This window comes from Geotrypetes seraphini, chromosome 12 (assembly GCF_902459505.1).
Source record: "Geotrypetes seraphini chromosome 12, aGeoSer1.1, whole genome shotgun sequence".
Lineage (NCBI taxonomy): Eukaryota > Metazoa > Chordata > Amphibia > Gymnophiona > Dermophiidae > Geotrypetes > Geotrypetes seraphini.
In genome coordinates this window covers 108533899-108650915 of record NC_047095.1, presented here as the reverse complement: position 1 = coordinate 108650915, position 117017 = coordinate 108533899, and the positions used below count along the sequence as shown (strand labels likewise).

The window sequence follows — 117017 nt, the reverse complement described above, 5'->3', positions numbered from 1 at the left end:
TTATGATATAGAAAGAACATAGATTGTACGGAACTTGCTGAAGTTAGAGGCTTCATGGTTCTGGTCCAGAAAAAGAACCAACTTGCCTCATCTAATTTATGTCCACAATCCCACAATCCTGCTCCCATATATGTTGAAGAGCTGAGGTACATGTTGAAGATGAAGGGGTAATTATTCTATGTAATTGAGAAGCAGCGTGGCCCTTTGTTAATAAGTTCATAGCTAGGTTATATACAGTTTATCTGGAATGTGATCCCAAAGGGATTGGACGTATTGATTATTTTTTTTAAACAATGGTGTAATTGCATCCATTTATAGTATGAATGAGAAGGTAAAGAAAAATGTTCTACCAACTCCTGAAAGAAGATTAAAGAATTTTGAGGACTCAGGATGTCCTTAAATGTAACTAGTCCTTTGTCTATCCATTCCTTTCATAAAAAGGGTTTCGTATTGATTAAAACTTCAGGATTGAACCATGGAGTAACTTGTAAGGAGTTATAAAATGATAATTTTAAAATTTTATCAAGCGTAAACAAACAAGATGCCATTGCATTAATATCATTAGTCATTTGAGATTTAGAAGCTATTAGCATCATCTTTCTTTGAAGAGGGAAAGTTATGCATTGTTCTAGAGCAGGGGTGTTCAACCTTTTGGCTTCCCTGGGCCAAAAAAAAATCAAAAAAAATTTTCTGGGATCGCACAAACACTAACACTAGCTGATGAGCAAAAAAAAGGTTGAGCAGGTCTCAAATTTGCAATCACTAATATAGAAGATGTACGTATCTAATAATAAACCGTCATTAAAGTGACATTGTGGAGAGGAACCCAAAAAAGCAGTAATACCCTGACTGAGTGATCCTCCACGTACACCGCTGACAGTGGGAACAGCCACAGGCTTCAGCATCCCCATTCTGATGAGCAGGGATGCGTGCTCTTGGTTCTCCCATTCACTTCTATTACAGCTACGGTGAGCCTCATCAGAGTGGCGATGCTGAATCAGCTGTCAGCAGTGTATATGGAGGATCATTTAATCAGGGTAAATATTACTGCTTTTTTGGGCCTCCCACTTTGAGCTTAGGTTCCCTCAAAATGAATATCTCCCCTGCTGTAGCTAGTAAGGATCCCCAAGCCTCACCAACTGACAGCCACCTCCACCCCCTCCAACTTCCCAAGTTCTGCAACTGGCAGCAATACTGCAGAGCTGCTGCCTTCCCTCCTCCCTGGCTTTCATGCATGCATGAAAGGAGGGGCAGATTGAGGATATTGCCATTGGCTGCAAAGCTTGGAGATTTTGAGTTACCAGACTGGAGGAAGATGTCTTCAGTTGGCAGGGCTTGGGAATCCCCACTAGCTCAAGTATTTATAAATTGCTCTCAGGCAGGGAGAAACTTTGGTGCCCATCCACTAATTTTAGGCTCCAGTCCCTCCCCCAAATCAGCTGTATATGACTACGCCACTAAATACAAAAATAATTGTGATGCACATCACAAAAATTAAATTGTTATCTATTAATTAAATATACATGTACAGAACCATTAAAGAAGTCAAAAAGGGCAGTAAACTATGTTCTAATTAGTTATTTTATTAAATTTTAACACAAATTTTATATATAGGGACAAGCCTCAGATTATGGAGTAAATCTCCCCATACTTGGGTTTCTTTAAGAGAAAGAAAACCACCATTCTCTTACTCCTCATAACATCACCAGCTTGATCCCAACCTCCCTACCAAATTAATTATTTAATATTATAATCTACTTCCTACATTTAAAAAACTTTTTTTTCAAGTTTAAGATTCAAGTTTATTAAAAAATTTTATACCGCTTATTCAAATTTAAATAGAAATGTCTTTAAAGGAACAAAACAATTAGAGTTAAAATATTATACAAAACTATGTTGGGATAGTAGACACATACAAAAAACATATATACGAACTGCACATAATTGGGAAAGAAGGATGGAACTACAATATTTGAGAAAAGGCACACTTAGGTAAGAAACAATAGGTAAGGATAGAGGCTGTAGTTGATTTAGTCCTAAAAAGGACAGTTTTAGCCATAAGCATCTTCAAATAAAAATGTTTTTAGTTTTGCTTTGAATTGCTTTGTCGTGGATTCGATCCGTAAATGATTAGGCAGCGAATTCCAAAGAGAGGATGTAGTTTACTGCCCTTTTTGACTTCTTTAATGGTTCTGTACATGCATATCCCAAAGCTAACATATTCCAGTTAATAAATTCAAAATAAAACAATTTTTTTCTACCTTGTTTGGATGTTTTGTTTTTCCATCATCTTGGTCCCAGTTTCTCTTTCTGCTTTTTCTCTATCTTCAACTAATTCTCTTTCCAGTGTCTGCTGTCCATTTTTTTTCTCCTCTTCTCTTGTTCCATTTCCTTCTTATGCCTGTCTCCAACGTATTGATTTTTCCCTTTCAGCTTTCTTAACTTTTTCTTTTCTGCCTCTGTCCACTCAAATCTTGCCTTCTTTCTCACTCTTCTTCTTTTTAAATGTTCAGCTACCTCTCAATTCTCCATCTTCTCTCAGTCCCTAGCTCTCCCATTTCCCATCTCACTCCTTTCCCAGCCTCCTATTCCCTTCTATCTGCTCCCCTTTACCACATTTCTACCATTGTACTCACTGCTCTTTCACTTATCTTGTCATCTCCCTTTTGACCTCATCCACATGGCTCACCACTTTCAGAATCCCCCTCCCTCTCTCCACTGGTCAGACTATAACTCCCTGTCCCTTTCTTTCCATCCCTAGCATCATCTTATCCCAGCTTTCTTCCCTACTGCCCTTCCATGGTTCCATCTCTCCTCCTCTATCTCCATGGTCCAACATTTTGCTCCCTCTCTTTTCTATTTTTCTTCTTCCCTCCCCCTTGATGCTGAACAATGAAATGGAGAAAAGAGAGATGCTGCATCTCTCTGCCTTCCATCCACAGGCCTAACATTTCTCCCTCCCTCCCATCCCCAAATCCAACTTCTCTCCCTTTCTCTTCCCAACTGCCCCATCCCATCTCTTCCCCTGACTGCCTGTCTCCCTTCCCCAGGTCCACCATTTCTTTATTTCTTTCTTTCTTTCTCTTCCTTCAAGTATCTCTTTCCCTCTTCCTCCACACCACCCCAGGTCCAACTTCTCTCCCTTCAGACCATTGCCCACCATTTCTCTCTCTGTTCTCTGTTTCTGGTCCCATAAACTCTCCCCCCACACCTAATCTGGCACTTCTTTTAATACCCTGTCTCTCCCAAAAAAAGTCCAAGAGGCTTCCTTGGACCAGCATGTTCTCCCCCTTTTCTCTGCACCCATGCATCTCTATCACACTCCTCTCTCACCACCATGTCCAATAATTCTCTGTCTCCGTCCCTCCTCTCTCTGCCCAACAATTCTCCTCTTTCTTTATCTCTCCAATTGCACCATCTCTTTCCCTCTCTCAGACACCCAATTCTCCCTTTCTATTATCTCCCTCACCTCTTCATCTCTTTCTCTCCCTCCATGCTTCCATCTTATGGATCATGCTCCCTTCTATCTTTGCCTTCATTCTGTGTTCTAAGTTCATGCCCCTCCCTTCTTCCTTCCACCATTGTTCCTAAGTTTGTGCTCCCTCCCTCTCAAGTCCTCTCAAGTCTCACACCCTTCTCCCTCCCTCCCTCCATTCTGTGCCCCAGGTGTTTACCTTCAGTCCAGCTCCCTCCTCACTGCTAGTCATTTTTTGCTGAAAGCCATGGGCAGCACCTCCCTCTCAAGTCCCAACATACCCTTCTCCCTCCCTCCCTTCTGTGCCACGGGTGTTTACCATCTTGCCTGATCCCTCCTCCATCTTGCTGCAGCGTTCACTCAAAGCCATGGGCAGCGGCTTCCATGCGCCTCCTGCAGCTGATCTGGAAGCATTCCCTCTGATGTCACGATGTCAGAGGGAACACTTCCGGGTCAGCCGCAAGAGGCACATAGGATCTGCTGCCCACGGCTTTGAGCAAACACTGCAGCAAGATGGAGGAGGGAGCCAGTAAAATGGTAAACACCCAGGGACGGCAGAGGAAAACACCGCATCGCCCTTGACCCTCGAGCGGGTCCACATAAAATACTTTACGGGCCACATGTGGCTCGTGGGCCATGGGTTGGACACCCCTGTTCTAGGGCAAACTACACAGGTGTATATTCTTGATGATCATAAAACCAATGTAACCCCTGCAGTATTATGAAGGCTTTGTGATATATCAGGAAATCTGGAAATAAGACCCCACCTAATTCTTTTTGGAGTTTCAGTTTCTTTAAAGCAATTCTAGGTTTTTTAGATTTTCAGAGAAAGGAAGTAAGCAATCTATCTAACTGCTTTTAGAAAGCCGCAGGGAAAAGTTTTGGTATCATCTGTTGGATATAATTGATTTTGGGCACTAGCATCATTTTTACTGTTTCTAATCTCCCCCACCATGTTAAGGTAAGAGGATGCCATGAGTGTATATATTTTTAAACCAAAACAATCCTTTCACTGTTGATAGTAACTGATTCTTAAATAGATCCATTCAGTTCTATCCCCAAATATTTTAACTTGTGAGAATTCCACACTAAATTAAATGCCTCGACCAATTATGAATATGTATAACTATTAAGCGATAATGTTTCTATTTTTTTGCATATTAATCTTATACCCTGAGAATGGAGAAAATTTGCTGATTGAAAAATGAGAGGAAGGGAGGATTCTGGATTAGATATAGAAACATATATTAAAACATCATATGCATAAGCAGAGAGTTTGGTATTCATAGATTTATAAGAGAAACCAGTGATGCTCGAATTAGTTCGAATCGCTATTAATAAGGGCTCCAATGCTATAAGAACATAAGCAGTGCCTCTGCCGGGTCAGACCACAGGTCCATCCTGCCCAGCAGTCCGCTCCCGCGGTGGCCAAAAACAGGTCAAAGCCTGTCTGAATCATCAGAAGGGCTCCCCTGTCACCTTGGTTTCCCATTTAAGTTCTGCCCTCCTATCGAAGTCCTAGCCCTCCGGTCTTGCACATGCACGACCAGGTTGGTTTACTCAGTACCCCACGATCCCTCTATCCCTCAGGAATCCATCCAATCCCTGCTTGAATCCCTGTACCGTACTCTGCCTGATCACTTCCTCCGGAAGCGCATTCCAAGTGTCCACTACCCTTTGGGTGAAAAAGAACTTCCTTGCATTTGTTTTGAACCTGTCTCCCTTCAGTTTCTCAGAATGCCCCCTCGTATTTGCTGTCCCCTTCAGTCTGAAGAATCTGTCCCTATCCACCCTCTCTATAGAGAGGGTGGATAGGGACAGAACTTAAATGGGAAACCAAGGTGACAGGGGAGCCCTTCTGATGATTCAGTTTCTCAGAATGCCCCCTCGTATTTGCTGTCCCCTTCAGTCTGAAGAATCTGTCCCTATCCACCCTCTCTATAGAGAGGGTGGATAGGGACAGATTCTTCAGACTGAAGGGGACAGCAAATACGAGGGGGCATTCTGAGAAACTGAAGGGAGACAGGTTCAAAACAAATGCAAGGAAGTTCTTTTTCACCCAAAGGGTAGTGGACACTTGGAATGCGCTTCCGGAGGAAGTGATCAGGCAGAGTACGGTACAGGGATTCAAGCAGGGATTGGATGGATTCCTGAGGGATAGAGGGATCGTGGGGTACTGAGTAAACCAACCTGGTCGTGCATGGAGAGAGAGGACAACCCTGTCGAGTTCTTTTATGCAATATAAAAGGAGATGAAAGAAAATTGTTTGCAATAATTTGTGCAGTGGGATTGGCCTAAAGAACTTTAATCTGCTGCATCAGAAGTGAAAGATCGCCAAACCAATCCAAAGCATGAAATAGATGGTCCCACTCTATACGGTCGAAAGCTTTTTCTGCATCAAGTGATAATAGAAGAAAGGGGTCAGGTTTTGATTGCATCATTTGAGTGATGTGAAAAAAGAGATGAGCGTTATTTGATATTAATCGACCTGGCATAAAACCTATTTGATTGGGATGAATTATTTTACAAATAACTTTTTTCAACCGATTAGCTATTACTCTGGCATATATTTTATAATCAACATTTAGCAGGGAAATTGGCCTATAATTTTGCATCAATAACGGATCTCTACTTGTAAATTTAAGGGAAACAAGATTTTTCTAATCATTACAATACTTTGTTAATGGCTCCCAAATATCTTGAAATTTCCTGAAACAACCCTGTTGTATTGCAATAAGCCTCTCCATTTTATAAATATGACATAAGGAGTTCCACCAAAAATTATAATTTAATCTATTCCAATTTTTCCAATTATATGTAATTTGTTGAATGGCAACCCCGGTCATTATAAGTAATAATTTGTTATTATTTGTAGATATCTGACTTTTTTGCTCTCATTGCCATACCAAGTTCAATTATGGGGTGGGAGGGAGGGTATTTTTATTGTTACATGTTGTATAAGTATTGATTATATGATAGATAAGGGTGGGGAGGGGGAGATAAGAGAATATTATATGTATCGTTTTGATTATTAAGTGATATATTTATGGTTATTTGTATGGATATGTTATCACACTTGTTATAAGTTTAAAAATGAATAAAGATTAAAAAAAATAAATAAATAACGGATCTCTATAAGGCTTAGAAATCACTGTAATAACCGCGTCAGTGAAATGACTACTAAGCACATTATCTGGATCCAGAAAGCTGATTCTCTTTAATTATCACAAAATCCTAACCAGGTTTATCTTGATGCTTATTCTAAGCCGAGATTTGGTTAGTGTTTTCTCTGAGCGTACACTTCCTCTGAGTAAGCTTGACCAGTCTAAGGTAACTCAGCTACAGATGACTACATTCAAATGAAATAAGACTGTGGTTCTCTTGCTTGCAGAATGGGGGTGCAACCCAAGCACAGTACAGTCAAACCTTTGATAGCGAGGGTTCATAGACAACGGCGCGAAAGACAAAGGCGCACGCCGACAACTGAGCGCAAGACGGAGGCGCGCGCCGCTCAAAATTACAGTTTTTAGGGGCTCCGATGGGGGTTTTTGTTGGGGAAACCCCCCCCCACTTTACTTAATAGACATCGCGCCGGCGTTATGGGGGGTTTGGGGGTCATAACCCTCCACATTTTACTGTAAACTTAGCTTTTTCCCTAAAAACAGGGAAAAAGTTAAGTTTTCAGTAAAATGTGGGGGGGTTACAACCCCCCACACCCTCCACAATGCCCCCGCAATGTGGCGCGATGTCTATTAAGTAAAGTGGGGGGATTCCCCCCACGCCCCCGTCAGAGCCCTAAAAACAGTAATTTTGAGAGGCGCGCGCCTCCGCGCTGTGCTCATTTGTCTGGGCGCGCCTTTGTCCCGGTGCGCTTTTGACCTGACACCGATAGTGAGTAACGTGTTTGTGAGTATTTTGCAATAAACGAGTGTTGTCTTGCAGTGCGAACACATATTGTGCGTCACATCATCAGAACCCACAGCTGAAGTGTGCACATCTTATGCTGAGTGGCTAAACATAATAAAAAGTGTTACACCCAATTTACCTATAGCTCAAGCACTCACAGCATACAGTATTTTGTCTTAAAGTTTTTGGGTTGTGGAACAAATTGTCTGAGTTTCCTTTATTTCCTATGGGGAAATTCACTTTGATATATGAGTGCTTTGGTTTACGAGCATGCTTCTGGAATGAATTATGCTCACAAACCAAGGTTTTTGCTGTACCATTAAACTCATGAGTATTTCTTAGGTATTACATGATAATAATACTTACCTCAGCTTTCCTGTAAAATATGGACGAGTCTTCAAAGATGGGGTTGTCATGGAATATTGACTCCTAATCAATATAATGGCCCCAAATATGAAATCTCCATCAGTGTAGTATCTCCGTGATGAGTGCAACCTTTTCATTGCACACTGGTGCTCAGTTGCTATTACTATAAAATCATTGAACAGCAACAATATCAGAATCCTGGAGCTCACCATCTTTCAAGTTGAACGATCCTGTGTCCAGACAAGCTGCTAATTTTGCATCCCACCACTAATTTCTGAGCATGGTGAGAGACATTCTGGCTGCTCTGACTGGTCACACCTTTGAAATATGTTCTGAAAATATTCTCTGTTTTCCAAGTTTCTTACAATTGCAGGCAGAGAGACACCGACACACACAATACTATAGTTGTACTAAACTCCATTTCTCGCTAAGATTTCTTAGCTGCAGTCTATATAGCCTTTGACACCTCACCTGGCTTTTCTCATGGGTTATCTACTCCTTCACTGTATATGTATACTCAATATTAATGATAAGTTAGCATTTTTTAATGCAACCTTTCAATGGTATGAGTATAATTATATTAATCCTTGAATCTGTCTGTTTTGTTAATTGATTAGATAAAATAAACCAGTCTTGGCAGCAATTATAATTATATTATATCATGTCATTTCTTCATGAGGAACATTATTAAAAACCTCTACTGTACAAAAATAGTGTGGTCTATGACTGTTTCTGTCTAAATCATGATCTGTGTTACAGTGGCAATGGTTTAAAAGAGACATTGGAAAAAACCTTTTTTATTATTTAGTATATTTATTGATTTTCAGATCAAACAACCAAGAATAACTTGTACAGAAAGCAAAATTAGCAATTATACATACAACATGAAAATAATACAATAACATTGGAGTAATTCTTGGCTAGCATGCTCAAGTCCTCAAATTGTGGGATCCAAGGTATTTCTTATAGTGAGAAGAAAAAGAAAAGACTTGTTTGGTTGTATTAGAGCAGTGTTTCCCAACCCTGTCCTGGAGGAACACCAGGCCAAACGGGTTTTCAGGCTAGCCCTAATGAATATGTATGGAGCAGATTTGCATGCCTCTCACTTCCATTATATGCAAATCTCTCTCATGCATATTCATTAGGGCTAGCCTAAAAACCCGATTGGCCTGGTGTTCCTCCAGGACAGGGTTGGGAAACACTGTATTAGAGAACACATTTGGAGGCTAATAGTCAAAGAGGTCAATATTCAGTTAGTTAACAGGGTATGAGGATCTCATACCTAGCTACCTTACTATCACCATTTGGATGAGGCAGTTGCTAGAGGCAGGAGTAATTGGGGTTTGTTCTTGCCTATAATGCCCACACTAGACTACCAGAGATGATATGGAGGCCTTCAGAGGGTCTGCTGTGATTATGGGGATGGGAGAGTGCAGAAGCCCAAGTGGCTGTTTTTTGGGGAAGGGGATCAGAAATTCATATATTGACCTTAGAGAAATGTAAAAGTTACTTATGTGGGTTCCCCCCACATCATTACATGCTGTGCTGATTGTTCCCCCTGTAGTAAAGGGGTTATTAATCTTGTTTTTGTGTCTTCCCCTTTAATTGACCAATGCAACCCTCATGCCTCCTTCCTAAACTTAGATGACTGGAGCTAGATCTGTTTTACAAACTAAACTAACTTAACTAAACTAAACCTTAAGTTTATATAGAAACATAGAAGATGACGGCAGAGAAGGGCCATAGCCCATCAGATCTGCCCACTCTACTGACCCACCCCCAAGTCTACTATCCTAGGGTTCTTATTCCTGGTGACAGGTTTCCTTAGCTTAACCCTCTAAGGGATCCCACATGGGCATCCCAATTGCTCTTAAATTCTTGCACCGCATCATCTCCACGGAAGTAGAGCTCAGCACGGTTTACAAGAACTTAAAAATGAGAAAGGGTAGGAAAAGATTTACATAAATTTATAAATCGAGTGAAAAAGTAAGGGAAAGAAGAAATTACATGTTAGAGAAGAGCCAGGTTTTTAGTTGCTTGCGGAACAAATGGAGGGAGCTCAGGTTCCGCAGCGGGATGGTAAGGTCATTCCAGAGACCTGTGATTTTGAATAGAAATGATTTTCCCAGTTTACCTGCATGGAGAAAAGCATCTAAGTGCCACAAAAGTACCCAAATTGGCCAGATGACCACTGGGTACATGAAGATATGACCCCCCCATACTCCCCCAGAGGTCATTGACTACCTCTCACTCAAAGAAACATGATGGAAGATAAAGGCCAAATGGTCCATCCAGTCTGCCCATCCACAGTAACCATTATCTCTTCTTCTCTGTAAGAGATCTCACGTGCCTATCCCATTCTTTCTTGAATTCAGACACAGTCCCCAAAGATTTGAATAAGACAGTAAGTACCTGTCTCTGGAACAGCAGTATATGACATAGGGAAGCCTAGTGAAACAGCAAGCAGGTGTGTGGAGTTTCTTGGTGGGTGATGTAGGGAACCATAAAGAGGGAGAACCATGCCTATATTCTACTCTCCCCACTACATATACGGTAGAAAGTGTGAACCCACCAAAATGTACCAAAACTCTACTATTCTGCCATATAAGTGTCACATAGAAGAATAATGGCTATTGGGGTGGTAAAGAGGTAGGTATAGTGGGTTTTATGGGAGTTTTGGAGAGCTAATCATATACTGGAAGGAGGTTATATTGAGATAAACTTTTGGCACTTTTTATGTGAAGTTCACAGCAGTTTCTCTAAGGTGTCCTACTGCTCTGTTTGCATGTCTATGTGGCCAGTCCAATACTATTCAAGCTCCTACATCTAAATGGCTTGAGTTTGGACATTTTGAAGTTGGACATTTTTGTGGTTGAAAATGCCTTAAAAACCTCTGCTAAAATTTTTTTCAAATCTATAGTACATACGTGGCGTTTCCCACCAAAATGGAAAATTTAACCTATCACATTGCTTCCAGTTTCTAGTTATCATTTGTAGAGCCATACCCGTCATTATCAAAAGGGGTTTGCCCTTATATTTTTTAAAGAGGGTTCTTATTCATTATAGAAATTTCAAATATAATTATTCCATATGTTAATGGAATGGAAAATTCAAGAATAAGATTTATCTTGCTCCATATAGACTTAGACATTCTGTAGTTGGTTAACCTAGTCAATACATCAAAATAGGGGATTATCAAATAATTTGTACTTCTAGCAGTTCATGTTTCTATTGTTTAATTGAAAGTGCTATCTGCTTGCATTATCTTTCACATGTGATGTCATATCCTGTCACAATACTCCCCGATGTCTGTACTCTTGGAAACAGTTGTATATCTCCTGACAATTATAATCTTGATGCACCATTTCACAGCTGTTGAAAACCAGTTTTTAACAATATAACCTACTAGCTGATTACCCGGCGTTGCCCGGATATTTATTTATCCCAAAATGTCCAACCCCCTACATGTCCCACCCCACTATGTCCCACATGTTCCCCCCCCACGTTACCCCCCCCACATGTCTCATATGCCCCACCCCCATGTCCCAACCCCCTACCCTCCACATGTCCCAAAGGAATGTCCCTCTCTATGGGGCTGAACTTAGACTTAAACGGCATCGGGAGTGTCGGTATTCATCTCTGCGAGCCCGAAAACTATGGGTTGGACATTAATATCTGTCGCTTTTGATAATTTTAACATATCACCCCCTTCCCACCCCCACAGTATTTTACCCCGTCCCACCTGCACAATATTTTTCCCCAGATAGTAAGTCATATGTGTACCAAGTTTGGTTGAAATCTCTCCATGCGTTTCAGAGTTATGCTGAGTATTCATCTGTGAGCCCGAAAACACTATGGGGTAGATACTAAAATCTGTCATTTTCAATCATTTTTACATATCCCCCCTTCCCACCCCCACTGTGTTTGTCCTCAGATAGTAAGTAATGTGTATGTCAAGTTTGGTTGAAATCTGTCCATGCATTGAAGAGTTATGCTGGAACATACATACATACACACACACACATATATTCAAATTATAATGTGAAATATTTGACAAAATGAATACAATACAACTAACGCAAAACTTGATTATAAACAACATTTTTAGTTTCACCTCCAAGAGCAAGAACATATAAATTCTTGGGTGAACCCACCCTTGAGCAAGCAACATAGAGTTGTGGGCCGTGAGACCCCCAGAACATATTACCCCAGGTAGTGAGGGATAAGCATACCAAATTTCGTTCAAATCGGTCAAGCCGTTTTTGAATTACTTTGAGAATGGCAGCTTTTTACATTTTTTCCATTGACATGAATGGGTGAAATCTGATTTTCTGTTTGTAGCTCCGCCCATGTGTGCAGGTGGGCCGCGAGACCCCCAGAACATATCACCCCAGGTAGTGAGGGATCTGCATACCAAGTTTCGTTCAAATCGGTCAAGCCGTTTTTGAATTACTGTGAGAATGGCAGCTTTTTACATTTTTTCCATTGACATGAATGGGTGAAATCTGATTTTATGTTTGTAGCTCCGCCCACGTGTGCAGGTGGGCCGCGAGACCCCCAGAACATATCACCCCAGGTAGTGAGGGATCTGCATACCAAGTTTCGTTCAAATCGGTCAAGCCGTTTTTGAATTACTGTGAGAATGGCAGCTTTTTACATTTTTTCCATTGACATGAATGGGTGAAATCTGATGTTCTGTTTGTAGCTCTGCCCATGTGTCAGGTGGGCCGCGAGACCCCCAGAACATATCACCCCAGGTAGTGAGGGATCAGCATACCAAGTTTCGTTCAAATCGGCCAAGCCATTTTTGAATTACTGTGAGAATGGCAGCTTTTTACATTTTTTCCATTGACATGAATGGGTGAAATCTGATGTTCTGTTTGTAGCTCCGCCCACGTGTGCAGGTGGGCCGTGATACCCCCAGAACATATCACCCCAGGTAGTTGGAATTACTGTGAGAATGGCAGCTTTTTACATTTTTTCCATTGACATGAATGGGTGAAATCTGATTTTCTGTTTGTAGCTCCACCCACGTGTGCAGGTGGGCCACGAGACCCCCAGAACATATCACCCCAGGTAGTGAGGGATCTGCATACCAAGTTTCGTTCAAAGCAGTCAAGCCGTTTTTGAATTATTGTGAGAATGGCAGCTATTTACATTTTTTCCATTGACATGAATGGGTGAAATCTGATTTTCTGTTTGTAGCTCCGCCCACGTGTGCAGGTGGGCCGCGAGACCCCCAAAACATATCACCCCAGGTAGTGAGGGATCTGCATACCAAGTTTCGTTCAAATTGGTCGAGCCGTTTTTGAATTACTGTGAGAATGGCAGCTTTTTACATTTTTTCCATTGACATGAATGGGTGAAATCTGATTTTATGTTTGTAGCTCCGCCCACGTGTGCAGGTGGGCCACGAGACCCCCAGAACATATCATCCCAGGTAGTGAGGGATCTGCATACCAAGTTTCGTTCAAATCGGTCAAGCCGTTTTTGCGTGATCGCGGCACATACACACACACACACATACATACATACATCCGATTTTATATTTATAGATGAATGAATGAGACTTGCTGCAGGAGCTGCATATGAGGAATCAGAGGATGGGCCCTGTAGGGGGTGCTGGGCTGGGCAGGTGGGCCCCAAGGCTCCTCTGCCTCTACCTCCTCCTCTTCTGCCCAGATGTCCTCTTGTGCCTCTGTACATGGCACCTCCCAGGCCCCATGGCTGACCTTCAGCTCTTTCTCCTGGGTCTTGGCCACCTGGTCCACCTCCTAACCCTTGGCCTCAACCTCAGCCTGCTGGCCCACCTGGCCCTAAGCTTTCTGACCCTCTTCCTCCTGGCCCTCCTGCTGATATTGGCCTATGTGCGATAAAGACATCGAGTTAGGGTGATCACATCATATATGAGTTGCATAGTAATGCTACTGAGAGTCAGGAAGCAGGGGATGGTATAGATGTGTGCTGTTTTCTGCAACAGGGAGTCAGGTCTGAGGGGTGGCACCAATGAGATGACATAGCATAGAACCCTGAAGGGTGGCCTGCCAGTATATGACAGAGGATGGGGCGGTCTAGCAATGATGCACAGATGGGACCTATCCCAGTAGGCACTTACCACATGCCAATCTAAGTTAGCTGCCATTTGTACTATAGAATCATGTCTACTGGTGCCTAAATCAACTTAGACTCTGGTCGGCACCAGTATATTAAGCCTGGGTTTTCTTAGGGGGATCATTTTACCATGGCACACTAGTGCGTCTTAGCACGTACTAAATATTAGCGCATGCTACATACTAAGGTGTGCTAATGTGTCCATTATATCCTATGGACGCGTTGCTATGGGTTAGCATTTAGCGTGCGCTAAGACATACTGGCACGCCTAGTAAAAGGACCTCAGTCTAATATACCAATGGCTAACTGAACTCATGTCCAAACTCTGCCCCGTATCTGTTGGTGTAGATACCTACAATGCAGGCATGTGTTGATTTAACGTGTGCTAAATCCCTGCTAAAATGCTTAGCGAGCCTTTGTAAAAGAGGGCCTAAAACAGTACCAGTAGTGACATAAGTACTTCAAAGCAGCATGAGACGTAGAGAATGACACGGTGACAAAATTCATCACCATTCCCGTCCCCGCGGATAACAGCGGGAAATAATCCCATGTCATTTTTTAGTGTCTATTTCAACCTCAGTCCTTCTACACCAGCATTCTTCAAAGCAAAGCTTGCGGGTCAGTGGTTGTGGCCATTCATACTCTGATTCTTATGGGAGCCAAGGATAATGAAGCCATTGTGACATCACTGATGTGATTGGCTCTTAAGCACTGGTGGAATGAGGCATTATGACATCACAATATCTGCTCTGGATACCAGAGACTGTCATTCTGTAGTGTCTGTTTCAACCTCAGTCCTTCTACACCAGCTTTCTTCAAAGCAAAGCTTGCGGGTCAGTGGTTGTGGCCATTCATACTCTGATTCTTCCTTCGCTCCTTAAAGAATGACATGAAGATGGTTTCCCGCGGTTATCCGCGGGAACGGTAACAGTGATGAATTTTGTCATCGTGCATAAAGTAGAGGAGAGAGAGGATCAAAGCAGTATCAACATTGGTATCAATATGTCAATGGACCAAGCAACGGATAAAACAGAACAATCAGTAACAGATATCACAACATCACAATAATATGAGAGAGTAACAAGAAAGCAATAGCACATCGAGAATAATAAAATAAAGTGTTTCCCTTTTTTAAATTTTCTATTTCCTTTGTTTTTTTTGGTATCTGAACTCTCATACGAAGGGGCGATGAAAAGTTCTCAGCCCAACGAACCAACTTCCTAAATTCAGAGCATTATTTTGCCACTACGGTTTAACTGATAAGAGCGTGATCTTATTTTAAATGCCAATTTGCAGAAATGAAATTCTGTTTTGGCCATTGTTTCAGATCACTGATTGAACCATATCCATGTTGTTCTCTTCTTGGTTGGGCTGAGAACTTTTCAACACCTCCTCGCAGTGTGAAGACTTTCAGTTTCTGGTAACCAGAGCTGAGCTTGTGATGTCATAATGCTTTATGCCACCAATAAGATTCAACCTCCTCAGTGATGTCACAATGGCTTGGTTGTCCTATACTTTGCTCACTTTTATTACATACAAGGGAGTGCTGAAAAGTTCTCAGCCCACTCAATCTTCCTAAATTCTGAGCATCATTTTGCCACTGTGGCTGAACAGAGTGTTATCTTATTTTATTAAATGCCAATTTGCAGAAATGAAACACTAGGTTTGACATTTTTCCGATCATAGATTGAACCATATCCATGGCAATTCTCTTCCTGGCTGGACTGAGAACTTTTCCACGCCGACACTCACACACTGCTTTCTCAACATCGTCAAACATTCAAATAACAGAAACAATTTAAGCTGTGGCAATATCAGTTGCAGCTTTATTAACCGAATCAAACCAATCCAAACACTCCCATTAAATCGACCCTTCATTTTAAACATGTAATATCAAAATTGTTAATAATATGAGTCTTTTCCTGAATTTCTTCCTCACACTAGGTATCCACATTCCCTGTCTGCTAAAATTCCCTCTTCATAATTGTATCTTGATATTCACTGGTGTCAGACTATTTTCAATTGTAAGATGTAAAATAATTATTTATACATCACTTGTTGGAATATTCATATTTATCTCTATCTCTACCTCTGTCTTTATATTTTTATCTTTACCTTTCAGAAATTGTTTCTTCAGGTACTTTAGTTAGATTGTGAGCCTTTGGGACAGTTAGGGAATTTCCAAGTACCTATCTTATTTATTTTTATCTATTGTATCTTTTAATGCAACATTTTTGTAAACCGCTTAGAAACCTCACGGTTATTAGCGGTATAGAAGAATTAAATTAAATTAAAAATTAAATTAAATTTTTGTTGGTCAGTAATGAACTAACTACAACATCTACAATACAAAGTTAAATGCACTAATGCAGTAATGCAGGGCACAGCATCTGACCCTCCCAAAGTTTCATGAAGCTGCTGCAAATTAACCATTCCATTTGATTCTGCCAAGTTGTTTCTTATAATTAGCCACCATCATTACTCAGTATAGTATATATATTGACTTATGGGTCCCCTAATCTTGCATCAGCTCTTGTTTTACATATTCTTTCTTTATATTGTAACCTGCTGCCACAGCTTCTTCTGCAAATTCCCCATGTTTGTATGAGCACTTGTATAACTGTAAATCACCTTGAACCTTTACAGGCATAGAGTGATCCACAAGATTAATTAGATTAGAATACACCGTGCCTTGGACGTATTCCTAAATTTTGATTGGCAGAAAAATGTGCAAGTCATGTGCCCACCCTAGTACCACTCAAACTACACTTCTAACTTACCCCATTTCAATTTACCCCCTCTTTTATAACGGATTGAAGGATTGTAAAGAAATACTTGAAAAAAAAAATAAAACATGTAAATTAAAAAAATAAAAATAGTGTGCATTATTTATGAAATGACCTTCGTATATAGGTAAACAATAAAAAACTGTAACAAATGAAAATGCATACACAAGTCACATGATGCACAATATCATCCTGTTAGCAAACTAATGAAACAATCATATAATATACATAAGAAAGATAAAAAAGTAATGCCTATGGGGCTCATAATCATAAAAAACAAAAACATCTAAAAAGTGGCCTAAATGGCTACTTGGACGATCAAAAAGCCTGATTTTCCAAGTACCCATAATCAAAACTGGTTTTAGACGTATCTAAAGCCAGCTTAGGCCTTTCCCCTGCCTCTAAACGCACAGAGAGAAAAGAGGCGTTTTTAGAGGAGGGGAAAGGGCGGGCGGTGGGCAGGAGGTGGGATGACCTAGACCTAGGCGTGCAGCAGGTATAACCAAAACTTTAGGTAGGTTGCATAGTCGGCATTTATACGTTTTGACTTAGACCAAGTCAAAACAGGTATAAGTGCCGAAAAGGGGCCGCTGAGCTGATCGTGGCTGCTGCGATCAGCTCAGCAACCCCAGCAACCTGCCTACCCCCTACTGCAACATTCGCTGCAGGAGAGATGGCTCATCTCTCCTGCCAGAAATGGTGATCGCCCATCCCCCTCTGAACCACGGCACTTTTGGATGAGATTCACGGCAGGGCATCTCCCCTGCTGGCGATCCTCACCCCGAAGTGCCGCGGTTCGGAGGTGGGTGGGTGATTACCATCGCTGGCAGGAGAGATGAGCCATCTCTCCTGCCGTGATCCACCCTTCACCCCCCCCCCGATGACATCGGGGCAGGAGGGAGCCCAAGCCCTCCTGCCCCACGAACCCTGACCTTCCCCGAAGACATCGTGGCAGGAAGGAGCCTAAGCCCTCCTGGCCCACGATCCCCTATAACCCCCACCCCCCACTAAAATATGGGCAGGAGGGATCCCAGGCTCTCCTGCCCTCGACACAACCCCCCCATGACCGAACTCCCGAACCCCCGATCGCCCCCCCCTGCTGACCCATGACCCCCCCCTCGCCAACCCCACGACCCCCCACCCTTTTGAAGCCAGAAAACAGGAACAGAAACTGATTCTCATTGAAGCTGGAAAACAGGAAGAGGGGTTGATTCTTGATGGGCCGCCGAAAGTTAGATAGTGGTAGGCATCCTACCACCACCTAACTTAATTGTTTTAATTGATGATAAATGATGTAGTAAATGACCAAGGGCATAGAATGAAGGGGCATAGGATGAAGTTAAGAGGTGATAGGCTCCTGAGTAATCTGAGGAAATACTTTTTTATGGAAAGGGTAGTAGATGCATGGAACAGTCTCCCATAAGAGGTGGTGGAAACAGAGACTGTGTCTGAATTCAAGAGGGCCTGGGATAGGCATGTGGGATCTCTCAGAGAGAGAAAGAGATAATGGTTACTGCGGATGGGCAGACTAGATGGGCCATTTGGCCTTTATCTGCCATCATGTTTCTAAAAATAGCTGCCACTAAGCAGCCTCTACAACCAGCGCCCATCTCCCTGATGGCTAGAGGCATATAGTGATGCTGAAGCCCGAATGGGGGCATGGTTAGGGGTGGCACCGGACTTTGGCATCAATATGCACCACTGGCCATGATTCTGTCGTGATCCTAGGTGGCAAAAATGTAGGCCTGTGAAACCATGGCTACATTTCTGGAACCTAGAGTCCTGTTAAGCCACGATTTTAGAAGCGACACCTATGAGTGATTGACAAGCAGCGGACTCCAATGACATCACAGGGGGGACTGTCGGTCATGGTAGGATTAGTGAAAGTCTGGTAATTGAGACTGTACTGTAAATTTTGTTGCTACTAGTCAGACTTCATCCATCCAATTGGAGGAGCCTCAACTGAGAAATGTACAGCTTTTCTCTCAGCCAAACCAACAATGTTGGGGCAGACTCAATCAATGGCTATATACTTAGTCCAGTGATTTTCCACTTTTTTCATTTTGCATTTTTCTACCCTCTGAGCAATATTTCTGGGTTAGTTAGGAACTCCCCACATTATTTCTATTGCTTACTAATCAATATTTATTTTCACCCTACTTATTGATGACTTGTTTAGGTATGGAAAGTATTAGGTACCGGAAAGCAACTACACCAGCAACTACAGGTGCTAGTATTTTAGACCAGGAAGACCCTGGCCAGCGTCCAAATTGTAGATGCATACCAAAGCCTAATTCATAAAGTTTCTACTTTTTTATCTTTTTGTAAGAGTTTGAAAGAACATCCTAGTAAGGCTTTTCAAGATTTGTGATGGGGAAACTGTTGCTCTTTTATAGTTTACATCTCAGAGTTTTATGGTTAAAAAGGAAATGTATGATGAATGTTTTGGGATATTGGAAGTATGTTGTGTGATTTTAGTATGTTGTGAAGTATTTGAATAATTTGAAGATCTTTTTGCTAGCGAAAGAGAGATTCTTCACCCTCTCCGAGGTGAAGGGAACCAGGGGGCACTCACATAAGAACATAAGCAATGCCTCTGCTGGGTCAGACCTGAGGTCCATCATGCCCAGCAGTCCGCTCACGCGGCGGCCCAACAGGTCCAGGACCTGTGCAGAAATCCTCTATTTATACCCCTCTATCCTCTTTTCCAGCAGGAAACCGTCCAATCCTTTCTTAAATCCCAGTACCGTACTCTGCCCTATTACATTCTCTGGAAGCGCATTCCAGGTGTCTACCACACGTTGGGTAAAGAAGAACTTCTTAGCATTTGTTTTGAATCTGTCCCCTTTCAACTTTTCCAGATGCCCTCTTGTTCTTTTATTTTTTGAAAGTGTGAAGAATCTGTCCCTCTCTACTCTCTCTATGCCCTTCATGATCTTATAAGTCTCTATCATATCCCCTCTAAGTCTCCTCTTCTCCAGGGAAAAGAGACCCAGTTTCTCCAATCTCTCAGCATATGGAAGGTTTTCCATCCCTTTTATCAGACGTGTCGCTCTCCTCTGAACCCTCTCGAGTATCGCCATATCTTCTTAAGGTACGGCGACCAATATTGGACGCAGTATTCCAGATGCGGGCGCACCATCGCCCGATACAACGGCAGGATAAAGTTAAAAGGGAATAGATTCTGTACAAACGTAAGGAAGTTCTTCTTCTTCATCCAGAGAGTGGTAGAAATCTGGAACGCTCTTCCAGAGGCTGCTATAGAGGAAAGCACCCTTCAGGGATTCAAGAAAAGGTTGGATATGTTCCTGCTGGAACAGAACATACGCAGGTAAGGCTAGACCCAAATTGGGCACTGGTCTTTGACCTAAGGGCCGCCGCGTGAGCGGACTGCTGGGCACGATGGACCACTGGTCTGACCCAGCAGTGGCAAATCTTATGTTCTTAAGGTGCACTAACCAATTTAGCCCATGCTAACCGATGTAGCATGCGCTCACTGATTTGGTGCACGCTAAAGATTAGCATACACTAAATGCTAAGGTCCATATAATGGGTTCCTTAGCATTTAGCATACGCTAAATCAGTTAGTGTGCCTCAGTAAAAGGACCTCTTGATTTATGAATGTGATTATGACCCACATAGATTATGAATATGTGGGATATAAATATAAAAATAAATAAATAATTAGACTTAGGAGCCCGTAGGCGTGATTTGATTGGCATGCAGTATGCACCACATCACTAGGCACCTACCAGTTTAGGAACTATTTATTATGTAGAATAGGGCCCCATATTAATAACCTGTTTAATAAAGTCTTGTGTTAAACTTAAGCAATTAAGATCAATTCATTCCCATTTTTTCAGTGATTGTTTTGCTCTAATTGTACGGATGTTAGTTATCTTATAGCTAGACTATTGCAATATTTCTGTCATGCTATTAAAAATATCCAACTGTTACAGAATAAGGTTATTAGCATGATAATTAGTCTGAAAAGGTATGATAATGTAACTTCCTCTTTGAAAGAGCTGCACTGGATTTTGGGCTGAGCTTGAGTTGATTTTAAAATTTCTTGAAATATTTATAAAATTCTGAAAGTGAGACTATTTATCTGCCACTGTAGAGGCTGAACCATATCCATCATATATCAGAACTTGTTCTGCTTAAATACCCTTTATTAAGCATATGAGACCTAAGCGAGTATTAGAAAGTTCTGCTGCCTCTATTTGGAACTGCTTACCCAGTGGCTTACTAAGGAGGTGAGGGTGGTCCGCCCCCAGTTGCAGACCTCCTAAGGGCGAGGCAACCCTCCTCCTCATGTTGCCATGTCTGCACGCACCTTGGCGTCCCCTATACCTTTTTTTACTTTCCCTGCACGAGGTTGCTGCCTGCATGGGCATCGACACTTTCTCTGATGCCACTTCTGGGATCCGCGCCTAGAAAGTGACATCAAAGAGTGAGCCTACACCAACGTGGGCAAGCTGTTCATGCCAGAGAAGTTAAAAAGCTACAGAGAAAGGGAAGGGAGCGTGTGCATGGTAGGGGGGTGGGGAAAAGAGTGGGGGAGGGGCACCACTGTCCCAGGTGCCGCTCACTCTTATTGCACTACTGTGCTTACACTTAGATATTAGACAATTCTGCTCATTAAGATTCTTTCACAAACAGCTTATAAACATGTTTTTTTTAATTTCACAAATGTCCTCTTCAAGATTTATTATTTTGTTACCCCCTCTTTTACAAAGGTGCGCTATTGCTTTTTAGTGCACGGTAATTAGCGTGCATGTTAGCCTATGGACATGTTAGTGCACGCATTGATTTAGTGCACGCTACACGCGTGCTAAAACGCTTAGCACACCTTTGTAAAAGAGGGCCTTAGTTTCATTCTAAATTTTATTTTTTATGTTACTCTTTAAAGACTGATTTTTTTTTTCCCCCCTCCGTCATTGGTTTCCGTTTCTGATCTGATTTGGACCTTTTCTGGGAGAAAGCGGACTAGAAATTTGAATGAAAAAATAAGACAGTCAATGCTAACCTGAACAAGGACAGCCTTCTAAACCAATGAGTGAATCCCCTTGTGCCTAAGAGGGAGATTTTTCTCCTACAGGTGCTTTTTGACCAGTAGAGAGTTATTCAATCTAGTCTGAAGGGAGGACAGAGAAAAACGGCTCATGAGGGACGTGAGAAGGATGTAGCTGATGATAGGACAGAGTACGGTATTAGGGTTCAAGAAGGGATTGGACAATTTTCTGAAGGAAAAGGGGATAGAGGGGTACAGATAGAGGACTACTATACAGGTCCTGGACCTGTTGGGCCGCCGCATGAGCAGACTGCTGGGCACGATGGACCTCTGGTCTGACCCTGCAGAGGCACTTCCTACGTTCTTATGTCTTGGTCATGATCTCCTACAAGAGACTCTGGCCTAAGTTCACCCTGGACCATTAGTGACTGGAAGACATTTTACATTAAACAAAATATGAAGCAGAAAGAGAAGACATAGAGTTCCTTTTACAAAGGTGCGCTAAGCGTTTTAGTGCATGCTAGCCACACTAAACACTAATGCTTGCCTGTTAGTCTATGAACGTATTAGCGGTTAGCGCACGCGTATATTTGGCACTCGCTAAAACGCATAGCGCACCTTAGTAAAACAGGGGGATAATCTCTTTTCAGAGCCCATATTTGTCTGCCGACTGGGAAGGGGGAAAGCCACATTTACTGTAGCCCCAGAGTCTAACCCCCTCTTTTACTAAGGTACGCTAACCAATTTAGCGCGTGCAAACTGATTTAGCGCATGCTAATCGAATTAGTGTGCGCTCAATGCTAACACGTCCATAAACTAACATGCACCTGTTAGCATTCAGCACGCGCTAATTCGATTAGCACGTGCTAAATCAGTTTGCGTGCGTTAAATTGGTTAGTGCACCTTAGTAAAAGAGATGGTATAAGTGGCACTCAGAACTGAACACAGAAATGTGGGGGTATGTCCCAATTCTGTGCTCAATTTAATTGCATAATGAATCAATTAGTGACAATAATTGGGTGACAATAATCAATTATTGTCAACAATTAGAATTTACTCGCATTTCTTGCTAGGGCACATTTTTATAAAGATGAGCCTTTAAATTCTAGTGCCTGCATCTGAAAAGGGGTTCCAGAATGTGCATGCACTATTACATAATATGCCCAAGTTAGGCACAGATCACAGCACTAGGTGATATTCTATAAACAGTGCCTGAGCAAGAGAGCTATTTATAGAATAGTGCTTAAGCCCTGATCTTGTAGGGACACCAACAGTTAGGTGGTGGTAGATGGTTTATTGCTACCTAACTTAATTGGCTGTAAACAATGTGGTAATTGACTATGTTGTTTAAAACCAAATAAAAACTAATAAAAAAAATGTAGGCACTGAAAATCTCATGAGATTCCAAGAATCTCATGAGAATCTCAGAGAGGGTGTGAGCCAGAAGACCTTGAGCATGCACAGATGCTCAAGGTCACGCAGCAGCCCAGTATGGATCAGCGGCGGGCTCTTTTGGCACTGGCATGTGTATGTCTTGTGGGTTGGCGCATGCCGGTGTACACTGCAGGTAAAGGTTTGGCGGTAGGCCACAGGGGGAGCAAAACTGATTCCCGGGGTATGGGGTGAAGTGAGCAAAGCTAGTGGTCTCAGGCGGGGGGAGAGGGTGCTGTTTTAGGGATGGGATGCAGAGGGAGAGAAACTGAGTCCTGGAGTGGTGTGGTATTGAAGCCAGCAGTGCCAGTGGCCATGGGAGAGGGGGGGGGGTCTATTATAGGAATGTGGAATGAATCATCTGAGCTTCCCTTATTTTCTATAGGGAAACTCGCTTTGATATACGAGCGCTTTGATTTACAAGCATGCTTCTGGAACAAATTATGCTCGCAAACCAAGGTACCACTATATTTTATTTTTCTTGCTATTCAGATATAACAGAGGATGTCACTAACCTCACATAACCACTTTAGAAAAGGCTAGTGTGCCAAGAGCTATATGACTACTGTAAAGCTTACCCCACATATTTCTTTGTATATGATGGAAGAAAACTAAGTACAGCTCAGCCCTGATCACAGACTTTGAATGAGTCCACAATGGTCAACAGCATCAGTAATTTTTATTCTCATGCATTTTAACAGGGTACATACTGCATATAGGTGACTAGAAGCACCTGAAATGGGACTAATTCCATAAAGAAATGTGGGTGTCTGCTTTACTTTAGAGAAAATTTTTGAAAAGTCGAAGGGGTCCTTTTATCAAGGCGCGGTAGGGGTTTAACGCACAGAATACCTGCCGTGCTAGTCGCTAACACCTCCAGTGACCAGGCATAAGTATTTTTGTTTGTCGCGGGGGTTAGTGCATGATGAAATGTCTCACGCGTTAACCCCGCTAGCGCGGCTTGATAAAAGGAGCCCTAAGTGTTATTTTATGAAATAATTATTTATTCATTTCAAATATGTTTATTGAAAATTTTAGTCAAATAAAATAGAACAATTAATTATTTAAATCAAAGATAATTCCATAAATTTGAATTAGCACAGCTTTAACTTTCAAAGTATTAAAAAAACCAAAAACATTAATTTCATGTTTATTTTAGACATTTCCTGCTATTCATATCAGGTCTCAGTATAATAATGTAACACTTGGGGATAAAGATACATCCCAGTAGTCCAGCACTAGAAGCTTGGATAGCAAATATCTCTACTGCTACTGTGTACTTTCCTCTTGTGCTCAGATATGCTGGGATGAAAGTCAACCAAACGCTGCAGAACACCAACATACTGAAAGTAATGTTCTTGGCCTCATTGAAACCATCGGGCAGATTTCTTGATAAGAACGCAATGATGAAGCTGATGGCCGCCAGAAATCCCAGGAAACCCAAGAGACTGTAAAATGCAATTGCTGACCCTTCATTACATTCTACTACAATTATCCCAGTGTCTACATGCATATTAAGGTATGGGAATGGGGGAGCAGTACACAACCAGACAAGACAGATAAGCACTTGAAGAAGAAAACAGGAAAGAATAATAGAGAATGAGACGCGGGAACTCATCCATTTCTGGAACCTGCTTCCAGGCTTGGTAGCATGAAAGGCTGTAACCACAGTGACAGTTTTGGCCAGTATGGAGGAAAGAGAGATGGAGAAGATGATTCCAAATGCAGCCTGTCGAAGAATGCATGTTGTCACCTGGGGACGGCCAATGAACATCAAGGAACAGAGAAAACAGCTCATAAGGGAAGTGAGGAGGATGAAGCTGATGTCCCGGTTATTGGCTCTCACAATGGGAGTGTCTCGGTAAGTAATGAAGATTCTCAAAATGACTGCATTAATAAGAAAGAAGAAAATGCTGCTGATAGTCAAAGCATTCCCCAGAGAGTCTTCATAGGACAGGAAGGTTATCAACTTTGGGATACAGCTATTTCTCTCATGATTGGGTCGTTGGTCTTCACTGCATGACACACAGTTGTCCATATCTAAGGAGAATTAATATTGCCTGAATATATCATAAACAGTTTGGGATAGTGCATGAACACAGTTGTATTAAATCTATTGATATTCATTCTCTGTGCTTCAATTACACTAGAAAATGTAACACTGCATAGTGTCAGTCTTAAGCAAAATCATGGATACCCTTAATCTACAAGCCAAACAGAGCAATATATACATATTAAAGTCTTTGATCCCTGTCTAATTTTGTATCCATCTCTGAGTTTCACAGAACTGGAACCATAGTGAATAACTCACAGCCAGGATATCACTCACCACTTTGGCTGGAAATTTCTCCCTCTGGACAGGGAACACAGTCATAGCAGCAGACAGGTTCTCCTTCCCTGGTTAATTTCCTGAAGCCGGGGGGGCATCTCTTAGTGCACGTGGCCTGTGGAGGTGTCTAAATATTGAAAGATAAATATAGGTAATTTGTTATACCATTCAGCTATTATTGCTGAAATACAAGTTTCTAGGGAAGATATGACTGACCTTCTTGTTTAAGGAGGAGTAAAAGGAACTGAGAGTTAGACTGTACTGCAGAGGCTCCCACTCAGCTGATAGAATTTGTGATAACATCAAGGCTCTATTGTTAGACTCCGTAAGTGACATCATCAGATAGTAAATTGTGACTATTTAAATCATGACTGCCCTACTGCATAGTGGGGTGAGCTAACTACCTAACCTAATTGTTTGAAAAGGAGCCAACAATTTTGGGAGAGAGAATAATTGCAATAAGATGTGGAAGGACATTTTCAATAGGACGTCTAAGTCAGAGTTTAGACATTTTGAGAAAGACATCCAGAATTTCAGTAGTAAAAATGTTAATTCTCAAAACTGCCACATGTAAAACACATAAAAGCAAGCTGTTCTGATGTGGTACCCAAGCGTGGTACCACAAGTAGATTAGAAACTGGTTGACAGACAGACACCAGAGGGTGGTTGTTAACGGAAGTCGCTTAGAGGAAAGAAAAGTGAGTAGTGGAGTCCCTCAGGGTTCGGTGCTGGTACTGATTCTGTTCAATCTGTTTGTGAGTGACATTGCTGAAGGATTAGAAGGAAAAGTTTGCCTTTTTGTGGATGATACCAAGATTTGTACCAGAGTAGACACCGAGGAGGGAGTGGAAAACATGAAAAAGGATCTACAAAAGTTAGAGGAATGGTCTAATATCTGGCAACTAAAATTGGATTAAAAATAGGAAGGAGCCATATATACTGGGAGGCGAGAGGTTGATATGCACGGATGGGGAGAGGGACCTTGGGGTGAAAGTGTCCGAAGATCTAAAGGCAAAAAAATGGTGCGACAAGGTGGTAGCTGCTGCCAGAAGGATGCTGGGCTATATAATGAGAGGTATTGATGCTCCTGTACAGGTCATTGGTGAGACCCCACTTGGAGTATTGTGTTCAGTTTTGGAGACCTTATCTGGTGAAGGACAAAAAAGGACTGAAGCGGTCCAGAGGAGGGCGACGAAAATGATAGGAGGTTTGCGCCAAAAGTCATATGAGGAGAGACTGGAAGCCCTGAATATGTATACCTTGAAGGAAAGGAGGGACAGGAGAGATATGATTCAGACGTTCAAATACTTGAAAAGTATTAATGTAGAAAAAATCTTTTCAAGAGAAGGGAAAATGATAAAACCAGAGGACATAATTTGAGGCTGAGGGGTGGTAGACTCAAGAGCAACATGAGGAAATTCTCCTTTATGGAGAGGGTGGTGGATGCCTGGAATGTGCTCCCGAGGGAGGTGATGGAGATGAAAATGGTGAAGGAGTTCAAAAAATCATGGGATGAACACAGAGGATCTAGAATCAGAAACAATAGAACTAAGGCCAGAACTGGGCAGACTTATATGGTCTGTGTCTGTATATGGAGAATGGGCTGGGGAGGGCTTCAATAGCTGGAAGGGTGTAAATGAAGCGGAGTGAGCTTTGATGGAGACTTCAGAAGTTGGAACCTAAGAGCAGTACCGGGCAGAGCTTTGGATTAGAGAATGACACAGGGAAAAAAATCTGTCCCCGGACCACCATCCCCTTCACCGCCCTGTCACCACCATCCCCTTCACTGCCCCATCCCCGTAACATCCACTCTTCCCTCTCACCACCTCACCTCCCTTCAGTAGCCCGAGAATCTCCCTCCCCCTTACCTTCGCAGCGCGTTAATAAAGGAACTTACTGAAGCGGGTGGAGACTGCCTGCCTGCTTGTGCTTAGGTCCCTGGCTGGGCTCGAGCTTTGTTTGGCATCAGGGCTGCCAGGAACTCTCAAAGCCAAATCTACAGCCAAATCTATCTCCCACCTCCCCCTTACCTTCACGGCGCTTTAGTAAAGAAACTTACTGAAGCCGGCAGAGACTGCCTGCCTATGCCTGCACTCGTGTGTGTGTTTGCGGAAGCTTCTCCTCTGATGCAAATGGAAGTTGCATCAGAGGAGAAGTTTACGCCCACACATACGCGACTGCAGGCAGGCAGGCTTCACCGGCTTCAGTAAGTTTCTTTACTAAAGCACCGCGAAGGTAAGGGGGAGAGAGAGACGGAAATAGATTTGGCTGGCGGGAGGGAGGGAGGGTACCATGCACAATCAGTGGACCGCATGCCTTCCCTTCCTTAATTGTGAGGGCAAGACCATTCACCACTCCATGGGGCGGTGGATGGCCTTGTTCCCGTGCCAACAGAGAGCACTTTTTCCACCCCCACCATTTCAGTTGGTTACCATGGCTACCCGCAGCTAGCCGCAGGTAACTGCGACTGTGTCATTCTCTACTTTGGATTCTTGCACTGAAATAGCTAAGAAGTAAAAAAAACAACAACAAATTTTTGGGTCTATATCTGTCATTATCTACTATGTTACTATGTCCTACCCTGTTAGAACAGCTTGCCATCATATGATTGAAGGAGAATCCCAGATCAACTGAGAAGGTTTTGAGGAGTCCTGCCAATTCAGCTTATTATGGATTCCCCTGCCAAGATCATATGAACAGCAAGGAGATCCAATTACTCTCTCCCTCCCTCATACCCACTGATGCCACAGCTCCCACAGAAAGTCCCTGCCCTACATCCTCACACACTACTGACATTCCCCACACACTATAAACTTCAAGAGAAAAATCAGCAGGAGAGATGACCACTCCCTCCTGTCGCTTGGCCCTACTGAACCTTGACACCCACCCCCAAACCCCTGGCACCCTACCATGATATCCATAAACCTCCAGAACTCCAACCCTAAACCCCGAGCACCCCACCCTGACACCCCTTTTGACTACTAACATAGAACCCAGCATTACATAGCTATAGTTTGGGTTCCTCTTTCCCACAAATATCACTTTGCACTTTCTCACATCTGCCATTTTTATGCCCAGTCTTTCAGTCTCACAAGGCCCTCTTGACATTTTTCACAATCTTCTTGTGATAAACAAGTTTGAACAACTTTGGCCCTCTTTTACAAAGGCACGCTAAGCATTTTAGCGTAGATTTAGCGCACACTAAACCAATGCGTGCGCTAACTGCTAATGTGTGTTTAGGATAACATGCCCGTGTTAGAAGATAGCATGTGTTTAGCGCGTGCTAAAAAGCTTAGCGCACCTTTGTAAAAGAGGGGGTTTGTGTAATCAGCAAATTTTAATTATCTCACTAGATATTCCCATCTTTAGATCATTGATAAGTATGTTAAAAAGCAGTGGTCCCAGAACTGACTCTTTGGGGAACATCACTATCAGAACATAAGAATATAAAAATAGCTTGACATGGTCAGATCAATGGTCCATATAGCCCAGTAGCCGATCCTCACAGTAGCCAATCCAGATCACTAGTACCTGGGAAAAACCCAAAGAGTAGCAACATTCCACGCTACTAATCCAGGACAAGCAGTAGCTTTCCCATGCCTGTCTCAATAACAGATATGGACTTATCTAAACATTTCTTAAAACATGCTACACTATATGTTCTTACCACAACCTCTGGCAATGCGCTCCAGAGCTTAACTATTCTCTGAGTGAAAAATTATTTCCTCTGCTTAGTTTTAAAAGTATTTCCCTGTAACTTCATTGTGTCCCCCTAGTCTTTGTAACTTTTGATGGAGTGAAAAATCAATCCACTTGTACCCATTCTACTCCACTCAGGATTTTGTAGATTTCAATCCTATCTCCCCTCAGCCATCTCTTTTCCAAGCAGATGAGCCCTAACCATTTTAGTTTTTCCTCACACGAGAAGAGTTCCATCCCCTTGGCCACTCTTTGAACCTTTTCTAATGCTGCTGTATCTTTCTTGAGATAAGGAGATCAGAATTGAATGCAATACTCCAGGTGAGGTCCACACCATGGAGCAATGCAGAGGCATTATAACATTTTTAGGGCTCCTTTTACAAAGGTGTGCTAGGGCCTTAATGCGTAGGATGATGCACGCTAAACTGCTCCGTGCGCTAGCCGCTACAGCTTCCTTTTAAACAGACAGTAATAATTTTGCTGGCACGCTATAGCTCACGGTAATTTTGTGCGTGCGCTAAAACCGCTAACGCACTTTAGTAAAAGGGGCCCTTAGTCTTGTTAACCATCCCTTTTTTAATAATTCCTAGCATCTTGTTTGCTTTTCTTGGCCACCACTGCTCATGGTGTGGAAGGTTTCATTTTATTGTCTACAATGACACCTAGATCTTTTTCTTGAGTACTAACCCCCAAGGTGGACCCTAGCATCAGGTAACTGTGATTTGGGCTCGTCTTCCCAATGTGCATCACTTTGCATTTGTCCACACTAAATTTCAACCGCTACTTGGATGTCCATTCTCCCAATTTCCTATGGTTTGCCTGCATTTTTTCACAATCTGCATAAGTTAAGAACATAAGAAATGCCATCTCCGGATCAGACCTTCGGTCCATCAAGTCCGGCGATCCGCACACGCGGAGGCCCTGCCAGGTGTACACCTGTCGTAATTTATAGTCCACCATATCCTTACATGCCTCTCTTAAGGAGATATGCATCTAGTTTGCTCTTGAAGCCTAGGACGGTCGATTCCGCAATAATCTCCTCTGGGAGGGCATTCCAGGTGTCAACCACTCTCTGAGTGAAGCAGAACTTCCTGACATTAGTCCTGAACCTGTCCCCCCTTAGCTTCATTTCATGTCCTCTAGTCCGTGTCAAATTGGACAATGTAAATAATCTTCTCTGCTCTATTTTGTCGATTCCTTTCAGTATTTTGAAGGTCTCGATCATATCCCCACGCAGTCTCCTTTTCTCAAGGGAGAACAATCCTAGTGTTATAAGTCTGTCCTCGTATTCCAGTTTCTCCATACCCTTCACCAGTTTTGTTGCTCGTCTCTGCACCCTCTCCAGCAGTTTTATATCCTTCTTTAGGTAGGGAGACCAGTGTTGGACGCAGTATTCCAAGTGTGGTCTGACCATTGCCCTATAAAGCGGCATTATAACTTTCTCCGATCTACTCGAGTTTTAACAACTTTGAACAGTTTAGTGTCATCTGCAAATTGAATCACCTCACTTGTCGTTCCAATTTCCAAATCATTTATAAATAAGTCAAATAGCACTGGTCCCACTACAGATCCCTGTGGCACTCTATGTTTTCTCCCCTCCATTGAGAAAAATGACTATTTAACCCTACCCTCTGTTTTTTATCTGAATCCACAACTGAATTTTGCCTCCTTTCCCATGACTCTAATGTTCTCAGGAGCCTCTTGTGAGGAACTTTGTCAAAAAGCATTCTGAAAATCTAGATATAGTATATCAACTGGTTCACCTTTATCCACATTTTATTTATACCTTCAAAGAAGTCAAGCAAAATGGTGAGGCAAGATCTCCCTCAGATGACTCTGTTCTATTAAATCATGTTTGTCTCCTCCCTCCCAGCCGGCTCCAATTGATGATCTTTACATTTTCATCTCAGCGTTCCTGATGAAGGGATATTACTCTCCTGAAACCGGGCTTGGTTAAACCTGACACCGTGTTTTTTACCAGCTTTTTCAAGACAGATTCAAGCTAAGTCGGCTGTGGCCTCTTTTTGTTTTCATTGGGGGATTGGCTGTGGAGGATTCTTAGAGTGTTTTTTGCTACTTTTTCACTCTTAGTGGTTCTGCACTTATTTGCACTTTGATTTTTGCACACGTGGGGCAATCCATGATGGTGTGCAGGCAGAGTTAAATCACCTTTGTCTTTTGTGTGAAGCGCTGGAGTTTTTCTCCCTTCGCTGATCCTCCACACTGAGGTTGCCTCTTCCCCTAAATTTAATTATATTGCATTTGTTTGCTATTTTAGGGGTGTCTGGTTAGCACTCTACACTCTGAATCCTCCGACTGCTTTTTGCCTTTGTTTTGTATTTTTTTTAAGTATCTTTGGCAAGTTTTTGAGGAGTTACTTTCTGCTTCATTTATGTATATATTCTGTCATTTTTTTCTTTATAATAATCTTTACGATTTTGCCTAGCACCTACATCAGACTTGCTGGTCTATAATTCTCCAGATCACCTCTGGAACCCTTTTTAAAAATTGGCATCATATTGGCTACCTTCCAGTCTAGTACTATGATTAAAGAAAAATTTCAAATTACTAATAGCTCTGTAAGTTAATTTTTTTAGCTCTGTTGGCACTCTCGATGTATACCATCCAGTTCAGGTGATTTGTTAGTGTTCAATTTGACAAATGAACCCATTACATCACCCAGTGTTACAGAGATAAGTATGAGTTTATCTGATTCATCAGAATTGAATATTATTTCTGGCACCAGTATCACCTCCATGTATTCCTCAGTGAAGACCAAAGGAAATAAGTAATTTAATTTCTACACAATAGCATTGTCTTCCCTGAAATCCCTTTTTATCTCTTGGTCATCTAGTGGTCCAACTGTTTATCTTCCCATCTTCTTGCTTTTAATGTATCTAAAAAATATTTTATTATGTATTTTTGCTTTCAGTGCAATCTTCTTGTCAAGGTCTCTCTTCACCTTCCTTATTAGCATCTTGCATTTGACTTGGCATTCCTTGTGCTGTTTATAATTATTTTTTGTGGAAAGAAAGATCTTTCTTCCACTTTCTAAAGGATTCTCTTTTAGTTCTAATAGCTTCCTTCATCTGTTAACCATGCTGGCTGTCATTTGGCCTTTCTTCCTGCATTTTTAATACATGGAGTATATCTAGTCTGGGCTTCCAGAATGTTATTTTTTTAGATAACATCCATGCCTTATGTATAATTTTGACCTTTGCAGCTACACCTCTAAGGCCCTTTTTTACTAAGGTGCGCTATTCTTTTTAGCACATGGTAAACATTAGAGCACGCTAAACACGTGCATGTTATCCTATGGACATGTTAGCAGTTAACACACGTGTTGATTTAGCGTGCATTAAAATGCTTAGCGCACCTTAGTAAAAGAGGGGGTAAGTTTCTTTTTTACAATTCTCCTCATGTTATCATAGTTTCCTTTTTAAAGTTAAGTACTTTTGTATTAGATTTTCTGTGTACACTTATTCCAGGGATTAAATCAAATGTGATCATTTTAAGATCACTGTTATCAAGTGGTCGCAGCGCCATTACCTCCCTGACCAATTCTAATGCTCCACTAAGAACTAGGTCTAGAATTGCTTCACCTCTTGTTCGTTCCTGAACCAGCTGCTCCATAAAACAGTCCTTGATTTCATCAAAGAATTTTATCTCCCTAGCATGCCCTAATGATATATTTACCAAGTCAATATCAGGATAGTTGAAAATACCCATCATTACTGTGTTACCCAGTTTGTTAGCCTCTCTAATTTCTGATAACATTTCAGCATCTGTTCATTCAACCTTGTCAGGCACATAGTAGTACAATCCGATCACTATCCTTTTCCCCCTTAGACATGGAATTTGTACCCATAGGGATTCCAAGGTGTGTTTCTGCTTCTGTAGAATTTTAGTCCATTCATTTCAAGGCACTTATTAACATAACACTGTACCTCCACCAATTCAATCCAATTTATCACTATGATATAATTTTACTCTGATGATAGTGTTCAATTGGTTATCTTCCTTCTACCAGGTTTCAGAGATGCCTAGTATAACTATTTTTTATTTTAAGGGTGCTAAAATAATGCAAGCACTAACCGCTAACTCGTCCATAGCATAAACTGCACATTAGTGGTAAGCGTGTGTTTAGTGCGTGCTATTTAGCATGCGCTAAAAATGCTAGCACACCTTTGTAAAAGAGGGGTTTAGCGCAATATACTCTAACTCTCCCAAATTGTTTCTTAGGCTTCTGCCATTTGCATACAGACATCTCAAACAGTGTTTATCATATCTATTTACAATTTGTTCAGCAGTTGGCATAGATAATTTGCAATCTTTAAAATCAAACTGCTGTGTATTTAAGGAAAACTAGTCTACTGTGGCCTCTATGGCAATCTCACTATTGAGCAACTATGTCCTCACTTTTATGATGATATATTTTAAAGATACCGCTTCCTGAACCATACTCTTTTGAGCAATTGTCAGGCTTCCTCTAGTTTCTAGTTTAAAAAATGTATTTATTTATTTAAGTAGAATAGTGACTCCTTCCCTAATATGTTACCCACTTCCTAGCTAATCTAAAACCCTCCTCCCTCACCTCATCTATGCATTGAGACTCATGAGCTCTGCCATGTAACATGAAGCACTTCTAAAAAAGCTACCCTGGAGATTCTGGATTTTAACTTCCTACCCAAGAGCCTAAGGGGTTCTTTTACTAAGGCAAGCTAGTGTGTCTTATCGCGCGCTAAATGCTAATTCATGCTAACGCAACTATGGGCTATAATGGATGCGTTAGCACGTGTTAGCATTTAGTGCCTTAGTAAATGGACCCATAAATTTGGCTTCCAGAACCTCTTATGTCATTGGGACCCACATGTACCAAGATAGCAGGTTCCTCCCCAGCACTAAAATCCTAACTAGGTGACAAATGAGATCTACCACCTTCGCACCAGGCAGGTATGGGCAAGTGATCCTGATGTCCACCATCTACCCAGATATCTTCCTGCCTAATGATTGAGGCCCAAATTCTGTAACCAGCGCCTATAGTTAGGCACCTATTTCAGGGGTGCCCAACTAGTTAGGCGCCTATCTAAATTGAATAATAAGCTCAATTAAGTGTTTTAATCAGCACTGATTGAAACATTGGCGCCTAGCAAGAAAGCGCGATTCTGCAACAAAGCACCTCTAAATATTTAAGCGGCCTTCAAAAAATAGGCGCTATGCATGTTAGGTGTGGGCGTGGCTACATGTTAAGTGCTTTATTGCAGAATTGTTTCTCTTAAGCATACTTAAGTGCTCAGCTAGGCGCCTAAATTTTAGTTGTGCCTAGAGCTGGCCTATTTCTTGTGTGCCTCCAAAATAGGTTCCGCTCAGTGTGATTCATTAAACAGTACCCAATTTTACTTGAATTGTATTGAACAGTGTCTAATTAGGCACCTAACTTTTGGGCGCTTCTTATAGAATTTGCCCTTGAATCTTCCACTATAATGGCTATCCTAACCCTTCCCTCTTGGGCAGAAGCTCTGGAAGACACATCCTCAGTGCGAGAGGACATTGCTAACCTGGTGAGCAGGTCCAAGCCACAGAATTGCCTCATACTTCACCAGGGTGATGTTTGCCTTTTTGAAGATCTCCCTTCTACCCCACTATAGAATCTGGGCTCCTTCCAACTATTCTGAAAGCACTTGAAAATTAGGCTATTCACAAAAATGTAATGCCCTCTTCCCCCCTATACTCAACCTCCAACCCCATTATGCTGTTCCTTCCTTATATTGAGCTCTTGTAAACCATGCCGAGCTCTATAATTATGGAGAGGATGTGGTATATAAACTTAAGGTTTAGTTTAGTTTACTTCGCCAAGGCAGCACAGAGGTTGCTAGACTGGAGGTGAGACTTTTCTACAACAGCCCTGTAGGTCTCCAGTGAAAAGAGTCCCTACTATTATAATTGCACATTACTGTAAAATATGCGGCCTCTTTTACAAAGCTGTGCTAGTGGCTGCGCTGCGCTAACGGCCTCGAAGCCCATAGAGATTTAAAGGGCTTCGGGGCTATTGCCGTGAGGCTTTGTAAAAGAGGCCGATGGTGTTTTGTTATGTTATTTATATCTTCTATATCTGTTTATTAGTATGGTAATACCTTTATATATACTTTATTTTCACATTTAGTGTATACCTGAACGTAATTTCTATTTATTTTACTAAGGTGCGCTGGCCAATTTAGGCCCTCTTTTACAAAGGTGCGCTAAGTGTTTTGGCGTGCATTTTACTTGCGCTAAATCAACGTGTCTGCTAACTGCTAACATGTCCATAGCACGCATTAGTGTTTAGCATGTGATTAGCATATGCTAATATTTACTGCGCGCTAGAAAGCATAGCGCGCCTTAGTAAAAGAGGAGGAGTTTCTAAGCAGTTTGCAATCTGCTACTCAAGCATTTTCCCTATCTGTCTTGGTGGGCTCAGAATTTATCAAACATAGCCGGGGTACCATTTGATATTTTATCAATTTTTTTGATTATTTATTTATGAATCTTTTGATTTTTTTATATGTTTATAATTATTTATTTACTTGTATGTTTTTAGACTCCAGAGGCAGGCCTTGCAGCCAAAACAGGGCTCATGTTGAGTACTTTATTAAGTAAAGACTTTTATATTGAACATTTGGTTTCCTCAAATATCCTTTATGTTATCCGTGGACAGTCGTCCCTTCTGTTTGCTTTTGCTTACATTGCAGGTGCTACTTGGGACCTGAATTAGTATATGATTAGGAAAGGCGCTGGTAACCTGTTTGTGACTTTTATGTGGCATGATATTTTTGTGATGTTTTATGATGGTTGATATTGCTGTTATGTGTGTGATTTTGATTATGTTGGTACTTTGTTGTGTCCCGCCTTGAGATATAAGTCAATAAACTATAAACTTCATCCAAAGAATGGTAGAAAACTGGAACGCTCTTACGGAGGCTGTTAAAGGGAAAAACACCCTCCAGGGATTCAAGACACAGTTAGACAAGTTCAAGCTGAACCAGAACGTACGCAGGTAAGGCTAATCTCAGTTAGGGCACTGGTCTTTGACCTAAGGGCTGCCGCGTGAGCAGACTGCTGGGCACAATGGACCACTGGTCTGACATAAGCGACAATTCTTATGTTCTTATGCCTCCACTTAGGTGTTACTGGGGGTCATAAGAGTACAGCACCAAATTTTTAAATTGTTTAATTAATGTTTTATGTTATTATTGGATGAACACTGGCACTGTCAATTACCATACTGATTAAGCCACTTATTAAAATGTTAGGTGCAGATTCCAAACTTAAGCGTCACTAGGCAGCCAAAATTACGGCACTTAGCAGTACCTAATGTAGGCACTTTTTACAGAAAATGGCCATTATTTTCCTGTTCATCCACTACACAGTTTAGGTTCTCTTCTACATCCATGTCTGATGATGTAAAAACCATAGGCAACTGAATCTTTGGGAAAGTTGTACCAAAACCAGATTAAAATAGAAGACTTTATTTGTGATATATGAGCAGTTGTACAGAATATTATCTCATTGTAACAGAGTAGACACCGAAGAGGGAGTGGAGAATATGAAAAAGGATCTGCAAAAGTTAGAGGAATGGTCTAATGCCTGGCAACTAAAATTCAATGCAGAGTAATGCATTTGGGGATTAATAATAGGAAGGAACCGTATATGCTGGGAGGAGAGAAGCTGATATGCACGGATGGGGAGAGGGACCTTGGGGTGATAGTATCCGAAGATCTAAAGGCGAAAAAACAGTGTGACAAGGCAGTGGCTGCTGCCAGAAGGATGCTGGGCTGTATAAAGAGAGGCGTAGTCAGTAGAAGGAAGAAGGTGTTGATGCCCCTGGAGTATTGTGTTCAGTTTTGGAGACCTTATCTGGTGAAGGACGTAAGAAGACTTAAGGCAGTCCAGAGGAGGGTGACGAAAATGATAGGAGGCTTGCGCCAGAAGACGTATGAGGAGAGACTGGAAGCCCTGAATATGTATACCCTAGAGGAAAGGAGAGACAGGGGAGATATGATTCAGACATTCAAATACTTGAAGGGTATTAACGTAGAACAAAATCTTTCCCAGAAAAAGGAAAATGGTAAAACCAGAGGACATAATTTGAGGTTGAGGGGTGGTAGATTCAGGGGCAATGTTAGGAAATTCTACTTTACGGAGAGGGTGGTGGATGCCTGGAATGCGCTCCCGAGAGAGGTGGTGGAGAGTAAAACTGTGACTGAGTTCAAAGAAGCGTGGGATGAGCACAGAGGATTTAGAATCAGAAAATAATATTAAATATTGAACTAAGGCCAGTACAGGGCAGATTTGCACGGTCTGTGTCTGTATATGGCCGCTTGGTGGAGGATGGGCTGGGGAGGGCTTCAATGGCTGGGAGGGTGTAGATGGGCTGGAGTAAGTCTTAACAGAGATTTTGGCAGTTGGAACCCAAGCACAGTACCGGGTAAAGCTTTGGATTCTTGCCCTGAAATAGCTAAGAAGAAAAAATTAAAAAATTTAAATTGAATCAGGTTGGGCAGACTGAATGGACCATTCGGGTCTTTATCTGGCTTCATCTACTATGTTACTACGTTATGTTACTATTAATTTAAGTATATTTAAATATAAAATCTTAAGTGCTAGAGGTTTGTGTAACTGAGGACAGAGTCCACGAGAATGCTGTTTATCAATCTCTTAAAGTTTGTCTTTTATTAACCAGATCGAGTCCCTCTGGCGAATATAAGACTAAGGATTAGATTAGAATATAAGACTAAGGATTAGATTAGAATTAGAACAGAGCTCATGGGGATGGGGTGAAGACAGAAATAGAGCCTGTGGGGGCAGGTTGGGGATAGGGATGGAGCCTGCTAGGATGGGGGAGATGGGCACAGAGCCTGCAAGAATAGTGCAGGGACAGGGACAAACTTTGCCTCATGTTTTTCTCTAGTGGAGAAGTCCACTGGTACAAAAAACATCTAATGGTAGCTCATGTTGATGACTTCACCCCATTTGGGTAAATCAATCCATTGATCCTAGGGAATTTTCATAAACATTGGTCAATTCAGCTAAGCCTTTACTAAATCAGATTTAAAATTGACCTCTTCCTGTCTAATCCAGTTTCTCCTTGACCACTTCTAATATACATTTCCAGAAATGTTCTTCTCAGTTTTCTCTGCATTTAAACATGCTCACTTTTATCAATTCAAAATTTGTTTGCAAAGTCTACAGCTCTATTATTTTAGCATAGCATAAAATTGTGATAATCCAACCCCACAGCTATAGCTAACAACCTGCATAATGCAACATGGTTAAGGGCCTTCCTTAATTTATTTGCAATATTTCAGAAATTTCACCTGATTAAATGTGCTTTCCCAGATGATCATCTTCTCATTTATGGTAAAATCCTGCCTTTGAAAAGGATTATAACTTCCCACAATTCTGTGCTGGATTATCCCATTGGGTAGGTAGACCATGTTTATAATATTGTAGGGGACATTTAGGTCTCCATTCTCATTAAAAAATACCTCATCTTCCAGATTGTTCTTAAAGTGAACCTTTTTCAGATAATGGTGAAGCTGAAAAAAAGATAAGAGTTAAAGTTTCAATAGAGAATTTGACTTTGAAGTTTAAAAATATATAAACTCAACCAAGAACTGTGTTGCTTGGAAGGCCCTACTGATAGCTGCAATACAGCCAGCATATCTCTAGGTCTTACTATTATACACAAGGCATCAAAGGTGGTAATAAGCAAACATGATAAAATGGCATTCCATGAAATGGGTTATATTATTATTATTACAGTATAATCTCATCATAACGGATTCGCTTATAACGGAACCTCGCCTATAGCGGATGAGGTCCGCTGGTCCCGGCTGTGTGCCTTTATTAACATACAGAAAATAATTGCATATAGCTTACTTTCAGATATAATGGAAAAACAATTTGGTCCCCAGAGCCACTTTTAGCTGTAGTTTTGTACAGCTATAATGGACATGCAGGCTCCGCCTACAAGGCACATGGCGTGCTGATGATATAGTATCAAAATGGAGCCCAGAAGAAAATGACAGAGTATTTTTCTTTCCAGTACAGTACAAAATAATGCTTTAGAACAGGGGTGTCCAACTTCGGCCCCGTGAAGTATTTTGTGCGGCCATAGTCGAGGGCGATGCAGTGTTTTCCTCTGCTGTTCCCGGCTGTTTACCGTCTTACTGGCTCCCTCCTCTGTCTTGCTGCAACATTTGCGTGTTTTTGCGGCCCCAGAAACATTTTTTTCGGCCAATGCGGCCCAGGGACGCCAAAAGGTTGGACACCCCTGCTTTAGAACATCTTTTAGTGTTCAGGTTTTGCAATCATTTCGCGCCATACCAATGTTTTGCTGAGTTTTGTTCTTGATGTTGCTGATATGGTTGTGCAGTGACTGTTGTTCATTGATTGAACGTTGTTTTAAGTTGACCTAAATAAAGTTTTTAAAAAATGCAAATCTAGATACAACAGACTGTTTTTCCAAGTCCATTATAATGAGATTATACTGTATTACTGAAAATTTATAATAAATATTATTATTATTACTCTTAAAATATAAGTCCTTTTTAAATAGTTGCAGTAGCAGCAGCTGTTTGGCAAACACTCCAACGGCCATTAAAACCCTATGGGCATCAGAGCAAATACCACAGCAGCACAGAATCATGCCTAGTGGCGCCTAACCCCCTCTTTTACAAAGGTGTGCTTTTTAGCACATGCTAAATATTACCACGCACTAAACACACGCTTAACGCTAATACGTGCATGTTATCCTATGGATGCATTAGCGGTTAGCACAATAATAAAAACAAGTGGAATTGTCCAATAAGAAAAGGTGCAACAAATACGGCCTGCGTCAGGAGTCTATAGGTAATGTATAAAATCATATAAACACATATAGAGACATATTAACACTATAATAATAAAATATATGCTAATAAAAATATTAAACACATTCAAAATACTAAAAATATATTAGAAAAGAAACAGCAATTTGCATATAAAAATTTCATTAACCAATGCAAACAAACATATACTTTGCTGTTTCTTTTCTAATATATTTTTAGTATTTTGAATGTGTTTAATATTTTTATTAGCATATATTTTATTATTATAGTGTTCATATGTCTCTATATGTGTTTATATGATTTTATACATTACCTATAGACTCCTGACGCAGGCCGTAGGGCCGAAACATGTACATGTCGGGTCAAGTATTTTTGGAAGAATAAAGAAAAACCTCATTGTCCAGATGAGTTGAAAGACATCTTTATTTGTTGCACCTTTTCTTATTGGACAATTCCACTTGTTTTTATTATTCTATCTTTTGTGGATTTGTTTCCCCTGTGTTTTGCGCTCCTTAGCGGTTAGCGCACACATTGATTCAGTGCATTGCTAAATCAGCGCACCTTTGTAAAAGAGGGCCTAAATCTTTCTTCACCCTTAAACACGCCTACTTTAAGGGGAGTGTGTGGCGCAGTGGTTAAAGCTACAGCCTCAGCACCCTGGGGTTGTGGGTTCAAACTCCACGTTGCTCCTTGTGACCCTGGGCAAGTCACTTAATCCCCTCATTGCCCCAGGTACATTAGATAGATTGTGAGCCCGCCGGGACAGACAGGGAAAAGTGCTTGAGTACCTGAATAAATTCATGTAAACCGTTCTGAACTGCCCTGGGAGAACGGTATAGAAAAATTGAATAAATAAAAAAAAAATTAAAATAAATAAATAAATACTTTGATGTCATGTGCCACTAGGTACAATGTGATACGCATCTATCTTTTTAAGCACAATTCTACAAAAGGTAGGTGCCCATCTCCCAATAAATTTTTTTTTTAATGATGAGCTTCTTAAAGCTCATTATTGAAGTCAATTTGCTAATTAAGTCATGTGCCTAACCTTAGGCACTTCAAAAAACGAACACAAATGATGAAATCTAAATTGTGTTATCTAAATAGGGGAAAAGACCTCAAATGCCCTGTGTCAAGTTTCAAGTTTATTAAGATTTTGATTTATATGCAATATCAAATATTTTCAATGCGTATTACAAAAATTAAAATTTGGGGAAATTAATAAATTATTTAAACAATAGACATAAAAACATATCCATAGACAATAAAAAGTACATAAGGATTACTAGGATAAAATTACATTTGTTTAAAACAAACAAACAAAAAAAACAAAAACAACAATATTTAGGGAGGAACAACGTCAGGAAAGGTATGGATAGGGGAAGAAAAGGGAAAAAAAAGAAAAGATTATCTAATTTAAGAATCAAATGCATCTCTATAAAAGTAACTTTTTAAGTTCTTTTTAAATTTTTCTAGAGAGGTTTCAGCGCGTAGAAAAATAGGAAGTTTGTTCCAGAGCTGAAGTCCAAAAATAGAAAAAGTTGTATTTCTTCTAGTGCCTATTATTTTTAGCGTTGGAATGGTTATTAAATATTGTTCTGTTGATCGAAGAGATCTGGCAGGGGAATAGGGTACTAAGTACCGATATAAAAATATTGGGGTATTAGTTTTCCGAATTTTAAATATAAGTAGCGCAATTTTGTATGTTATTCTATGTGAAATCGGTAGCCAGCAAGTTTCAAGTTTATTAAGATTTTGATTTACACGCTTGATTTACATTGCTTGATTCAAGGGCACCCGGGGACAAACAATATTATCATTGGTGTAAAAACTCCTTCTAATTAAGTGTAGCGCAGAAAAATAATTTTTTTTCACTCAAAACCAGCAAAAACTGATGTAAAATCACTTATCTTTAAAGTGGTTTTTGACCTTAGCTGGCTCTACAGTTTTTGAATGAGACATTGAGAATCAGTTGTTGTTTAGAAAAAAAGAGTTGGTCCTTTGAAATTTGGACCATGAGCTATTAAGCAAGTGTATTGAATATATATAAAAAAGGAAACAAAAATATTTTTCTGCACTACACTTACCCCCTCTTTTACTAAGGTGCGCTAAACTGATTAGTTCACCCTAATCGAAAACGCTAATGCGTCCATAGACTAACATGCATGCATTAGCGTTTAGTGTGTGCTAATTCAACTAATGTGCGCTTATCGGTTAGCGCACCTTAGTAAAAGAGGGCCTTAATTAATTAGGAGGGGTTTTTAGATCACACCCTTTGCTCCCGGGCCTCCTTGAACCAAGCAATGATCTTTTTTTGTTTTTTGGAGTTTATTTTGTGGTTTTTGAACACAATTTTGCTTACACTTTGCACTTTGATACTTTGGTCCTAACCTTAGGCACCCATTTATTTATGCACCTATCTTTAGGCATCTCATAGAATTTTGCCACGGGATATCCAGGCTTTCATTGGCTTCTAAAAGTTCTCTTAGTAGTAGTGATAAACAGCACACTAACCCCCTCTTTTAATAAGGTGCGCTAACCGATTAGCACGTGCTAAATGCTAATGCATCCATAGACTACAATGGACATGTTAGCGTTTATCACACACTAAATCGATTAGCGCATGCTAAAAAAGTTAGCGCATGCTAAATCGGCTAGCGCACATTAGTAAAAATACCCCTAACGGCTCCTTTAACAAAGGAGCTTTAGGGCCTTAATGCATGGATTAGCGCACGCTAAATTGCCGCGCATGCTAGCCACTACCACTCCTTTTAAGCAGTCGGTAATTTTTCGGCTAGCTCACGCTATAGCGCAGGCTAATCCAGTGCGCGTGCTAAAAACGCTAGCGCATCTTTGTAAAAGGATCCCTATATCTATGATATTCTCTTTATCTGAACCTTCAAATCGTGTACTCAGCACTTGTTGCTCTACCCCAGCCCCACCGTCAATCACAAGACAATACTCCAGTGCTCGTCAACCAGTGTGGAATTTTATTTGGCCGCAGCCATAACTACACGATACAATAGCCAAACCGAGTCAGCCTCACACAAGGTAAGGCAAGTAGGCAGTGAAGTCGCATCCGCCTCCTCTGAGTGTCGGATTGAAAAGAACGCCTTTCCTTCCACCCTCCGCCATCCTTTCTCTCCTTCCTGACCTGCTCTTTCTTGATTGGCCCTCCTCACTGCTCCTCCCCTCCCCTAGCCTGGCCTTCTCTGCCGCTCCCTAACCTTTCTTCCTACCCCCCCCCCTTCGCAACGGCTTTGGCCGATTTGGCTGCGCTCCCCCCTAGACGGGATGGTAGCTTGTTTTTAACTTTTAAAATTGTTGTTTTAGGTGCTCATGGACTGTATTTAGAGTTGGAAACTTATAAAGGGTAATTGTTAACAAATTTAATAATGATAACTCTTAAATCTATATTAAGTAACTGGACAGACTTTTCAAAATTAAATTATATTAGATTAATAATTACGTATGTTCGATATGTACACACTTACACCCTCTTTTACAAAGGTGTGCTAAGCGTTTTAGCGTGGATTTAGCTTGCGCTAAATCAATGTGTGTGCTAACCACTAATGCATCCATAGGATAACATGCACGTGTTAGTGTTTAGTGCGTATGTAGCATGCGTTAAAAAACTTAGCGCACTTTTGTAAAAGAAGGGGTAAGGTGCACTATGCTAAATGCCTACACGTCCATAGACTAACATGCATACATTAGCGTTTAGCGTGTGGTTAAGCACTGTTCCCTCTAAGCTGAGCAGGTGTCCTCCAGCTGCATTGCTACCACTAGGGGGTGGAATATTTTCAGTCGCTAAGGACAGGTATGTTCCCTGGAGTCCTGCAGAACTTGCCTGTCCCTCACAATTGAAAAATGTGACAGTAAAACAGCACCCTCTATTGGTGAGACTGTGGGTGGAGGACTCCTGCTCAGCTTAGAGGGAACACTAACAGCGGCCGGATAGCTATCTATACATGTGAAAAGAGCTGCATGTGGCTTCTACAGCAGCATTAAGGGAAGACTAAACTGATCAGTATCAAAAATATTCCCAATCCTATTTAGAAATGTAGGTGTCATAATCATGTTTTCAGACCTTCTTTGTTGCCATGCATGGTTAGTCAAATCCTTACACTGGTCTTTCTCACATTCTAAGGCCATTTTTAGTGCTGTTTTCCATTTTCTGAATTAATGGCTATGTGCTTATTTTGAACCACCAAAAAGATATTAAAAAACAAACCAGAGATTAATTAGATAAGGCTAATACTTTCGGAGAAAAGACCTCAGTATTTTCCAGGGATTATTATCACCTGGAAAACTCTATGACAACTATACAGCTGCCAAAGGAAAATACATCCTTGGTCCAGAAAAACTCTGTTAAATTTCTCAATTTTCTCTATCAGTCTCTCAAAAACTTATTTATGTGAATTTTGTATAGAAATAGGAAACCAGCACTTATCTTATTAGGAACACTCTCTCCTCTGGTGGTGGCAAAAATCTTAGCAGTTTTTTTGATAATGTTCTCCCAGTGCTGCTATTACTATAACGCATGGGAGAGAAATGAAAGAAATAGAATTCCCGACATGGCCCTGTTTTGTGTTATTGCTGCATCAGGGGAAATTATAAAAAGAAAAAATCAATTAATCATCCTTCAAAACATTTCATACAACAGGTAAAACATTTTAACTAGAAACATATAGAAACATAGAAGATGACGGCAGAAAATGGCCATAGCCCATATAGATCTTATTACAGGGACATCTAATGGCATAGATCACTCCACTCGTGTCACATGTGGTAAAAGTTTTCAATTTATATTCTCTGCTGTCCTTCGGGTTAATAAATGATGTACATTCTTGAGATACTTGGCAGATAGAGCAATGTCCACGTTGGGCACGATGGACCATTGGTCTGACCCAGCAGCAGCGATTCTTATGTACCTGATGACCCACCCTGATATTTCTGTATATTGCTGAATATCAAAACTCCCCTACTTGTTGGACAAATAATCTCTTGTAGATTTTTGTTCCTGGAATAGGTAGTTGTTATCTGTATCTCCCTAAAGCATCAATGAATAGATAAGCAATTTCAGTGTTTTTTTGAATTTCTCCAAAGAACCTTGCTTGTTGCGAGTGTCATAAAATACATAATAACAGGTCTGTCTCAGATCTAGGTTCCGTATACTGTAACAATAGATCTCTTTGGTTATAAAGTACTCTTGTATATGACTTTTTAATACAGTTCTCAGGATAAGAGCTTTCTAATAATTTGTCTCCCAAAATCTTCACTTGATCTTTAAATTCATTTTTTGTGGAACAAAGTCTATGATATTGGAGAAATTGGGAGTTAGGGAGACTTTCTTTAAGATGATATGGATGAGAACTTGAAAAATCTAAAAAGGTATTCCTATCCGTCTCCTTACGGAAAACAGATATAAAAAAAGCCTCATCTTTAATCTCTATTAGCACATCTAAAAAAGAGATCTGCGGCACATCATGTAGCATAATGAACTTGATTGTAGGTAAACAAGTATTCGGGAAAGCAAAAGATTGCAGATTAGATAATTAGAAACATGTCGGCAATGTATCTGCACCAAAAGACTGCAATTTGCGAACCATTCGGAGCTGTAAACAAATTTATCTTCGAAGTTCGCCATGAATAAGTTGGCTAAAGAGGGAGCACATGTAGCCCCCATAGCCATTACAGACAGCTGCTGATAAAAAATTATTTGAAAAATGAAATAATTTTTAAGAGAAACAGACAATAATAGGATCAAAATTTCCAAAGGCACGTGATGGAGATGCATTTGATTGTTCAAACATTCTTCCAAAATAGTCAATATTTTGGAATATTAGTATACAATGTATACTAATATTTTATATACTAATACAATATATACTAATATTATGTATACTAATACATGTACTATGTCTACTAATACAATAACAATTCATATACTATGTATACTAATACAATGTATACTAATATTTTGGAATATTAGTATACAATGACTGAACATCCAGAGCCACCAATATGATAATAGTAGTAGGATGATATTGAGATAATCTCAAAAAATGAGTCATGTATTGAACGAAAGATTTTGTCAATGGAACTAATGGTTGATTCACTCGCTCAAGTAGGGAGCCATATGCCAATACTATTGGACATCCAGGGGGCAAAGTAAAGCTTTTATGTATTTTGGGCAGGATATAGCAAAAAGGAATATTCGGATATTACGGATTCAAAATCTTTAACTCATTCTGAGTAACAATGTTTTTGAAACCATTAGTTCCATTGACAAAATCTTTCGTTCAACACATGACTCATTTTTTGAGATTGTTGTCTCAATATCATCCTACTACTAATACCATATTGGTGACTCTGGATGTTCAGTCATTGTATACTAATAGCAAAATGTTTTTTATATTTAACATGTATTTATTTGTTTATTTTTTAAATTTATAAACCATTTAGGGCTCCTTTTACTAAGGTGCACTAAGCGTTTTAGTGTGCGCTAAGTTCCACTGTTCCCTCTAAGCTGAGCAGGAGTCCTCCACCCACAGTCTCACCAATAGAGGGTGCTGTTTTACTGTCACATTTTTCAATTGTGAGGGACAGGCAAGTTCTGCAGGACTCCAGGGAACATACCTGTCCTTAGCGACTGAAAATATTCCACCCCCTAGTGGTAGCAATGCAGCTGGAGGACACCTGCTCAGCTTAGAGGGAATATAGGTAACCTATCCCAGACCTACTGAAGTATCTGGTCATCTAGCAAGGGTCTTCATGACAGGAATGTGGCCCTCTCACTTCTGCCTCCATGCATTTGCCTTCTAAAATAGCAGCTGTGACATTTTAAAGCTGTTCACGGCATTTCCTGTAGTACTGTGAGATGCAACAAGAGGTTGAGGCAGCCATTTTAGAAGGTAGCCATGAGGAGGTAGGAATGAGAAGGCTACATTCCTGTCATGAAGATCCTCACTAGACCACCAGGCACCTCAGTAGGCCTGGGAGGGCCTACCTACACATGGCAGAGTGGAGGGGCAGGAGAATTGTGGGTTTGACCTGTCATGATAAGGCCATGCTCCTGCCCTGAATACCTCCTCACCCCCCCCCCCCCCCCATGATGGACCTATTATCTAAGTAGGCCTGTGGTGGGATGGGGAATCAAGGGATTGAGAGGGAGATCAAAGGTTAGGACATGGATAGGGGAACGAGCCTTGGGTATGGGTTGGGGGAATAGGAGGGTAAGGGGAGGGAGGGAGCGATGAAATGAACAGAGACTTGTAAGGGGTTAGAGCGGAGAAAGAGGGGAGATAAGCTAGACCTTGGGTAGGGAAAACAAAGTGAAAGAACTGGAATATCTCAAATCCCCTTCTCTTTCCATTATAGCTCTTTGTAAATCTTGGGTCAGACATTTAGGATAAAATGGCATTTGCTTTAAAAAGGTTGCTGACCCCTGTTCTAGAGAGTCAGATACCCTTGGGCTGTTCCTGATCATCTATTCTTCTTGTGAACAATCTTAATTTGAGCAATATTCTGTGATCATGGGGTCTCAGTGTCTCCCTGGAACTCTATAGTCTCAAGTACACCCTTCCTTCTATCTTCAAAGCCTTTCCTGTCACATGCTGCTTTGTCTTACTTCCACTTTATAATGAGCAACACAACATAACAAATGATGTTACCTTCCTTGGTAAATGATCAGATAGTTTCCACATTTCTCTGTTCCATGTGGTATTGTTTTCAGAGCCATGCATGAGCATGTCATGCAGTGCGTGTGCCAGGGCGTAGACAGCATTGTATACACTGTTGCTGTTCCCAAAGTATTCGGTGCCACAGTGTGAGAATAAGGGCAGTTTTTCATCAAAATTACAGGATCTTTTGATATATTTTGGGCATTGACTGTCACACAAGCCCCACCACCATAGCCAAGTGAAATAAAAGCTTGGAAGCAGGGTAATATTTACCTCCTGGATAAATTTTGTAAAACTTGGAATCTTCTTATTTGCTATTGCAAATGACAATGTGCTGTTCTTTTTCTTATGTAGGCTTCCCAATCTTGAAGGGAAATCCAGTTCAGTTTTTGTGATCCAGACTTTGCCAGGGATATCCAGAAATAGTATTTCACTGTTTAGATACAATGTATTGTCTGTGTTAGAATAGACAATGATCACTTTTATTGATGGCATGTGAATGCTCTCATTTATTTTCAATATTTTCTTTGCTGGCATGAAATTGTTCTGTGTATGACTGAAGGTTTCTATGAATGCGATACAGCCACCATGCTGTTCAATCCCTTCTCTCAAGATCTGGACTGCCCTCAGGCTGCTGTCATCATCAGTTGTAATGATACCAACCCAAGTCCAGTCAAAATGCTTAAGTAACTTGACAATCCCAGCACAGATATGCAGCTCATTGGGGACAGTCCGGTAGAAGTAAGGAAAGTTAACCTTATCACTCATATAAAGACTCTGCGATGTGAAACTGATCTGTAGAAAAAAATAATCCATCATCTTTGTCATTGTTAGATTACACTTTAATTTACATAAAACATACCCCCTCTTTTACAAAGCTGCACTAAGCGTTTTAGCACAGATTTAGCGCACGCTAAATCAACGCGTACACTAACCGCTAATGCATCCATAGCATAACACGGATGCATTAGCGTCTAGCGCGTATTTAGCGCGCGCTAACATCTATCGCGTGCTAAAAAGCATAGCGCACCTTTGCGAAAGAGGTGGCAAGGTGCGCTAACCCAATTAGCATTCACTAATCGAATTAGCACCTGTTAAACTCTAATGCATCCATAGACTAACATGCACGCATTAGCGTTTAGCGCACGCTAATCGGTTTGTACACCTTAGTAAAAGAGGGCCATAGTTCTCCTACAAATAGTTGTAGATCAAGCATGCTAAATGGCAAAAAACACTGTAGTTCTACTGCCTTCCTCTTGTACCGGTTTGTCCGTTTGTCCTGCTAAGTCCACATATGACAAACCCCCATTGTACTTTGTACTTTTAAAAATGTGTATTTTTAATTTTTGGATGTACACCGCCTTGAATTCTGATTTGGCAGTAAAACAAGATTTTAATAAACTTGAAACTTCTTGTATAAAGTGGCAGTGCAGTTGTGTTAATCTGTCAAGTGAATTAACCATTGGTCAACTACCAAACATGGATATAGGAGGTTCTTTCCAAGCCACAAATATTTTGGGGATGGAGACAATTTCCTAGTTGTTGGTGATTGTGGTTGCTTATACTTCTATACGTCTAACCTTTTGGATAATATTATAAAAGCTGCTACTATTTATTTATATGAGGTTTTCTTTATAATGTCACTGGGGTACTAATAGTTAAATATTAGTGGAAGTCAGAAAAATATTAGAGTTCAAATAAAAGAACTGTCTTCTCATTCAAATTGGTAACCAAACTTCAGGATTGCAACCGTCACGTTTGAAAGTCACTCAGAGGTATAGAGTTCTTCAAGAAGAGAGTTGCGCCCTCTAGTGATGAACCAAAGTATATTTTTCAGTCGTTGCAACTTTATTAGTTCTGGTTACGCTCCAAGTTTGATTACAAAAGTAAATAAATAAATAAATGTCTTTACAGTCTTTCAAACACTTGTATGAAAATACTTTGTTTTTTCTTATCTTTACAAATCTTTTCAAATGAACATTTGTTTATTTGAAAAGATTTGTAAAGATAAGAAAAAACAAAGTATTTTCATACAAGTGTTTGAAAGACTGTAAAGACATTTATTTACTTTTGTAATCAAACTTGGAGCGTAACTAGAACTAATAAAGTTGCAACGACTGAAAAATATACTTTGGTTCATCACTAGAGGGCGCAACTCTCTTCTTGAAGAACTCTATACCTCTGAGTGACTTTCAAACGTGACGGTTGCAATCCTGAAGTTTGGTTACCAATTTGAATGAGAAGACAGTTCTTTTATTTGAATTCTAATATTTTTCTGACTTCCACTAATATTTAACTATTAGTACCCCAGTGACATTATAAAGAAAACCTCATTTGCATGAGCATTTTTTAGAACATGACTTGCTTTTTTTTAAATTAGTACTATAATGGCTGCGATAGCGGTCCGTCAGTTTTATATGCAGACTATTTATTTATATAGCACTACCAGATGCATGCACCATTGTACATTAACATGCAAGAGACAATCCCTGATTGAAAGAGTTTACAATCTAATTATGATAGACAAACAGGAAAAAAAGGGTGAATCTATACACACTGCTGGGGCACAGAATTACAATGAGAATAATGAAGCAGATAAGGTAAAGGACTAAAGAAGAAATGACAAACAGAAACGGGTGTTTTATAAGTGGTTTGTGTTAGGACTTAGCCCACTTTTTGAAGCTGTGTTTTTTTTAGCATGGATTTGAATATTGCCAGAGATGGAGCCCAATTTATAAGCAGGTTATTCCAGGCATATGGCACAGCAAGGTAGAAGGTATGGAGTTGAGAGTTTGTGGTAGAGGTGAAGGATGCATACAAGAGAGACTTACCCAACGAATGGAGTTTCTGGGGTAGAGTATAGGGAGAGATAAGAGAGGAGATATACAGAGGATCTGCTGAATAAATATACTTATAGGTCAATGGGAAGCCTTTAAACTGTATGTGGAAATGGACAGGGTAAAGCCAGTGAATTGATTTGAGGAGAGTGGTAACATGAGCATAAGGACAATGGTGGAATATGAGGTATTGAGCAGAATTCTGAACAGACTGAAGGGCAGAGAGATGGCTTAGTGGAAGACCTGTGAGCAGCAATTTGCAGTAGTCCAGGCAAATGGTGATGAGAGTGTGGATGAGGGACTTGGCAGTTTGACCAGAAATTAAAGGCTAGATTTTAATGATGTTGTAAAGAAAGAAATGACAGGTTTTGGTGGTCTGTTAGATATGCAAAGAGAGGGAAAGAGATGAGTCAAAAATGATACTGAGGTTGTGAACCAATGAGACAGGAAAGATGAGAGCATTATCCACTGAACTATAGAATGGAGGAAGAGGAGAGGCAGGTTTAGGAGGAAATATAAGAAGTTCAGTTTTGGCCATGTTTAATTTTAGATGGTGGCAAGATACCCATGTAGCAATGTTAGACAGGAAGGCTGAGACTCAGGCCTGGAATTGTGTAGAAATTTCAGATGTTGAAAGGTAGATTTTCTAGTCATCAGCAGAAAGATAATAGTGGAAGCCATGGGAAGAAGTTAGAGCACCAAGGGATAAACTGTATATGGAGACTGAGATAAACCCTGAGATTCACTGACCGATAACAGAATGGCAGCAAAGGAGGATCCTCCAGAGCTTACACTGAAAGTGTGATGGAAAAGATAAGAAGAAAAACATGAGATAAAGTCCTGAAACCCAAGTGAGGAAAGTGTTTTGGTGATTAGGCTGTGATCTTCAGCATCAAAAATCACAGATAGATCAAGAAGGATGAGGATGGAGTAGAGGCCTTTAGATTTGGCCAATGGCAGGTCTTTGGAGATTCTAGCAAGGGCTGTTTCCATAGGATGAAAATCTAATTGAAGTATATTGAGGATAGCTTGAGACAAAAGAAAGTCAAGACAATGATGGTGAATAGCACATTTAAGTAGCTTGGATAAGAAAGAAAGGAGTGAGATAGGGTAATAATTAAAGACACAGATAGGGTCTAGTAAGGTTTTGTTGAGGAGTGGTTTAACTACAGCATGTTTTAAGGTGTTAAGCACAGTTAGAGTGGAGAAGAATAGGTTGAAGAAATGGCACATAAAGGGGATGACAGTAGGAAATATGTTGGTCCGTGAATGGGTGGGAATGGGATCAAAAGAACAGGAAGTGAGTTTGGAAGAGGAAAAATGTACAGTTTCCTCTTCATAAATTTCAGAGAAGGAAGAAAAAGTGACAAGAGACAACAGAGGGTCAGTGGAGTGGAGCAGAAGAGGGGGAGGTGGAGGCAATTCGGTTTCAAGGTTAATCTTATGAACCTTTTCATGGAAGTACTCAAAATGAGCAAGTCAATCCAACAGAAGAGCAGAGAAGACCTGATCTACAAGTCAAAATAATCTTTAATGGCAACCATGCAAATTGTAACACCAAGAAACAACATATACCATGTTTCAGCTTGTACAGTCTCTTGATTGTTGTTAACCATGTTGACCTGAGAGGTTACTGCAAAGTAAATTTGTTTGGGTTTTTTTGTCCATTAAAACATCCACTGAACAACTTACGCATTGAGGTTGCAAAAATAAAGCCAGCGTATCATCTAAGTGGCAGAAAAAGTCAAAATAGTGCCCACAGCTTCCAAACAGCAGACCGTCTCACTCTGTAAAACTAGATTATTCAAAAGAATCAATCCTAAATGAAGAATTGCTGTTGATAATCCAGATACTCTTACGCACTATGGAAGTACTCAGCCATAGTCTGGGGAGAAAGGAAAGGAGGAGTTGGAGGTGAAGGCACTTTGGCCCAAATTCTGTATAGGACACCCAGGGCAGAATTAATTCATAAAGGGCCCCTAGGCATACAAGTCCACTAGGTTTCCTGCCCCACCCCATCCACCCTGCCCCCATTTACCCATTTTCTTCTTTACTTCTTTATTTCCACTTGATTTCTTTATTTCTTTTATTTTAAAATTCAAAACAAACAACAAAGATTACCATACCAGTAACAGTTTTTCTTTTATGAAACCTCCAAACATCTCTGAACAAATCCCCCCTTCCTTCCTAGAGGCAGAGATCTTCAGCTGGCAGGGCTTTGAGAAGTTTACCAATTTATATTTTGCATTTGGGTAGGAGGCATGGGGCATGCAGGAAGAAAATTTAATGCCTGCCATTTTATTGGACTAATACATTTCTCAATTAGCTTTCAGAGGTTGAAACCTCTTTCTTCAGGTCAGTAAACTACTTGCTGTTACAGTATCCCTGTTCTGACCTGAGGAAAGGAGTTTTGGTATCTGAATTACTAAAAAAACTATATTAAAATTAGTCCAATAAAAAGGATCACCTTATTTCCATTTCTATTAAACAATTATCAACACAGCTACAATAATATTTTATCCTAAAGCAAAAAGAAGTAAATAAAACAATTAGATTTTTTTTCTACCTTTGTTGTCTGGTTTCTGATTTCATCATCTCATCATTCTCTTCCTTCCATCCGCTGTCTGCCCTCTCTCTGCCTTTTCCATATGGCATCTGCTCTCTTTCTATGCCTCTTTCAGAAATTGTTTGCTGCTCCCTTCCATCTTTCCCTCCCCCCTCCCCAGTTGGTCTGGCATCCATCTACTTCTCTCCGCTCCCCCCATGGTGTGGCATCTGTCTTCTTCCTTTCCATCTCCCTCCCTCTCAGCAGATTTTAATATCTCTCTCCTCCTTTCCTCCACTCAGATCTAGTATCTGTCTCCTTCCTCCTTTCCTCCTCCCTGGTCTGGTATCTGTCTCTTCCCATTCCCCTCATGCTCTGGCATCTCTCTTCTCCCTTCCTCCTTTTCTTCTGGGGTCTTCCTTCTCTGTTTCTATCTAAATTATTTCTTACTATTCAGTCCTCAATTTTCCTCTTTCATTGTGTCTACCTACAGCTTGCCACCTCTTTCCCTCACCTCTTCCAGTATCTAACTCTATCCTTTTCCCCTAATCCAGCAAGTGACATTTTTTATTTTTCCTCCCTATTTCCTTTCAGCGCATATTCTCCCCTCTTACCCCACTTCCATTCAGCATCTGTCCCCCTAAAACTAAAGTGCCACTTAACCTCTTTCTCTTATCGTCAGGGCCGGATTAAAGGATAGGCCCATTAGGCAGGTGCCTAGGGTCCTTAATTGTGAGGGGGCCTGCTGAAGGAGGGCAAACACTCACCATCACTTTTCAAAAATTTTTTTCCCAAACAGCGTCTAAGGGAGGGATGGATGGCCGACAGCAAGATCAGGCCTCTGACTGGCATAAGTAGCAAGATTGGCAATGGCAACTGCAAGCGGTGCTAAGCCCAAAGATTCTCTATGACACGAACTGCCCACACGGAAACAGGAAGCTGCATCAAAGGGACTCTTTGGGCTGAGCACCACTTGCAGTTGCCATTGCTGATCTTCCTGCCTATGCCGATGAGGGGCCCAATCTTGCTGCCTATGCAAGGGGGAGCCCAATCTTGCTATTGAAGTGATCTTGCTGTCAATGCTGGGGCCCATCGTCACCATTTAGGTGAGGGGAAGGGAGGGAGATTGGCCTGGGGTGGAAGCTCAGAGTGGGAGAGAGAGAAAATGGTGCAGGGCAGATGGAAGTTTGGAGAAGGGAGATTGAGAAGGGGCAGGACAGATGATGGAAGTGGGGAGAGAGAGAAGGGGCAGGGCAGATGATGGAAGTGAGTAGAGAGAGAAGGCGGCAGGGCAGATGATGGAAGTAGGGAGAAAGGGACAGATGATGGAAGTGGGGAGAAATTGTGCCATCAGCATCAGGAGCATGTGGGAAAGCAGCAGCGGTGAGGTGAGGGGGCAGGATAACATGATGAAATAGGGGTGAAGATAAGGAGACAAGGGGAAGATAGAAGTGGGGAGAAGAAAGAGAGAGAGAAGACGGCACACGGATGTCAGTTGAGATGGGAGAGCAGATGCTGAGTGGAAGTGGAGAAAGAGAACACATACTGGATGGAAGAAGTGGATAAAGAAAAAGGGCATATGCTAGATGGGGGATGAAGAGAGTTAGTGAGATAGTGGAGGGGTGAAGGAAGGGGGTGGCAATCTGTGGGTAGACACAGTGAAAAGAGGAAAACTGAGGTCTGAATAGTAAGAGAGAATTTAATTTAGACAGAAGTAGAAAATAGAGAAGAGAGAGATGCCAGAGCATTGGGAAAAAGGGGGAAGGAGATAGAAATATCAGATCTGAATGGAGGAAATGAGAAGAGAGAGGGGGGAAGGAAGGAGAGATAGAATGAGAAAGATGCTAGACCATGAGGTGAACAGAGGGATGAAGATGGATGCCAGACCAAGGGGGCAGGGGGAGGGCAGGAGGAGAAATGGAAAGATGGAAGGAGGTTGACAGATAGTTTCTGGAAGGGGCAGGCAGTGGATGGAAGGAAGGAATAAAATGACAAGATGAGGTAACCAGAAACTGGGAGGCAAAGCTTGTTAGGTGCCATAAACTTGTGCTCGAGTCCTAGTCCAATGTTATATGAATATTGGAGAAGAGCAAAGAATACTGAAACCCCCTTTACCTTTGCTTCATTGACTCCAGCAAAGCTTTTGACTGTATGGATCATAATAAACTATGGAAAACTCTAGTGCAAATAGGAATAACCAAACACATAATTCACTAGACAGAGAGCCTATATGAAAATCAAGTCGACAAAGGTAGAAAAAAATTATATTTTTAAAATATTTTTTTCCATAGGATAAAGTAGTATTGTAGCTGTGTTGATAAATGTTTATATATATAGAAAATGGAAATATTGTGATCGTTTTATTGGACTAATTTTAATACATTTTTGACTAACTTTCAGAGACCAAATTATCCTTCCTCAGGTCCGGACAGGATACTTTAACAGCAGTATACTTTACTGACCTAAGGAAAAAAAAGAACCGGAAAGCCAAGTAATCAACCTGAAACCTAATATCTCCTACCGAAACCAACTATCTACCAATGTAAGGAAACAGAATACTTTTCTATGTAACGTAACCTGAAATAATTTCCAATGTAATTTAATCTATATCCTCAATTTGTACCTGTACCAGAAATTCTCCAATGTAATGTACCCTCCTGGAAATGTCCAGCTCTCTTCTTATGTAATCCGCTTTGAACCGCAAGGTACAAGCGGAATAGAAATCACTAATGTAATGTAATGTAATTTCTTTTTTCAAATTTACATCTGCTATCAGTATTGAGTGATATGCACCACTGTTTCTTCACCCCTAAACTGTACCGTGCCTTCGGTTTGTAGCACAAGCCAGCATGCTGGATTCTCTGTACTGCTCTGATTGTCATAGAATTCCTATGATCATCTGAACAGTGCAGAACATTCAGCCCACTAGTCAGTGCTAAAAACCTCTTCAGTGCTTTTGTAAAAAAAAAAAAAAAAAGGGGCGGGGGGGCAAGTTTGTGATTACTTATTCCATACTGGGTGAGGGTGGTTCAGTGTCCTGTGTGTATGAAAGACATGGTTTTCTGTTAGCATTAACCAGCCTTGTTTGGTGAAATGCATCAGTCATGGTTCCTGGGAGCACCTTGAAAAACCTAATTTGAATCTCCTTATTATCTGCCGATCTTCTTTTGTTCCACGTTGGATTGTTCCACGCTTGCTTTGTTGTTTTATTACAAATTAACATACATGGAGTGGAAAGTACCAGAGGAGTTACAGATTTGGTTGTTTATACATACATATGGGTTAAAGTTGGATGACAGAGTGAGGCAGTTCAGAGGAGTTGCAAACTTGGTTATTAATATACACTTATGTTTCAGATAGTATTACTGCTTTACAATGCATTTGGATACTTTTATATACGTATGGAACGAGTTCAGAGTTAAAGTCCTGGACAAGTAGGTGGGAAGGAAAGGAAGGGGAGATTTGTTCAGAGATGTTTGGGGCTTGCATAGAACTAAAACTGTATACTGGCATTGATATGGTAATCTATGGGCTCCTTTTACGAAGGTGCGGTAGGGTTTTTAACGCACGCACAAAATTACCATGCGCTATAGTGCGTGGTAGCTGAAAATCTACCGCCTCCTAAAGAGGAGGCAGTAGTGGCTAGTGCGCTTGGGAATTTAATGCGCACTATTGCGCGTATTAAGGTCCTTGCGCACCTTTGTAAAAGGAGCCCGTTGTTGCTTGTTTTGAATTTTATAATAAAAGAAAAAAAGAAATACAAGTGGAAATAAAGAAGTAAATAAAAAACAGGTTAATAAATGAGGGCAGGGTATGGGCAGAGCATGGGCATGACAGGGGTGGGGCAATGGTGGGGAAGGACTTGGAGGCCCTGTATACTTGTGTGCCTAGTGGCCCTTGAAGAATTAATCCTACCCTGCTTATCGGGCCATCTCCCAAACTTCCCCTCACTGTCTCAGCCAGGCCCTGAAGGGGCCTTCATTCAAAATAATAATAATAATAATTTTATTTTTGTATACTATAATACCACAAGCAATTCAAAGTGGTTTACTGAGGAAGAGACTGTATACAGACAGTGATGTTACAGAAAAAGACTTTCAAATTTCATTAGCAAGCCAAGAGTAGTCAAGGTTTATCTGGAAGCATTTCAGAGATACAACAAAGCAGGAAAGCAGTCAGAGAAATTTATAATTTGAAATGAAGGTGGTTAGACATTTATTCCATGGAGATGGAGATGGCAGATGTGAAACGTTCAATGAAACGTCAGATTCTCAAGAATGAATGAACACATGGATGCTGAACCAGAGGACTCGGTGAATGAAGGCCCACCCGAGGAACCCTGTGACTCAACAACCAAAGGGCTGTTAATATTGTACTTTCACCTAGAATTTTGATAGGCGTGTAATCAATTTTTAAATAAACTATGAAACTATGAAACCTATGACTTGGCGACCGAAGGGCTACCCAAAGAAGGACCTTACAACTCAGCAAACGAGAGACTTCATCTATCAACAAACCTTGCAACTCAAAATCGCTGGAGATGATGATAGAAAAGCTGCTCGTAAGACTTTATAACTCAGGACCAGAAGAATCCCCAGACGAGAATCCCCGGGACTCCACCAGACTCAGCTATTGAGGAGACGTCTAACGTGGAATGGTGGGATATGCCAGCTGCGAGCTGTAGCTCCTGTTCCCTCTCTGTCAAAACTTTCTTCTGAGGTGGTTGAAGTGGCCTCGGGATGGGTGCTGGACTTCATGGTTTTCTGCCTATGCCAATACGATGGTCAAATAAAAGAGTTTGCCAGGAGCGTGCAGCTCCCCTGAAGATTTTCCTCTGACTCAACTTCCAGTTTCTGCTGGATCGCGTCAGAGGAGAAGCTTTACGGTAGCTGTGTGCATGCAACCAGGGACAAATACCCGGACAGCTGCCCTATTTGCCTTCCCCTAATGCCAGTGGTTGAGCCTGTCTGGAGTTTTTGGGCTCCCCTGAAGTTTTCAGGCTCGCAGCACATGCCTACTTGGCCTACCCTTTAATCCGGCCCTAAGAAAACAAATCTTTCCTAGCCAACTGTGAAGAGATCTCATTATATTTATATTTAGCCTTCAACAGGGCAGTCAAAGTATCTTGTTCCCATTTTAAAGCCAATTATGATTCAAAAGCAGAAATAATTTGTTCTAAATTGGAAAACTACTCTAAGTAATTTTCTAACATGAAATATGAAATAATCTGCCCTCCTACAGTAGCCCTAAAAGCAACCCATAGAGTTTACAAAATAATCTCCTCCAAGGTATTGAGTTGAAAATACTCATTAATTTTTATTTGAATTTCCTCAAGAAAGTTTGAGTCTGCAAGCAGTATTATTGAACCTCCAAACAGGTCTATTGGAATGTTTTGTAACCTGTTGAATTAAATTATCTGAAACAAAAAATAATCAATTCTTGAGAATGATTTATGAACTTGGGAGCAAAATGTAAATTCTCGAGCATTAAAATGAAAAATCCACCATATATCCTTTAATCTACCCATTGAATCAGCCCAAAAGTTATCAAATGTTGCAGAAATCTTATTGATCAGGATAGCCACACCTGCCTTTTTTTTTCCTAATGCTGGGGTGAAAAAATAGTGTTTTATCCATCCTCCCTCTAATTTGACCACCTCCCCCACTGATAAGTGGGTTTCTTGTATAAAATAAATATCTACCTGCTGCTTTTTCAGAAAATTAAGAATCTTTTTCCTTTTAATGGGGTGATTGAGTCTGTTTACATTTAATGAGTATAATTTTAAAACCATTTCCTTTTATCTAAAGGTACTAACAAATGGTAAACTTTTTTCCCCAAAGTCAAAATTAATCCTTCCACACATATCCAAAATTCAAAACTAAAAATTCCCTCATTCCTTCCCCTATCTCCTCCCTGTAAATCATATAGAAACCGGGGTGCATGCATTTAGACTAGCAAATACTATCCTTCCCAAGCACTTTTAATTCTTCCCCCAAAATAACCTACATTTAATATTTACTGTTAAATATAATTAATATTTTACTATATCTAGAATATCCAATAAATTGAGAATATTAATCCCCTGAAGTTTAAACCATATATATTACATCTCATCTATCTACTTAATCTGGAAAACAAAATAATAGCATAATTAGGTTAAATTCATTAAATTTTATTCTACTGTAAAGATAATGATATCACCTTCTATATATATAATCTTTAACACTTTTTATATAAATATTATATTAACATTTAATTAAAATAACAAGTTACTCCCTTAAATGGATAAATTTTATAACTGATCTATTTATATCTCCAATATTAAGGTAAAATTGAAACCTCAATACAAGTAAAACCTTAAAATGTATCATGAATTAAATAAGCAAGCTGATATATATATTCCTAAGTCAAAAATTTAAATCTATGAACCCTCTCATAAGCAATAATTTCCACCCAGTAAGATAAGAATATATCTTTACTAAACCGAATCTAATACTTAACTAGTGAATATATATTGGACTAATTTTAAGAATAACAATATTGTCATTAAAATATTAATTATAGTAGAATCACAATTAATTAAAAGCCTATAAGTTTGTGCTGAGACCTTTATGTATGATGGATGCCTACTGTGCTCTGCAGGAGATACAAGAACAGAGAATACCAAGAGCATTTTATGTGTAACACAAAGAAACCATTAGCATTTAACTAAGATAAAAACTCCAGCTGTAAATAGTATAGGTGTATCTTCAGATCAGCAAATGTGTTAATACCACATAAGGCTAAGAATACACTTTATAATGGTTTTGAAAAGTAAGCTACTTAAATTACAGTAGATGAGGAAGAGCTGTGGATAGCTATACGTATGTCACTGCACTCATCAAAAGTACAATGCAATCAACCTTTAATGAATCACTTTATCCAGAGAAAGCCTGCTCTCTAACAGTACTTTCACCTTCCACAAGCAGAAAGCCACCTATAAACAAAGGTGATCCTCCTCAATGTCCATGGCTCAGCTGTCTATCATCCCACTTCAGGTAAAGAAAGGAAGAAAACAACACCTAATCTCCTCTTCAACAAGGATTCTCAGGGAAGGGGGAAGGCAACAGCCAAGGGAAGGGAGGGATGTCTCTTTTCCAGAAGCATCCATGGCAATTCCCTGGGGAGTGTGACCTCCTGCGATTCCAGTCTCTAGGGCGGTACCTTTGTTGAGACCTGGAGCGCTTTGGCGAGCAAGTTGGGGATCCATGTGCACATCAACTGCATCCATATAACTGTCTCTGGGGGACACTAGAAATAGGCTTCAGATGTATGAAGTTATAAAACCCTCCTTGGGTGCATTCACCCATCTCATACTGCCGGCAGCAAGACTCCCGGAAGTCAGTTACAGGTAACAGCTCAGCAGTAATGGCTTGTCCATTAAATCAGCAGTTGTTCAGCTCAGCCAAGGCTCTCTCTGAATCCTACTCATGCCAGAACTTAACATAGATATTGCCCACCAGGTGATCACCAATATTATCAAAGATATTCATCTCTTCAATCTCACCATACTTCAGCTGGAGTTCATAAAAACTTCCTCAAAGAAGTTGTCATAGTGTTCCTGCACCTCCACGTCACTGATATGGCCTAGGATTTGAGAACTAAATATGTGCTGTGTTTTAGGGATTCTAGTACAGGTTCAGCAGTACAATGGTCTGGCTGAAACTTGGTTTATTATGAAGTTGGGAGCATCTATCTCCATGGTGGCAAGCACCAATCTTAAAGTAAAATGAACAGTTAACTTTGTCTTTCTCAGTGCCGAAGCCAGACACTCCACCATTTTCCTTCCCTTGCAGCAGCAGCGATATTACAGAGCCTGTGCTTCTGACACCCATGCATCATTGACGGTGCATGTTCTATTCTCTGCATATTACAAGTCTTGTTTCCAACGCTGGCGATCTTATTTCTTGTCACACCCAAACCAGAAATTATTCCTTGACCTTTGACATATCAGTTATTAAACAGAGTATTTCTTTTAAACCATTTTCATTAAACTAATTTATACCAAATCTCCATTTTGAGAGTTTTTGAGAGCTGATCTTCCAGCAGCCAGACAATCTGTATTAGCGGTAGCCTTCCGGTATCAACCATACAACTTTCAGATGTCATCACTATGTCAGTACTCATTAGAGCATTCTAAACCAACATCATGAAATACAGATTAGAATGTTAACTCCAATTGCAAAATTAACGATCTTCCCATTTAACTTTTTAAATCTGTATATCCATTCAGTCACAAACACAGAAAAAGCCTTTTTAAAACAGTCTTACCTTTCCAAAAATATATTCACCAGAGTCAGTAAAAAAAACATTAATTTTATGAAAACCATCATATATGATTATGAAATTCCACCTAGAAATTGGTTGATATATTCTTACAATTTCATTGGATCTTCATAATGTGTGGTCTTATTGCAATGTGTAACCCTCATCACAGCCAGGTATAATAACCCGTATGTTGCTCCCATCTGCCTCAGCTGTGGACGGAGTAGCAAAAACTGTTTCCTCACAGCTGCTGTAGCCTTTGCAAAGTCAGGTAAGAATAAAATTCTTGATTCTTGCCATTTTAAGTTTCTTTTTTCTTTGGTAGCCTTTAATATTACCATGACTTGTGGAAATCAAAGCAACTTAAAGATTCAAAGTCTAGGGCCATTATTTCTTTCTTTGTTATTTCTTTGTGATGGTATGCGGTGTGCTCTTTCAAATTCTAATGGTTGTTTGAAATTCAAAGAGAGTATTTTTGGTATAAAGTCCTCTAAAAATTTGATAGTACCCTCAGCTCGCTCTGGAAGACCTAATACTCTGACATTTTTTCTTCTGCCCTGTTGTTAAGATCTTCTATTTCTTTAGTCAGACGTATGACAGTTTTGTGATCTGACTGGCATTGAATCAGGGTTGTCTCATTTTCAGTTTTCCGGTGTTCTAGGTTTTCCATTCGAGCATTGGAGATTTACAGCTGCTTTGAAAGATTTATTACTTCTTCTTGGACAGTAGTAAGCTTGATAGTTATCTTGGAGCTTGATAGAGTTATTTTGAAGCATTTCCTTTATATTCCTCATATCTATCATCAGCTGCTCCAGAATATCTGAAGAATCCTTTTGCAGTGGCACCTTAGAGGGTGTAGGAGGATCAGGCTTTGATCTTTTAGCAGTGCCTACTGCTGCAAACACAGTTTACAGCCTTGTTTACAGTCATGGGGGGTGCGTCATGGGCAGGAGATCCTGGGATCCCTCCTGCCTATATTTTAGAGGGGTGGGGTATTCTCTATGGGCAGGAGGGGTTCGGCTCCCTCTTGCCCATATTATAGGGGTGGGGGTGTGCATCATGGGCAGGAAGTGATGGGCTCCCTCCTGCCCGTATTTAAAGGGGGGTGCAGTGTGGGCAGGAGGGGTTGCAATTCCTCCTGCCGGTATTGGTTCGGGAGTGGAGGTTGGATTGCAGCAGGAGAAATTAGGCATCTCTCCTGCAGCAATTGCAATCACCCCTCCCCTGAACTGCCACGAACTGTAGCAGGAGAGATCAGTCATCTCTCCTGCTGTGGGGGTGGTGCAATCATGATCACAGCAGGGGAGATGAGCCATCTCTTCTGCCATAATCATTGCGGGAGTGGGGTGGTATGGTGGATTCTGTAACCTGTGTTGATTTTACAGACACCAGTCACAGAATCCAGCTTTTAGATGAAGGATTGGCCCCTCCTTCACCGAAAAGGTCTTCTTTTGGGTGTTTGAGACTTAGGCTATTTTTTGCTTTATAATGTGTTCTAAGGTGGTCTGGGCATTTAAACAGCTGAACGTAGAGGTAGGCCATTTTTTTAAAATACCTCATTTTGGACATTTTTTTGGAGAATGAACATGTTCCCTGCTTCTACTTTCAGCGTTTAGGGCCTTAGGCCAAAAGGGGACTACTTTTTTAAAAATCTTTATTGATTTTCCAAACATCAACAGTGCAAAACACAAGTATTTATTATACATATAATAATTCAAGAAAAGCACATTCATCTTACAGACATACATGAGCAACCATTTTAACCCTCCCACCCAGGGCCGCCATCAGAAATTTCTGGGCCCCTTACTGAGCAATCCTATTGGGCCCCCCATGTACCCCTTCCTTCCCCCGACCCCCCCTTCTTCCATGGGCTGAATACACATATACTTTTCTCTGTCGCTGCACTCTTTGACCAAAAGATTTGTAAGCCTGCAACCACGTCAAGGTAGACTCTTTCAGCAGGGCCCTAACCTAACCTAAACTAAACTAATCTATACCTATCTATTCTAAACTAACATATGTCTAATACTGAATTAATAACAAACTAACAAACATCTGCATAATAAATAACTAATAAATAATAGTGCTAGTAGCTATAATTCACTTTTGAATGTAAAATCTCAGTTAAGGATTTCTTTTGACCTTTGTAGGCCAGAGGTAGATCACAATTGCACAATATTTTTTGTAACAAGTATTAAATGTGTTTTTATAAATACTGTAAGCTTAATAAATATGTCAGAAAAAACTACACATCTGAGCGCATATCTGAACATACACATCTGTATGATCCCATCCTCCTCAGCTTGCCTATAGCTGCATCATGCATGTTAAAAATGTACGATATGTTGATATGTGCACCTTCCTTCCTTCCCATCCATCCTCCTCAGTCTGTCCTTACACATCCACAGCTGCATGTTAATGATGATGTATATGTTATGATGATAAATAAGTGCATATGAGCACATCATTAACATGCAGCTATGGATGAATATAAAAAAAGAAACAATATTCTGTACAATTGTCAAATTTATAAATCAGCGTCTTCTTCCCACTCTCTCTTCCCCATTTCCCTTCAGCGTCCTCAGCCCACTCTCTCTCCACTTTCCTTCAGCGCACGTACATAAAAACAAGCAAGTAATTTATATAATTTTCATTCTATTCATTCATAGAAATTAAAGTCTAAATAATGCCAGTCACATAACAAAACATGATTTTACAAAAATAATTCCCTGCACAGTCAAGCCTGCAAGGATTACTAGATGTCTTTCAGCAGCTCCCCTCCCTCCCTCCCCCTTACCTTTGTGGCCAAGTCAAAATGATCTACCAACAATAAAATTTTAAAAACACAAAGCACACTGCAAGCAGAGAAAATGTTAATTATCATTTATATTCCGCGGGTTTTCAAAGAGGTCAAGGCAGATGACTTTATGCAATGTCACCTCAGTAACAACTATACAAAAATAGACAAATATTCCCCCTCCCTTTTTACTAAAATGCGATAGCGGTTTTTAGCGCAGGGAGCTGCGCTGAATGCCCCACGCTGCTCTCAACGCTCATAGGCTCCCTGTGCTAAAAAACGCTATTGTGGTTTAGTAAAAGGGGGCCATAGTGCAAAATATAGACAGCATATATAAATTCTCAAAGCAGACACATTTTGATCACTAAATTAAAAATAAAATCATTTTTCCTACCTTTGGTAATTTCATCAGTCTTTGGTTGTACTTTATTCTTCCGACTGTACATCCAATATTTCTTCCCTTCTTTCAGCCTCCTGTATGCTTCCTCTCCTCCAGACCTCATTCCCTCCCCAAACTTTTTCTTTGTTTCACGCTGCCCCTTCTTTCTTTTTCTCTCTCTCCATACCCCCTTTCTTTCTGTATGTGTTTTTCTCTCTCTCTCACCCTGTCCCCTTCTTTCTTTCTCTCTCCACACCCTCTTTCATTCTGTATGTCTGTCTTTCTCTCTCTCTCCGTGCCCCATTTTTCTTTGTTTCACCCTGCCCCCTTTCTTTCTTTCTGGCTTCCTGTCCCCCCTTTCTTTCTTTCTCCCTGCCCTCCCCTATGCCATCACCATTTGGAAAATGCTGCCACCGCCACTGGGGAATAGGCTGCCACTTACGCCATTGGGAACAGGCCAGCGCCAAGTTCACCCTACTTCTCTTCCCCGCGGGGCCGACCAACTCTCGCCACCCGACATCAATTCTAACGTCGGAGAGGACATTCTAGGCTAGCCAGGCAGCGATTGGCTGGCCCAGAATGTCCTCTCCGATGTCAGAATTGACGCGAGTGGCGAGAGTTGGTCGGCCCCACAGGGAAAAGCAGGGAGAACTTGGCGCTGGCCTGTTCCCGATGGCGGCGGTGGCACTCAAGTGGCTAAAGAGCTGCAGTTTGCCGGCCTAGGGAGAACACTGGAGGGTGGCCAGCTGTGCACCCCCTTGGGACATAAACCCGGGTCAGGGCGGACCACCCCCCTCCCCCACCTTGGTATGCCACTATCTGTACCTTACTCCCTCCCTATGACAAAAAATTCTCCTTTCTTCTATTCCCCGTGTACACAACCATCTCTTTCCCTCCCTTCCTCTCTCCCAAGTCCATGCCTTCTGTGTCCAAAAACACATTCCCTCCCCCACCTCAGCATCTCTTTCCCTTCCTTCCTCTCTCCCAAGTCCATGCCTTCTGTGTCCAAAAACCCATTCCCTCCCCCACCTCAGCATCTCTTTCCCTCCCTTCCTCTCTCCCAAGTCCATGCCTTCTGTGTCCAAAAACCCATTCCATCCCCCACCTCAGCATCTCTTTCCCTCCCTTCCTCTCTCCCAAGTTCATGACTTCTGTGTCCAAAAACCCATTCCCTCCCCCACCTCAGCATCTCTTTCCCTCCCTTCCTCTCTCCCAAGTTCATGCCTTGTGTCCAAAACACACTCCCTCCCCCTTTTGTGTTCCGCGTTTGCCTTCCAGCCCATCTTTGCAACTTTCTCAGCAAAACGGAGCTCGAGCCAAGAGGCTTGTCTCCTGTTTCCTGCCTGCACTGCCGTGCACAAATAGCCGACAGGAAGTATTCTCTGACGTCAGCGCTGACGTCGGAGGGCAGGCTTTGCTTAAGCCCTCCCTCCGACGTCAGTGCTGACATCGGGGTACACTTCCGATCAGCTATATGTGAGTGGCAGGGCAGGTAGGAACAGAAGACGAGCCTCGTGGCTCGAGATGTATTTAACTCCGTGGGTCCGTCATCCAGCTCTCTCCTGTGCACCTGGGGCGGACCGCCCCCCTCCCCGCGTACGCCACTGGGACCAGCACTGATCCGCGGACCGGCGGTTGAAGAACTGTGGCCTAGGACCCTGGGGGAGCCCGGGCCTCTTGTCAGCTCCGGGCCCCTGAATGCAGGACTGGTAGTACTGCCCTGATGGCGGCCCTGCTCCCACCCACCCACCCATTAACTAAACAAGACCTGGACGCAGGGAAGAAACATCATTCCTGACCGATGACCATGGTGCTGAACTTCTGAAAGGGAAATTACTAAGAGATGAAACTCATGGTGGGGAAGAAGATTAAGAGGATAGGCGCAGTAAAAATTCTAGTGCAAGCTTGGTCCATTTTTAAAGAAATAGTCACCGAGGCACAAAATCTATATATATCACGTATCAACAAAGGATCCAAGAGGAAAAAGAACATAGAACCGGCGTGGCTCACTGTAGAGGTGAAGGAAGAGATCAGAGACAAGAAAACTTTGTTCAAGGAATGGAAAAGGTTAAAAATGGATGAAAACTGGAACAAGCATAAGCAACATCAACGCAGGTGCCATAAGGTGGTAAAAGGGGCCCAAAAAACTACGAGGAAAAAATAGCCAAGGAGGCAAACAACTTCAAGCCGTTCTTTCGATATAGTAAGGTGAAACGACCCGCGAAGAAAACGGAGGGACTGTTGGATGACCATGGAATAAAGGGAGCACTAAAGGAGGACAAAGCAATCACTAACAAACTTAACACATTTTTTTGCGTTTGTATTTACCGAAGATTTACACAGCATACCGGAACCCATCAGGCTATATGCTGGAAATGAAGACGGAAAGCTGACAGGATTGACAGTCAGTCTAGACGAGGTATGTAGGCAGATTGATAGGCTTAAGAGGGATAAATCCCTGGGACCTAACGACATCCATCTGAGGGTCATCAAGGAAATGAAAGGGACCATAGCTGAACTGCTTCAACTAATAGCCAATCTGTCAATCAAATCAGGAAAGATTCCGGAAGAATGGAAGGTGGCGAATGTTACGCCAATCTTCAAGAAAGTTTCGAGGGGAAATCTGTGAAACTATAGACTGGTAAGTTTGACCTCAGTACTAGGAAAGATGGTAGAGGTGCTAATAAAGGACCGCATCATTGATAACCTTGATGGACAAAGGCTGATCAGGACCAGTCAGCACAGTTTTAGCAAAGGCAGATCGTGTTTGACAAACTTGCTGCACTTCTTTGAGGGAGTAAACAGACAGATAGACAAGGGCGACCCAGTCAACATTGCATATCTGGATTTTCAGAAGGCGTTTGACAAGGTTCTGCGATAACGACTACTTTGGAAAATTGCGAGCCATGAGATCGATGGTGAAATACTCATGTGGATTAAAAACTGGCTGGAGCATAGGAAATAGAGAGTGGGGTTAAATGGACAGTACTCGGACTGGAAGAGCATCACCAGTGGAGTGCCACAGGGCTTGGTGCTCTTCAACATCTTTATAAACAATCTGGACATTGGTACGATGAGTAAGGTGATTAAATTTGCGGACGATACAAAGTTATTCAGAGTAGTGAAGACACAGGGGGATTGCAAATATCTGCAAAGTGACATAATCAGGCTCGAGGTATGGGCATTAACATGGCAGATGAGGTTCAACATGGATAAGTGTAAAGTTATGCATGTAGATAACAAAAACCTCATGCATGAATATAGGATGTCCGAAGAGGTACTTGGATAGACCTCCCAGGAAAGAGACTTGGTAGTTATGATCGACAAGTCGATGAAGCCATCCACGCTTTGTGCAGTGGCAGCGAAAAGGGTGAACAGAATGCTAGGAATGATAAAGAAAGGGATCATGAACAGATCGGAGAAGGTTATCATGTTGCTGTACCGGGTCATGGTGTGCCCTCACCTGGAGTACTGCATCCAGCACTGGTCGCCGTACATGAAGAAGGACACAGTACTACTCAAAAGGGTCCAAAGAAGAGTGACTAAGATAGTTAAAGGGCTGGAGGAGTTCCCGTACAGTGAAAGATTAGAGAAACTGGGCCTTTTCTCTCTCGAACAGAGGAGATTGAGAGGGGACATGATTGATACATTCAAGTAATGAAGGGAATAGACTTAGTAGATAAGGACAGGTTGTTCACCCTCTCCAAGGTAGGGAGAACGAGAGGGTACTCTCTAAAATTGAGAGGGAACAGATTACGTACAGAATTTCTTCTTCATCCAGAGAGTGATAGAAAACTGGAATGCTCTTCTGGAGTCTGTCATAGGGGAAAACACCCTCCAGGGAATAAAGATAAAGTTATACAAGTTCCTGCTGAACCAGGTATGGCAAGTCTCAGTTAGGGCGCAGGTCTTTGACCAGAGGGCCGCCGCGTGAGTGGAGAGCTGGGCACGATAGACCACTGGTCTGACCAAGCAGCAGCAATTCTTATATTCTTATGTTCTAAGAAAAACACAAATACTTAGAGTTTTTTTTTATTATGCCCCTTTTAGCGTGCCTTTGTAAAAGAGGGCTTATGTGTCATATATTTCTCAATAGAGACCCCCGAGGAAGGCGTTTTCTCAATAAAGGCAATATCATTGGTTGAAAAGACACCTCCCTTTGCCTTTTCTGTCTAACAGTCTATATTCTAAGGCAAGGGTGTCCAACCTTTTGGCTTTCCCAGTCCTTACTGGCCGAAAAAAAAATGTTTCTGGGGCCGCGCAAATGCTGCAGCAAGAAAGAGGAGGGAGCCAGCAAGACAATAAACACTCAGGGGCAGCAGAGGAAAACATTGCATCGCCCTCGACTGGGGCCACACAAAATATTTCACGGGGCTGCATGTGGCCCTCAGGCCGCAGCTTGGACACCCCTGCTCTAAGGCGAGGTGTTCTTCTGCCTGTCTGTATATTTATTTATATACCACTTATATCTGAAGTGGTTTCACATTTGAGTACTTTATCATAGTTCCTTATCTGTCTTGGTGGGCTCAAGCTCTAGCTAGTGTACCTGAGGAAAGGGGAGATTGAGTGACTTGCCAGGATCACAAGGAGCAGTGAAGGATTTGAACCCACAACTTCAGTATACTGAATTTATAGCTCTAACCACTGCACCACACACTCCCCCACCACAGGTGTTCAACCATACCACAAAAGCATTTAATTCAGGTACAGTATCCTTCCATAAAACAAACAAAAAAAATCTATATATCTAAGCAATCTATGAATTTTGCTTAGAATGGGGGGAACAATATATCCACAAAATGTCAAAATTTGACATATACAAATTTACGAAAGATGGAGCATAAGGTGCTTCCACTCTTATGCAAGATATCTGCAGGTAATATTGTCCATCATACATTAAAAAAAAAAGCTTTTTCATTGCAATATGTGACAAACTCATCAAATGTTGTCTAATCCTTTGTTCTAGAACAACCTTGATCATACATAATACATCATCCTTAGAGATAGACATGTACAGAGAAGTCACATCCAAACATTCTAACACAAACAATGGAAACAATCTTGGATATCTGATAGTAAATTCAAAAATTGTTTAGAATCCTTAATCTACGATTTGTTTTTCACTACTTCTGGTTTAAGAAATTGATCCAAGAGAAAGTTTTATGAGGACATAATTGGACATCCATGCTAAGATGGTACTTAAGAACATAAGAACATAAGAAATACCTCCGCTGGGTCAGACCTGAGGTCCATCGTGCCCAGCAGTCCGCTCACGCGGCGGCCCACCAGGTCCAGGACCTGTGCAGTAATCCTCTATCTATACCCCTCTATCCCCTTTTCCAGCAGGAAATTGTCCAATCCTTTCTTAAACCCTTTCTTTTAATGTATTTTAGGCAAAATAAAGAAGTCACTGGATGTTCCTCAACATTAAAGTCCTAACCAAGCACTCCACCCCTCACCTAGACCTCCTAGCCTGCCAACTCTCTGACAACACTCCCACAGGAACTCTGAACTGCCTTCTCTGCTATGTCACACCAGGAAAATGGAACACCTCTAAACAAGAACTCGAAGAATTTATCTTCCAGAATTCCCTCGCTTCCACACATAACCTGATCCTAGGAGACAGTAATCTCCACTTAGAAGACCACTCTTCCAAACAAGTAGCGGATATTCTTTCATACCTCAACACCCTATCCTACCAGATACTCAATCCCGAACCCACGCATGAAAAGAGCCATCAACTTGACATTGCCGCTTACACATCTCCCAACCTCAACACACAAAACATCCACATCACCAACGGCTCATGGCATCCTACCTTATGGTCTGACCACTACAAGTACACCTTCACTATCAACTGGGTGCATAATAACAACAAACCCACTCCACACATAACAAGCTTCAAGTCCAGACAGAAAATCGAACCTACCACATTCTGGGACACAGTAGACCCAGCAATAGATTTAAACAACCCCAAAGAATTCATAAACACCTGGCGTTCCACAAGTGAATCCACTTTGAACAAACTAGCACCACTAAAAACAAAAAACAAAATATGCAAACCATCAGACAAATGGTTTGACGCCGAACTCCTACACCTAAAAAGGCAATGCAGACAACTAGAAAGGACATGGAAAAAACAGAAACAAGACCACAATAAAACAGAATGGAGATTCCAAATCAAACAATACAAAATCAAACTGAAGGAAAAACGAAAAGACTACTACTCCAAACTCATTGGCACCGAAAAATCTGATACTAAAAAACTTTTCAGCCTTGTAAAAAATCTCACTGATACCAAACCCTTCCTCGCTACCCAAGGAAACCAGACTCCAACAGCTTCTCAACTGGCAGACCACTTCAAACATAAAATCATCACAATCAGATCCACATTCAACAACTCTCGAAACATCATAGAAGAGATACTAATAAAACCCACAATAGACGAAGCCATCGCAGCAGATAGGATCTGGACCAACTTCCCAATAACACAATGGTCAGACCTAGAAACATAGAAACATAGAAAAAGACGGCAGATAAGGGCCGCGGCCCATCTAGTCTGCCCACCCCAATGACCCTCCCCTATTTATCTCTGTGCAGAGATCCCACGTGACGATCCCATTTCTTCTTAAAATCAGGCACGCTGCTTGCCTCGATCACCTGAAGTGGAAGTCTATTCCAGCAATCAACCACTCTATCGGTGAAAAAGTATTTCCTGGTGTCGCCGTGCAATTTCCCGCCCCTGATTTTCCATGGATGTCCTCTTGTCGCCGTCGGACCTTTGAAAAAGAAGATATCTTCTTCTACCTCGATACGGCCCGTGAGGTATTTGAACGTCTCGATCATGTCTCCCCTCTCTCTGCGTTCCTCGAGTGAGTATAGCCGTAATTTATCCAGCCGTTCCTCGTACGGGAGATCCTTGAGTCCCGAGACCATCTGGGTGGCCATTCGCTGGACTGACTCAAGCCTCAGTACATCCTTGCGGTAATGAGGCCTCCAGAATTGTACGCAGTATTCCAGATGAGGCCTCACCATGGATCTATATAATGGCAAAATGACTTCAGGCTTGCGGCTGACGAAACTCCTACGTATACATCCTATGATCTGCCTAGCCTTAGATGAAGCCCGCTCCACTTGATTGGAAGTCTTCATGTCTTCACTGATGATTACCCCCAAGTCCCTTTCTGCAACAGTCCTTGCTAGGATCTCGCCATTTAGGGTATAAGTCTCGCATGGATTTTGGCTGCCAAGGTGCATGACTTTGCATTTCTTGGTATTGAAGCTCAGTTGCCAGGTCCTAGACCATTGCTCCAATAGGAGTAGGTCGTGTTTCATATTGTCCGTTGTGCTCTTGCTTGTTATGTTACACAGTTTGGCGTCATCGGCGAATAACGTTATTTTACCGCGAAGCCCCTAAGCCAAGTCTCTTATAAAGATATTAAAAAGGATCGGGCCCAAGACCGAGCCCTGCGGCACTCCGCTGATCACTGCCGTCGTTACGGAGGGGGTGCCGTTCACCACCACCCTCTGAAGCCTACCACCAAGCCAGTCCCCAACCCATTTAGTCAAAGTGTCACCTAATCCTATAGAACTCATTTTGCACAATAACCTGCGGTGAGGGACACTATCAAATGCTTTGCTGAAGTCCAAGTATACAATGTCCAAGGACTCTCCAACATCGAGCTTCCCCGTCACCCAGTCAAAGAAGCTGATCAAGTTGGATTGGCAGGATTTCCCCTTGGTAAATCCATGCTGACGGGGATCCCGCAGATTCTCCTCATCCAGGATCATATCTAATTGGTGTTTGATTAGAGTTTCCATTAGTTTGCTCACTATTGATGTGAGACTCACTGGTCTGTAGTTCTCAGCCTCTGTCCTGCAACCTTTTTTGTGGAGTGGAATGACGTTAGCCGTTTTTCAGTCCAACGGGACTCTACCTGTACTAAGGGAGAGATTGAAGAGTGCGGATAGTGGTTCCGCCAGGACGTCCCTTAACTCCCTGAGCACCCTGGGGTGTAGGTTGTCTGGCCCCATTGCTTTGTTAACCTTGAGTTTTGACTACTCACAGTAGACACTGCTTGTTGTGAACTTGAAGTTACTAAACGGGTCTACTGAGCCATCCTTTTTTTGTAGTTGAGGGCCGGAACCTGGCGCCTCGCGGGTGAAGACCGAGCAGAAGTATTCGTTTAACAGTTCAGCTTTTTCCGGGTCTGTTTCTACATAGGTCCCGTCTGGTTTCTTAAGGCTTACTATCCCGCTTGTGCTGCGGTTTCTGTCGCTAATGTATCTGAAGAAGGATTTATCGCCCTTCTTGATGTTCTTTGCTAAAGTTTCCTCCTTTCGGATTTTGGCCTCTCGAACTGCTGTTTTGAAGGCTCTTGCTCTAGTCAAATAGACTTCTCTAGAGTCCTGAGATCCTGTATGTTTGTAGGAGATGAACGCTTTTTTCTTCTCTTTTATGAGGTCCGAGATCTCCGCAGAGAACCATTGTGGCTTATTGTTCCTACGCCGTTTACTCCCTGATTTTATATAGCGATTGGTCGCCTCCTGAATGGTAGCTTTCAGAGTCGACCACAGTTCCTCTACATTATCTGTTCCTGCTTGGTTTTGTAGTGCTTGATGGATGTAATCCCCCATACCCTCAAAGTTGGCGTTCTTGAAGCTAAGGACCCTGGTCAATGTGTTAGTTTTGGCGAAACCCTTCCTGAGTTTGAACCATATCATATTATGGTCGCTGGAGGCCAACTTGTCGCCCACTGAGACCTCAGTGACACTTTCACCATTGGTAAGCAACAGGTCCAGTATTGCCTGTTCCCTCATTGGCTCCAATACCAGTTGCCTCAGTTTAGCTCCCTTCATAGAGTTCAATAGTCTCCTGCTGTTGCTGGATGCAGAGGAAAGTGTGTTCCAATCCACATCAGGCATGTTGAAGTCTCCTAACAACACTGTATCCCCACGCAAGGTGATATTCTCTATGTCACTGATTAGTTCTATATCTATGTCATCCTGTTGCCTTGGGGGTCTGTAAACTATGCCAAGATACAGGCATTTGTCATTCCCCCTAGCCAAATTTACCCCTGTGTACCTGATATCTGTGATTCTGGTGACTTTAATATCATCCTTAGTGTATAATGCTACACCACCTCCCATTCTGCTCTTCCTGTCTTGGCGAAGGAGGTTGTATCCTGGTATCACCTCGTCCCACCCGTGGGAGTCGGTGAGCCAGGTCTCAGATATCGCCACCACATCCAGGTCAGCGTTTCTCATTTCAGTCTCAAGTTCCAGGATCTTGTTGCCCAAACTATGGGCGTTGACATACATGGCCCTCCATGTAGCATGTTTGCTATGCCTCCCTGGGGCTGTTCCTGCTTGAGCTGCGTGGACCTTTTCAGTACTACTTGTAGTTTGTGTACCTTCCCTAGACCCAGTATTGCAAAGTGTACCTGCCCTAGGTTCGAAGGTGTTTGTACTCTGTGGAGGAATAACTGTTTGAGCTACTTTAATTCTTTTAGTACAGCTTGCAATGTGTGTACCCTCCCTAGACCCGGAATTACAGTGTGAACTTACCTTAGACTTAGAAATGTGTGTACTCGCCCCATATTTAGAAATGTGTTTACTCATCACAGACCCAGGCCCAGAATTGGTGTTTGCTTACCCCAGTTTCAGAGAAATGTTGATGACATAGCTCGTCAGATAGGTTGTTTGTGTTTGTGCTTGTACCCTCCCCTAACATACCTAGTTTAAAGCCTTGTGAAGTAGGCGGGCCAGTCGGTGTCCAAGGACGTTCTTCCCTCTTCTGGTCAGGTGTAGCCCATCTGGTCCCTGTAGTCCTAGTAGTGTCTCTCCATGTTGCAGGAACCCGAAGTTCATCTCCTTGTACCAATCTCGCAGCCAGTCATTAGTCCTCTGGATGCAATCCTCCCTGGCTCTGCCCTTGCCCCTTACAGGGAGGATCGAGGAGAAGACCACCTGTGCATCCATCCTCCTCAGCTTCTCACCCAGGGCTCTGAAGTCTGCCGGTATGCTATCCTGGGTGCTCCTGGCGGTGTTGTTTGTTTCGACGTGGATAAGGATCATGGGGAAGTGGTCCTGAGGTTTGATGAGTCTATCCAGGCAAGCGGTTACATCCCGGATCCTGGCCCCTGGCAAACAGCAAACCTCTCTTGATTGCAAGTCTGGTCTGCAGATTGGTCCCTCGGTGCCCCTCAGTAGCGAATCTCCAATGACAACCACTCTGCGCTTCTTAGGGGTGGTTCGATCTGGTGTCTCTAGAACTGGAATCTCCTGTTGATCATCTCTCTGTACCTCGTTGTCAGGTTCGTCCTGTAGCAGTTGGAATCTGTTCTTCAAGGTGATCTGTGGGGTCGATGTAGAACAGCCCTGTGTGTGAGAGAAAGAGACAGAAGATGAGGAAGGTCTTCTGCGTTTTCCTGTGGAGGAAGTCACCAGTTGACAGGAGTCAGTGTTCCCAGCCTCCTCCTGTATTCCGATGGTTGGTCTGGAGGTATCAGGATTGGTAGTTTGTTTGGGTGTCGCGGGTATGGCCACATTAGGTTCCTGTTTGGTGATCTGGGACAGTTCCTGGATGACGCCGTTGATGAAGGTCTCGTCGTCTCAGATGCTTCTTAAGGCTGGACCTCCTCTCTCAGGTTCCTCAGCTCCAGCAAAAGGTTTCCATCTAGCTGATCCGTTACATCTGTCTGTGTAGCAATTGTAGACATCTTCGAGGGGATGGCCTCGGTCTGCACAGAGACCTCCGTACTCCGTCCTGGCTGCCCCTCCATCTGCACATGTGCCGTAGCCACCCCCTGGATATCCTCGGTGACTGTACTGCCTGTCTTGATTGAAGTCTTGCTACCTCTGGTTCTACCTGCCATTTTAGAAGGTGTAAATTAATTAGATATCCCCCGCCTTTTTTTTTTTTTTTAGATAGTTAAAGTTAAAGTTTTTGTTATAGGTTAGATAGTGTTGAGGTTATAGGTTACTAGTGTTGAGGTTTAAGAGATATAGTCAGTAGTCAGATGATTGTTAGTTAAGACTGTCTGTGTCTCAGTGGGTTAGGGAGGTCTAGAAGGTTGAGGAAAGTGACTGGTGCGGTCTGCCTGCCTGAGTGTTTGGTGGTTTGGTAGAGAGTGGAAAGATTTGTTAGGAAGTTGGAAGTTTAGATTGTAGTTAATTTGGTATTTAGTAGTTGTAGAAGCTCAAGTACAGATTAAAGTTGAAGGTTATTCCTTTGAGGCCCTTCTTGAGGCCCTTCGCAAAGGCGCTCTCACTAAGGCAAGCGCCTTTGCCGCTCACCTTCGCCGCACGCCGAACAGCTGCGCGCCGTTGGCTCGACCCCTTTTATGGGGGAGTCAGCTGGTGACGTCGGGGGGTGGGCGGAGCTATCTCTCGCCTCTTTCCCCTCGACTCTGCTGGGTCCGCTCCTGTCCTGCTTTCTCCTCTGCCTGCTCGGCTGCTTTCACTCGCTCTCCTCCTTACTTTGGACCCCCTCTGCACAGTCTGCCTCTCTCTCCGCTTCACTGAACTCTTTCCTCCGCTTTCAGCTCCTCCCTGTGCCTCTCAGCGCTCAGACTGCCTCTCTCCCTGCAGCTACTCGCTATCCCCGCTGGCTTCCACCTTCTCCCCACGTGCTTCGGGTCAGCTAAAACTGCTCAGCACCTCCTAAATGCAGTAAGAAAAGAAGAAAACAGCTGGTCCCCTTGCCGTTGGCTCGACCCCTTTTATGGGGGAGTCAGCTGGTGACGTCGGGGGGGTGGGCGGAGCTATCTCTCACCTCTTTCCCCTCGACTCTGCTGGGTCCGCTCCTGTCCTGCTTTCTCCTCTGCCTGCTCGGCTGCTTTCACTCGCTCTCCTTCTCCTTACTTTGGACCCCCTCTGCACAGTCTGCCTCTCTCTCCGCTTCACTGAACTCTTTCCTCTCTGCTTTCAGCTCCTTCCTGTGCCTCTCAGCACTCAGACTGCCTCTCTCCCTGCAACTACTCGCTATCCCCGCTGGCTTCCACCTTCTCCCCACGTGCTTCGGGTCAGCTAAAACTGCTCAGCACCTCCTAAATGCAGTAAGAAAAGAAGAAAACAGCTGGTCCCCTTGCCGTTGGCTCGACCCCTTTTATGGGGGAGTCAGCTGGTGACGTCGGGGGTGGGCGGAGCTATCTCTCGCCTCATTCCCCTCGACTCTGCTGGGTCCGCTCCTGTCCTGCTTTCTCCTCTACCTGCTCGGCTGCTTTCACTCGCTCTCCTTCTCCTTACTTTGGACCCCCTCTGCACAGTCTGCCTCTCTCTCCGCTTCACTGAACTCTTTCCTCTCCGCTTTCAGCTCCTCCCTGTGCCTCTCAGCGCTCAGACTGCCTCTCTCTCTCCAGCTACTCGCTATCCCCGCTGGCTTCCACCTTCTCCCCACGTGCTTCGGGTCAGCTAAAACTGCTCAGCACCTCCTAAATGCAGTAAGAAAAGAAGAAAACAGCTGGTCCCCTTGCCGTTGGCTCGACCCCTTTTATGGGGGAGTCAGCTGGTGACATCGGGGGGTGGGCGGAGCTATCTCTCGCCTCTTTCCCCTCGACTCTGCTGGGTCCGCTCCTGTCCTGCTTTCTCCTCTGCCTGCTCGGCCGGCTGTACAAAAAATACAGCAAATCTTCATGTGATTTGAACAACTGTCCGCCTTATCTACTAGCTACAGCATCCACTAAATTCATATCTTGTCTCACGCTATGGTTGCAAGCCACCCTCAGGGAAGGTCAGTTCCCTCCGGAACTTGGCGAAATCATAATCACTCCCATACTAAAAGACCCCAAAGGCCCAATAGACAACCCAACAAATTATAGACCAATCGCTTCTATCCCACTATACGTCAAACTAATAGAGGGTCTAGTAGCACAATATCTCTCCAATTACCTAGAAGACCACCACATTCTGCATCCAACTCAATCTGGATTCAGAGCTAATCACAGCACTGAAACACTACTGATATCTTTACTAGATATAGCCCGACAGCACCTCAGCAAAGGAAACAAGTTACTAATCATCCAACTCGATCTTTCAGCAGCATTTGACTTAGTAGACCATCCCATACTACTCCAGATACTAGATGCCATAGGAATATCAGGTAAAGTTCACAACTGGTTTCAAGGTTTCCTTAAAACAAGATCACAAAGAGTCAAGTCAAATGATCTTTTATCCGACCCTTGGACAAACCCCTGCGGAGTGCCACAAGGATCCCCACTATCGCCCATACTATTCAACCTCTTCATAGCTTCCTTAGGCACAGCCCTAGATGCTCTCAATATAACATCTTTCAGCTACGCGGATGACATAACCATCCTTCTCCCCCTCGACATCCAAGACCAAATCTCCAATGATGCCTGAAAACACTGGAAACTGTAGAAAAATGGATGATGAACCATAAGCTGAAACTGAATGCAGAGAAAACCAAATTCCTACTACTAGAGAAGGAACAAAAACCATCCAAACAGAACTGGAAGTAAACGCAATCAAATATCCAATACAGAGCACCCTTAAAATTCTGGGAATACAATTAGACAGATGCTGCACAATGCAGACACAAATCCACAAAATCATACAAAAAGCATTCTTCACCATGCGAAACCTAAGAAAAATAAGAAAATTCTTTAGCAAAGAACACTATAAGATCATTATACAATCCCTCATAGTATCTTAGATTACTGCAACAGCCTCTACCTACCATGCCCAAACAACATGATAAAACAACTACAGACCGTTGAGAACACAGCCATCAGACTCATCTACTCACTTAGCAAATTTGACCACATCACCGCCGCCTATGTAGACTCTCACTGGCTTCCGATAAAAGCAAGAACTCAATTCAAATTCTACTGTCTACTATTTAAAGTAACCCATGGTACTGCCCCTAGCTACCTAAACAACCGCCTATACCGCTACCGCTCACCCAGAACAAGGAGAACTCAGAACCTATTCACCTTTCCCCCTCACAAGGGTACCCGACGTAAGAAACTTTATGACAGCCTACTAGCGACACAGGCAGTGAAAATTGACCCTACCATCACCAAACTGATGATCAAAACAACAGACATTAAAGTGTTTCGAAAAGAAATCAAAACATTTCTATTCAAAAAACACTTCCCTACTTACTAATCTCCTCCCTAATCGCACATGCTTTCTTCCCCGTGAATAACACATTAGTCAACTCCTCGAACCATACCTACCAAAATATATTCAGATTCCTAAATAAGCAACTACCATCTGTATCCAATAAACTTCTTCCCTCAATGTTAGGTAATTTTCTTCTGTTACCCGAATATATTGTTATTTTCCACTGTATTCTGTAATTACTTAAATCTTTGCTATGTAATTCTCTCGGAAAAATCCAGATATCTTCTAATTTGTAATTCTCTACCGTATCATGTAACTTATATGAATCTTTGTTATGTAATTCTCTCGGAAATGTCCAGATCTCTTCTAATTTGTAATCCGCTTAGAACCGCAAGGCACAGGCGGAATAGAAATCACCAATGTAATGTAATGTTCTTTGTTAAGATATATTATCTTTAAATGTAAGAAAACCTTCTTCCATACCTTTCTGTGTGATTTTCTGAACACCTTGCCAAATTCAAGGTAAGTGATTTATAGGTGGAGAAATCATCGAGTTGTCTGCATATGTTAGCTTTGTCTTGTATAACAACAGCCCCACCTTTTCCTCTTTTAAAACCTTTGTTAACACTTGGAATACTTCTGATCTGGTCTTCAACAATGGTACTTTTAAATATACCCATGCCTGATGTATCTATTTGTATTTATTAACTACTTTCGCATGAAGAGATTAACCCAAAGTGTTTCACAATCCATTGAATAGAAATCAGCTGCTCTTTAAGTATTTTTCCTATCTGTCCCTGTAGGAACATAATCTAACTGTGGTGCCTTGGGCAATAGAGTGCTAATTGACTTATCCAGAGTCACAAAGAGCAGGCTAAGATCAAACTTGAAACCTCAGGGTGAAGGAAGCGATCAGAGACAAGAAAACTTCATTTAAGGAATGGAAAAGGTCAAAAACAGACGAAAACTGGAACAAGCACAAACAACATCAACCCAGGTGCCATAAGGCGGTAAAAGGGGCCAAAAGAGACCACAAGGAAAAAATAGCTCAGGAGGCGAAGAACTTCAAGCCGTTCTTTCGATATATTAAGGGGAAACGACCCAAGAAAGGAAGTGGTGGGACCGTTGGATGACCATGGAGTAAAGGAACAGCAAAAGAGGACAAAACAATTGCCAACAAACTAAACACATTTTTTGCATCTGTATTTACCGAAGAAGATGTATACAGCATACCAGAATCCATCAGGCTATATGCTGGAAACAAAGACGGAAAGCTGACAGGATTGACGGTCAGTCTAAAGGAGATGTGTAAGCATATTGATAGGCTTAAGAGCGATAAATCCCCGGGACCAGATGGCATCCATTCGAGGGTCATCAAGGAACTGAAAGGGACCATAGTAGAACTGCTTCAACTAATAGCCAATCTATCAATCAAATCAGGAAAGATTCCGGAAGACTGTAAGGTGGCGAATGTTGCGCCAATCTTCAAGAAAGGTTCGAAGGGAGATCCGAGAAACTGCAGACCTGTGAATCTGACCTTGATACTGGGAAAGATGGTAGATCACTGATAAAGGACTGCATCATTGATCACCTTGACAGACACGGGCTGATGAGGACCAGTCAGCACAGTTTTAGCAAAGGCAGATCGTGTTTGACAACTTGCTGCACTTCTTCGAGGAAGTAAACAAACAGATAGACAAGGGTGATCCGGTTGACATTGTATATCTGGATTTTCAGAAGGTGTTCAACAAGGTTCCGCATGAACGACTACTTCGGAAAATTGTGAGCCATGGAATCGAGGGTGAAATACTCACTTGGATTAAAAACTGGCTGGAGCATAGGAAACAGAGAGTGGGGATAAATGGGCAATACTCTGACTGGAAGAGCATCACCAGTGGGGTGCCGCAGGGCTCGGTGCTTGAACCCATGCTCTTTAACTTCTTTATAAACAATCTGAACATAGGTACGATGAGCGAGATGATTAAATTCACGGACAATACGCAGGGAGATTGCGAAGATCTGCAACGTGACATAATCAGGTTCGAGGAATGGGCATCAACATGGCAGATGAGGTTCAACGTGGATAAGTGTAAAGTGATGCATGTCGGTAACAAAAATCTAATTCATGAATACAGGATGTTTGGGGCAGCACTTGGACAGACCTCCCAGGAAAGGGACTTGGGAGTTCTGATCAACAAGTCGATGAAGCCATCCATGCAATGTGTGGTGGCGGCAAAAAGGGCAAACAGAATGCTAGGAATGATAAAGAAGGGGATCACAAACAGATCAGAGAATTTTATCATGCCGCTGTACTGGGCCATGGTGCACCCTCACCTGGAGTACTGCATCCAGAACTAGTCGTCGTACATGAAGAAGGACACGGTACTACTCGAAAGGGTCCAGAGAAGAGCGACTAAAATGTTAAGGGGTTGGAGAAGCTGCTGTACAGCGAAAGATTAGAGAAACTGGGCCTCTTCTCTCTCAATCAGAGGAGATTGAGAGGGGACATGATCAAAACATTCAAGGTACTGAAGGGGATAGACTTGGTAGATAAGGACAGGTTGTTCACCATCCCCAAGGTAGGAAGAACAAGAAAGCACTCTCTACAGTTGAAAGGGGATAGATTCCGTACAAACATAAGGAAGTTCTTCTTTACATAGAAAGTGGTAGAAAGCTGCAACACTCTTCCGGAGGCTGTTATAGGGGAAAACATCCTTCAGGGTTTCAAGACAAAGTTAGACAAGTTCCTGCTGAACAAGAACAGGCGCTGGTAGGGCTAATCTTGGTTAGGGTGCTGGTGTTTGACCAGAGGTTCCTCTGCGTGATCAGACTGCTTTGCATGATGGACCACTGGTCTGACCAAGCAGCGGCAATTCTTATGTCCACCTCCTAACCATTGTGTTCAATCCTTTAGCTAATTTTAAACATTTTCCTTATTTTATCATAGCCACCCTTTCAAAAATTAAGGGCTCCTTTTACAAAGGCGTGCTAGCGCCTAAACGCACACAATAGCATGCTCTAAATTGCCACACGCACTAGCCGCTACCACCTCCTTTTCAGCAGGTGGTAGAATTTTGGCTAGCGTGCGCTATAGCTAATCCTTCGTAAAAGGAGCCTTAAATGTTGCTTCAATAGATTTCCTAGATTTTCAATAGATTTCCTAGATTTGTTTAGTAACTTTACTCTAGATCTATAAAGCCCAGTATCCTGTTTCAACAGTGTTCATCCCAGGTCATAAGTACCTGGTAAAATTCCAATAAATAAAACAGATTTTATTCTGCTTATCCTAGAAAAAAAAGTGAATTTCTCTAAGTCCAACTCAATAATAGTTTATGGACTTTTAGGAATTATCCAAACTTTTTAAAAACTTTGCTAAGCTAACTGCTTTCACTACATTTTCTGACAACATCAGACATCAGGGCTCTATCTGCCTCTTATGTCCTGCATGTGGGAGGCTACCCAGGAGGATTTGGATTTCAGCTTTCTACCCAAGAGTCTATATTTGGCTTCAGAACCTCCCTCACAAATTTTTCTATAATATTCTTATCTAAATGTCATTGCATTATATCATACCCACTCCTTATTTCTTATTGATTGATATATTTTATTTTAATCCCTTTACCTGTGGATAGTGATATATCCTGACCATACTGGACATCTGACTTGATTCTTCTGGTGGAAGGCCTTCAATGATAGCAGCCAGTATGCCAGATGTTTTGCAGTGGTAATTAAGAGGGCAGACATTCATACCTGTAAATATATCCATGGCATCCCAAAACATATAGAATGGCACATTGTAAGAGTTATACAGATAGAACCCTAGTGTAAGGTTGGGTAAGAGCTCCGAACTGTTGTTAATTTCCTCCACTGCAGAAATAAAGGCCAGGTAGTCATAATAAAGTGATGGATTATACCTGCAAGGACAATGAAGAGTAAACTGTTAAAATAACTCACTGAAAGATGGATAGAAAATGGTAGATCTACTTTTTTAAAGGCTGACAACAAAATAAAAAAGTGTAAAGGAATTGTAAAAATAAAAGTCTTTAAAAGGTGCCAAATTGTCACTGCTAATTACTTATATATAGGCATGGAGTGGCATTAAAAAAAAGGATAAGTCCAACTTGGATGTTTCCAGATGAACGTCCAAAGTTGGAGGTACAAAAATGGCCATTTTTAATTGGCAAACTGCTGAAAATCATCTACTTAGACATCTTGGCCACTGGGACATCTAGGCCACCAAAATGTCTAACTTTATATTCCATTTTCAATCAGAAAAACAACCAGGTGCAAAATGTCCTAGTCTTGACCATTTGGATGTGGGTGGGGCCAACATCATATGTTTATGTTTCTTATGAATTTGATATACTGCTCTGGCATTGACTAATCTAAGTGGTTTACAGATAGAAGAATTTACATAAAACTGAAAATAGAAAAGAACTCCATAAATTAGATAGGACAGAGAGGGTAGATCAGAAAAGATAGACAGGAAAAAACAGATCCAATAATTACAATGAAAAATCATAGAAACATGATGGCAGATAAAGGCCAAATGGCCCATCCTGTCTGTCCATCTGCAGTAACCATTCGCTCTTCCTCTCTCTTTCTAAGAGATCCCACATGCCTATCCCAGGCTTGCACAATGTTAAAAATCTGCACAGAAAACCCAGTAGAGGTCTTACATTATCAAATTGGTTTTGTGGCACAATAAGGGGAGGGGAAAATCCCTCAAAAGCCTGGTTGAAGTATAAAGTTGTTATCTTTAATTTTTTTAAAATAAGCTCAGTAGGAAAGCATGACTTAGAGTGACAAAAGGTACCCAGAAAGATGAGATGACCACTGGAGGGTGGTCTAGGCGCCTTGGCCAATCAGACCTTAGACTTAGTGGGGATGGGCGGACCCGCTATGCCTAAAGCCTGATTGGTCCAGGCTTCTAGAGCCTGGGCCAATCAGGCCTTAGGCTTCGGCGGGATGGGCCGGGAAAGGGCTGGCCCCTCCTCATTTCGACGAGGCAGGCCTGCCGGCTGGAAGGGCAAGACCCGTCTGGCCAAAAGAAAAGGTTAGTTTGGTAGGGTGGAGGTTTGGGGGCTGTTAGCGCGGGGGGGGGGAGGGTGCATCTTCGGGCAGGAGGGATTGGGCACCCTCCTGCCAGCGATCGATATTGTCGGGGGGGCATCTTCTGACAGGAGGGTTTGGGCACCCTCCTGCCAGCGATCAGACAGGCGGCCGCGGCCCACTATACTTATAGCGGCAGAGAGATCCCTTGCCGCAATAAGTATAGCGGCCGCGTCTACTTACAATGTAGACCAGCATTTTGTTGGCCTACATTGTAAGCGTCTCTTCCTCTACTAGGGAGACGCGTAGGGCCGCCTAGGTTCGCCTAAGGCCCTTAGGCGAGCTTAGGCATCTTGCGAGCCTCCCTAGGCTCCCGGAGGTGCCTTCAATATAGGCGGCCTGCCTGGGGAGCATTTTTTTTAAAAACGTGCATCCCGATTGGCTGATTAGACAGTTGTAGGACGCCTATAGCTGCCTAAAATCAGGACGCATTTTGTACAATCAGGGCCTTACTCTCCAACAGCTAGCAAAATAAATATGAACTGCTTTTAAGAAGCGATCCCCTCTTTTGATGTTCTACCCTCCCCTCCTTCTCCTCCTTTTTTAAAATTTGTTTTTAACGATGTAATTATTAACTTTCCCCTCCCCCTTTACCCTCAAGCTCATGTTTGTATTTGCAATTTGTCCATATACTGTTCACATCTCCCCTTCCCCTATAATAATATATTTTAACTTTCCATTTTTAGCATTGTAAACCGGCCAGATATCTATCTATGGTCGGTATATTAAAATTAATTAAACTTGAAAAATAATCTGTAAAAGTTAAGTCTCTTATCGAGGACTGCCAAATCACAATCATACCTTCAGGCCCCACCCATGAAAAAGGCCATTCCCTCAACCTGTTTACATCCTCTCCCCCAAACCTAATAATCAGGGCCAAGTGGTCCCCTGTCCCATGGACAGATCACTTTCTCTTAGAATTCTGCCTAAACCTAACTGATATAGACCTGAACTCCAAAGCCACCAAAGATGCAAGATTAGTCCGCAAAAAACAAGACCTGATGTCTTTTGAAACTTAGTATCAAAATCACTCCCTCCCCCCATGAATAACACCACCTCAATGATAACCATCTGGAACAAAATCATAGCCAAAACCCTGGATACTGTATTAACCCTCCACCCATGCATAATAAAATCAAACCGAACTTCGCCCTGGTTTACGGAGTCCTTTATACTAGACAAACAATTATGCAGATGTCTAGAGAGGAAATGGAGGAAAAACAAGATATCATAACACAGAACACAATGGAGAATAGCCATAAATAAATATAAGGATAATATATCTAAAACAAAGAAAAAGTACTACGCCAGTAAAATAGGAGGCAACACAACTGACAGCAAAAAACTGTTCCGCCTAGTACGACAACTGATATCCCCCCAAACCAAGAATTTGCAACCCTCTCCAATAAAATCTCAGCCCAAGAACTAGCAGATTTCTTCCTCAACAAAATCAAATTGGTCCAATCGGAAGTTGCTAAGACAGCCACAACAAACACTTCCCAACCCAACTATACAAAATACACTGAACTCATAAAGCTGATCAGATCTGGTCTTCATTCACCAACCTTTCCATCCCCAACACCAATAGACTATTATCAAAACTAGCCTTGCAAAGCATCCCTCTTGACAGCTGTCCTCCAAACTTTCTGCAGCTCCGCATCATATCATTAACTGGATCACCAATCTACTAAATAGTTCCCTAAACCAAGGGCATCAACCCAAAGAAATGGGAAAAATAGCCTTAACCTCTATACTGAAAACAGCTCAAGCAGACCTCTCTATAGCACCCAACTACAGACCGATTGCTGGTATTCCGATCCTTCCTAAAATCCTTGAGTCAACAAACAGCTAGCCTCTTACATAGAGCAACATTCATGCCTCCATACATCCCAATATGCCCTCCTGAAAAAGCATAGCATCAAGCTCCTCATCATCACTCAAACCACTAAAATCAAACAGTTTTTAAGCTCGGGTCATCAGGCAATACTGCTTCAATTTGATATCGCCGCAGCATTCAACTCAGTGGACCACCAATTACTCATAAACAAACTCTCAGAAATCGGAATAACAGGGACTGTACTAAAATGGTTTGCCAACTTCCTACAAAATCACGAATACCTGGTCAAAAGGCAAGAATCATACTACAACCCATGGAAGGCATTCTGTGGCATCCCACAAGACTCCCCATTATCCCCAATCCTATTCAATTTATTCATGAGCTCGCTGGGACACATCAAAATGGTAGATGAAACTGTACTATCTTATGCCGATGATATTCTCCTCCTCATCCCCATAATCAAAAACTAACCTAATATTTCTGCTGAACTTCCAAAAGGGAAATTATGAAGGGATGAGACTCATGGTGGGGAAGAAGATTAAAAAGAGGATAAGCACTATAAAAACACTAGAGCAAGCTTGGTCCCTTTTTAAGAACATAGTCACCGAGGCGCAAAATCTACATATACCACGTATCAACAAAGGATCCAAGAGGAAAAAGAACAAGGAACCAGCATGGCTCACTGTAGAGGTGAAGGAAGCGATCAGAGACAAGAAAACTTTATTTAAGGAATGGAAAAGGTCAAAAACGGACAAAAACTGGAATAAGCACAAACAAAATCAATGCAGCTGCCATAAGGCAGTAAAAAGGGCCAAAAGAGACTATGAGGAAAAAATAGCCAAGGAGGCGACAAACTTCAAGCCGTTCTTTCGATACATTAAGGGGAAACGATCTGCTAAGGAAACAGTGGGGCCGTTGGATGACCATGGAATAAAGGGAGTGCTAAAGGAAGATAAAGCAAACGCTGACAAACTGAACTCATTTTTTTCATCTGTATTTACTGAAGAGGATATACGCAACATACCAGAACCCATCAGGCTCTATGCTGGAAATGAAGTCGGGAAACTGACAGGACTGACTGTCAGTCTAGAAGAGGTATACAGGCAGATTGATAGGCTAAAGAGTGATAAATCCCAGGGACCAGATGGCATCCATCCAAGGGTCATCAAGGAACTGAAAGGGACTATAGTTGAACTGATTCAACTAATAGCCAACCTGTCGATCAAATCAGGAAAGATTCCAGAAGACTGAAAGGTGGTGAATGTTACGCCGATCTTCAAAAAGGGTTCGAGGGGTGATCCAGGAAACAGACAGGTGAGTCTGACCTCGGTACCAGGAAAAATGGTAGAGGCGCTGATAAAGGCCCGCATCATTGATCACCTTGATGGTCACGGTCTGATGAGGACCAGCTAGCACGGTTTCAGCAAAGGCAGATCTTATCTGATGAACTTGCTGCACTTCTTTGAGGGAGTAAACAGGCGGATAGACAAGGTTGACCCGGTCGACATTGTATATCTGGAATTTCAAAAGGTTCCGCATGAATGACAACTTAAGAAAATTGCGAGTCATGCAATCAAGGGTGAATTACTGACGTCGATTAAAAGCTGGCTGGAGCATAGGAAATAGAGAGTGGGGTTAAATGGACAATACTCAGACTGGAAGAGCATCACCAGTGGGGTGCCGCAGGACTCGGTGCTTGGACCCATGCTCTTCAACATCTTTATAAATGATGTGGACATTGGTTCGATGAGTGAGGTGATTAAATTTGCAGACGATACAAAGTTATTTAGAGTAGTGAAGACACAGGGGGATTGTGAAGATCTGCAATGTGACATAGTCAAGCTTGAGAAATGGGCATCATAGAAACATAGAAAATGATGGCAGAAAAGAGCCCATCAAGTCTACCCACTCTATTGACCTTCCCCCTAACTACCCTGTTAGAGATCGCACTCTGATGACCCATCCCCTTAACTCTACCCTCTTAAAGATCCGACATGAGCATCCCATTTATTTTTTAAAATCTGGCATGCTGCTGGCCTTGATCACCTGCACTGGAAGCTCATTCCAATGATGAACCACTCTTTCGGTGAAGAAATACATCCTGGTGTAGCCATGAAATTTCCCGCCCCTGATTTTCAGCGGATGCCCACTTGTGGCCGAGGGTCCTTTAAGAAAGAAAATATCATCTCTCACCTCGATACAACCAGTGATATACTTAAATGTCTCAATCATGTCTCTCCTCTCCCTACGTTCTTAGAGAGAGTATAGCCGCAATTTGTTCAGCCTCTCCTCGTACGAGAGATCCTTGAGCCCCGAGACCATCCTAGTGGCCATTCGCTGGACTGACTCAACTTTCAGCACATCTTTACGGTAATGTGGCCTCCAGAATTGTACACAGTACTCCAGATGAGGTCTCACCATGGTTCTGTACAATGGCATTATGACCTCGGGCTTCCGACTACAAAACTTCTACGGATACAACCCAGCATTTGTCTAGCCTTGTTTGAAGCCTTCTCCACTTGATTGGTAGTTTTCATGTCTTCACTAATGATCACCCCTAAATCTTGTTCTGCTGCAGTCCTAGCCAAGGTCTCACCATTCAAGGTGTAAGTTCTGCACGAATTATTGTTGCCGAGGTGCATGACCTTGCATTTTTTAGCGTTGAAGCTCAGCTGCCAGGTCGAGGACCAATGTTACATCAAAAGCAGGTCCTGGTTCATACTGTCGGACAAATTGCTTTTGCTTACTATGTTACACAGTTTAGCGTCATCGGCGAATAATGTTATTTTACCTTGAAGCCCCTGAGTCAGGTTTCCTACAAATATGTTGAAAAGAATTGGGCCCTGTGGCACTCCACTGGTCACCTTCGACGTCTTAGAGAGGGTACCATTAACTATCACCCTCTGAAGTCTACCACTTAGCCAATCATTGACCCATGCAGTTAGTGTTTCACCTAATCCCATCAATTTCATCTTGCTCAATAACCTGCGGTGTGGGACGCTATCAAAAGCTTGACTGAAGTCCAAGTACACGACATCCAGGGACTCTTCCAAATCCAGCTTTCTTGTTACCCAGTCAAAGAAGCTGATAAGATTGGATTGGCAGGACCTACTTTTGATGAATCCATGTTGGTTGGGATCGCGTAAATTCTCCTCGTTCAGGATCGTGTCTAATTTGATTAGTGTTTCCATGAGTTTACTCACTATTGATGTGAGACTCACCGGTCTGTAATTCACAGCCTCTGCCCTGCAACCCTTTTTGTGCAGAGGAATGATGTTAGCCGTTTTCCATTCCAAGGGGACTCTTCCCGTACTCAGGGAGAGATTGAAGAGCACGGATAACGGTTCCGCTAGGACGTCACACAACTCTTTGAGCACTCTGGGGTATAGATTGTCCGGTCCCATGGCTTTGTTCACCTTGAGTCTTGATAGTTCAACGTAGACGTCGCCGGGTGCAAACTCGAAATTCTGAAACAGGTCTTCCGAGGTTTGCTTTGCCTGCAATTGTGGGCCAGACCCCAGTGCCTCGCAGGTGAAAACTGAGCAGAAGTATTCATTTAGTAGTTTGGCTTTATCTGAATCTGATTCTACATAATTCCCGTCTGGTTTTCTAAGGCGTACTATCCCATCTGTGTTTCATTTTCTGTCACTAATATATCTGATGAAGGATTTGTCCCCTTTCTTAATGTTCTTTGCTAGATTTTCTTCTACCCGAAGCTTGGCCTCTTTGACTGCCGTTTTGACAGCTGTAGACTTAGCCATATATTTTATTTTAGCCTCCCTTTTCTCCAAATGTTTGTAGGAAATAAATGCTTGTTTCTTTTCTTTAACGAGGTCTGAGATCTCTGTGGTGAACCATTGGGGTCTATTGTTTCTTTGCCATTTACTTACTGATTTTATGTAGCGGTTTGTTGCTACGTGTAGGGTAGATTTCAGGGTTGACCACATAGCCTTCACATTATCGGTCACAGCTTGGTTTTGAAGCGCCCGATGGATGAAATCTCCCATGCGTTTGAAGTCAGTGCCTCGAAAGTTGAGTACTTTTGTTGTCGTGCTTGATCTAGTGAAACCTTTCCTGAGGTTGAACCAAAATGTTGTGGTCGCTGGAGGCTAGCTTATCACCTACCGAAACTTCCGAGACGCTTTCTCCGTTGGTGAGTACCAGGTCCAGTATTGCCTGGGCCCTAGTGGGCTCCAATACCAGTTGCTTGAGTCTTGCTCCCTTTATGAAGGATAATAGCCTTCTGCTGTCACTGGTAGTCACTGAAAGTGTGTTCCAACCTGCATCAGGCATATTGAAGTCCCCTAGCAGTACAGTGTCCCCCCGTAAATTGATACTCTCTATGTATTTGATTAATTCTATGTCTTTGTCTTCCATTTGGCTTGGAGGTCTGTATATTACACCAAGATACAGGCATTTTTCATTGCCTCTGGCCAGTGATGCATGTCGGTAACAAAAATCTCATGCATGAATACAGGATGTCTGGGGTGGAACTTGGAGAGACCTCCCAGGAAAGAGACTTGGGAGTTCTGATTGAGAAGTCGATGAAGCCGTCTGCGCAATGTGTGGCGGCGGCAAAAAAGGGCAAACAGAATGTTAGGAATGATTAAGAAGGGTATTACAAACAGATTGGAGAGGGTTGTCATGCCACTGTACCGGGCCATGGTGTACCCTCACCTGGAGTACTATGTCCTGCACTGGTTGCCGTACACAAGAAAGGACATGGTACTACTCGAAAGGGTCCAGAGAAGAGTGACTAAAATGGTTAAGGGGCTGAAGGAGTTGCCGTACAGTGAGAGATTGGAGAAACTGGGCCTCTTCTCCCCTGAAAAGAAGAGACTGAGAGGGGACTTAATCGAAACATTCAAAATAGAAATAGACTTAGTAGATAAAGACAGACTGTTCACCCTCTCCAAGGTAGGGAAAACGAGAGGGCACTCTCTAAAGTTGAAAGGGGATAGATTCCGTACAAATGTAAGGAAATTCTTCTTTATCCAGAGAGTGGTGGAAAACTGGAACGCTCTTCTGGAGTCTGTTATAGGGGAAAACACACACTCCAGGGTTTCAAGACAAATTTGGACAAGTTCCTGCTAAACTGGAACGTATGCTGGTGAGGCTGGACTCATTTAGAGCACTGGTCTTCGACCTGAGGGTTGCCGCATGAGCAAACTACTAGGCAGGATAGACCACTGGTCTGACCTAACAGCGGCAGTTCTTATGTTCTTAAAAATTCTCAAACAATATAGATAAAATTCAAATCCGGGCAATGAACAACAAGCTGAAACTGAACGCCACCAAGACCAAAGCCATTGGTTTCCACACCGCACAACAGAATGTCATTTCTAACCTCACTCTTCCATCAGGCATCACTCTCATCATGGAAAAATCCACCAAGGTACTAGGATGCATCTTAGATGATACTCTCACAATGGAACCACAAATCTCTAACCTTCAGAAAAAGACCATCTATACTATGCGTCAACTGCAAATCACAAGACCATACTTCCACTCACACTATTTTGCTCTGATCGTCCAGATAATGGTCCTACCACAACTGGACTATTGCAACTCCATCTACCTCGGCATCAACACTACTCTCATCCGCAAACTGCGACTCATCCAGAACACAGCCATTAGCCTAATCTCCAAATTAAAGAAATTTGATTTAATCTCAACCTTTATCAGGCAACTACATTGGCTCCCAATTTCATCCCAGATAATTTTCAAATCGTCATGTATCCTACACCAGATTCTATTCAGAAACTTAGCAGCCCCTCTTATTCAATTATTTTCTACTGCTTGGTCAACATCAAAAAGAATCCTTAATAGAATCCAACTAAACCTGCTATCCACAAAATGCCTCCACTACAAATGAATTTTCCACTTTATGCTAACTTATCTGGGTGTAAAAACCTGAAATGACCTACCAGAAACCATCAGGAAAGAAACACTACTTTCAGAAAAAATCTGAAGACTCACCTCTTTGACAATTAACTGTCTTCAATTCTATATAGCATTCCCTACTTCTAGGTCCTTCCTCTTTCTTCTCCATGCCCCTTTTCCCCACTACTTCCCTTTCCTGTTTTATCTGTCGCCTTGAGCCTGTATAGGTATGCATGACTCACAAATGGAAGATTAGATTTGAGACCTTTGGGGTGATAGTGACCTAAAATCTAAGGGCAAAGAAACTGTGTGACAAGGTAGAGGCTGTTGCCAGAAGGTTCCTAGGCTATATAGAGAGAGTTGTAACCAATAGAAGAAAAGAAGGTATTGATGCCCAAGTTCAGGTCATTGGTGAGTCCCCACTTTGGGTATTCAATTTTGGAGAAAGGTAACAAAAATAGTAGGAGATTTGCACCAAAAGATGTATGAGGAGAGACTGGAAGCCCTGAATACATATATATATATATAGATATATTTATATTGTGACCGGGCCGGTTCCTGAGTTGGTGGGAAGCCGGGCCCGGGCCTCAGGTAGATTTAATGTAGTGCCTTTTATATGGCTGGTGAAATGAAAACCCGGAAGACGGATCTTCTAAGAACTGGATTCAAGTTTATTAAAGTTTGCAAAGGACAAAATATCTGGGAACAGGTAATCAGTTTTGCACATTCTCAAAAGCCCCCTATGGCTTAAGTCCTTAGGCTCTGCCTGGAGCTTCCAGGTCCCAAACACAATGCCAGCTCAAACAAAAACTGAAGAAAAAGGAAAAACCCAAAGGTTTGGCTTCCAAGCTTTCTGCCAAATGCTTCAGGTCTGGTAAGCCATTCCCAGAAAAAAAAACCCAAATTAATTACCCTCCTTTTTACTAGTCCTCTGCAGGAATGGTAACTTAAATTTTCCGGTAAGGATTTCTTTCCCCTTGGAGAGGACTGCTCCTGCCCTGCCCAAGCCCTGCTTGTGTTCAGGGTTTCCAATCCTGGACTGGATTTCTGGGGGAAGTTTAGCATGAATACTATATCTCACTCTCCCCTATCTCCATGGCCTCTCCAGGTTCACACTCTTCAGCAAGATTGTTCATTTCCCAATCATTAGTCTCTTCGCCCAGACTATTTCTCCACCCGGTAACTTCAGGCACTCTCTCCCAATTACCTCCTTGCCTGTGGGTTAGCTCTTTACTAACCGGGTCTCCTTCTTGCCAATCTCTGGGATCACCCTCCCAGGGTTTGTCCGTCAAAGTGAGATACCTCCCCGGGCTCTCAATCCCCCTCCTGCTGGGCTGTTTCCAGGATAGGGTCCTAGGCTGAGGCACTGGTACTCCTTGGTACCTGCAATCTTTCCTGGCTGCGAGCTGATTGGGATTAGCCCCAGATGTGCCCCCTAGTGGCCTCCTGCTAGTCTGTATTAGAGACTTTTTAACTTGCACTCCCTGAAGGCCAGCCCCACCCTCTCCTGGGTTGGGCTTTGGTTTCCCAGTCGGAGGACAGGAGTAATAGGTGGAATACTTAGGTGACAAGGCCCTCCCCCTCTGACTCTTGGGCCGTGCTATCTACTGTTTTTTCTCTTCCCTTCCCGGCTGTACTGGCTGGCCCGGCTCCGTGACAGGTTTTCCCGGGACCAGGACAGAGTGCATGATGGGTCTTGTAGTTCTTTTGGCTGGGACAGGGGCTTCCCTGTCACAATATATATATTGTGATTGGGCACAGCCATGCTGGGCTCAGCAAGTGGCCTTACCCAGTGTAAACAAAACCTCAGCTGAGTGGTTACGTGAAGTTCTATTGGTAGCTTGGTATTAGAATAATAATAAAAACCGGTCCAATGACAGAGGTGAACTTTACTGGTATAATTTATTGATCAAAATCGAAACAAACTTTTAAATAGGCTTCTTCAGGTTTGCATCACCTGGTATATCATTGCAGCATTCAAAACACAAACAATTGTCAGTTCCAAGCCCAACTATCTCAAAAGTGGAAAAAACTTGTCCCAGCTGTAAAATTTTCTTCACACAAAAATTCAGCCTTCTCTTAATCTAGTACACAGTCCAAATTTTATCCCACCTCTCCTTAACAGGAAAAGATTAGCTTATTTCCATTTCTTCTATAATGGGCAACTCTGTTTCTTCTATCTCCATATTATAAGCAAGGTCCTCCTCATCAGCCATCTCATTGCCTTGACCAAACACAGACTCACCGTTCTCTGTGGCTTCTAGCTCACCAACCTCTGCTTGGGCTGGTAGACTGTGGCTTCCTGATTCTCTGGGCTGGCCATCTGTGGCTTGCAACCTGCTGACTGGCTCTGGCTTGCTGGGTCGGGAGCAGGTGTGTATTCTGAGGCTGGCTCTCCAACTGCTTCTGGAGCTGGCTCCCCTGCTTTGAGAAAACTACTCATTTTTCTTTCGCTGCAGGGAGCTGATTAGATCTCCCTGCAGGTGTATTAGAGTAGGCTGCTTTCAGAGAGTTTCTCACCTGGCTTAAACCAATTTGACCTAAATACAAACAACCCAAGTGGTCTGAATAACAATTACTCATACAAAAGGCTATATCCCACTAAATGCGATAAATACAAGCAAAAATTATTAATCCAGGAAAAGGAAAATAATCTATTGTTACAACCCTGCTGTGACTAAATATTGTTTAACATTGCTATACTCGCAAAGGTAGAGAAGTTAAAGGTAACTAAATTACTTATCTTAAGCAGTTTTCATTATAGCTTGAAAGTCCTATAATATAAAACCTTGATGTCTTTTGGCCATTAGCCCTGAAGCAGTGGATGTACTTATTGCCCACGAAACGCTGGCCGTGTCGGCGGCATAGCCATTGTACAGTCATTATAGGACTTTCAAGCTATAATGAAAACTGCTTAAGATAAGTAATTTAGTTACCTTTAACTTCTCTACCTTTGCGAGTATAGCAATGTTAAACAATATTTAGTCACAGCAGGGTTGTAACAATAGATTATTTTCCTTAGGGTCTATTTAAGAAAAATTCTAAGATCAACCCCAGTAAAATTTAAAATGAAGTTTTAAGTATAGACTTTAAGGTTTAAACCTATATTATAAAATTAAAAATATTAAAAAATTAAAAAGAATATTAAATTAAGAGTTTCTACAGGTCCCAGGTTTTTCTGGCCTATGATTGGAGCATGGAGTGGTAATACTACGCTGACAGTCTAGTCCATGATAGGACTTTGCGTAGGCTCCAATTCTGAGGCCTTTTCCTGGATTAATAATTTTTGCTTGTATTTCTCGCATTTAGTGGGATATAGCCTTTTGTATGAGTAATTGTTAAACCAATTTGAGCCTGATTGGGAATGGCGTGTATTCCAACCCTGCTCTTTCCTTTCCCTGGCTCTATGCCTGCTGGGAGATGTAGTCTTTCCACTTGTTTTCTTATAACTGGCTTAAGTAAAGCTAAACCAGATCTGCCTGCTTTAGGCAGAGCTTTAGGATGTTTCATTGCTGGAAGGCTTGGCTTGTAAGTATGCCTAGGGGCTTTTTTGGGACTCTCCTTAGGAGGCTTAGGAATACTTTCAAGGGTTTTAACCCCATTTCCCTTTTCTGACAAGGCTTCCTGGCTAGGAAAAGGGGCAGCCCTGTGACATACCTCCCCCTTAAAACCTGGTTTAGATTTTTCCTTGGTGGGGGTACCGGTCTGTTTGTCCTGCCCATCTTAAGATCCCCTGGGTCATCCCAAAACCACCCTCCTATGTCACTGCCAATGCCTGTAGAATCTAGTCCATGAATTCCCCTCTCTGTGGGTTCTACCACCTCTTCCTCCTCTATTATGGGCACACATATCTTCTCACACAAGAGTTGAGCTATTCTATCTCCTTCTCTGACTTTATAGTCTTCTTGACCTAGATTAAACACCAGTATTTGTATGACCCCCTGATAGTCAGAATAAATTACCCCGCTCCTATATGCAATCCATTCCTAATTGCCAGCCCTGAGCGAGAGGCAACACCGCCATAGTAGCCCTTCCCTGTGCAGCAGCAGCATTTCTCCCCTTCACTGAGCAGCAGCAGTCCCCCCACTTCCCTGTGAAGCAGCAGCAGTCCCCCCACTTCCCTTTGCAGCAGCAGCAGCATTCCTCCCACTTCCCTGTGCAGCAGCAGCAGCATTTGTCCCCCTTCCCTTTGCTGCAGTAGCAGCATTCCCCCCTTCCCTGTGCAGCAGGGTAGCAGCATTTCTCTTCCACACAGCCACCGCCGCTGCTCCTCTCACGATCCGTGCCTGCATCAGAAGCCTTCTCTCTGATGTGGCGGAAGCCTTTTCTCTGACGTGACGTCAGGGAGGCTTCCAATACAGGTGCAGCTTGAAATCTGGTCACTTTCAGGGGTAATTTTCAGCTTGGGGAAAAGCCAGAAATCAAATGGAGCCATGTCGGGAGAGTAGGGAGCCTGAAGAATCACAAGTGTGTTTGGCCAGGAAACTCTGTATTAAATGTGAAGAATGGGCAGATGAGTTATCATAATGGAGCTGCCAATTACCCGCTGCCCACAGGTCGGGCTGTTTGCATCTCACAGCATTATGAAGTCGATGCAGAATCTCTTGGTAGTACCCCTTGATGATTTGATGATCCTGCCTCACCAGGTTCCTCACTTGGTCAATGACAATCTCATTTCTGGATGTTGAGGGCCTACAAGAACATGCTTCACCCTCCACTGATGTGCGGCCATCTCTGAAGCAGTTGTACTCCTTTATCTGTGTAGTGCCCATTGCTTCACACCTGAAGGCCTGTTGAATCTGGTGGATCATTTCCACTTGGGAATTTCCAAGCTTTACACAAAATTGAATACAGTAGCGTTGTTGAACTTTTTCTGACATTTTGTCAAAAATGAAAATCGGACAGCGCTCACTTACACTTCTTCATTCATCAGCGGTCTGCCAGCGACTGACATCTTCTGTAGGTAGGAATAAATTCCAAGCATGCGCATTAGGATCACCTACATACGTGCACCAAACCATGCCTCCCTAGCTTTATTTGTTTATGCAAGAAAAATTAAGGTGTGATACTTTTTGAACAGCCCTCATAAATTTGATAAGTGCTAAAGAACAATGTTTTTAAAAAAATACACATATAGGCCCCCTTTTACAAAGGCGCACTAAGCATTTTAACGTGGATTTAGCGGGGACTACATCAACGCTTGCGCTAATGCATCCATAGGATAACATGCATGTGTAAGCGTTTAAGAACATAAGAACATAAGAACATAAGAACTGCCTTCTCCGGATCAGACCTTCGGTCCATCAAGTCCGGCGATCCGCACACGCGGAGGCCCTGCCAGGTGTACACCTGGCTTAATTTATAGTCCACCATATCCTTATATGCCTCTCTTAAGGAGATATGCATCTAGTTTGCTCTTGAAGCCTAGGACGGTCGATTCCGTCATAATCTCCTCTGGGAGGGCATTCCAGGTGTCAACTTAGCGCACCTTTGTAAAAGAAGGGGTTAATGAGGTGTGCACCTATAAGGACAAGACTTAAAATATAGTGAATAAAAGCATATTTGGTATTCATGTTACAAAGAGAGGAGAACAGAGGCATTTAAATATGAGAACCTAAAAATCATGGAGATAAGAGCGTGATAAAAAACACTTTGCCAGGTACATAAAACATAAATGTTTTGAAAAGCATAAATATGGTAATGAGCATAAGAACTTAGACCAAGTAAATGGAGTTTAAAAGTGCTTAAACAACTTAAACATGCATATTGTACATAAAAATATATTCTTTTAAATAACAGATGAATAGCCCTTAAAATTAACAAGTATGTAACTGAGGGGATACGCATGGGTGAAACAAATATTACAAATCAAAAAAGAAACAGAGGATCGTATAAAGCCAGACCTACCCAGTAGATGACGCCAAATGACCAAAAAAGCCAAACTGTTTAAAAACTAAAAGGGAATATTAAAAGCAAAAACTTAATCTAAAACCAGCACAGTATACACTCAAACAGGTCAGCAGAAACAATATAATGAATAAATAAATAACAGCGAGTATAAAGCCAAAAATTAACTGCATCATAGTGTGTATATACAAAATTAAGTACCTTGGGGAAGAAACACATTGAGGTGCCTGCCGCCTAGTGTGATATCTAAAATAAAATCATTCTAAAAAGCAAAACAAGGAGAAAGGATCAAAAACTAAATCAATATGGAACAAAAAAGTGCATAAAATGGTATATATCTCAGCGTATGACATCTTACTGATTTGAAGAATAACGCCACGATAGCCAGGAACCGATGCTAAGTGGAGCCGCGTTCAAAAGCAAAAGTAAATAAAGGCTGGATACCAAGCCAAAAGAAAAATGTAAGGGGGTGTGTTGACGTCATACACGGATTATGGTGGTTAAAGGGAGGAGCATGTGAGAGTCAAATTATATTGTTCTTTGGCACATATTATATTTGTATGTTTATTTGAACATTCCTCTCTTGCATATATCATATTTATATTATTTTTTAAACACGTGAAGGGGCATAATAAAAAAAAAATGTCTAAGTTCCCTTTTGGCCTAGACCCTAAACCAGGGGTGTCCAACTGCGGCCCGAGGGCCGAATGCAGCCTGTGAAGTATTTTGTGCGGCCCTGGTTGAGGGCGATGCAGTGTTTTCCTCTGCTGCACCTGGGTGTTTACTGTGTTGACGGCTCCCTCCTCTGTCTTGCTACAGCATTTGCGCTTTTGTGCAGCCCCAGAAAAAAATTTTCGGCCAATGCTGCCCAGGGAAGCCAAACGGTTGGACACCCCTGCCTTAAATGCTGAAAGTAGAAGCAGGGAAAATGTTCATTCTCAAAAATAACGTCCAAAACTGTTTAAACGCCCAGACCACCACTACATTTACACTAACAACATATAATCAACCAAAAAAAGCCTAAGCCCCAAATGCTCAAAACCAGGCCTTTTAGGCGAAGGAGGAGCCAGTCCTTCGTCTAAAATCTGGATTTTGTACAGGTGCCTGTCAAAAACAAAACCTGTTACAGAAACCACACACCCCAACAACGATCGACCCCCCCTGCCGACCCCACGACACCCCCCCACCCCCGACACCCCCGTACCTTAAAATGTTGGTGCGATGGATGGATCCCAAGCCCATCCATCCGGCAAGCTTGCCATCCACAGAATGGTAGACCTTAGGGTCTGATTGACCCAGGCACCTCAAATCCCACCCACAGAAGAGGCCGTAGGTGCCTCAGCCAACTGGAATTGGCCAAGTTGCCTTAGGTCCCTCCTGTGGGTGGGCCTTAGGCACCTGGGCTGGGTTGGGCCCATATGCCAAAGGCCCTGCCCACAGGAGCAGTCTAAGGCAACTGGGTCAATTCCAGTTGGCCCAGGTGCCTAAGACCCCTCCTGTGGATGGGGTTTGAGGCACCTAGGCCAATCAGGCCCTAAAGCCCACCATTCTATGGATGGCAGGCCTGCTGGACGGACAGGCTTTGGACCCGTCTGGCCTGCCAACTTTTTTAAGGTATGGGGGGTGTCGGGGAGGGGTGGTGTAGTGGGGATGGATCGCAGCAGTCGCTGGGGCAGGAGGGATTGAGCTCCCTCCTGCCCAATCATGTCGGGTAGTGTGGATCGTGGCAGAAGAGATTGGCTATCTCTATTGCTGTGATAGCGATTATCCCTTTCCCCAAACTGCCACACATCGCAGCAGGAGAGATTGGGCATCTCTCCTGCCACGGGTCATGGCAGTTAGGGTAGAGGGATGATCACCATCACGGCAGGGGAGATGAGCCATCTCTCCTGCCACAATAATAATAATAACTTTATTTTTCTATACCGCCATGGTCAAATTGACTTCCAAGCAGTTCAATAGAAAGAAAGCTGGACAATCAGCAAATTACAAAATGCAAGAAGAATAAAGCTACATCATGAATTGGAGAAGCATGGGGAAAGAATACATGAGAGAAGAAAGATGGTTACAGTGGGGGTGGGCAGGTTGCCAGGGCCAATGAGCTCATCTCTGCAGCTGCGATCATCTCAGCAGCCCCTTTTTCGGCACTTATACCTGTTTTGACTTGAAGGTCTAAGTCAAAACATATAAGTTCCGACTAGGCAACCTGCTTATACTTTTGGTTATACCTGCTGTACACCTTAATCTAGTTCCGCCCACCTCCCTACCACCTCCCGCCCTTTCCCCTCCTCTAAAAACACCTCTTTTCGCTCTATGCATTTAGAGGCAGGGGAAAGGCCTAAGCTGGTTTTAGATATGTCTAAAACCAGCTATGGTTATGGGTACTTGGACGATCAGGCTTTTTGATCGTCCAAGTACCCATTTTGGCCACTTTTAGGTGTTTGTTTTTATTATGAGCCCCTTAGCCTTTGAAAGTTTTTAACATTCATCTCTGGCACATATTATATTTGTGTGTATATATATGCAATACACATATTATATTTATATATATATATATATTTATTTATTTATTTACCATATTTTCCACTACATAAGACATACTTTTTTTTCCAAGTGTCCACCTTTAGTGCAAGATTAGTTCTAAGAATGCTGACACAATGTCAGAAAGCTAAAAGGCTCCAATGTTATGAGGAGAACTTGGAGAAGCTCAATGAAGAGCAGGTGATTTTTTTAATCATTTGATGACTGGAGATGAAACTTGGGTCTATCACAGAGATCTTGAGTCCAAAATAGAATCAATGTAGTGGAAGCACAAGTCAACCCTACCCGTAAAAAAGTACAAGACAGAAAAATATGAAGGCAAAGTCATATCAACTGTCTTAATAAGAACCTAAAAACATAAGAATTGCCGTACTGGGTCAGACCGAAGATCCATCAAGCCCAGTATCCTGTTTCCAACAGTGGCCAACCCAAGTCCCAAGTAATTAGCTACATCCCAAGTAGCAAAGCAGATTCTATGCTGCTTATCCTAGGAATAAGCAGTGGATTTCCCCAAGCCATCTCAATAATGCCTATGGACTTCTCTTTTAGAAAATTATCCAAACTTTTTTTAAATACTGCTAAGCTAACTGATTTCATCTTTGTCAATGTATTCTAGAGTTTAATTGCACATTGTGTAAAGAAATATTTTTCTCTGATTTGTTTCAAATCTACTACTTAGTAGCTTCAAAGAAGGATTGGATAAATTCCTGAACGATAGGGGGATTGAGGGATACAGATAGAGCTAGAGATAGGTTTTAGACAGAGTATGGATAGAAGGATAAAAGGGATCAAAGGGCTTAGAGAAGGATCACATTATAGGTCATGGGCCTGATGGGCCACCGCGGGTGCGGACTGCTGGGCACGATGGACCTCTGGTCTGACCCAGCGGAGGCAACTTCTTATGTTCATCACATGCCCCCTAGTCCTAGTATTTTTGGAAAGAGTGAACAAGCAATTCACATCTACCCTTTCCCCTCCACTAATTATTTTATAGACCTCTATCATATCAACCCTGAGCCATTTCTTCTCCATGCTGAAGTGCCCTAGCTGCTTTAGCCATTTCTCATAGTGAAGTCATTCCATCCCTTTTATAATTTTTGTCACCCTTTCTCTGTACCTTTTTTAATTCGGCTATGTCTTTTTTGAGATATGATAACCAAAATTGACACAGTATTTGAGGTGCAGCCATAACATAGAGCAATGATGAAGGACTTTTGCTTTTGGAGTTCATGTCACCTTAACCGAGGAGAGTTACGCCAATAAAATGATTGTTTTGAAGGAGTCAATCAAGGAGAAAAGGTGAAAAAAAACTCACAGCAAGCATCCTGCTTCTTCACAGCAATGTGCCAGTTCATCACTTGAAAACTGTGCCAGTTAATCACTTGAAAACTGCTGTCCATGGAGAGATTTCTTTAAAACTCAGAACAGGAAATAATCAGAGGGAGCCAGGTCAGGATTGTAGGGTGGATGGTTCAGCTGCTGAAACCCACATTCTCTGATGGAAATCTATGATTGTCATGACAATCATAGATTTCCATCAGAGAATGTGGGTTTCAGCAGCTGAACCATCCACCCTACAATCCTGACCTGGCTCCCTCTGATTATTTCCTGTTCTGAGTTTTAAAGAAATCTCTCCATGGACAGCAGTTTTCAAGTGATTAAGAAGTCAAGGAAACTGTGACATCCTGGTTTGTAGGTCAAGCAGAATAGTTTTTTTCAAAGGGTTAGTCATTGTAGTAAAAGTGGATGAAGTATATGGAGCTATCAGAGGAATATATTTTAAAAATGTTGAAAACTCTTTTCTTTCCTACTGAGATAGGTAAATTATTATTTTTTTGTAAATCTTTATTCATTTTTATATGTACAATAAGTGTGATAATACATAAACACATTTGCACATTGAGAATATCACTTAATATTCAGCAATAATACTAATCATAAAATCTTATCTCCCTCCCTTCCCATGCCTTCATAACAAATAATTAAATTACTTTATATAAGATGTTATACTTCCCCCTCCCTGAAAAATGAACTTTAAGAATTAAGGGAAAAATAACATCTAATCATTACAAAATTTTGTTAATGGCTCTCACACATCTTGAAATTTCCTAATATATCCTCGATGTGTTCCTATTATTCTTTCCATTTTATACATATGACATATTGAATTCCACCAAAAATTATAATTTAGTCTACTCCAGTTCTTCCAGTTATAAGTAATTTGTTGAATGGCAACCCCAGTCATTATGTGTAATAGCTTGTTATTATTTGATGATATCTGACTCTTTGCTCTCATTGACATACCAAATAATACAGTATCATATGACAATGCCACTGGATTTTCTAATAAACAATTAATTTGGTCTCAAATTGATTTTCAAAAAGTCATAATAAATGGACAATAGAATAATAAATGATCTAAAGTCCCTGCTTCGAGATGACAGTGCCAACATTTATTAGACTTAGAGCTATCCAATTTTTGTAACCAAACAGGGGTCCATAATGCTCTATTTAACTGAAAAAAAACATTTTTTCTCATAGATGCTGATACTGTACATCTCATCCTCCAAGTCCAAATTTGTGGCCATTGAGATGCAGAAATTAGATGCTTGATCTCATGCTCCAAATGTCTCTCAGACCAGTGTTTGGTTTCTTTATAATAAATCCAGTCAGCAATTTATACCACTGGGCAGCCTGGTACACATAATAACTTGCGGTGTTATTTCTTTTTCAGGCATTTCTTCTAGAGTAAGGCCTTTATTTATTTTCTAAATGTTTTGTAGTCTGGGGATGCATCAGTAGATTGGTGATTTGGTTGTCTAGTTTGGCTGCTTGAGTAGCTAGGAGGCAATCATATAGTTTTTTTTCCATTTGACCTCCTTAATTGGGGGATATAAGAATGGGGTGTGAGTTTTTCTATGTCTGGTTGAGGTGTTGTGAACCTTAGACCTTTATTAAATCATCTGAATAGTGATAGACAAATATAATCTAATGATCCATCATAAAACTACAAATCACTTTGGCAGGTCAAGTCAGAAAGAAACTAAAGGAGGATTTCTATAAATAGTTTTTGAAAATCATAAGCAAAAATAAATTCTGCACTAAGAAGGCATGTATCCTTTATATAATCGAGCTTAGCACTGATTCCCACACCTAATTGTGGGCTTGAGACTTGCATCAACCTAAACCTGGGTAAATGCTGGTACCGAAGTTAGGCACACTGAGATAGCATTCTATATCTATGTGTGTAACTTTTCAGAATGCCTCTGACATGCCTATGCTCCTTCCATAACCACACCTCCATTTGGGATACAACGTAGGGGAGTGAGGCACCCAGGCTTATAGAACAGTTCACATCCAGATGTGTTTGCAAATTCTAATGAGTGCTAGTTAACAACAATAATATCCAAGAATTGATGGTTAAGAGCTTGTTAAACAATTAATTTGCATGCAAACCTCAGAAGCACATTCAAATTTGGGCATGCAATTTTCAATACAAGATATAGATCTGGGATAAATCTTTATGCTACTTACATATTAATTACATTCCATATAGGAAAGGTTGTATAGGACTGTGGTGTTATGATATGATTATTATCTGCTGTAACAATTCCCCCAATCATGATGTCTCCATCCCTGTGATATCCTGAGTCTATCCTTTCATAGTTCATTGATGGACACTGGCACTCAGTAGTCTTCCACTGGATGTAGAAAATGATCAGACAAATCTGAACTAGAGAAGCTGCCATCTTTCAGGTTGTGAAGCAGCTTCTCCTATGAATCACCTTCTCTGAGACTGTGGTTTGAGAGAGATCACTTTGTGACCGAGAAGTTTCAAACTACATACCCATAGATCCTTGCATGGACATAAAGAGACAGAGGAAAGACAATGCAAGTCTCATTCTCATGCATAGTAGAACTCAGCAGCTAGTGGGGTCACTTTTAAATCTTTATATGTTTGAGCTCCTCCAAGGTTCAGTCTCCAGGGATATCTTCTCCAGATATGTGTGCTTAATAGTAAAATTAGGTTGTTTTTCTTTTTAAAAAAATACATACATTAACTAATGATAATTAATTATATAGGAAGCTGTAGAGAGGAAAAAAATAATAATTGACGGCATGCATTTAGCCCATGGCCAGTGTAAGAGCAGAATTAAACATTAAGTTTAAAGTCAGCATGTGTATGAGATTTATGCTAAAGGCACTTATTGGAGTACCGTATTTTCACGCATATAACGCACGCATTATACACAGTTTTTACAAACCGTGCATAACCTTGCGCGTTATACGCGTGAGCGCATTGTACAAATTTTTTTTTACATAGTTCACCCCCCCCGACATCCGATTCACCCCCCCCCACAGGACCGCTCGTACCCCCACCCTGAAGGACCGCTCGCATGCACCCGCACCCCCACCTCGAAGGACTGCTCGCACGCACTCCCACCCACACCCGCACCCCCACCCTGAAGGACCGCTCGCACCCCCACAGCCTCCCGACCCCCCCCCATCATGTAGAAGCTCCTACCGGAGTCCTGCTGCTTCCTCTTTGCGGTCCCGGCCCTTCTGTGAGCCCTGCGCCTGCGCTGCTTCTTCCGGCGGTCACGTCCTTTTTCTGATGTCAAGCCCTCTTGCCCCGCCGACTCCCTGACTCCCCGACATGATCGGGGCAAGAGGGAGCTCAAGCCCTCTTGCCCCAGCCAACCGCGGCACCCCCGACACGATCGGGGCAAGAGGGAGCTCAAGCCCTCTTGCCCCCCGACTCCCTGACATGATCGAGGCAAAAGGGAGCCCAAGCCCTCTTGCCCCGCCGACTCCCCAACTCCCCGACAATATTGGGCCAGGAGGGAGCCCAAGCCCCCCTGGCCCTGGCGACCCCCCCCCCGCTAGTTGTTCGGGCCAAGAGGGAGCCCAAACCCTCCTGGCCACGGTGACCCCCTACCCCCACCCCGCACTACATTATGGGCAGGAGGGATCCCAGGCCCTCCTGTCCTCGACGCAAACCCCCCTCCCCCCAATGACCGCCCCCCCCAAGAACCTCCAACCACCCCCCCAGCCGACCCGCGACCCCCCTGGCAAACCCCCACGACACCTCCACCCCCTTCCTCGTACCTTTGTGTAGTTGGCTGGCAGACGGGAGCCAAACCCGCCTGTCTGGCAGGCAGCCAACAACGGAATGAGGCGGGATTGGCCCATCCGTCCCAAAGTTCCGCCTACTGGTGGGGCCTAAGGTGCCTGGGCCAATCAGAATAGGCCCTGGAGCCTTAGGTCCCTCCTGGGGGCGGGGCCTTGGGCACATGGTCGGGTTGGGCCCATGTGCCTCAGGCCCCTCCCCCAGGAGGGACCTAAGGCTCCCGGGCCTATTCTGATTGGCCCAGGCACAATAGGCCCCACCAGTAGGCGGAGCTTTGGGATGGATGGGCCAATCTCGCCTCATTCCGTCGTTGGCTGCCTGCCGGAAAGGCAGGTTTGGCTCCCGTCTGTCCGGCCAACTACACAAAGGTACGGGGAAGGGGGGTGGGGGAGTCATGGGGGTTGGCCAGGAGGGATGCTGGTCAGCTGGGGGTGCGGTCGGAGGTTCTTGGGGGGGCAGTCGTTGGGGGGAGGGGGGTTTACGTCGAGGGTAGGAGGGCCTGGGATCCCTCCTGCCCGTAATGTAGTGCGGGATAGGGGCAGGGGGTCACCATGGCCAGGAGGGTTTGGACTCCCTCCTGGCCCGATATTGTCGGGGAGTTGGGGAGTCGGGGGGGCAAGAGGGCTTGATGTCAGAGAAAGGGCGGGACCGCCGGAAGAAGCAGCGCAGGCGCAGGGCTCACAGAAGGGCCGGGACCGCCAAGAGGAAGCAGCAGGACTCCGGTAGGAGCTTCTACATGATGGGGGGTCGGGAGGCTGTGGGGGTGCGAGCGGTCCTTCAGGGTGGGGGTGCGGGTGCGGGTGGGAGTGCGTGCGAGCGGTCCTTCAGGGTGGGGGTGCGGGTGCGTGCGAGCGGTCCTTTGGGGTGGGGGTGCGAGCAGTCCTGCGGGGGGGGGGTGAATCGGATGTCAGGGGGGCATCAGGCTTTCAGGGTGGGGACAGGACTTCAAGGGGGAGAGGAGAGTCGGGGTGGGCGAAAGGAGAGTCGGGCGGCGACGGGAGAGTCGGGCAGCATGCGCGGTATACGGGTGTGCGCAGTATACAAAAATTTTTGTACATATATTTTGGTTTCCCGCGCGCTATACCCGTGTGCGCGTTTTACACGGGTGTGCGTTATCTACGTGAAAATACGGTAGATACAGAAATGTAAGTAGTGGATACTGGGAGTGAGTCAAGGCTGAAGTTTGGTATGCCTGATAAAGTGAAGACACAAGGGGAGCAAAGCAGAGGAGAGAATAGAGTTGTATGGTGAGACAGTCTCATTGACAGACTTGGATAACATACTGGAGGTGAAGAAAGGTGAAACAATAGTGGAGAGTGTGGAAAGGATTGAGGGCTTGAAGATTTCAAAAACAGTGTGTTATAACTGGGCATGACTGAAAGTAAATGTGAAGGTTATCAGATGATGGGGAGCAGTGAGGTGGATAAGTGAGAGAGGGAGCAGTTAGAGAAGAAGGCAAAATCAAGGCCCTCTTTATCAAGCCCTGTCAGGGGGTTTTATTGACCATCACGGAGGTCAAAGCTCAGACACTGTTAGGAATTATATGAGTATAGGAACTTTTACCACAGTGAGCGGCAATAACGTACCCTAATTTGGCCTGATAAAAAAGAGCCATAGCGAGGGTTCTGATAAGATGCCTTAACCACTTGCTGGTCATAAACCACCTTAAGTGAATCTCTTCATAAAGGTGATAAATAAATCCTAAAATGCAAATGTATACCTCAGCTGCTTGGAAGAACTCCCAAAATCAAAATCAGAACAAACCAAATATATTTCCAGCAAATCAGCAAAGGGAAACAGTTTTGTTTTTTGTTTTTTTCAAAGCACAAGAAGGTGCCCTTTCCCCACAAAGGGTAATCAACTCTAAGGCTCATGTATTTCACTGCTTTTGCACTGGCCATCTATTTCAGTTTCAGTGGAGGCAAATCAACACAGCCTCAAACAATCCAGTGAGAAAAGCTGCTGGCTTTTCTGAGTGAGAGCCCCGCGCAAATCTGTGTGCACCTGTTCTAACTTGAGGCTCTCTTGTGCTCCCTCGGTGGCCTTATTGAAAATTGCAAGGCTTGCACACAACTACTTTATCACTGGGTATGTTCTCCATTTCCTCCTCACTGAGATAATATGGGAAAGGCTCATCTGGAAATAAAAGCACACTTGTAGCATATTCTACTGTTCAGGAGGCTCACCTGTCTGTGGATTGTGCTACATGTCAGACTTTATTGTCCATAATATAGGCCAAATATCAAAGCAAGTGCTATAAGGCTATCGCCAAAAGGGGCCAAAAGAGACTACAAGGAAAAAATAGCCAAGGAGGTGAAAAACTTCAAGCCGTTCTTTCGATTTTGCACCAGTTGGGGGAGTACCATGGCCCGGTATAACAGCTTGATAACCTTTTCAGATCTGTTCAATGGCTACTAGGAAATCAACTCTGTCCGTAGACAACTGAAGAGTACTGAGATATTTCTGTATTGTTTCAATAGCACTGGATTGTGGAATGTTGGTGTATAAAGCCTGTATATCAAGTGTGATTAACAAGGCCCCCTGAGGAATGGAATGGGACTCCTGAAGCCAAGCTAGCATAGAAGTAGTATCTTTGATATATGATGTTTTTCATCAGTTTTTACAGTGGCTTAATACCTGTAACCCACATTTGCAATTCTCTTCATGTATTTCGTATACCAACATAGCTTTTTTGGACATTGATATCACCTTTCACAATGGCATGTTTGAAACCACCATACACCGCAAAGAAACTGATAGAAATACCTTACTTCACTACGAGAGTTACCATCCTCATCACCTGAGGGATAATTTACCTGTGGGTCAGTTTTTAAGACTCAGGCGCCTGTGCAGTAGTAAGGAAGAATATAAAATCCGGTCTGGAGATATGTGGCAGAGATTCAAGGATCGTGGATATCCTTACAGCACCATCAAGAAAGCTTACAAGAGGGCCTTGTATGCCCATCGTTCTTACCTGTTACAGCAATCTCCTAATCAACCTGAGGATCGGATGGTATGTACACTCCCTTATTCATATAAAGCGTTTGCCATTAAAAAAATCATTAACACTCATTGGCACATTCTCCAGGTACATCAAAGTCTTTTACAACCCCCTCTTTTTGCCTATTCCAGAGGCAGAAATCTTCGTGAGTGTATTTCTACCTCCCACTTTGTGAGTAAATCGGAGAGTACATTGACGCAAGTTACAGGTCATTTTAAATGCGGGCATTGCACCGTCTGTGATCATGCACTGGAAACTGCTTACATCCAACATCCCAGTTTATCTAAGAAGCATTATTTACGTCAGTACACAGATTGTGACACGCAGGGGGTTGTCTATATGATCCTCTGCCCATGCAGATTACTTTACATAGGACACACTACCAGAAATATCAAGACACGTATCATTGAACATTTGAGCAAAATCAGAAGGGGAGATATGAATGCCCCTCTTGTTCAGCACTGGCACGCTACACCACATCAGCTATAGGACTTACTATTTGTTGTTTTGGAAGTGGCTCATAACATCAGAGGGGGAAATGATAAAGCTTGGTTGTGGAAGCATGAGCAAAAGTGGATTTATCACTGGCAGACAGTTTCTCCTGCTGGCCTTAACAAAGAAGTGGAGTGGTGGGCGTTTCTCCACTAGGTGATTGACACATCTTCCACAGTATAAATATGGGGTGCTCAGCTGAGCACTTACGTCACAGGAAACAGAAAAAACTACTTTTTGAATCAGGTACTCAGCCGGTAGTGCTGTGAGTGTTTTATAGGTATTGATTATTTACTTGGATTTTCAGCTTTATAACCTCATGCACTGTGTTTTGTATGTTTAGGATATTCACAGCATTGAACATTTCCAGCTATTTAGCGGGTTCTCTGAGGAAGCCATAGCGGCGAAACGCATCAGGACCCAGCTGAACACTTGCTGTTGATATTTTTCAAGCTAAGTCTATTTTTGAGATTATCAATTTGAAGTTTATTTACTATTGGACATTACGCTTCTTTATGGACTAATTCAATCATGAACAAGGCTTTAACAATACTTTAAACTACCTTTAACCACAAAATGGTGCAATGATAGATACCATAAGAATCTCTACAGGGGCTTGTCCCCATATTGAGTTCTTACAATCCATCTTTGGAGTCTGAGCACTACTCTAGGTTAAAAGCATTTAAAGTAGCTTAATTGGTTCCTTTACCAGTGTCAGGATATCATTGACCTTTAGGAACTTCCTTCTTATATCTCCCCAGTCGTTTATATTGTGGATACTGTATAATAAGCATCTCTGATTCCTGGTGCAAGGAATATAACCAATGGGAAATTGTCATTTCAGAGTACAAATCATATTACACTGATAGGTTGGACTGAATTGGTGAAGGAGTAGCATTATGGCCCAGAGTCTCAAAATGACACCGTAAGTTAGGTGGCATTATATGCCATACCACCACCTAACTTAACTAATTTAATTGGTGTGGTAGTTGACCGCATCATTTAAAAATAAATACTCATTATAAAAGTAGGGGCCTACAGCACAAGCTGCTGAAGTCCTGCCCTCAGAGATGCCTGGTAGTGCCTATGGGCAAAGTGGGTGTGGCTTGCACCGGAAGTGACCATAGGCACTGGTAGGAGCCCCTGTGGACCCTGGTCTACATTTCCTGTGACCACTTTACACATGGCTGCAATTCAGCAACCAGCACAGTGCATGATTGATATGAGGCCAGTGCCAGTTTGGGAGACAACAGCTGCCAGATGCAGAATCCGTTCCTTAGCACTCTTTTTTGTGATGATATTTCAGCACCATATATAGAATTTCAATGTATGTACCTCTGCATAGGTGCTTTTATTTGTGTCTATATATCTATTTTATTTTTCTTGCTATTCAGATATAGCAGAGGTAGTCACTGAACAGAAATACCATAACCTCTTTAACAAAAGCTAGTGAGCCAAGAGCTATGACTACTGTAAAGCTTGCTCCACCTAGTTCTTTGTATATGATGGAAGAAAAATTAGTACAGCTCAGCATGTCCCTGATCACAGACTTTGAATGAGTCCACAATGGTCAACAGCATCAGTAATTTTTATTCTCATGCATTTTTTTTTAATTGAAATATTTTCATAATGTTGCATTCACATAGTTAAGATATGGATCCAAAAATACATAAACAATTTAGTTAAACAATTTAAATTAGAAATCTATCTAGCCCACATTATTCTGGAAGAAGACAACTCATTATTTTTTAAACATCAGTAAAGAGGGAGGAAGCATCTCCAGAAGGGTGCAGAGAAAACTTGGGAGCGTAAACTTTTGAAATTGCTACATTACCTGCTGCTTCTTCCTCAGAGTGCTTCCCAGACATCGTGAGTGCCTATTGCCAACAGGCACTGGAAAAGGACACCAACTACCATCGGGTCCTGAGCCCAGGAGATAAGAACGCGCTTATTCCTGTGGTGCAGCCACAGATCATGGCCGGAAGGGCGTGCCCTGAGGGGCCAGTTATGCCCCTTAAGAGCCCCTTGGGAGCCATTGGAGCATTTATTTGAGGGGATAAGCAAACAACTGGACAAAGGTGACCCTATAGACATCGCATATCTGGATTTCCAAAAAGCTTTTGACAAGGTACCCCACAAGCGCCTACTAAAGAAGCTGTGGCGCCACGGGGTGGAAGGGGACATGCACAGATGGGTCAAAAATTGGCTGGCGGACAGGAAACAGAGGGTAGGAGTAAAGGGACACTTCTCTGGCTGGAAAGGGGTCATGAGTAGTGTCCCACAGGGGTCAGTGCTGGGACCGTTGCTGTTCAATATATTCATTAATGACCTGGAAACAGGGATGAAATGTGAAGTTATAAAATTCGCGGACGACACAAAACTCTCCAGTAGGGTCAGAACTATTGAGGAATGCAAAGATCTACAGAGTGACCTGAACAAGCTGGGTGAGTGGGCAAATAGATGGCAGATGAGCTTCAATGTAGAGAAATGTAAAGTCTTGCACATAGGGAAAGGGAACCCGATGTACAGCTATACGATGGAAGGGAGGGTATTGGGGGAAGGCAACCTTGAAAAAGACTTGGGGGTATTGGTGGATACAACGATGAAACCAGCGGCACAATGTGCAGCGGCCTCAAAAAAGGCGAACAAAATGTTGGGTATTATCAAAAAAGGCATCACCACCTGAACGAGGGAAGTTATCCTGCTGCTGTATCGAGCGATGGTGCGCACGCATCTGGAGTACTGCGTCCAATACTGGTCGCCGCACCTTAAGAAGGATATGGTGATGCTCGAGAGGGTCCAGAGAAGAGCAACAAAAATGATTAAGGGCATGGAAAACCTTGCTTATACCAAAAGGCTGGAGAGGCTGGTGCTCTTCACCCTGGAAAAACGGAGACTTAGAGGGGACATGATGGAGACCTATAAAATCATGAAAGATATAGACAATGTAGAGAGGGACAGATTCTTCAGGCTAGCAGGGACATCAAAAACAAGAGGGCACTCAGAAAAACTGAAAGGAGACAGATTCAAAACAAATGCTCGGAAGTACTTCTTCACTCAGAGGGTGGTGGACACCTGGAATGTGCTTCCAGGAGAGGTGACACTGCACAACAATTTTTTGGTTAAGTCTTGATTCCTGAAAAGTTTTTGGTGATTATGACAGGTACCAACTTGGTATGCTCAAATATGGTTTTGGTTTTACTGCATCACGTAAGAACTATGAGAAATAGACATTTTTATGTTTACTGACAATAAAATATATAGTCAAGTTTACGTTTCGCACAAGCGACTAAATGAAACAGAATTAAAAGTGTTTTGCTCCCGAGTTTCTTTTATATTCAGTGTCTGGTGCATCACGTTGTAGCATCCAACAATAGTCGGCAAGCATTGACGGATTCCAATTGCCCTGGTATCGTTTCTCCATCGTAGCTATGTCTTGATGAAACCTTTCACCGTGCTCGTCACTCACAGCACCGAGATTTGCGGGGAAGAAGTCCAAGTGTGAATGGAGGAAATGAATCTTGAGTGACATATTGCACTTCATTCTCTTGTATGCTTTGAGAAGTTTGTCTACCAGCTGAATGTAGTTTGGGGCTCTGTAATTGCCCAGAAAATTGTCAACAACGTCTTTCAAGGCTTTCCAGCCAATTTTTTCCGGCCCAACTAACAGATCTTCAAATCGCTTGTCACTCATAACATGTCTGATCTGGGGGCCAACAAAAATACCCTCTTTGATCTTGGCATCAGTTATTCTTGGGAACATCTGTCTTAAATAACGAAAACCTTCCCCTTCCTTGTTCATTGCTTTCACAAAATTCTTCATGAGTCCCAGTTTAATGTGAAGAGGAGGCAAAAATATCTTTGTCGGGTCAACAAGCGATTCATGTGCTACATTTTTCTGTCCTGGAACTAACTTTTTACGGAGTGGCCAGTTCTTTCTAGAATAGTGCGACTCTCTGTCTCGGCTGTCCCATTCGCAGATGAAACAGCAGTACTTTGTATAGCCAAGCTGCAGTCCTAGTAACAGAGCAACGACTTTGAGGTCTCCACAGATATTCCAGTTATACCTGGTATACTGGACATACTTTAGTAACATTTCCATATTCTCATATGTTTCTTTCATATGTGCTGCATAGCCAACAGGTACTGAAGGATAAACGTTGCCATTGTGCAACAGAACAGCTTTCAGGCTTAACATTGACGAATCAATGAAAAGACGCCACTCTTCCGGGTTGTGATCACAACCAAAGACCGAGAACAATCCTTCAATGTCACAACAGAAACAGAGAGTGTCGACTTGTGCAAAAAATTTGGTTATATCATGATGCCGGTCTCGAAACACAGAAATTTTCGTACCTGGTGATAGCAAACACCATTCCTGCAGTCTCGAACCTAGCAGCTCAGCTTTTGCTTTTGACAGACCCAAATCTCTGACCAAATCGTTCAATTCGGACTGTGTTATCAGATGTGGATCGCCTGATGAGGATGGTTCAAAATCCGGGTCAATGTCACTGTTAGAACCCTGCACTGCAGTTTCTTCATCTGGTTCGTCTAAGGTCCAATCCTCTGGTGGTTTCGGAACTGGAAGACTGTCATCATGTGGCATGGGTCTCATTGCTGAAGGCAGATTAGGATATTCAATTGACTTCTTGTTTTTGGCAGAGAAACCAGACACATTAGTCAAACAGAAATAACAGTCCGTCACATGGTCTTTCTGTTCTCGCCATATCATCGGAACAGCAAATGGCATCGTCTTTCGAGTACCTCTGAGCCAGGCTCTCAGACTAACAGCACATGTCGCACAGCAAATGTGAGGCGCCCATTGCTTGTCTTGATCACCTATTTTGCAGCCAAAATACAGATGATAGGCTTTCTTTACAAGGGCAGTCATCGAACGTCTCTGAGGCGTAAGTGTATATTCCCCACAGATATAGCAGAATGTGTCGCGGCTGTTACGACACCGACGAGACATATTGCCCGACACCAAAACGTCTATAGCATCAAGCTTACTTACTGTTATATTGCTACAGCTACTATACTACTATACTTTACTATACTGATACTATATACACACACGGACTATCTATATTAACCAAATGAGCAGGATCGGTGTATGGAAGCCACCATTATAGCATGGTGAGACAGCGCAAGCTCGTTCAGACCTGCCCAGACATGCCCAGGATGTCATCTTCCATAAAACAGCTTCCAACCTGGCTAGATTTTATGCATGGACATACCCAGGCGGCACAAACCGTTGTTGATAAGACACTTATGGGAGAAAAAATTGTTTGCATCCAAATATAAGAAAAAATCATGACAAAATTGAAGATTTCTCTGAAATGGTACGTGATGGGTAATTTTTGATGTAATATTCATGATCAGCACCCAAAATTCTATAAGAAACACCCAGCAGTGTTCAGGAAGCAAAAACTTTGTTGTGCAGTGTGATAGGACAAAGTACAATAATGGGTTTCAAAAAGGGCTTGGATGACTTTTTCAAGGAGAAAGGGATTACAGGGTATAGATAGAGGGGAACTATACAAGGTATTTCAGGATTAGGGCATAAACAATTCAGGTGGAGGGAACTTACAGGTCAAGGACCTGGAGGGCCGCCGCAGGAGCGGACTGCTGGGCGTGATGGACCCCTGGTCTGACCAGGCAGAGGCAATACTTATGTTCTTATGTTCTTATATTTTTTCTTAACTATACTGGATTGTGTAATGGGTAAACGTAAGGGTATATTTCAAGTCTCAACCCCGGTAACAGCTGGACCTATGGATAAACACTTGATATTACCTGGGATTTTAAAACCTCTAGATAAACGATTCAATTTCTGGAGCTTCACTAAGCTCCCCAGAACATACCCCTCCCCTCCCTCCTGATCTTCCTAGGGGCATAGAGCCAAATAGCTCACAGACAGCTTCTATTGAAGCCTCCGATCCTCAGCTGACTACAGAGATTGTATTTTCTCAGATGCCTCAAGTTCTGGTTGAAATCATTAGCCAGTCTGAGGGTTCGGAAGAAAACCCGGAGGAAGTTACCTTTAAATACGAGGATGGAGGTAATGTTAAAAATCACTAATCAGGTAGGGGTTTTTTTTCCCAAGGAAGTAGTAGACAAGTTGGAGAATGTAGTTGCCAACATTGGGAATCTAGATAAACGTACACTTGTTATGGAAAAACAGATAAGAATTTGCAGTCCTCTATGTTGGCATCTACTAAGGATTCCTTGAATATTCACTATAAGTTAGAGATGAATGAAAATCAAGCAAGGGCAAAGAATTTAAGATTGGTAAATTTTCCCTCGACTCATTTGTTATCCCCTGAGATACTATTTTTTTAAAATTCTTTATTCATTTTTAACATTAAATACAAAGTGCACACACAGAAGCAATCAAGTAATATAGTCTACTGCACTCTTCTCTAACAAATAAACTAAAACTGTTTTAACCTACTCCCCTTCCTGCCCATCCCCCCACCCCTCCTGGATATGTATAACAATATTTCATGACTCAAAGGGAAATACTAATAATAATTATATTACTGCTTATATTATAACTTACAATATTTTGTTAACGGGCCCCAAATTTCTTTAAATTTGCTATGGTGTCCCCTCTGCAAAGAATTCATGTTTTCAAACTTATAAATCTGACATAGGGATTCCCACCAGAAGCTATAATTTAAGTTATCCCAGCTTTTCCAATTTTTCATTATTAGTTGCATGGCTACTCCTGTCATAATGAGGAGTAGTTTGTTCTGATTTGCACTAATTGGTTTCTTAGTAAAATCATTTCAAACATAATTATATCATATGATAATGTTACTGGAACTTCTAAAACCATGATAATTTGACCCCAAATAGATTTCCAGAATTTGAGTATCAAGGGACAATAATACAGCAAATGATCCAATGTTCCTACATCAAGATGACAGTGCCAGCATCTATTAGATTTAGAACTATCCAACCGTTTGGTTTAGGATAGGTTCTGGATTTATTCAAATGATTCAATCCTTGTATAGTTCCCCTTATGCCAGATTATATATCAATAATATGTTCTCGGAATGTTTTCAACTGGAGAGGGGTGTTAGACAAGTGTGCCCTTTGTCTTCTTTGCTGTTTGATATTGTTCTGGAACTCTTATTGTTTGCTATTCAGCAGACAGAGGAGATAAAAGGAATTCCTTATTCAGGTCGGAAATATAAAATCTCAGCATATGCGGATGATATTTTACTTCATTTGAGAAATCCTGAATCTACCATTCCGCATTTACTGGATCTGATAGACTGCTTTGGCATGTTCTCGGGATATAAGATTAATTGGAGTAAATCTGAGGTTTTACCCTTAAATGTGCATTCTACAAAAGGTTTATTTAATGCATTTCCTTTGGAAGGAAGAGGGAATAAAATATTTAGGCATTATGATTCAAAAAACATTAGATGACACTATGACAGTAAATGAAAAATCTTTATTGCTTAAAGTCAAAGAAATGTGTGAGCAATGAAACCCTTTTCATCTTTCTTGGTGGGGGAGAGTCCAGACCGTAAAAATGATGATTCTTCATAGAAACAAAGAGTGGCAGAAAAGGGCCTTCGGCCCAACAAGTCTGCCCACTCGAATAATCCTCCCCCTAAACACTCCCTCAAAGTGACCCCACATGTTTGTCCCATTTTTTCTTAAAATCGAGCACATTGTTGGCCTCAACTACCTGAAGTGGAAGATCATTCCAACGATCAACCACCTTTTCGGTGAAGAAATACTTCCTGATTTCACCATGAAATCTCCCACCCTTGATTTTTAACGGATGCCCTCTTGTAGTCATAGGTCCTATGAGGAAAAAGATGTCTTCTTCCACCTCAATATGGCCAGTAATATATTTGTAGAAGTAAAAATCCAGTCATCTCCTTTACATTAGTCCATGTTTAGAAATCATATGTCCGATAGACTAATGAACACTGTTTCACACTCTTGCCACTTCTTTAGGGCTTCAGACATGCCATTGTTTGTTCGCTGATATTTTTAGCGAAACAAACACCTTTTTGGCTATGGCTGTGGCCTCTTCATTTGCCCATATGTTTCTATATATTTTATGTCTATTTTTTGAAAATTTTTTGTATATATAAAGTGCTCAATATAAATAGTTGTAAAAACTTTTACTTATCTTAACAAATTTTCATCTCCTTAATGAGATCGGGTCGGGGTTTGTCACATCGACATGTTTCGCCATAAAGGCTTTTTCAAGATACAGACTCTCTTTTTTTATTTTCAAACAACCATCCCGATATCCACCATTTGTTTGATCAAACAAATTATTTTTTTTTGTAATTATTAAAATCTAACACCCATCTTCTATTCCATTGATGCGTCATATTAGCATGACCCGTTCTACCATATTTCAGTCCCTATGCTGTGGAACTCAATGCCCACAGAACTGCGGGAAGAACCAGAATTAGACCGCTTCAAAACCAAATTAAAAACATTTTTATTTAAAGATGC

General features: G+C 42.2%; 1 protein-coding gene and 1 pseudogene across 1 annotated transcript; both read right to left on the bottom strand.

Moving 5' to 3' along the window:
* Positions 1-23763: 23763 nt before the first annotated feature.
* Positions 23764-93895, bottom strand: LOC117346274 (vomeronasal type-2 receptor 26-like). The gene is made up of 7 exons (XM_033915675.1): positions 93722-93895; positions 91119-91207; positions 82243-82534; positions 47944-48465; positions 38471-38692; positions 25419-25545; positions 23764-25129 (listed from the first exon to the last, which is right to left on the bottom strand). The coding sequence occupies exons 1-7, from the start codon at positions 93893-93895 to the stop codon at positions 24240-24242; spliced, it is 2316 nt and encodes a 771-aa protein (XP_033771566.1). The 3' UTR covers positions 23764-24239.
* Positions 60309-60926, bottom strand: LOC117346744 (annotated as a pseudogene).
* Positions 93896-117017: the final 23122 nt, after the last annotated feature.

Bases quoted from the DNA above. Each gene is read 5' to 3' on its own strand.
- LOC117346274 (XM_033915675.1), bottom strand. From the start codon at position 93,895: ATGAGTAGTTTTCTCAAAGCAGGGGAGCCAGCTCCAGAAGCAGTTGGA. The intron at 91,208-93,721 runs GTGAGCTAGAAG...TTTGGAGATTAG, and splicing joins ACCAGCCCAAGCAGAGGTTG to GCTAATGGCTGTGTTCTGGA. The intron at 25,546-38,470 runs GTGAAATTTCTG...TTCAATATTTAG, and splicing joins GGGAAAGCACATTTAATCAG to ACACCTCCACAGGCCACGTG.